Genomic DNA, 129,655 nt, shown 5'->3' with positions numbered 1-129,655 from the left:
TAGGAAACATTACATCTAGATTTTTTTTTTCAATTTCAAAACCAGTTTTTATTCCAGTTCTGGGCAAGCACCTTGCAGCAAGAAAATTCGAACAAAATACATACACGTGGGAGCTACGTGAGCATTCTAAAAGGAAACCACAAAAAGGGCTGACTAAAGAAGGCCATCAAGGTTTAAGTCACTGGAATGGCAGAACTTAGCTTTTTGTTTTTTCCCCCCTTGGATCTCTTCCAGCCTGGGCTTCAGACAGCAAACTCTGAAACTGGGAACCAGCACAAGAAATCTTCCAAACAACCCCTTCCGCTCTGCCTCGAGATCCAGGAAAGGAGGCATCTGATGCTCAGTATGTGTGGGGGGAATCATTTCTCTTTTCAGATCCTTCTCCATTTTCTCACAGTTCCGTTCTCAGGCAATGTTGCAGTGGCTGTTGGAACAGCAGAAATGGCAGGTGGAAGAGGAGTTACTCCATCGGAGTAGGTGTGGTCCTGAAGGAGGCGAACACCTGCTGGCTTCTGCCCCTTGATGGTCCCACCCTTAGCTCCAGGTACATGTGTGGGAAGCTGGCAGCAGGGCAGAATTGATCAACACAGCTCTCAGCTGTAGCTTTCTGATGAATCTTTAATAATGACCATGATATATGCAATACGTTTCTGCACTAATAAGCACCAAACCAAGAAAACAATCTTAAAAGGGAAGAGGAAAAGATATATTAATTCTATAGGAATGTTTTGCATAATTGGGATTTCTGATCATAAACAATAGAGGGTAAAAGAAAGCAGAACAAACTTAATAAATGGGTAAAAGAGTTGTCAACCAGAATGTAACATTTCTCAAGAATGAAAGCAAAACAAGGACATTCTGAGAGAAAGGGAAGCTAAGAGCACCATTGAAAGCCTTGCTTGGGGCTGATCCAAGGCCCCAGGCACATATGTAGCAAAGGACTGACTGCCTTGTCTGGCCCCTGTGGGAGAGAATACACCTAATCCTGTAGATACTTGATGCCCCAGAGAAGGGGGGTGCCTGGGGATGGGTCACCGTTTCAGAGGTGATGGGGAGGGGCAATGGGAGTAAAGAACTCTGGGAAAGGAGGACTGGGAGGGGGGCAACATTTGGGATGTAAATAAAAAAAATAAATATTTTTTTTAAAAGGGAATAAAGACAAAAGGCACAGGAAGTCAGTATTCTGTTAGCAGTCTTCAGATGAAGATATAGAACTCTCGGCTCCTCCTGCACCATGGCTGCCTGGATGCTGCCACACTCCCACCTTGATGATAATGGAATGAACCTCTGAACCTGTAAGCCAGTCCCAATTAAATGTTGTCCTTATAAGAGTTGCCTTGGTCATGGTGTCTGTTCACAGCAGTAAAACCCTAACTAAGACACTTGCAGATAGGAAGGTAGCATCTGAGAGGCTTCACTTTGCATTCAATGGAAATAGTTGCACAGACCCACAGCCAAACATTAGGTGGAGCTCGAGGAATCTTGTGGAAGAGGGGGAGGAAGGATTGAAGGAGCCAGAGAGATCAAGGACACTACAAGAAAACCCATAGAATCAACTAGCCTTGGCCCTTAGGGGCTCATTCAGACTAAACCACCAACCAGAGAATATGCATGGGAAAGACCTAGGCCCTGTACACATATGTAACACTCCACGTATGTGTGTGTATCATATATATCATTTATATATCATATATATATATAAAACATAATGTGTGTATATGTATACATACACACATTTGATAAATACTGCTTTTTTCAGTAGATACCTTTAGCCTGAGCTGTTGTGCCCACCGAGTCTCGACCTGTTCTACCTTACCAAACTTCCCAGCATGGTTTTATGTTGCAGGATTTTACCTGTTCAATCAGGGCAGTGGGAGGCTTGTGATTGGACAGGAGAAGGGAGGCAGAGCGAGGAGTTGGAGACAGGGAGAAAGGACTGAGGAGTAGAGGAAGAACCAGAATGGAGGCTGATGTGGTGTTACCAAAAAGGATAGAATAATTGGGTTAAAGCTTTATCATTATCATTTGGCTCTGAAATTATTATACTGGCATCTTGTAAATTGTGTTATTATTGATACATAAATCTGATTGGTTAATTAAGTATTAAGAGTCTTGATTCTACCGGGTAATTGGGTGTTGAGATGGCTAACCAGGAGTGCATGGGGTGTTGCATGAAAGTCTAGAGACTGCCATACCCGGGGATCCATCCCATAATCAGCCTCCAAATGTTGACACCATTGCATACACTAGCAAGATTTTGCTGAAAGGACCCAGATATAGCTGTCTCTTGTGAGGCTATGCCGGGGCCTAGCAAACACAGAAATGGATGCTCACAGTCAGCTATTGGATGGATCACAGGGCCCCCAATGGAGGAGCTAGAGAAAGTACTCAAGGAGCTGGGGGATCTGCAACCCTATAGGTGGAACAAGATTATGAACTAACCAGTACCCCCCAGAGCTCATGTCTCTAGCTGCATATGTATCAAACGATGGCCTAGTTGGCCATCAGTGGAAAGAGAGGCCCATTGGTCTTGAAAACTTTATACAGGGGAATGCCAGGGCCAAGAAGTGGGAGTGGGTGGGTAGGAGAGTGGGGGGGGGGGAGGGTATGGGGGACTTTTGGGATAGCATTGGAAATGTAAATGAAGAAAATACCTAATAAAAATATTTAAAAAAACTAATTAGTAACACATAATAGCCTGCTTTCTGGAAATTTGTAGTGGTTTTTTTATTCACAACTGAAAAACACGTACTTTTATTGAAGAGATGGCTCCCGACACTATAAAAAAAAAAAAAAGAAAAGAAAGTGAGAGGAACTCGGAGGCCCTGTCTGAGAGATGGCCCGGTGGGAGCCATGGGCTGGCGAATTGGTGGACTGAGAGACTGAGGTCACCTGGCACACACTCTAGAGAGTTGTTGGCGATGGCAGGAGTGAGGGAGCGTGGCCTGGCCCTGGTGAGAGTTGGTGAGTTCATTTTTTAATATTCCCAGCAATAGTTTTACATCTCACACAAAATTGTATACCAAGGTGCCTTTCTATAGCCCTCATTTGCCTTTCCTAATGGCCTGTGTTTATTTGTAACCCTTGTATCATTTTTGGGTGGGATTTCTGTTCAGATAGTTTGCCCATTAAAAAAGTCACTATTGATCTTACTGAGTTGCTCCAGTTTGTTACACACTTGGGACTCACATTCTTCATCAGATCCTCATACTTTGAAAATATTTTGTTCTAGTCCAGGACCTATCTTCAAAGGCCTATGGGAGTTTCACAATCAGTTTTTTTTTATTTTTAATATTTTTATTACATATTTTCCTCAATTACATTTCCAATGCTATCCCAAAAGTCCCCCATAGCGCCCCCCACTTCCTTACCCACCCATTCCCATTCTTTTGGCCCTGGCATTCCCCTATATTGGGGCATATAAAGTTTGCAAGTCCAATGGGCCTCTCTTTCCATTGATGGCCAACTAGGCCATCTTTCGATACATATGCAGCTAGAGACAAGAGCTCCGGGGTTCTGGTTAGTACATCATGTTGTTCCAACAATAGGGTTGCAGATCCCTTTAGCTCCTTGGGTACTTTCTCTAGCTTCTCCATTGGGAGCCCTGTGATACATCCAATAGCTGACTGTGAACATCCACTCCTGTGTTTGCTAGGCCCCGGCATCGTCACACAAGAGACAGCTATATTTGGGTCCTTTCAGCAAAATCTTGCTAGTGTATGCAATGGTGTCAGCGTTTAGAAGCTGATTATGGGACGGATCCCTGGATACAGCAGTCTCTAAATGGTCCATCCTTTCATCACAGCTACGAACTTTGTCTCTGTAACTCCTTCCCTGGGTGTTTTGTTCCCAATTCTAAGAAGGTGCACAGTGTCCACACTTTGGTCTTCATTCTTCTTGAGTTTCATGCGTTTATCAAATTGTATCTTATATCTTGGGTATCCTAAGTTTTGGGCTAATATCCACTTATCAATGAATACATATTGTGTGAGTTCTTTTGTGATTGTGTTACTTCACTCAAGATGATGCCCTCCAGGTCAATCCATTTGGCTAGGAATTTCATAAATTCATTCTTTTTAATAGCTGAGTAGTACTCCATTGTGTAAATGTACCATAATTTCTGTATCCATTCCTCTGTTGAGGGACATCTGGGTTCTTTCCAGCTTCTGGCTATTATAAATAGGGCTGCTATGAACATAGTGGAGCATGTGTCCTTTTTACCGGTTGGGACATCTTCTGGATATATGCCCAGGAGAGGTATTGCTGGATCCTCCGGTAGTACTATGTCCAATTTTCTGAGGAACCGCCAGACTGATTTCCAGAGTGGTTGTACAAGCTTGCAATCCCACCAACAATGGAGGAGTGTTCCTCTTTCTCCACATCCTCGCCAGCATCTGCTGTCACCTGAATTTTTGATCTTAGCCATTCTGACTGGTGTGAGGTGGAATCTCAGGGTTGTTTTGAGTTGCATTTCCCTGATGATTAAGGATGTTGAACATTTTTTCAGGTGCTTCTCTGCCATTCGGTATTCCTCAGGTGAGAATTCTTTGTTCAGTTCTAAGCCCCATTTTTTAATGGGGTTATTTGACTTTCTGGAGTCCACCTTCTTGAGTTCTTTATATATATTGAGTTCTTTATTTATATATATATATATATATATATATATATATATATATTCTTTATATATATTTATATATATATATATATATATATATATATCCCTTATCTGATTTAGGATAGGTGAAGATCCTTTCCCAAACTGTTGGTGGTTTTTTTGTCTTATTGATGGTGTCTTTAGCCTTGCAGAAGCTTTGTAGTTTCATGAGGTCCCACTTCTCAATTCTCGATCTTACAGCACAAGCCATTACTGTTCTATTCAGGAATTTTTCCCCTGTGCCCATATCTCCAAGGCTTTTCCCCACTTTCTCCTCTATAAGTTTCAGTGTCTCTGATTTTATGTGAAGTTCCTTGATCCACTTAGACTTGACCTTAGTACAAGGAGATAGGAATGGATCGATTCGCATTCTTCTACATGTTAACAACCAGTTGTGCCAGCACCATTTGTTGAAAATGCTGTCTTTCTTCCACTGGATGTTTTTAGCTCCCTTGTCGAAGATCAAGTGACCATAGGTGTGTGGGTTCATTTCTGGGTCTTCAATTCTATTCCATTGGTCTATTTGTCTGTCACTATACCAGTACCATGCAGTTTTTATCACAATTGCTCTGTAGTAGAGCTTTAGGTCCGGCATGGTGATTCCACCAGAGGTTCTTTTATCCTTGAGAAGAGTTTTTGCTATCCTAGGTTTTTTGTTATTCCAGATGAATTTGCAGATTGCACTTTCTAATTCGTTGAAGAATTGATTTGGAATTTTGATGGGGATTGCATTGAATCTGTAGATTGCTTTTGGCAAGATAGCCATTTCTACAATGTTGATCCTGCCAATCCATGAGCATGGGAGATCTTTCCATCTTCTGAGATCTTCTATAATTTCTTTCTTCAGAGACTTGAAGTTTTTATCATACAGATCTTTCACTTCCTTAGTTAGAGTCACGCCAAGATATTTTATATTATTTGTGACTATTGAGAAGGGTGTTGTTTCCCTAATTTCTTTCTCAGCCTGTTTATTCTTTGTGTAGAGAAAGGCCATTGATTTGTTTGAGTTAATTTTATATCCAGCTACTTCACCGAAGCTGTTTATCAGGCTTAGGAGTTCTCTGGTGGAATTCTTAGGGTCACTTATATATACTATCATATCATCTGCAAAAAGTGATATTTTGACTTCATATTTTCCAATTTGTATCCCTTTGATCTCCTTTTGTTGTCGAATTGCTCTGGCTAGGACTTCAAGTACAATGTTGAATAGGTATGGAGAAAGTGGACAGCCTTGTCTAGTCCCTGATTTTAGAGGGATTGCTTCAAGCTTCTCACCATTTACTTTGATGTTGGCTACTGGTTTGCTGTAGATTGCTTTTATCATGTTTAGGTATGGGCCTTGAATTCCTGATCTTTCCAAGACTTTTATCATGAATGGGTGTTGGATCTTGTCAAATGCTTTTTCCGCATCTAACGAGATGACCATGTGGTTTTTGTCTTTGAGTTTGTTTATATACTGGATTACGTTGATGGATTTCCGTATATTGAACCATCCCTGCATCCCTGGGATGAAACCTACTTGGTCAGGATGGATGATTGTTTTGATGTGTTCTTGGATTCGGTTAGCAAGAACTTTATTGAGGATTTTTGCATCAATATTCATAAGGGATATTGGTCTGAAGTTTTCTATCTTTGTTGGGTCTTTTTGTGGTTTAGGTATCAGAGTAATTGTGGCTTCATAGAATGAGTTGGGTAGAGTACCTTCTGTTTCTATTTTGTGGAATAGTTTGTGTAGAACTGGGATTAGATCTTCTTTGAAGGTCTGATAGAACTCTGCACTAAACCCATCTGGTCCTGGGCTTTTTTTAGATGGGAGACTATTAATGACTGCTTCTATTTCTTTGGGGGATATAGGGCTGTTTAGATCATTAACCTGATCTTGATTCAACTTTGGTACCTGGTATCTGTCTAGGAACTTGTCCATTTCATCCAGGTTCTCCAGTTTTGTTGAGTATAGCCTTTTGTAGAAGGATCTGATGGTGTTTTGGATGTCTTCAGGATCTGTTGTTATGTCTCCTTTTTCATTTCTGATTTTGTTAATTAGAATGCTTTCCCTGTGCCCTCTAGCTCTGGCTAGAGGGTTTATCTATCTTGTTGATTTTCTCAAAGAACCAGCTCCTCTTTTGGTTAATTCTTTGAATAGTTCTTCTTGTTTCTACTTGGTTGATTTCGCCCCTGAGTTTGATTATTTCCTGCAGTCTACTCCTCTTGGGTGAATTTGTTTCTGTTTGTTCTAGCGCTTTTAGGTGTGTTGTCAAGCTGCTAATGTGTGCTCTCTCCATTTTCTTTTTGGAGGCACTCAGAGCTATGAGTTTTCCTCTTAGAAATGCTTTCATTGCATCCCATAAGTTTGGGTATGTTGTGGCTTCATTTTCATTGAACTCTAAAAAGTCCTTAATTTCTTTCTTTATTCCTTCCTTGACCAAGGTATCATTGAGAAGAGTGTTGTTCAGTTTCCACGTGAATGTTGGCTTTCTATTATTTATTTTGTTATTAAGATCAGCCTTAGTCCATGGTGATCTGATAGGATGCATTGGACAATTTCAATATTTTTGTATCTGTTGAGGCCTGTTTTGTGACCAATTATGTGGTCAATTTTGGAGAAGGTACCATGAGGTGCTGAGAAGAAGTTATATCCTTTTGTTTTAGGATAGAATGTTCTGTAGATATCTGCCAGATCCATTTGATTCATAACTTCTGTTATTTCACTGTGTCCCTGTTTAGTTTCTGTTTCCATGATCTGTCCATTGATGAAAGTGGTGTGTTGAAGTCTCCCACTATTATTGTGTGAGGTGCAATGTGTGCTTTGAGCTTTACTAAAGTTTCTTTAATGAATATGGCTGCCTTTGTATTTGGAGCATAGATATTCAGAATTGATAGTTCCTCTTGGAGGATTTTACCTTTGATGAGTATGAAGTGCCCCTCCCTGTCTTTTTTGATGACTTTGGGTTGGAAGTCAATCTTATCAGATATTAGAATGGCTACTCCAGCTTGTTTCTTCATACCATTTGCTTGGAAAATTGTTTTCCAGCCTTTCATTCTGAGGTAGTGTCTATCTTTTTCTCTGAGATGAGTTGCCTGTAAGCAGCAAAATGTTGGGTCTTGTTTGTGTAGCCAGTTTGTTAGTCTATGTCTTTTTATTGGGGAGTTGAGTCCATTGATATTAAGAGATATTAAGGAAAATAATTGTTGCTTCCTGTTATTTTTGTTGTTAAAGTTGGCATTCTGTTCTTGTGGCTGTCTTCTTTTAGGTTTGTTGAGGGATTACCTTCTTGTTTTTTCTAGGGCATGGTTCCTGTCCTTGTATTGGTTTTTTTCTGTTATTATCCTTTGAAGGGCTGGATTCGTGGAAAGATAATGTGTGAATTTGGTTTTGTCGTGGAATACTTTGGTTTCTCCATCTATGGTAATTGAGAGTTTGGCTGGGTATAGTAGCCTGGGCTGGAATTTGTGTTCTTTTAGAGTCTGTATAACATCTGTCCAGGATCTTCTGGCTTTCATAGTCTCTGGTGAAAAATCTGGTGTAATTCTGGTAGGCTTGCCTTTATATGTTACTTGGCCTTTTTCTCTTACTGCTTTTAGTATTCTATCTTTATTTAGAGCATTTGTTGTTCTGATTATTATGTGTCCGGAGGTATTTCTTTTCTGGTCCAGTCTATTTGGAGTTCTGTAGGCTTCTTGTATGTTCATGGGCATCTCTTTCTTTAGATTTGGGAAGTTTTCTTCTATAATTTTGTTGAAGATGTTTGCTGGTCCTTTGAGTTGAAAATCTTCATTCTCATCCACTCCTATTATCCGTAGGTTTGGTCTTCTCATTGTGTCCTGTATTTCTTGGATGTTTTGAGTTAGTATCTTTTTGCATTTTACATTTTCCTTGATTGTTGTGCCGATGTTCTCTATGGAATCTTCTGCACCTGAGATTCTATCTTCCATCTCTTGTATTCTGTTGCTGATGCTGGTATCTATGGTTCCAGATTTCTTTCCTAGGGTTTCTATCTCCAGTGTTGCCTCATTTTGGGTTTTCTTTATTGTGTCTACTTCCCTTTTTAGGTCTAGTATGGTTTTGTTCATTTCCATCATCTGTTTGGATGTGTTTTCCTGTTTTTCATTAAGAACTTCTACCTGTTTGATTAGGTTATCCTGTTTTTCTTTAAGGATTTGTAACTCTTTAGCAGTGTTCTCCTGCAATTCTTTAAGGGATTTTTGTGCTTCCTCTTTATCGTCTTCTGCCTGGTTAGCAGTGTTCTCCTGTATTTCTTTAAGTGTGTTATTAAAGTCCTTCTTGAAGTCCTCTATCATCATCAGGAGATATGCTTTTAAATCCGTGTCTAGCTTTTCCGGTGTGTTGGGGTGCCCTGGACTGGGCGAAGTGGGAGTGCTGGGTTCTGATGATGGTGAGTGGTCTTGGTTTCGGTTAGTAAGATTCTTACGTTTACCTTTCGCCATCTGGTAATCTCTGGAGTTAGTTGTTATAGTTGTCTCTGTTTAGAGATTGTTCTTCTGGTGATTCTGATTACCGTCTATCAGCAGACCTGGGAGACAGGCTCTCTCCTCTGAGTTTCAGTGGTTAGAGCACTCTCTGCTGGCAAGCTCTCCTCTTACAGGGAAGGTGCACAGATATCTGGTGTTTGGACTTCCTCCTGGCCGAAGAAGAAGGCCCAAAACAGGACCTTTCCCAGATGCTGTGTTGCTTTGGCAGGTCACAGAAGCTGTCAGCTTCTGTGGTGCACACTCTCACCTGTGCAGACTAAGTTCCTAATTTCGGCAGAGTCCCGGAACCAAGATGGCGCTCCCTGCTCCTGAGGCAGAGGGCTCCCGTGCAGGGCGAACCACTGTCCTCTGGCTGGGAGGGTGCTGGATGTCTGCGGCCCCAAAAGGGTGCTGCCTCAGCGGCTCTGTGGCTCCCGCCTGTCCCGAAGCTTTCTGCCTCTGTGGTGCACACTCTCACCTGTGCAGACTAAGTTCCTAAGTTCTGCTGAGTCCCGGAACCAAGATGGCACTCCCTGCTCCTGAGGCAGAGGGCTCCTGTCCAACTAATAAATCTTAATCATAAGGTGAAAATAGCAAAATCATACTTCTTTTCATAAAATGTTACACACAATCTTCTATAAGGACAGCCATCGTATGTGGAGAAACAAAAATGTGATCAGTCTCCTGCTTTTCCAGGAATATCAGGCCATGTCATCTTAGAGTGAGCTGGTCATCTTCCTCTCCATCATCTTTAGCATTCAGTTTCCTTTTCTCTCCCTGAAGGCCATCTACTTCTTCCTCCCCTTCCCCTTCATCAGTACAATCACCCTACCCCTGAATTTCTTCTCTCATGAAGTCTTAGGCCTACGTCTCCCATTTCTGAACCTCCTTCACGTTCCTCTTCCTCCTCTTCATAGACTTCAGGTGGACCAGCTTCATCTCTTCCACCTTCCTCTTTATCCTCCCCGAATCTGGAGCTTCACAATCTTCCTGACAGAATCCACCTCCTTATGCAATTTGCCGTAGCAATTCCAAAATACTTTATAATCTTCCAAGTTTGTGACCTCAGCTAAGCAAGTCAAAACTTCTATTTTTAAAGATTTTGCAAAGCTTCTACTGTACTGGGGTCTTTGATTTAAAAAAAAATCGACTCAGATTGAGGTAGGTAAGATTTAGATATTTCTCTTCAGGACTTCCAAGACTCCGGAGATTATTTTGTCACTATGTTCCAACTCTCTAAGTTGAATTAAGCTGGGAAGCAAAGCTAATGAACTAAATTCTACTTTGACCAACTGTGAAACTCAAGTTCTTTTAAAAGTGTCATTCAGACCTTCAATTTCCTCATTTACACACAAGCCATTACCAAGAACTGTCTGTCACCTCCATTCTTCAACTCTGTCCTCATTCTATGTTTTGGCTACAGTGCTCCTCCTTCCCCATCTCCTGCCCTTCCCACTACCTCCAACCCTAAAAAGTGTGTAGACTTAGAAATGAATGTAAATCAATGCAAATACAAATGCCAACTAGCACCCAAGGTAGGGAGGAGAAAGAAAAGAATAGCAAATGGAGTCCAGTGAGTTGAGATTCTGCTAAGAATTGAACTTGAACCCTCAAAAATTTCAGCCAGTGCTCTTAATGCCTGAGCCATCTCTCCAGCCCGATGGACGAGTTTTGATGCTCAGTGACACAGGGGCACTCAGAGTGTTTTCATTTGTGCCAACATTTGTTCCATTGATGTTTCTCATTATTGTACAGCTTTTGACCTAGCATAGTTATAAATATACCTATATACAATTTCATCTTAAAACTAGATTATATTTTAATGTTTTACATAAAGAAATTTTGGGTTCAAAATGAAAATAGATACAAAAATATTATCAAGCCTACAAGTGTGGTGGCACATACCTTCACACAGCAATTAGGAGGTAAAGACAGGGTGATCTCTGTGAGTTCAAGACCAACCTAGTCTACAACAGAGTTCCAGGCCAGCCACAGCTAGTGAGATTCTGTATCAATAAACAAACAAACAAAATCACACGTAAATTGAAGCTCTCATATTTTATTAGAGTAAATACAAAGTAGTCTAACCTCTGGCAAATAATTTATTATAAAGTTAAATATACATTTACATATGACTCAGAAATGCTATTTGTACAGAAATAAACACTCATATGTATAAAACTACATATGCTTACAGCTCTGTAATAGTCAAAATTGGAAGTACTTAAAGTCTTTTAATGGATAAAAGCAGGCAACAGAATGCTACTCAGCCTTTAAAAGGAACAAAATACTGATACAAAAAGAACTTGGATGCATATCAAGGATACTACACTGAGTGAAAGAAACCAGTCTCAGGAGGTTATATGCTATATAATTCCATGTATATAACATTCCCAAGTTATATACATGGAATTATATAGCATATAATATATCCCAAGACACAAGTGTAGTCATGGAAAATAGCACCCAGCTATAGAATGGGGGAACTACCACAAGGAGATTAACTCAAAAAGATTTTTTAAAAGATGATATGACTATGTCTAGACTGTGAGATGTGTGTGTTCTAATATATATATCAGAGATGTATACCAAAAATCAAGAAACCAAACCAATTTTTAATGATCTAAAAATAAAAATATTTAAAACAATTGTTGTTTGCATCATATATATATATATATATATATATATATATATATGTATGTATATATATATATATATATATATATATATATATACACACACACACACACACACAGGCTCTTTATAATTGCATATTAGATTAAAACCCAGGGAGTTAGGCACTATCAATGGTACAAAGTAGATCAAATAAACTTATATCTATAAGTAAGAAAATATCAATCATTCATTAGCCCCATAAACTTTCGTAACCTAATGTATACAAGTGTTTTATAAACACCCTTAAATGTTTCCTGGAGGTACACGGTATTTTATAATGTATCCTAAACACAACCTAAATGCAACATTCAGATCAGGGCAATGATAAATGCCACACGTTCAAATCAGCTAAGTCAAAAAAAAAAAAAATAACTGTCTCCACATAGGTTTCCAATTCTGGTTGTATTTGTTCTGACCTCTAGATAGAAAAAGGGAGGCCAGCCTGTCTATGAAATGGATCAGACCATCAGCTGCTTCCAGATGGCTTCTGCATCAAGCTGATCAGTCTCTGCAGAAGTGCCAGTGATGGTATAAACCTGCATGCTGTGGATTTCTTTCACATCTTATAGAACATTGGTCCCACTGTAGCTATAATATCTGCATAGGGAACATTCTGGCTCAGCTCAATAGCACAATGTTTTTTCAGGATGAGAAGAGTATAAAATTTGGCAGCTGCCTGTTTTCGGTCATTATTTCTGCATAGCTTTTTCAGACTAAAGGACTGCATTCCCATTTTGTTGAATTCCTGGGAAAATAATTAGAAAAGAGAAAAGAGAAGAGGAATAAAATCATTAGATGCACAGCAGTCTGTGGATGTGTTATGAACAACAAATAGTGCAATTTTTGATAAGTAATTAAGATATCCTTAAAAAGAGAAACAGAATAAGCTTAAAACAACCAACCAACCAACAAACAAAACAAACAACAACAAAACAAGTCATCAACCTAGATGTCCCATGACAGAAGAAGGATAAAGAAAATGTGGTTCACTTACACAATGGAATACTACTCAGCTATTAAGATTGAGAACATCCTGAGTTCTGCAGGTAAATGGATGGAACTAGAAAATATCATCCTGAGTGAGGTAACCCAGACCCAAAAGGACATGCATGGTATGTACTCACTAATAAGTGGATATTAGCAACGCCCCCCCCCCTTAAAAAAAAGTACAGAATATCCAAGGTATAATACACAGAACTCAAAAAGCTCAACAAGCTTAAGTGCCCAAGTGAGGCTGCCTCAGTCTCACTTGGGAGAGAGAAGAAAGCAACCACAACGGGAGAGGGAGGGAGAGACCTGGGAGGGAAAGTGAACAGGGAAGGGGAGGGAGTAGAGGGGGAGAGGGGAACCTGATCTGGCATTGGGTGAGGGAAAAGGACTGAAGCCCTGAGGGCCAGCAGAAAGAATGGAAATAGGCAACTTAAGGAAATAGGAGGTTGGAGGGACTCCCCTCCTCCCCCAGAATGCACCAGAGTCCTGGGAGGTCAGAGACACCCAGGACTCAAAGGACTTTAGATGAAATGGCCCACAATAGGGAGAGGGAACTTACAGAGCCCCCCCCCCCCCCCGCAGGAAGACAGGACATCAAGGGAAGGATGGGGTTCCCGTCTCACAATCACATCTCTGACCCATAACTGGCATGACTCTGTCTGTTTTGCCAACCTGGGAAGAAGGAACATTCAGGAACTGCTTTATCAGATTGACTTGGGGGCAGTCTGTGGGGCTTTTTTTTTTTTTTTTTTATTAGTGAATGATATGGGAGGGTCCAGTCCATTGTGGGCACAGTGATCATTAGATATTTAAGTAAAATCTCTAACATTAAAGAGCAAATAATAATAATAATAATATATTGAAAAGATCCATTATAGAAAGAGAATACAAAGGCCAAAGAAAGCAGTCAAATTTGAAGCTAAAGTTTTTCACTGTGAACACAAAGTGATTAGGATGACAGTGAACAAAGCTTATGAGTGGTTGCTTGGGGAAGGGAGTGGGTCTTACACCATGGGAAGGATGAGGCGAGAGAATAAAGTGGTGCAAGGACATCAGGGCAGTTTCAAGTAAGTTCATTATTCTTAGTGTGGCGATAGTTCTTCATATGTGAAAACAGTTCCAAGTGCATTTAATACAGTAAACCAAGTATAGTGAATGATACGTTAATATGTATAGTTTGTTACTTATCAACCATGCCTCAATAAAGGTCTTTACAAGTTGAATAAAGATTAGGATTATATGAACCAAAATAGTCAATAACTTTAAAAACTAAACCAAAACAATAATAAAACTCTCAGAAAACATGAAGCAAATTCTATTAAAAACTGAGCCACAAAGTATCTAAAGATACAAAGTATCCTTAGTAAAAATACAAGGAAAACTATAGAGATGTGTTTATACAAAGGAATGAATAAAGAAGAGCCATTATCTGATGTATAAATTCTCCAAGAAGAGGAAATAGATAACCAACAAGAAGGAAATTAAAAGTATTTTATGTGTCTGGGTGTCATTCCTGCATGTAGGCTGTGCACAGTGTGTGTCTGGTGCCTTTGGAGAACAGAAGAGGGTGTTAGATCCCCTGGAACTGGAGTTACAGATACTTGTAGGCTACCATGTGGATGCTGGGAATCAAATGTGGGACCTCTGGAAGAGCAAGTGCTATTAATCACTGAGCTATCTCTCCAGCACCAGAAAGTCCAAAAATTTACAAGTCCTAGAATATGGAAATAGGGATTAAATATACTCAGTACAGGATAACACAATAAACTTAAAACAAAACAAAACAAAAACCCCTCAGAGCACACCATGAAATTTCAGAGCATTGGAGGGGGCGGGGATGATCTAAGAGCTTCTAAAGAGAAAGTAAAGGTCACCAAGGTGATCATGAAACAATACAGTACCTGACTTCAATAACAACACAAGAATCCCAGATGTGTCCTAAAACTTTATCAGGAAAGTATTTTATATGTAGACAACCAATCAAACTCAAGTTAAAAATAAACAAATTTCCAGGCATTGTTTGCAAAGCTGCTGTCTGCTATACACCATTCATCTTGATAAGTGATGAGGACAGTAATGACAGGAAAGATTTCATGTAAAAGATCAAAGCACAGACAGAGAAATTAAAAACAAACAAGGAACTTCCCATGTCCCAAGACAAAAGCTGTGGAGGCAACAGAGTAACTACTGTGAATTAGATCAAGAGTATAATGAGATGCAAGAGGGCTATCTCTGAGGGGAAGGTGGGAACTGATGGGTCAGTGAGTTTTATTACATTGCCAAAGGATTTGGGAAAATATTTATAGATAGTTACATAGACATCAAGGAAATAAGCTGATGTAATAACGGGCTAGAGAACTCAGTGGTTAGGAGAACTGGCTGTCCTTGCTGAGGACCAGGTTCATTCTCATGGAGTGTCACAACCATCTGTAACTCGAGTTTCAGGTGATCCATGTCTCCTTCTGGCCTTTGCAAGCACTGCATGCACACAATGCCCAGACATACATGCAGGAAAAACACCCACACATATGAAGAAAAATAATAATTTAAAAAGAGAGGTAACAAACCAAATAACACAACCATAAAATGTAGATGAAAACAACTGTAATCACACCGTGAAGCCTCAGTAAAAACTGATTTTTTACATAATCTTTGAAACAGAAGCTGATAGTCATCCTTTAATAACCTTCTTCTTCTATATTTAATCCTAGGAATATTACTCAAAACCATTTCATGCCAGTAGACTTTTGTTGTCCTCAACAAAACATACAAAATGTTTTGTTTCTATAAATATCTAGATGTTCAAATTAATATATTATTTATTTTTATAATAAAAATAAAGGGCTAGGGAATGGCTCAGTGGACCAAGTGCTTGCTGTGCAAATGTAAGGCCCAGAGTTCAGCTCTGCTGCACCACACAGCAATGCTGGATGGGTCTGGTGGCCGGCAACCCCAACACTCAGGAGTCTGAGGTCAGGGACCTCCAGGGCAAGCTCAGTGACCAGCTGGAATAGCAAACTCTGAGTTCAGTGAGAGGCTTTGCCTCAGGAAATAAAGTGGGGAGTGACCGAGGAAGCTACTTGATACCAACTTCTGCCTCCAATACACAAGTACCTGCACATACATGTATCCCATACTAGAATGTGCATATACATGTGTATATACAGTACACCTGCATATACACAGTTAATAAAATAAAATGCCATCTTACCCGTAACACATTTAATGTTTGAAATAATCTTTGATTCCATTTTTCTGTCTCAGTATTTTGTTTGCTGCCTGATGACTCCTGTTTAAATCATCAATAAATAGTTCATTTAAGCAAATTTTATTGAATGTTCACTATGCACCAGGCATTGCATTAGCTACTACAGAAACACAATGGTTACACAGTTCTACCAAACAGTATATGGGCTGATGAAGAGAATGACACAAACACAGGACAACTGTTAACAGTTTACTCCAGATTAAAGCATTCCAATGTGCAGGAAAGCCAAGGAACCACACACACATACTCCTGTACATACCCCAATAAAACTCACTGGTTCACCAAGCTAGGCTTCGGTGATATCCGTACTTTGGCCTAATGTGGGTTCCCTGTCTGGGGTGAGCAGATAAGTGTGTTGTGGCTCCTCAACAAAAATTCTGTCACACAACAAAAAACCTGTGCAACTTTGTACCTCTCCTCCATGCACGTCTTCTGATAAGGATCTCCAAAGTAACAGACTGTGCAGCCTTACTGGTGATGCAGCCCAGAGCTTGTACCTTTATGTACTTTGTAAAGTTAGCAAAATCAGCCACTCTTGGCTAGGATTTTCAGTCTGGCCAATCAGAACTCCCGTGATAGGAGTAAATAAAAAAATTATAGAACATTTGTTGTCGCAAGGCCCCGTTCTGAACTTAACTGATGACATAAACATCCTTAAAAATGGTTTAGGAGACTTTTCAGATTTGGAGATGCTTTGTCTATATATGCGGCTCACTCGATGCCTGCCCTGCCATCTGACTAGATTTACTCTTCTGTCTCTTAAAGCTGGATCACTTCAAAAGATAGCTCAGTATTAAAAACTTAAGTTGGAACCCTTTAAAAAAGAATTTAGTTTAGTCTCTTACAAACTTCACCTTTTGAGTGGAGAATGGGATCTTGGCTCAGGGGAGGTATTGATCTGTCTGATAAAAACAACAATAACAAGGGAAACAGAGCAAGCTGTGGATGAGAAGCGGCCTAGTTCTGACATACTTCATCAATTTTCCTAGGCTAGGTTGGACTGTGATATGCAATAGCAAACAAAACAAGGAAACAGATTATGAGAATATATATATATATAAACAGTAGTTAAAAGTTCTTCCTACCCTTGAAGAGGACCTGGTTAGGTTGCCCATCAGGTAAGTGACAAGACAACTATCTGTAAGCCCAGGCCTCTTCTGGCCTCTTTAGTCACCTGTATGTATAGGTGCCCATAAACTTACAGAGGCATACATGCCTGCACATAAATAAATTTTTAAAAATCTAAGAAGTTAATACTAGGACTTAACAGGTGATTTGATAGCATTTACTAAACAACTTTTGAAAATTTTCTTTAAGCTAAAAATGGCTTCAGTATGCTGGGATAAAATTCTAAGAAGTAACTCGAGGGCTGGAGAGATGACACTAGCTGCTCTTGCAGAAAGCTTGGGTTCAATCCCCAGCACCCACAGGTGGCTCACAGCCACCAATAATTGCAGTTTTGGGTGACCAACACTCTCTTCTGGCCCCCTAGAATATTAGGAATATATGTGGTGTACCTTCATACTGGACAAATACTCTTGCATATAAAATTTTTTTAAATGTTAAAAGAAGTTTTTATATGTATATATTTTTTTAAAAAGAAAAAAAAGAAAGAAAGAGCCAGATGGTGGTGGTGCATGCCTTTAATCCCAGCACTCAGGAAGCAGAGACAGGTGGATTTCTGAGTTTGAGGCCAGCCTGGTCTACAAAGTGAGTTCCAGGACAGCCAGGGCTACACAGAAAAACCCTGTCTCGAAAAACCAAAAAGAAAGAAAGAAAGAAAGAAAGAAAGAAAGAAAGAAAGAAAGAAAGAAAGAAAGAAGAAAGAAGAAAGAAAGAAAGAAAGAGAGAGAGAGAGAGAGAGAAAGAGAGAAAGAAAGGAAGAGAGAAAGAAAGGAAGGAAGAAGGTAGTAGTAATACACAGGGGAGTGAGTCAAATTTTTGTATTTGCTCTCAAAATGTGGCCCTTTGAGTAGACGATTTTCATTTTCTGATTTTATTTTTTCATATCTTAATATATAAATATATTTTAAATATTATTTTATAACTTAACACCAGAGATGAATAACTTGTGTAATTTGAACAACTATTAAAAAAGAAAAATATTACAGATATCATTATTATGTTATGGATATTATAGATATTATAGATAGAGATCATTGTAATAATAATACTCTTTGACAATGTTTGAAAGAAAAGGAATTAGCGGTCAAATTTCTATATGTATCAACTGCTGCCACAATAGTATTTCTTTCTTTCTTTTTAAAAAATATTTCCCTTAATTTTATTGCTTATTCACTTTACATCGTGATCACAGCCACTTCCCTCCTCTCCTTCAGTCCCACCCTCACACCCCCATCTTCCTACTACTCCTTCCCCTCTGAGAAGGGAACCCCCCCCATGGATACTAAGTTGCCCTGGAACAAAATTATGTTAAATCTAAAAATAATTAATTAAATATGACAAGTCACCCAAAGATGACAAATACATTTACCAATTCAGCTGGACAATTTTCTTGGGCCAAGGACGCATTCATTGAAGATAATCCCTCAACAGCTGGAGAAATCATTCCAAGAATATCCTGCTAAAGAAAATTCAGAAATTACAGGTAATTATGCTAGTGGTTATAAAACTAACAGCTCAATTTGATTAAATGATTTATTAACAAATGACATTTCTCAAACTAATCCAATGTACTACTTATATTTTCAAACTTACTTTTCTGAGAAGCCTAAGATAATCAGTTTCTAATTTAAATATTCCTTTTCTATATTACCCACGAATGAAGAACCCTGTACACAACTTCTGCGTTTCTTCTCTCCATTGTGAGCCTCTCCTGATGGGCTCCTAAGGTCACTTCCCTCTGAAGCACTTGGTTTAGTGGTTACTCAGGACAGACAGCACCAGGCTTCTGTGGCATGAAAGAAACCAGAATGGGCAAGTAGAGGGTGTGAGGATGAGGGCTGGGGACACCCATAGCCATACCCAGGGCTGTGACAGGGCTCTGCCACTAGAGTGGTCACTGAAACATATAGAGACAGACAAAGAGGGTATCCTCCAGGAGAGCCAAAACAAGGGAAGGAGAATGAGAGAAGGCCAGAAATGTTCTGGTCTCCACATCTCCTCCTCTTTCCACTGCTCTAAGGCTCTGGCCCCTTTCCACCCTTAACCCATCACTAGGCTCCATTCCCCAGCTGCTGTCTCTGATCTCGAGTAAGTCAGAAATATTTCCTAATATACTTTCCTCACTTTTTCCAGCTTTAAATACTTTAGTGACTAGGAGGCATTGCTCTTTATTCTTTTTTTTGGGGGGGGGGGAGGAAAGGGTTTATTCAGCTTATACTTTCATACTGCTTGCTGTTCATCACAAGGAAGTCAGGACTGGAACTCAAGCAGGTCAAGAAGCAGGAGCTGATGCAGAGGCCATGGAGGGATGTTTCTTTACTGGCTTGCTTACCCTGGCTTGCTCAGACTGTTCTCTTGTAGAACCCAAGACTAGCACTGCAGAGAAATGTTCCCACCCACAATTGAGAAAATAAATGTCTTACAGCTGGATCTCTTTATTCTTTAGCATATACTTTGTAGAGCCTTATCATGCTCTCTTTTCAATATCTATGAATATTCTATATTTTAAATAATGCCAAATTTATAGTCACTGTACACAAAAATTGTTTTATGAGATTTTAAAATGATTGATCGGAATCAACATTTTTCTGTCCCTTCAAACTCACTGTGTATGCTCCAATACTTTACTCTATGTCCTATTTCTTCACCATTTTGAAAACAAGGTAAGATTAGAACTGAAGATTAGAGTGTAGACTAGTGCAGAGGAGTAAGAGTCAAAAGAACTGGTCCAGCACATAGAGAAAAATCTATTTTGCACATAAATAGTTGATAAATTCAATGATACTTTTCTTTCCCAAATCACAAATTAAACAAGTTTTCCTAATAAGAAGTTCAGTAGCTGCATTCTAGGAAATGCTGAAGCCCCCAAAAGGCAGATTGCACGGTAATTCACTGTATAGGCATCCAATATATTATCAGGTGCACCATCCCTGACCTCAAGCTGTATTACAGAGCGATTGTGATTAAAAACGGTATGGTATTGGTACAGAGACAGGCAGGAGAATGCTATTCTTAGAGGAAAAAGGTATGAAACAGTATACAAGGATCTGGCTAGAGTTCTAAGGGACCATGAAACTCATGAAATGCAGGGCTTAGAGAGGTTCTCTATATAAAACCAGATTCAAGCAAATCACTCATCTATTATGTCACATAAAATATTTCAGCATGAAATTATGAATAATCAAAAAATGATTCTGCCTGGTTAACTTACCTCAGAGTTAGTATTCATGTTGATGTTCTCCTGAAAGCTACCTACAGATTCATCAGTCACATCCTTCCAGTCTTCGGGTTGACCTAACTCACTGTGGGAACTTGGCTCTCCCATCACTGAGGGTTCTTCATTATAAAGAAGTAAAGATAATGTTACCAAAGTGCATTTCAAACTTGAAGTGGCATATAGCTATTCAAAAAGAAAACCTCTGACCAGTCGCTTGGAATCCAAGAATCTCAGTAAGGAGTGCATGACTTTCTTATACTGCCCTGAGTCTCATATAATTTCTACCTTTCCCCCCTTCTGCTTCTGTATCATTCCCACTCCCTGTCATCTTCTGCCCATCTGAACTCATGCACTTCATATATTCACTCACAAGACGACTGGACTAGTATAAGCTCATCATGGTGTACTTATTCTGTACATTTTAATGTCTTCAGAAATTGTCACTGGGAAGAGGAAGCTTATTCATCACGTAAGTTTTATTACTTTATAACTAACACAACAATGAGTGATTATTAACATTTTATGAACTTTATTTTAGCCGGACAGTGATACCTGTCTCAGAGTAGTCGTATTATTTAAGCACTGACCTTGTCACTATATATTTCAGGTTATTTTAAAATGAAACATTCTGCTACACACAGAGACTTTATTTTTTAAGAATTTATGACTACTGTGCTAAGAGAAAGAAAAATGATGTATTTCATCTTCTTTATATGTGTGGAGAGGATACTGGGGGTTAAACTTAGGGCCTCACACATTCTAGGCAAGTACTCTACACTGAGTTATACCACAAGCCCCTTTAATGTGTTTTAGTTTGAAACAGACTCAGGCAGGCTCTAAACTTGCTCTGTAACCCAGGCTAGCCTTGAAGTTGCAGTCCTTCTACCCTAGTAGGTAGGATTTCAGGACTGTGATATCAGCAATTATCTCAGTAAACTCCTGAGACAGAAATTAATGTGGAAAGCAGAAAACTGCTATGCTAAGGTAATATTTTAACTTAAGCTATTCCTCTATAGATAGAGATCTCTGAAAATATAGATTTGAACCCAGCTTTCATTCTGAAACATTAAACTCAATTTTTGTTTATGCAACCTTCCGCTGGACAGTAACAGAACCAGGAAGTCTCACCTACAATCTGCTGGTTTTCCACTTCTTTCCTTACTGACTCCTTTAGTGTCAATTTTGCAAGTTTATAGTCATAGGACAGGAAGCATTTTGTAAACAACTGTAACAACACATTTATACTGTCAGTTTTATATGTAGTAAAGCAATTTAATAAAGCATAAGCCCATATGCTAAATAAGTAAAGGCTATTCATACACATTTGTTTTTCAAGCTGGGCATAGTGGCACATGCCTTTAATCCCAGTACTCAGGGGGCAGAGGTAGGCACACCTCTGTAAATCTGAGGCCAGCCTGGTCTATATGGTGAGTTCCAGGATAGCCAGAGCTATATAATAAGACTCTGTCTCTGGAAAAAAGAAAAGAAAAGTAAAAGCCATTCATGTACATTTTTTATTCAAATTAAGTTTTAAAATAAAGTTTTTTCCCACATGTCTAATTATGTTGTAAATGAAGAAAAATTATTTATAAACAAATATCACATTCATGCAAAAGATGGAAGCAATTACCATTTTCAATTCATCATTAATCAAATCCTGGGTAGCAGTTGACAGAAGCATATCCACTCCTCCCCGCTTCTTCCACATCATCAATCTTTGTGTGGGGGGTGCAAGGTCCAGAACCATGAGAGTGTCCATAAAGGAAGTAAGCTGCCTATGCATAGCCTTGCTGCTTATTTCCTTGACTGGATCTACCAGCAATCTCCTCTTTTTCCTTCTCCTTCTATCAGCAATATCTAGAGAGAAACAGGCATAAATGGACTTAGAATGTGTTGTAAAACTATATTCTTGGCTAATAAATATCTTTTTTTTTGTTGTTTTTTGTTTTTTGTTTTTCGAGACAGGGTTTCTCTGTGTAGCCCTGGCTGTCCTGGCACTCACTTTGTAGACCAGGCTGGCCTCGAACTCAGAAATCTGCCTGCCTCTGCCTCCCGAGTGCTGGGATTAAAGGCGTGCGCCACCACGCCCGGCTAATAAATATCTTAAAAGCCACAGATAATCTGCAGGGTTGCAGTGGGAAGACAATGAATACTTCTGTTCTTTGAAAAGATGCTCTGTAAAGTTTTTGCAAAGCTAGAGTATCTGAGCAGTCAAGAGCTGATACATTTTCAAGGTATTGTTTGAAGATGCTTAGGAGGGACTCTGTTCACGTGTTAAATGGGCAACTAAAGAAACACAGCAAAGAGGGAAAGCACAGCTAAAAAATCTGGAGCTTTTCATTTTTAAATGTGTAAAAAGATGTTTCAAAATATTAGTGTGTATCTTTGTAGTATATTTCACCCTCCACACTGAAATTCATATATGAATTCAAAGTAAGTAGCTAATTCCATACCATGCAGAAGTCAAGCTTTTATTTAGTAAAGCTGAAAATATTTTGAATTGAACTCAGTTTTTATGTTTCTACCTTCCCAAACTGGACCTATGATTTGAATCAGACTATATGTGATGGAAGAATTATCTAAGATTTCTTTCATATTCTTCTATTTAATGCCCAATGCTACTATCATGCAGCCTTCTATAGTGTTGTATGGATTGTTTACATATTGACAGAAGCCACCTAGGAAAGGCTAGGCAAGCAAGTGAGTTTCCTGGACCCACCATTTTGCATGGCTGTGATGGGTGCAATCTGGAGAGGCACAGCCCGAGAGACTTCATGCCAGGATTGCTTCTTGCTACTGATATGCCTTTCTGATACTATCACATAGCCTAATGATTCCTGGGCATCAGCCCACCCTATTGGGCAAATTTCTTGCAGATTAACATGAAGATGAATTTTCTTGAGCTAATGCTGCTTAGATGAATTAATGACTTTATAGAATTCCTAACTTGATTCAAATAGTTTTAAGAAGAAAATATAAGGAGATGTTTTAGTTGTTTTGTCAGAAAAATGTAATAAAGTTAGGGTCAAGAATAGAATGTGTTCCCTCATAGAATAGAAAGTAAAGGCTGCATAATAATAAGGACTACAACGAGCCTTCATAAATTACACTAAGAAGAGAAATGGGTTTGGGACAAATTTGTGATTAAGAAAAAACATTCATTCTAGGTCAAGTCCATGGATGAAGCCACAGGTGTGCACTATGATAAAGAAAGGCCATGTAAAACTGTTGCTTTGAACTTATAAGTAGCTTATAGAATGAAACACTGCTTTGAACTTACTATGACATTCTACTGTAACTTCTCTTTCTCAAAAAAAGATTTATTTATTTATTTATTTATTTATTTATTTATTTATTTATTATATGTAAGTACACTGTAGCTGTCTTTAGACACCCCAGAAGAGGGTGTCCGTAATGATATGGTTGGTTATGAGCTACCATGTGATTGCTGGAATTTGAACTCAGGACCTCTGGAAGATCAGTCAGTGCTCTTAACCACTGAGCCATCTCTCCAGCCCCTTTTGTAACTTCTCTTTTGTGTAACATTTTATCTATGAGGTAATTTTATAAAGAACTTTTGTCTAAGAAGGTATAAAAAGGCTGCAAAAAGAAACAAAGTGTGGCTGTTGGGGCTCTGCTCCACCCACCAAATATATATATATATGTATATATGTCTATCTGTATGTATATACATATGTATGCAGGTATATGTGTATGTATATAAGTATGCATATGCACTTGCAAAACCATAAAACAGATGGTTGAGCCTGATGAGGGGGGAGGGAAGGGGGAGAGGAGATGGGGAGGGGGAGGAGAGATGAAGAGGAAGGGGAAGGGGAAGGGGAAGAGGGAAAGAGGGAGGGAGGAGGGAGGGAGCATATGAGCACAGGAACACCTATAAAGTGTATATCTGAGCCTCTTGCCCTCTTGCCTGGCGAAAGGGGAGCAGGGGTGGGGGGGCTTTAAGCCAAAGAGAAAAGATCCCAAGTAACTAAGCTTTCTGCTTAATCCCTTGCTGCTATTTAAGCAGGAGTTAAATTGCCAGAAGTAAGCAGATTTCGGATCTGACTGCTTACTCCATACCCACTTTTGCTGTCTTCCCTGGGAACTGGATGCTGGGCCAGCCCCCACCGGCAAATCTCAAAGTAACTAAGATATCAGGGCACCAAAGATAAAAATAAAAACAGGAAAACTTTACCTAAATCATCAATTGGGTCCAGAGTAAATCCTTCATCTTCATTTGATAGTAATGTTATTTCATTTATTTCTTCATCTTCAGGTATACATTGGTCATCTGAATTACCTGGTTCTACTAATAAAAGCACCATAAAAGAAAAAGCAAAAACATATGACTATGCTACATATTAGAAGAGAATGTGAGAAATAAAGTAAAGAATAATTGAGGACACACTGCTAGCTGGGGTTATATATAAATTCCTAGAATCACAGAGGGAAAAAGGCTCAGTAATAAATGGTCTGAGACCTACAACATTTGAATGTCAATGACATCACCCTCTTTTGCATATGAAATATCTCAGGCTGGGCTATAGTCACAGCAGAAATGAAAACAAAAATATTGCCAATATAAGTTTTCTATTATAACCAAAATATTTATGTTCACTTGAACTGTCCATGGACTTAATAGACCCATAGCTAAGTTTTGATTGCCCAATAATTTTTATATTTTTTAATTTTGATTACTGTGCTGGAAAGCAAATGTAACATCAAACATTGAAAAAGACAAAAATGAGGTTAACTTGACTTTAAATTCCTTAGGGAAAAGTACTATCTTCAAGACCTCAACTTCTCTGAGACACTCTGATAAGAATTTCAAGTAGAGGAAAATATGCTCGTTGGAAAATTTATAATCTCTCAAATTATTTGTCAATGTGATATTTTCTCTTCCCATATAGCATACATTATTTTTTAGGATTTGAAAGCATACTACTCTAAGTGTGATCTATGAAAGTCAGTCCTTGTTAACTCCCTTTTCAGAATCTAACTTCCTGTGCTATAAAAGCGCCCCAAGGACAGTATTCTCCATTGTATTCTCCACTGTATTCTCCACTGTATTCTCCATTGTATTCTCCACTGTAGTACTGCTGAAACTTAACAAGTTCTGAGACTTGATTCGAACATCTGTATCTGTACATTTTCTATGCAAAGGACTTCAACATACCCATTATACTACTGGGAAGCTCAGGAGGCAGAGAAACTTCTTTGTTCAAATATGCTTCTTCTAAAGAGGTACTCTCATCTTGCAATAGATTGTCTTTAAAAGAATAAACAAATATCTTTATTCACTAAACATGCACTATCATTATTTTACATAGGACACTTTACTCCAGATTCTTAAACTGTTTGTTTTTATTCCATATGAGGTCATATAACTGAGTTAGGAAGGGCAGTGAGTGAAAACTCTGGCAACAAGGAAAACCAATTAACAATCAAATGTATTTCTGGCAGGGCTCACCCATGCTTCATTGTACCACTTTAGCGTGGCCTTGGGTCTGAACCCACAAAGTGCACTTTGCACTGCGTGTGCTATCACGTGTCACACATGCCACAAACACTGAAATATCTTGGCACAGATCCAAGATTACTGTATGTTATGAATTCCATTATTTTTACTATGTGTACAACATTTTCTATTCTAACAGAAACATAATGACTTTATTATAGTAAATACATTTAATACTTTCCTAAAATATCTCCTTGTAAATTAGCACACTCTTAGATTATAACTAAACATTCTTATATCATCTTGCATTACTACTTATGCAGATCAGTGTTACAAATTCAGCATTACAGTTTCTAAAATTGGGCTGGAGAGATGGCTCAGCAGTTAAGAGCACCGACTGCTCTTCCAAAGGTCCTGAGTTCAAATCCCAGCACCACATGGTAGCTCACAACCATCTGTAATGAGATCTGACACCCTCTTCTGGTGTGTCTGAAGACAGCTACAGTGTACTTAGATATAGTTAATAAAAGGTAAATCTTTAGAAAAAAATCTAAAATAGAAATATTGATCAGTGATGAAAAACACTGAAAATGTCCTACACTCTGAAGTATCCAAAGTTTAGCAGAGACTTTTCTTATTGTCAGTAAATGAGCACCATCTCAATTTCATGTCTATTTATTTTAACAAGTGGGAAAATGATACAGTGTACCAAATAATTGTTTTAGGATATATCTCTTTAATTTATTTTCAGTAAATACTTTGTATGATGGTTTATATAGACATTTAAACATTGTTTTAATATGTTTTTAAGTTTTATGTGTATGGGTGTTTGCTTGTGTATATTTTTGCATCACATGCATGCAGTGCCCAAAGAACACAGAAGGCAGCTTTGGATTTACGGGATCTGGAGTTAGAGATGGTTGTGAGCCTTACTGTGGATGCTAGGAATTGAACCCAGGACCTCTGGAAGAGCAGTCAGTGCTCTTAACCACTGAGCTCTCTCTCCAACCCTTTGTATACATATTTTATATACCTATATACCCAGGACCACATAGGAATTTCTTGGGCAAAAGGGGGTTGTGGATGGAAAAAGGTTCAAGAAGCCCTGGTTTACACAAGGGCTAACCACACTTCTTTCTTCCCCTGACTCCTCTTTTCTCTTCTCTTCTCTTCTCTTCTCTTCTCTTCTCTTCTCTTCTCTTCTCTTCTCTTCTCTTCTCTTCTCTTCTCTTCTCTTCTCTTCTCTTCTCTTCTCTTCTCCTCTCTCTCTCTCTCTCTCTCTCTCTCTCTCTCTCTCTCTCTCTCTCTCTCTCTCTCTCTCTCTCTCTCTCTCCAGAGTTTCATTATGTAGTGAACTGACTGAGAACTCCTTATATAGTCTAGGTTGGTCTTAAACTCATGATTATTCTGCTTCAGTTTCCCAAATGCTAAGATCACAGGCATTAGCTGTTATGCCTGACTGTTAACTAGACTTTTAGTGCAAACTGGGAAAAAATCTGTAAATGTACTTCATATAATCAATAATCTTTAAAATACATACTTTTGTTTTCTCAGTTTCTCTCCAAATTGTATGTTTTATACTAATATTGTAATTTAAATATAAAATGCTACAATAAGAATACAAGAATACAAGAAGGATATCTATTCTACAAGTTGTATTAAAGAAGATGTTACCAGCATATAATCTAGTATATATTGTGAAGAGTATAGGCAGGAGTTAATAGCTTCTATAGACTTTGAAAACATATGTGAAAAATAAGTTGGCCTACAAGCACAGACATGTATCTGAAAATTCAATTTGATTTATCAAAACAGATACTTTACAGTGATTTGATTAAAATAAATATTTAACTTTTAGGGCAGAAAGCATACCAATCATTTCTCCTGCAGCTCCTTCATCTCCAAATCCATCTCCATTGTCAAAGAACAAAGATTTTTCCTCAGCGAAGCTTCCAGAACTATGTTCAACTACAAGACCACTGGAGTTCATTAATATGTTGTCATCAAAGAAGCTATGTCCTCTGAGGAGTTCAGGTTCATCCCCTATACAAACACATATCATCAGTGCCAAACTACTCATAGAAACATACTCTCTTAGAGTTAGAGGGGACAGATGCCATCTAGTATAGTTCATCCTATTCTAGGAAGAAAATAAAAGCTTTAAAATTACTGAATTATCTAATAGAAGACACCCAGCTAATCAACATAGACTTGATTTCAAGTTTAATATTCTCCCAATACAATAGGGAAAATGCTGGAGCATTCAGTAGAGTTTATAGTTATGTGGGAGTAAATTTATTCCCTATACATTTTGTTGGTCACATTCTGTTTAAACAAGTATTATTTCAGATCATTTCATATAGACAACTGCTTCAACAGCTTATGCCTAACAAGAATTTGGCGAATCTATCTAGGAGTTCAAAGAGAAACCCTACCTCAAAAAGGAAGGTATGTTAAAACATTAAAAAATGGGATTGTAATATTCATTCTGTAAATATTTATAGAACATACTAGAAGTTGGAAATGGAATACTAAAAAGAACACAGGCAGTCAGCTAACATTAACTCAGCACTTAGTTAATTATATTATGCAACAGAAGATATAATTCTCATTGCACAAATAAGAAAACATCACTGAAAGGCTTGAAGCCAGATCTAATTTGTCATTAGGTTATACTGATAGCTACAGAGGACCCAGAGTTAGCTCTGGCATGTTCTCTCTACCCTTTGGATTTTAAAATCATTATGTCCATGATTTTGAACCCTTGAGATTAGACATTGATCTTCTCTCTCTTCCAATAACCTATGCTAATTATTATACAGTAAAAAAACATGAAGTACCACCCATTTTGAATATTTGTCTATAGACATACATCACACTGGATTAAATATTTACTAAATGGACTAAATGACAGTTTGAGAAAGAACTAAGAACATGTTTAGATCATTCAGGTGCAGCTCTCTTCTAAAATGAAAACCAGCCTTGGTCAATCTGAAAATAACACTTAGAAACAGACACTAAATTCTGAGTGTTGAACATTTCAAGAGTCTAGTGGTGCTGCACACTTACAATTTCAGTACTCAGGAAATGCAGCAAGCCAATCTGAGTAACAGGTAAGACTAGGTTAAGTAGTGAGACTGAATATCTATCTGTCTGTCTGTCTGTCTGTCTGTCTGTCTGTCTGTCTATCCATCCATCCAGAGATTACAGAGAAGAAATAATCAAAACCTTCATTTTTATATTGTAATATAGCACAGAAAATATTAATATTAAACATTTCTTAAGGTTTGAAGGTTAGCGGAGAGAACAAAAGGCAAGAATAAAGAAAATAGCTTGTGATATTGCTATCAGGATCACAACTTTACAGACAGGGTCATGAGCCTCAGCTAGGTCATCTGCTGAGTATACACACAAACTGATGGAAATAGTCAAACATAGGACTACTGATAGACTACCATGTTTGTCCATTGTTTTGAGTTATGTAAGATAGAGCACTGTGAACAATTAAGTTGTATTGGTTAGATGGTAAGACATATGTTTCAAGAGAGGAAAATGACTATATTGAGGCTAAAACAAGATGAATAGAGAAACAATGAATTGTTAGAGGGCACTGAGGAGAGGAAAAGGAATTTTAGAGGTCTGATACAGTCACAGGTAACTAGGCAGAGTAATGATAGGTGAATAAGCAAAGAACTTAAAAGACAATTACTCTTCCAGAATTGTAAAAATATGAGAAGAAAATGAAGGATGAATTTTAGGACGGTAGTGTAATACTGAAGCTAAGAAGCAGAAAGAAGATATAAGAGATAGTTCAGATGTTTGTTTTTGTTTTTGTTTTTAAACCAATCAGTAGCTCATGCCCTTAATTCCAGCACTCAGGAGGCAGAGACAGGTGGATCTCTGAGTTCAAGACCAGCCTTGAACTGGAGTTCCAGGAGAGCCAGCAATGATACACAGAGAACCCCTGCTTCACCAAACCAAACCAAATCACAACAACAGCAGCAGCAGCAGCAACAATAACAAATCAATCAGCACTACTATGAAGCTGACAAAAAGCATAACTGAAAATAACCATAACGTTTCATGTCTAAAGCAAAGCAACAGCATGGCATGGTGATGCATACCTGTAATCCCAATACTTGGGAAGCTGAGGAAAGAGTATTGTTGCAAATTGGATGCTAGCCTGTAATACACAGTCAAATAGCATGTGTGTCAAGAATAAACAGCAAAAAAGTTTTATAATAACTCAGCAGAATAATTATGTATAAATTTGTATATGTTGACTAGTAAAAATATTACTTAAATTTTTATTTCTGATTTTTAATTTTTCTAATGATTCATTTTCAAATCTAATAATTTACTCAGTTTATATAAAAATAAAAATCAGCACAGATTGGAAATTGACATTTATAAAATTTGTCCTTCACCAGAGAGTAAACAGCATGGCAGACAGCAAGCACTATAGAAGGGAGTGAGGATAGGAAACAGAGGTCAGGGATGTAGCTCAAGCATGACTTTCATGACTCCACACCCCGTCCCAAGACAAGTTTAGGTCATCCTTCTCCTACAGTCATTGCTTTGAACACTGAAAGAATGTCAAAGATAACCATAACATTCTCATGAACTCTGTAGAGCAATACAGAAAGTATGCAAATATGACATGAGACAAAAGCCAGAAGTAATAGTTGGATTATACTGTATCACCTCATTTAAAAATACGGATGCCTAGTCAGGCATCCCAGCACTCAGGAGGCAGAGGCAGGTGAGTTTGAGGCCAGCAGGTGAGTTTGAATTTGAGGCCAAGTGAGTTTGAGTTTGACAAATTTTATAAATGTCGATTTCCAATCTGTGCTGATTTTTATTTTTATATAAACTGAGTAAATTATTAGATTTGAAAATGAATCATTAGAAAAATTAAAAATCAGAAATAAAAATTTAAGTAATATTTTTACTAGTCAACATATACAAATTTATATATAATTATTCTGCTGAGTTATTATAAAACTTTTTTGCTGTTTATTCTTGACACACATGCTATTTGACTGTGTATTACAGGCTAGCATCCAATTTGCAACAATACTCTTTCCTCAGCTTCCCAAGTATTGGGATTACAGGTATGCATCACCATGCCATGCTGTTGCTTTGCTTTAGACATGAAACGTTATGGTTATTTTCAGTTATGCTTTGAGTGAGTTCCAGAACAGCTAGGGCTGCTACACAGACAAATCCTGTCCTGAAAACAAACAACTCCACAAACCCCGTGTTTAAAAAAAAGAACCTAAACTAACAAACAAACAAAGAACAAAACCCATATACCTTACCCGAACATATTTTAACATTTCAAAAATCATTTCATGCTTCATATTCAAACTGTAAATTGTTTAGTGTGGTAGCATTTCTCCTTCCTCACTCTCAAGTTAACTTAAATCTGTTATAACCATCATACACAGAAGAAAATACAGTTGAAGAAATTTTATGCAGCATATCTATCTATGTATGTATGTGTGTATATGTATATATGTATATATAAAAACGATACCAACTGTTAATTTGGATATCTCCTTTGAGAGCTGAAACTGCTTTTCTTTTTTTAAGGGAGACAGGCTCTTACTATAAAAAAAAACTAGCGGGGATTATATTTATTTGCCATCACATCAGTCCCAGAACTTATATCTTTAATTTAATACTGTTCTTGCCTATTAGAGCACCTGATATATAAGAAATTGAAGAAATAGAAATTCATAAAAAATGGTTGTACAATGATAAAATAAATTTACCATAAGACAGGGTATTACCATTTAGAACAGACAAATTAATTAAGATTATTTTTATACATGAAAACATCCATTCTATAGATATCTCTATTACCACTGTTTTCATACAAAATGCAAATATAATTGATGACGTCTTATAATTTTAGTTTCTCAAATATTCTCACCAAAGCTCCCAGCTTGGAAAAGTAGATCATTGCTATATTCTTCTCTGAGTGTGATTTCCTCTGGTCTACTTTGGTTCTGAGCAAGGGGCTCCAAAATATCAATATCACTATAGAGAAACATATTTAGGAAAGTATGAGTAGAACAACATGGTTTTACAAACTATTGAAAAAACTTAAAAACAGATTATAATAAAAGAATTTTTATTTTGTCAATAGTATTTTTCTGAGCATGATCTTTAAGACACACATATACACGAGTAATGTTCTGGTTAATAAATCCATGGTGCTTTCCAGTCACTATCTTACTTGTACATTTGAATAGATGGTCACTCTTGCTATGGCTCAAATATTTGAGTTCCGTCCATGTCCAGATATTGAAAGTTATTTCCGAGGGTGATGCTATTAAGAGATGAGGCCTCTAAGAAGCAACCAGGTCATGAGGGCTCTGTTTTCATGGACAGAATTTGTATGGCCCCACTACCATCTTGATCTTATACCAGGTGAGGATGTAGAATGACTGCCTTCTATTAACCAGGAAGCAAAGGCTCTGAATTTATGGCATCTTAACTTTGGCCTTCCTTTGTCGATATTCTGACAAGAATTGAGTAATTATATAAACAGAAATTCATTGCATAAGGGTCTGGAGTTTGGGAGGCCAATATCAAGGCATCACAGATTTAGTAACTAGTACATGCCTATTCTGCATAGACAACACTTTCCTGCTGTATCCTCAGAGAGTGAAACTGTAAGAACGTTTCTTTGGACTCTTTGATAATGCCACTGACCCCATTAAGGAGGGCTCTCAGCTTTCACAATCTCATCGTGTTCAAAGGTTCCCACCATTTATGCCACCATCAGGGGGATTAGGTTTCAACATGTGAAATTAGAGAAACCCACACATGAATTCAGACCCAAATTCTGTTGTCCAAAAACCTAACTTACTTCCTTCTCTCTTCTTCAACCTTCATCCTTTAGCTATCCTGGTTTCAATTAAGGGGTACCTCCTTTTTATGCCCCAAATTAAATAGTAATTCTTTATTTCTTTAGGGCTACATTTAATTCATCAACATATCATGTTTACTCTGCCTTCCATACATATCCATTAATTTGACTGCTACTATATTAATAAAGTGAAGTTTGAAAATTGGTCCAATACTACTTCATATGGATTACTACAATAATTTCACAAGTTTTCTTTTCCTTTCTTTTCCCTTTATAGTGAAACAGCCAGAGGGATCATGTTGAGACCTAGAGAGATCTGGTCACTCCTCTATTCTCTATTGAAAACTCTTGTGCATAGTCTCTCAGCAAGATCAAAACCCTATTGTAGTCTACAAACCATATGTCACCTGCATCTCTTGCTCCTTCTCTGACCTCCTGTTGTTACTACTCAGCCTTTCTTTCATTCCACTTCATTTCATTTGCATTCTTGCTGCTCCTGAACATGCCCATGGCCTCTGTGCTATCATCACCTTCCCACTTCGTCCTTGGCCATTCTCTCAGAGTTTTTACTTCACTGGGTATTTCCATTAGAACATTCTTCTATGTTATTGTATAATTTTGTTCCCTTATCTCCTCCAGGCTTATGTTCTTACTTTATCAGAAAATCCTTTCCTAACAATCCCATTATTTTTATTTATTTATTTATTTATTTATTTATTTATTTATTTATTTATTTATTTGTCTTAATATTTATTTATCTTCATATTGCATATTTACTTGTTATTATCAGTCTATACCAGGAACTGTTTTATTCATTGGTATCTCTTCACTGCCTAGAACTGTGCCTGCTATAGGAAAGGCATTTATTTAATAAATATTTACTAGATGAACAAACATACTATCAATAGTACAAACAATATTCAACCAATGAGACATTTTTGGTTTTGTACTCTGGAATTTCACACTGCAACTTAAGCCTTGTAATCTGTACTTGTTCAGTTGTTTTCTAGCTGAGGTTCCCTTTATCAGTCTGAATATGAAAACAATAAAACATCAAGAAAACAAAATAATTTACTTTATATTGTAGATTTCAAAATCATGAAATTCTTCTGGTAATGTGATGGTGTTGTAAGCTGCTTCAAAATTCTCTTTGGGGAGGTCAACCAGTCCTGAAAACAATGAAAAGGGAACACAATAAGCAGTGGTCCCTTATGAAACATTAAAATTCCAATTAAAACTTTATCATCTCTCATGGGCTTCCCTATATCCACTCCTGCCCCTCAGCAGTCTATTTTTTGTATGAAGTATCCATAGTAACAGTCACCAAAAGTAAACAGCTCAGATAATTCTCGTGCTTAAAGATTTAAGCATGAATGAAGTAACCCTGTAGCAGTATACTTACATCATCTAAGGAGACTCTCCTCAATCATGAGACTCCACATACATACTAGCTTTTTTGTCCCCTGAAAAGGGCAAGTATTTCTTTTTCACCTCAAGACACTTGTACTTGCAGATTCATTTGCCTATATTGCCGTCCCTTGGGCACTACTTATGTATGTGTGTACTTCTCATTTTTCAAGTGTGAGTTTAACTTCTATCCCCTCACAAAGGTTTTCTCCAACTATCTATCCTGTAAAATGAACTCTTTTATTTTCTATCGTAGATCTAGCTTCCTTTATAGCATGGCCACTAATGGGTTCAGTAGCACATGCCTTTAATCTCAGAGTGACCACAATCTGTAATTATTGTAGTAAGTTTTCAAAATATTTACATTATTTGATTTCCTCATCTGACTGAAAAAGAACTATTTATCTTGGTTATCTTTGTATTACAAAGTCTAGCATCATGTCAAGCACGAAGCATGAGAGTCAACAAATATTTGTGGGATACATAAATAATAAATGAGCATCATGTAAAACATACCATACATATAAATCTACCTAAAGACTCTAAAACTATTTTAAATGAGAAAGATTAAAAAAGAGTTATCAGTTGGGGTCCACAAATGTTGATGGAGGGATGGTATATGAAAAGCACTAACATAGGTACTGTAAGAGATTAGAAAAATGTCTACAATAAAGATGCTTCCTTTAGGGATCCTGAAGCCTAGCAATGAAGAAAAAACCTTTATTTAAACTAGTATGATAGAAATAGGAAGTGATGCATGCATACATTTGAAGTTGTAGGCACTATATTTATAGCACATAGAAACATCTAGCCCTGTAGAATGTCTGGGATTTTTAATAGTACTTCATAATTACTATGCAATTTAAGACTCTCAAGAACTCTACGTTTACATTTTGTCAGTAAGTTTGTTCTCATAAAGGAAAAACAGATATGGTTAACTAAATGACCCATTAAAAATAAGTGTATCAGCTTCTTATAAAATTGTGATGACTCCAAGTATATTTTTATATTAATACAGGAAGCATAACAAGTTTGGAAGCATAACTATTTCTTACAAACACAAGAAAAGAACAAGGGAAAGAATATAATTATCTTTATGAAATCTTAAGATTCAGTCAAAATGAAGTTTATATTCATTATCTTCACCTGAAATTACAGTATGCTCACAACTAAAAGAAACCACCCAACACGAAAATGCCCAAAGGAATCAATAGTGACACAAAATAACACTGTGTGCCTACCTGGGCGAAATGTCATCTTCATCTTAAGAAATGCTTCACTGCAATCTGCCAGAAGGTATTTTGCCTTCCTGTTGTAGATTCGAACAACCCCCAAAAGAAGGTGTCCTGAAGTTCGGAGTGCAATGTTCACCTTTGAGTTATTTTTAAAACATCAGGAAAATAAAAGATGAGGCTTGTAAATCCTGTTCTTTGAAAACTAAGGAAATCATAATTTCTCTATGCAAAGCAAACATTATAGTCTTACTAAAGTAAACCACTTTTAAACTCACCATATAACATAATTTACTTTTATTTTTGCGTATTCAGCAAAACCATAAAAGCTTCAGCAAAGCCTCACTTAAATCTATATTGGAGTGCCTTTGTACAGACAGTAATTTTGGGGGGAATAAAAAGTTTTGAGAAGCAAAACTGTCTTGGAAACATATTTTAATTCTTCAACATCAGCCATGGTTAGTACAGACTATCATTTTAATCAGTAACATACCTTAGGTGAAATAATTTTTTGAATGGTTATTTCTAGATTGCACTCGAACACATGGGCCTTTGTAAGTTTCTTCTCCCAGTGAGCTGCAAGCCATATCTTGGCCAATGGCCCCCGTTTACTCATAAGCACATGAGTGTAGAACATGTTGCCTGTATTCCTTAGTTGTATTTAAGGAACTAGAGAGAACACAAAACAAATGTCTTAAACTTGATAAGAAAACCTTTTTGGTATTTTTTTTTTACTGCAATAGAATGTATCATTAATTCTACAGAATAATATTCGAATTATCTCTTAACACAATGTTATTAATTTTCTCATTAAAAAGGAGAATGTTATTTAGAATATTATTAAAACGAAGGACAAAACTCTTCTAGAAACTTGTAAACCACACTCTGTTTAAATGTATTCAATGAGATCAATTTATCTCAGATTTTCTATTCAGAGAATATAATTTATCTTGTTATTAATATAGTAAAATAAGTACCTAAAGGTTTCTAGGAAAAAAGGGAGATAGAAACAGGGAAGAAACAATAGAAAAAAGTGGACAAAACTAAGGTCATCTGTTTCCTAAGAAATAAGAATTTGATGTTGGATCATTAATTTATATCTAGGTATGCAACCACATTTTTCTCTTTAGGATGCTAATTATTATTATTATTATTATTAGTAGTAGTAGTAGTAGATTGTTTATAGACAAAAATGATCTGGATCCCCTGAAGTTCCTGCTTTTGCTTCCAAGTGCTAGGATTACACATATGTACCCCATGCCTGGTTATAAATATATTAATGTTGAAGTTAAAATGGCAGAATTCCAAAGGGCTATAAAATTAAAAATAAAAAGAAACTACAGAAAAACAATCAAAAATCATAAAAGAAACCACTGTTGATTTTTAATATTTTGGAGTAAGGCTCTTAGAATTTCTGTTAACATAAAAGACAAGAAATAAATAGATATTTCTACAACCTGTACTACTGATGACAAAATAAAGCTCTATTTCAAAGTAAAAAATGAGAGATGTCGTATCACTTTTGACTTTGGAGTACAAATTACTACTTTCATATGTCATGTGAAACTGCCACCACAGAACTAGCTTTTTTTTTTCCTGCTGAATGTTTTTGGTAAAAGGGAACACTGAGCCAAAAATGGAGACAAACATAAAGTCAGCCACAAAATTAAAAACTTAGGTCAACTTGGATCAATGACCATTTCCACTGCAAGAATCAAACTAAAGGTTACACAATCTATCAAACCACAGTCCTTAGGGAAACACTTTGCTATCGGTTATGGCTTGTGCCCTGCGATGGCTCTACTTCCTTTTGGTGCCTTGAAACTAACTCTAAATCTAAGTTAAGAAAAATGTCCCCAGGTGTGAGGCAGTTAAAAAAAAATTTTTTTTGGTACTAGATTAAAATAATAAATAAAACTGTAAAAGCTGAACGCTGGGATTCTACATACCAGAGACCCTGGTTTACTGAGCATATATTCACCACTCACCGCCCGCCCCCTCACATCCACGCACTCCCCATCCCCATCCCTCCCACACCCCACACCCCCGATACCCCGAGGGCTAAGGGGCAGGGTTAGTTTTTCAGATTACTTCATGAAAGAGAAGGTCAAGCCTGATACAAGGAAGGCATAACAGGGGATGGGACTGATTCCAGGACGCCATCCAGGGAAGGGAAGAATGCGAGGGAAGGCCAGGAGGCGTGACCCCGCAGGTGCCTAGGAGCCTTGCAAGGGGGCCTGACGGCTAAGAGCCTGAGGGGAGGGGAAGGGCCCGAGGGGAGGGGCCTGAGGGCCTGAGAATGCGCGTGAGCTTGAGGGGAGGGTCACGGGTGGAAAGGCTGAGGGCCAAGCCGCAGCCAGGGACGCTGGGATGCGGCTGGGAGGTCCGCGCAGCCACATGTTTCCCCGCAGGCATCAGGCACTGTGGGAAACCCGGCCACAGAGCCGCAGAACCGGGTCGGTTCCTCAGGTGGGCCTCGGGGGCTTGACGCCAGGAGCTGAGCGGATACTGCGTCGCCAGGCATGGCGCAAGGGTCCCCCGCCCCAAATCACCCAAGCTGCCTACCGCTCCCAGCTGCCTGACCTCGCAGGCAGGCCTCACCCTGCTTTCAGTGCGGAGTCTAAGAGTGAGGATCCCAGACGTGAGTCTCCTGGAGCTGCCTGCACGGCCCGCCCGGCTGTGGGGACTGGGCTGTGAGCGGGAACTAGCACGTGAGGAGGCGGGGCGTGAAGGGCGGGGCGGGGCGGGGCGGGGCTGAGTAGTGAGGAGCGCTGTTTGGAGGAGAGGGCTCGGTGTGGAGGGGCGGGGCAAGCCGTGAGGGGCGTGGTGTGGAGGGGGCGGAGCGCAGTGTGGAGGGGCAGAGTGTGAGATGTAGTATGGAGTTGGAGAGGTTAAGGCTGTAAGAGGCCTGAGGGGCGGGGCTTAGTGAGGCGGGTGATAAGAGGTGGAAAGGGCGGGGTGTGAAAGAGGTGGGCGGGGCGCAAGGATACGGGGCTGAGAGAGATAGTGAGGGTGTGATGAGAGGTGGGAGGAGTAGGTATGGAGGGGTGGAGCGTGGAGGGGCAGGTTGTGAGGAGGTGGGGCTGAGTGGTCCAGTGAAAGACAATGCCTGAGGGGTGTGGTTTGAATGGGGAGGGGGCGTGTGAGATGATGTAGGATGTAAAATGAAGTATGAGAGATTGAGACCCCAGGAGCAGGCCAAAAGAGGTTCGAGAGGTTCAGATGTACCACATGGATAGAAGGCAGCGCTGAGGCATCCCTTATAAACCACCTGCCCATGATCAGTGCTTGAATTCTGGGTAGTGAGTCAGGGGTGGCAGCTTACATCTGATTTCCATGAGTTCTTCACCAGCCTGATCTACATTAGTGAGCTCCAAAACAACCAGGACTACACAGAGATAGCCTGTCTTTAAAAAAAAAAAAAAAGCATAGATCTCTGCAAAAGTGTAAGGGTAGAGCAGGGCTCCCACTGGAATAGATCACTCAAATACAAATCTATGAGCCAATTCCAAGTCTTTATTTCAGCCAGCCGGTGAGTATACCTGAATATTGGAGTCCCAAGTGCAGCCCTAACTCTTTCTTAGGGTTCACTTTCAAGCAAGAAATTTCGTGGTTGGAAAGTCTCCATGGTTCCCTTCGTGCAGCTGCAAGCAGATAGTTTCAAAACCCAAAATATGTGATTAGCAAAAATAGTGAAGTCAGGCTGACCATTGCAAAGAGTCCACATACTTGAGTTACTTTTCTTCCTAGAATTGTTTTTTCATAAATTCCTCCTTACAGCTACGGGCACTCTACTCAGCAAGACAAATTTCATCTGAGGTACCAGATGCAGTCACCATAGTCAACTGGCTGCCCCAGACACACTTGAGGTTCCTGCAAAAATGACATTATCCTCTTCAACCTCAGTTTTTCTCACCTATAAAATGGAAATATTGATAATAAAAGTACCTCCATCATGGAGTATTGCAAAAATCATTAATGAGATGATATATGTAAAGGACCTACAGTTATAAGTACTTAACAAATATTGGATATTGCTGTTACTGTTACTATTTAAAATATCATTCATTCACATTGACCCACCCTCCTCTCCTTTAGGGGGCAGTAAACATTTTAGCCTGAATTATCATAACTTTTTATAGTTAATGCCAGTTGCTTGAGTCTGAGGAAAATCATATAGGAACACAACACTCCAAGGCTAATTTAATTCTCTTAAGCTTTATATTAAGTATCAGTAATACATCCTGAAACAGTAATATCCAGTATGAGGTTACGAACATGGCCCAGGTTCCTTCCCGGACATTTTCATAGATTAGCTCATTTACTCTATAAACAACCACACAGTAGTTATTAGTTTTCCCTTTTGTGGGGTAAGGAAATGTAGGCGAGGAAACAAAACCTGACCAAGGTCACATGATTGGGAATGGTAGAAACAGGGTCATATTCAAGTTCAGCTCCCACTTTCCTTCTTGGGGTTGATGCAAATATCTGGGACACATCCTTGATACTGCCTACAGCACTACGGCCAGATGTTGGGAATTATATGTAATTGTAATCCTTTGAGATCAATATCTTCTTCCACTCCAGCTCCCTGTCACACTGTATTGGTGAATCAACTGAGGCAGCCAAAACAGAGTTAAGTGCACATTTAATTTAAGTTCAAAGAGATCCATGCATTCGGGGCCATGTCAGTGCCCTTGGCCTTCTAAGTCACTGTTATCCATCTTATGTGAAATGGCTTCTAAAAACAGAACTATTACCCACTAAGCTGACTCAACCTCCATGAGAAAGAGGGTCCAGGGTCTAAAACTGTGTTAGTGCTCAGCATCAGGAGTGTACACACAGGGCAGGAAACAAGATTGAAAGCTAGACCACAGAATACTTCTCATCATCAGACATAATAACTTACAGAGAAGATTTGGTTCTCACAAGGGCCAGTTAAAGCAGAACTCTAGGGCTCCACAGCAAGCATAAGGACCTGAGTTCAAGCCCTCAGAGCCCATGTAAAAACTGGACTCATGATGTAAATGTCTGTAACTCCAGTGCTCCTACACAGAAATGAAGAGTGAAGACAGGTGAATACCCAGGAGGGCTCAGACCAGCTAGCCTGGGAAGCAACAACGAGACCCTGTCTCAAAAAAGGTGGATGAAGACTCGCTTCCAGGGTCATCCTTTGACCTCCAAACACTTGTCACAGCAGGAACATACTCATATTCACGTGAGGAATATGCGTATAAATGTGCATGTACACACAGAGAAGAAATCTTCTGGCAATGCAAAATATAGCTATTGGTATAGCATATATTTTTCTTCCTTACTAATTAAAACAACACAAGAACAACATAACCCAAAATGCACAGACGTGTGCTTTCTGAGCACGACATGTAGCAGTACTCTAAGCAGCCAGCAAGAGTGCTTGTTGTATAAAATCATTGCAGTAGGTCACATCTTATGTGGAGTGTTTGCCCTGGCAATATCTGATGTCTATAGAAGAGATGTCTGCAGGACACAATGAAACAGTAATTCATTAAGAGAAGTAGATACATTCAAAGTCAAAATGATGAATACATTATTGCTCATTGAATAATCTAATTAATTAAAAGGAAGGCCTAGCATGCTGGAGCAGGTCTTTAATTCCAACACTAGCTAGACAGAGGCAGGCAGACTTTTGTGAGTTTGAGGCCAGCTTAAACTACTTAGAGAGTCCCAGGACAGCCATGGCTACATAGAGAGAGACCCATTTCAGAGAGAGAGAGAGAGAGAATCAGGATTGAGCATGAAAGCACATACCTTTGATCCTATCACCCAGGAGGCAGAGGTAGGTAGATCTCTGTTAGTTTCTGGTCATCAAGGATTATATAGTGAGACTGTCTTAAAAAAAAAGTGTGTGTATGGGTGAATAATAAATGTACGAAGAAAGATTTAATCTTTTTTGTTTGTTGACCTGAAATGCTGGCATGGATAAAGAAAATAGACAGCTCAGAATATACCACTACAATGGGGACATCAAAAATAAGCTGTTCAATGTGCTGTCCACTCAAAGAATGTTTAGATTTAGTCATTATACAGTAAGACTTAAGAGTTCCAATAGGAAAGAAACAGTGATTTCCTCAAATTTACAATAATCCTAGAAATTTACATGTCATTAAACTTTACAGCACAAAGAAAACTGCTAAATTATTCATACATAAAAAGTTTGCCTTGTAGGACAGATTTCCTTAGGCTCTTTATAGAAAACAAGACAACAAAAACATTGTCATGATTAATCAGCAAAAATGTGGAGAAAATTAATATAGAGCCATTATCATTCAGGCAATTAATAAAAACATGTCTTAAATTTCCAAAGCTGTGAGAAAATAATTGAAACAATCAATTTAAAAGAAGAGAGGTTTTGCTTTGCCTCACAGTTTCAGAATGCAGCTTCTGGTACTACTAGGAATAAGGGCTTCAGCCTGTAGCCATAAGAAACAGCAAGAGACAAAGGGCAAATTCTCCCTGTGAGCCCCCAGAGGGATTCAGCCTGGCTAACACTTTGATCTTGAGTTAGGAAAACTGGCTTTTACTCCCTGAAAGAGCAGAACTGAGGTCTAGGGAAGGCAAACCAGACAGACAGAGAGGAGAGCAGAGTGGAAGTGTCATCTCGTAATAGAGCTTGAGATGAGCTGAGGACAGGACAGTCATGCATGGTTGGGGACACCAGGTTCTGACTCCAGCATCATCATCCTAGGGTGTCATTTACAGTTGCCGAAGGCTGCTTTGCCCCAGATGCTAGCAGTAGGAAAGGGCAGGAGCCCGGCTTTCCTGATACCCCCACCTCCTCTGTCCCATGGCATGACTGTTCACAGTGTTCTGATGAGAACCTCAGGAGCATGACAAGAGCTCTGTTTAGACAGGAGTTGGAACTGAAATTTAGTGTCACCTGTTAGCTCCTTCACTCATAAAATGGGGCTGTAAAATCAGTCTTTCAGAGATGTTGATTTGGTTCCGTTCAATCATATCATTACATATCCCACTGCTGTACATGGTACTGGAAGATAGAGTGGATGACTGAAGATGACAATGAGTAGCTTTGTATGACGCTTATGCAATCCTTCTTAGGTGGCAGGCACTGGTGTGAATGCTTTGTGTCCTATTACTTCATTTACTCCTCACCTCAACCCTAGGGGACAGGCGGTGTTAGCCTTGTTCTACAGACAAGTAAACTGAGGGACAGGGTGTTTAATGACCTACCTAAGAGCACACGATTAGTAAATGGCAGAGCTGGGACTTGAAGACAGGCAGTAAGACTGTACCTTCAAACACTGTAATCATCCTAACTCCAAAGTTGTAACTGTCAGGGTCAAAGGGTGGCTCGGTGGATAAAAGTCGTTGCCACAAAGCCTGACAACTTGAGTTCCATCCCTGGAACCCACATCATGAAAGAAGAGAACTGACTCTTGCAAGTTGTCCTCTGACCCCCTACATGAGAGTTGTAGCATACATGTGCTTGCCTCCGATAAAACAAATATAAAAGAAAAGGTAGCCGTCATTAGTGTGTGTGTGTGTGTGTGTCTTCTTCAATTTCTCACTTTACTTTTTTTGAGACTGTGTATCTCATTGAACCTGGATCTTGCTGGTTCAGCAAAACTTGCTGGCCAGCAAGCCTCAAGAGACCCTCTTTCTCCACCTCATCAGGGTACAGGTGTCTACCAATGCACCTAAATTTTTATGTGGGTGCTGGGATTGAACGTGCATCCTCATTTTTGCATGGAAAGCACTGTATTAACTGGCGAATCTCCTTGGCCCCCATTATTATTAATTACGACAAGATACACTGAGTTCTTTCTGTGTGCCAGGAATGTGCCAATACACTGATTTTGCTCAAGAGCCCTATGAGGTCATTTCTTTTAATATCTCCACCTTACAGAAGAGCAATCAGAAACATAGGAAAACTGTATTATTGGGCTGGAGGTGTGTCTGGCTTAGTTGTTAAGAGCACTTGTAGCTCTTGTAGAGGACCTGAGTGTTATCACCAGCTCCACCATCTATAATTCCAGTTCCAGGGGATCTGACACCCTCAAAGAGAAACCCATTGGGTAAAGCCCAGGCAACTCCCAGAGCCAGGGGAGATGGTTTACAACAGCCAAAGTGACTATGCATGAGATGATTGTTGCTACCATCTGAAGTTCGGGGCAGTTTATACATAAGAATACATGCTTGGTCAGGTGTCATGGATGGCTCAAGACCAGAACCAACCTGATCATTTATCATTAGCCTAGCATTAGCCCCGCCTTGCTGCCTCAAGCCACTGTGGGTTTCATGTATTGAATGGCTCTTCTTCCTGTACCTGAGTTGTTAGCATCTGATCACACTGTCATCCTGGATGTCAGACTGGGGTGGCTCTGCATACCTGCTTTTGCTGCTTTCGTGGACAAAGCCCTGCCTTTTCCTTTCTAAGATCATGATCTATGTGCTCCCCCTGGTGCTCACTGGCTGATCTGGATGGAATCAATTCCCAGCCTTCTGCAACCAGTGGTCAGGATGCTGTTTCTAGCACTGGGGCTCAGTCTGTTTGTTCTGACCTTGCATCAGAATTAAACACCAGTTTTAGGTGGAGAGCCTCGGAGCGGAAAAAAAAAATCTTTCAGAGGAGCAGTTGCAGAGCTCTGGGTCTATCTCCAAGATAAGTATGAAAGTGGGGTTGGCAGGGTTTTTTATTTCATTTCATTTCATTTCATTTCATTTTATTTCATTTATTTATTTATTTATTTATTTATTTATTTATTTATTTATGTCTGTGAGTTACCTATGGGAAACTGGGACAGGCATAAGGTAGTAGCAGTGTCACTAGACATGGTGTTCAGGGGGAGCACTGTTCGTTCTCCTTTGCATAGCCAGGCAGGTATGTCTTTTGATGATGGCTATTAGCAAGCTTGTCCATTTGTCACTGTCATTGTTTCACAGGTTAGTGATCACCCCACAGCAAGAAGAGTAAATTGCCAACTATCTGTCTTTCCAGGGTGGAGTGCTGTATGACATGCTATATATGAATGGCTCCACTTCATTTGTGCAATAATAGTGCTATTATTATTCTCTTTTTATATATGGGGAGATAAGGTGAATGAAGCCCAAAGAGCAAAATGTAAAAAATGAGGGGATGGCAGAGATGCTCTGCCCATAAAGTACTTGCCACACAAGCATGAACCTGAGTTCTCATCTCAAGTGTGAAAAACAGGAGGGCTAGAGAGATGTCTTGGTGGTTAGAAGTGTATTTGCTATTCCAGAAGACTCAAAAGTTTGGTTCCACAGGTCAAGCACCTCACAACTGCCACCCACTCCAGCTTTAAGGGAATTGTGTAACAATTTTCTCCAAGATTAAAACCTTCCAGTCTGCAGGAAGCTCCTTAAACAGAAAGGTAAACAACTCAAAATAGCTTCAGGAAGTTCCTAAAACTGACAAGATCTATTGGTCTCCTCCCTGTAAGAGTGAACAATAAAAGTTGAGAATCCCTCTGAGACAAAAGGAAGCTGAGCTGTCGAGAAGACTTTTGAGACCAGACCAGCTGCCTGGAAAAAACAGAAACCAGCTGAACTGCTTGGAAGAGGTAAGTGCAAGGGAAGCACCTGGAGAAGACACTCCTGTCGGCTGAGCTGTCTGCAGGCTGTGCAGTGTGTTCCACGTTCCCAGATTTGTGAGTTGTCACACATGCTGGGTTGAGTATTGATGATACAGTTGTCTTTGAGTCATTTATTTTAAATCACCCTTTAGCCATGTTTCTCTAAACAACCCCAATAAAAGCCATTGGTTCACCAAATTGGACTCTGGTGGTATCAGTACTTTAAGTCTATTGTCAGTCCCCTATCTGGGGTGAGTAGACATTTCTCTTGTGTCTCCCCAGAAAAAGTTTTGTCACACAACAGGGATCCAGATCCCTCTGTGGTCACCTGAACACCACCCCCATAGCTCTGTGGCTAATAGAAACAAACACAGGAACACACAGGTTTTTTTTTTTTTCCTTTTAAGCTAGACGATGTGGTATGCACCTATAATCCCACTGAAGGGAGAAGAGACTGGAGGATCCCTGGAGATCACTTGCTAGTCAGCTGGAAGCTCCAAGCTCATTGAGAGACACTGTCTCAAAAGCTGAGGTGGATATCACACACATAAATATACACACAGAGACATACAAGAAATGGTAGAGTTGGAATTAAATTAAAAATTAGCTTAACAACTGTGGTGGTTTGAATAGGAATGACCCCCATAGATTCATGTGTTTGAATGCTTGGCCCATAAGGAGTAGAACTATTAGGAGGTGTCACTTATTGGAGGAAGTGCATCACTGTGGGAGCAGGCTGTGAAGTCTTACGTGTTCAAGCTACGCTCAGGATGGCTCATACTCTCTCCCTGCTAACTACAAATCAGGATGTGGAACTTTTAGCTCTTTCTCCAGCACCTTGTCTTCCTGCACACTGCTATGTTTCCTGCCACGTTGATAATGGACCAAACCTCTGAAACTGTCGGCCAGCTCCAATTAAATGTTCTTCTTTATAAGAGTTCCATTGTTCATGGCGTCTTTTCACAGCAATAAAACCCTAAGACAACAACCATCTCTGTAGTCAGGATCAAGCATGTGAAAATAGTTTTTTTTTTCCTTTTGAGATGCTAAGGATCAAATTCAGCCACACACAATCGAGACAAGTGCTAAGCCACTGAGTCACATCTCCCCAGTGCTTACTAAGTAGCTCAGAGTTGGCCGAAACCTTATACAATCCTCCTGCCTCAGTCTCTACAAGTATTGGGATAGCAACCATTACTGGCTATACTGGTCAATTTTTCAATTGATAACATTGAGTTGTGGCTAGATTCAAAGCACCAAGTGTCATATGTGATGTGCTTGCAGGGTGAAGCTGGACTCCCATCTTGGGCTAAGGTTTCTTTCTTTTAAAAAAAAATTTATTAGTTATTTGAACATTTCATACACTCATTCAATATATTTTCATTATTTTCAGCCCCACTCTTCCTCCTAACTACTCCAAATCCCACCAAAACCCCCTTCCAACTTCATGTCTTTAATTTTAATTTTATTTTATTACCCACAGAATCCAATTTGTACTGCACATATGCTCATGGGCACGAAGCCATCCACTGGCACTGGGTTGACTTACCAGAGGTCACAGACTTAAAGAAAACAGACTCACTGTTCCCTTGCAGCCTCAGTCAGGGGTGGGGCTAGTGAACACCTTCCCTATAGCTTCTAATGAACAACAGCATTCCCCTCCCTCTGGGTCTCCTCTTTGATTTATGCATCGGAAAACCTTAGGATAGTTAGAGCTGTGTTGGCAGGAAGAGCAAAAATGGTGTCAGTGGGAATAGGTAAGAAACAAGTCACATCGTTTCTACCTTCTGTTGTAGGGTCTGTTTAAATCCAACATAACTCAAACACCAGGTCGATGCAGATGACAAAAATTTATTGTAATCAAGCCAAGACTGATCAATCAATGCCACAGAACAGACTCGGGAGCTGAATCGCAACCCTGAAGAGAAACTGCACAGCATATTTAAAGGATGAGACCACAAAGCAAGGGGAAGAATGGTAGGCTATAGCACTGTCCAATCATAGTTTGACATAAGGAGTTGGAACAAGAGAGTTTTCATTAGTCAGGATAGGAGTTGGTTCCAGGGCCTGGGAACATGAACTCAGTTTGACCCTGCCAGCAAGATGGAGAAGTTGTCCTTGGCATGTCTGGACTCAGACAACTCTTGACTTACAAGTTGTCTCTGAGATGTCTGGACTTGGACAATTGTTTCCTTATAATAGAAGCTGTTCAGCTATTGCAAAGTCCTCAGTTCCCCTAGAGACTAGGACCTTGAATTTAGTTTCTTGCTCTGATTAAATGGAGTCTGAAAACAAAATGGTCGTACTTAGAATAAGTTTCTTTTGCTTGTTCCAACATTTCCTCTTTTTTTTTTTTATGAAACACAGAATTTAATACAAAGAATTATTAACTAAGTATAAAGTTAACTGAGTAGATGAGAAGTTATAAAAAGAACTCCAAGCTAACAATTACAGAAAGAATCTACCACCCCCAGTGCTAGGGAACAATGAAGCTGAAGGATTACAATTTAAACCACACAGACAGGAGCCCTGTAGAGCTGGCCTGCAGTCATCTGAGAAGGAGGGTCTGAGCATAGAGGGGACCTCCAGGCTGGGCCTTGGACTTGGACAGGGCTGGTGCCACGTGCTGAGGTGAAGCAGCTCTGGTGGGTGACACCAAAGGTTGCAAGAGATCTCTAAGACACTGCAGGGGAGAAAGGAGTCGGTCCCTCCTTTCACCTCTTGCTCTGGAGTCTAACCCTACATGGCTTACTGGCAAAGATCAGCACAGCCTAAAAGAAATCAATCTAACTGTGGAAGTGTGGTTGGCAGTATCTAGATAGCAACCCCAGGGAAGGCTTGTGGTTGGCTTTGTTGAGTCACATGCCCATGAATTAAGCCAATAATGAATTATGATGTTCGAGCCAACACGAATTGCATATCTGACATGCTCCTCTCTGTGATCTGTGGTGCAACAGGACCTTTTGCTATCAGATTAAGGCGGACAAGAAGGCCTAACAGGAACACAGAAAATAGGAAGTCATTACAGATGTTCTGATTTTTCGCCAAGGCAACAGTAGGTAACCCTCTTTGTATATCATACTCTTTCTTTAACAACTGCCCTGTGAAAAATGGTGTCAACCTGCTGGAAGCTATGTAACAGGGTTGTACTTATAAAACATATATGCCTCCCATAATTTATCTTACACACAGACAGACACACAGACACACACACCCTCTGGCAAGTGACATAGACAGTTAAATGACAGATTCAAGGACACACAGCTGACACACGATTTATACTAGTGGTAGGAGGATTTTGATGAGCGTCCTCTGGCTGGCTACGGAAGGGAGCTTCGCCTGCTCTTTTCCCCTCGGAGCAGCTCGGTCAGTTGCCTCGGCACAGGCTGGCAGGCTCTGCCCTCTGATCCCAGCCTCGCTCGGAAAGGTGATGTGTTTCTGCTGGGCCTTGTGTCCTCCCAGTGAGTGCTTTCAGCTCGAAGCTCCTCCAGGAGGCTGTGCAGATGCCTCAGTGTGAGTAGCAGCTGCTGGTCTTGGATCTGCATCTCAGCCTAGGAGAAAGGAGGAGTCAGGGAGAGTGTGACAGGCACTGTCTGTGCCATCAGTCTGCCTCCCGGCTCAGTGGAGACAAGCCCCTGCCTCGTCACACAAGCCACAGATGCCATATTCCCCTGAAGCCTCACTTTTGAATCTAGGAAACCGAAAGCAAACCTCACACCTTTCCAGAATGAATTGGAAGATATGCTCTGAAGATGGCATAGATACCACCCCCATGTCTTTTCATTTTGATGGTAACAAATAATCAGCATATTAGTCAGGATTCTCAAGAGGAACGGAACTTATAGAATGGACCTATACAGAGAAAGGGGATTTAAGTGACTGGCTTACAGGCTGTGATGCAGCTAGCCTAGGATGTTTGTCTACCAAAGGAAGGTTCAAGAATCCAGTATTGTTCGGTCCACAAGGCTGGATGTCTCAGCCGGTCTTCAGACTATGCCAGCCTCCTGAAGAAGTAAGCTCTAATGCCAGTGGAGAAATGGCCTTGCCAGTGATAGTGAAAGCAAGCAGGCAAAGAGAGCAAGCTTCCTTCTTCCACGTCCTTTCTATAAGCTACCAGAGGTGTAGCCTATCTTAAAGGTGTCTCGTCCCACCTCAAAAGATCTGGATTAAAAGAGGGTCTTCCAACTTTAAATAATTTAATTAAGAAAAAAAAAACCCATCCCTCACAGGTGTACCCAGCCACTTGGGTTTTAGTTAATTCCAGATGTAGTTAAGTTGACAACCAAGAATGGCTACCACAATCAGACAGGGATTAGCATGCTAGTGGCTTCTATCACTAGCAATGAAGTGAAGTCAATTCCACAGCAAAAGCATTTTAGAAGCACCGTAGTGCAAAGCTTTGGAGCATCTGGGTCCCCAAAACCTTTTCAAGGTATCGGCAATGTCAAAACAACTTGCCCTATGATAATTAAGGTAAAAATTTCCCCCCTTTTTCTTATTTTCTTATTAGGATACAGTGGAGTTTTCCAATGACATGTGATAGCTCAGTAGACTGAATACAGAACTAGAAAGGAGAACCCAGTTGTCTTCTTTTGAGCCATACAGTAAGGTGAATTGCAACAATGTAAAGCAGGCTCAATTCTTCTCAGTATTTGCTTTGAAAAACAGTTACTTAAATATTTTATTAATATACTGTGAGTTTATTTGTTCAAAGGCATTTCTATACATTTTGACTTTTTTGCTCTCTATTTTAAAGCATTAAAGTTCATTTTGTGCTGACATATTACTTTTTTGCAACATCCACTGAAAAGCCACAGAAGGGCAACTGTCTCTCAGTATTCGAGGAGGATGGCTATACCAAGATCTAAGGGCATCCAAGAGCCTTACAGAAAATGGCGACATGTTTGCATAAGGCCTGTGTGAACCTCCTGTGTACTTCAGGTCATTGCTAGATGACATGTTGCTTTGTTAAGTTTCTATTGCTGTGATAAATACAATGCTTTTCCCAGCCGTAGCTCCAGCTTCAGGGATGCGATGCCCTCTTCTGGCCTCCATGGGCACCTGTACTCATGTATACAACAGCACAACTGTAGGGCTGACAGGATGGCACTGCAGGTAGAGACACAAGCTTGACGTGGTGGTCTGGATGTCTTCTATAAGCTCAGAGGTCTGAATATTTGCTTGCAAATTGGTGGCTTTTGCTGAAGGAAGTATACCATTGTTGGGGGTGATGAGATTCAAGGTTTTGAAAGCCACTTGCCATTCCCAGGCATTCTCTGATCCCTGCTTGTAGTGGTTCAGGAAGTGAGCCTCAGCTTCTTGCTCCAGCTGCCATGTCTACTGCTTGCTGTTATGCCTCCAAACTATGACAGCCTCTCTAGAACTGTAAGCCACATAAACACTTCCTTCGGTAAGTTGTTTTGGCCATGGTGTTTGTCTTTGTCAGTTACTACTGCTGTGATGAAACACCATGACTAAAGAAGCCCAGAAGGAAAGGGTTTATCTGGCTTATGCTTACACAACATAGTTCATCATTAAGTGAAGTGAGGGCAGTAACCTAGAGGCATGAGCTGATGTAGACGCCATGGAGGAGTACTGATTACTAGCTTGCTCCCCCTAGCTTGCTCAGTCTACTTTTTTATATAAGCCAGGAACAGTAGCCCAGGGGTGATGCCGCCCACAGTGGACTTGGGCCTCCCACATCATTACTAATGAAGAAAATCTCTTACAGACTTGCCTGCAGCCAGATCTGATGGAGGCACTTTCTCAACTGAATTTCCCTTCTTGAAGATGACCCTACTTTGTGCCAAGCTGACATAAAACTAGCCAGCGCAACTGACCTCTTGTCAACTTGCCACACTGTTGAGCCACAACCTTTCCTTTCTTGTTCATCCCCAAGATCACACATTGATATCAACATCACAATATGAGACATTTTACAGATTTAAGAAGTCTCACATTTTTAAAAAATGTAAACACTTAAAAAATCCAGTCTCTTTAAAAATCTAAAGTCTCTTTTAAATCCAAAATCTTTTCTAAAAGTTCAAAGTCTCTCAACTATGGGCTCTGTAAAAAAAAAAAAAAAAAAAAAAAAAAAAAAAAAAAAAAAAAAAACTAAATACTTTCTTCAAGAGGGGAGAATGACGGCACAGTCATAGTCTGACCAAAACAAGCCAAACTCAAACAGTGTGAATAACAAGGTCCAATAATTGGGCTCAGATTCGCTCAGATCTTCTGGGCTCCTCTAGCTTGAGTTACTGTTCTAGCTCCACCCTCTGCAGCACACACAGCTTGTCTTCCAGGCTCTAGCTGGATCCACTTCATTGCTGCTGCTGTTCTTGGTGGTCATCCCATGGGACAGGCATCCCCAAAATGCTGGGGTCTTCCACTGCCACTGGGCTGCACTTTCACCAATACCTTCCTGGGTGCTTCTCACACTGCCAAACCTCAACTTCTCAGCATGACCCTTTCAATCCTGTGCCTTCAACTGCTACTGAAGCTGTACCTTCACCAATGACATTTCCTGGCCACTCACAGTGCAAAGCCTCAGCTGTTCATGGCTTCAAACCCAGTGCCACCTGGGTGTCTCTTACACTACTCAAGTTCAGCTGCCCCTGGAACACAGCTTTTGTGTGCTCTGAAGAAACACCTCCTAGTACACTTTGCCTCAGTGATGCTATTCTCTTCTTAATCACCTCTAATTTCTCAGCTCCAGCTGACCAGCATCAGTTGTCTCAGTAAAGCAAAGGTTTATTCAGCTCGCACACCCGAGTCACACTCAACTGAGGGAAGCCAAGGCAGGAACTCAAACTAGGCGGGGATCTGGAGGCAGGAGTTGATGTAGAGGTCACGGAGTGCTGCTTACTGGCTTGCTTACCATGACTTCTTCAGCCTGCTTCCTTATGTATAGAATCCAGGAGCACTATCCCAGGTTCAGCGATGCAGATGTTCAAGGGCTGAGGAAGTAACTCAGGCACAACGGTATCCTAGGGATAACCTCTAGCACCACTAGGGGGTGAGGTAAGAGATTTTCAAATTGTGTTTCTCTTTACAAGCAATAATTATTAAAATTATTCTTCCACTAAAAATAGAGTTTAAGAGGGCTGGGATGTGGCACAATGGTACAACATTTCACATCCAAGGTCCTGGGGTTTCCAGTTGGTAAAGGCTTACCCATGGGTCACTAATTCCCCTGAATATCTATGCCATGTTACCTGGGAAGCTAATCACCATGTCTTTCCCTGTGGTATTTTCTCCAGGTCCCAAAATAAAGAGGCATCCCCAAATATGTGTGCACAGCATCCAAGAGAGAGGAGGAGTTGACCTGGGGTTCAGGTTTAGCACTGTAAAAAGAAAAGTGATTTTTATTTTTGTGTGTCCCAACCTGACCATCTTACAGATGGGTCCAAGTCTCTGTGCTGGGAAAGCCAGCTGTGCTGCTGGGGTGCTGTGGCTTGTAAGCAGCTTCAGCAGCAGCTGTGACCTCAACCCCAGGAGAAACCCCGTCAGGGTTGCCTCCCAGCTGGCCTGTTGCCTAGCAAACCACAAAGGTCTACTGGGATGATCCTGTCTTTCCCTGTCTCCTCCGGTGTCCCTGCACAGTCTCCTCCTTCTTGGCTGCTGTGCACACACATTTGGGGATGCCTCTTTATTTTGGAGCCTGGAGAAAACAGCACAGTGGAAGAAGGCATGGTACCTGGCTTCCCAGGTAACACGGCATAGATACTCAGGAGAGTTAGTGACCCACGGACAAGCCTTTACCAGCTGGAAACAGGACAGGAACACATTGTAGAAGTAAATGTTCTCTGAGGCATACATAGTTGGTTTCAACACTTGAGAGGAAGTCCCACAGGCCAGCTGGCTCTTTCTGGCCCCTTCTGCAATGGAAGCTGATTTCAGTACTCGTGGCCGAGCCCAGCCCAGCATCACTTTTGCCCCACCTGGCCTACCCTAACCCTCACTTTTGTTGGTTCCTTGGCTTTACCAGCTAATGTGCTGGGTATCCCCTGTGTCTCCCAGGGGTCCAGTTTAACCATAAGTGCCAAGCATTCATAAGATAAATGACAGGCATCTCTCACAACCTTCGAACAACCCCTACCATGTTAGCTTTATTGTTACCTTCACCTTCTGATTAAAAAACTGAGAGTCAGAAAGGTAAAGGCACTAACTAAAGGCCACACAGCAACAGAGCTAGGTACAGTCTCAGCACCCAGTACAATGCTAAACCCAGTCTGGCCGGCACCCAGTGTCTCCTATATAGGCCATGACCCACTTTCCCAGTACCTAAGAATTCCATTGTACTCTGTGTGGCTGATCTAGGTAAGGTGTCTGCAGAACCCAAACTTCAGCCTGAAGCCCCATCTCAGCCATCGAGGTCCTGGGAAGGGTATGTGTGTGTGTGTGTGTGTGTGTGTGTGTGTGAGAGAGAGAGAGAGAGAGAGAGAGAGAGAGAGAGCAGAAGCCTTAAAAAAATACATATTTTGGAGACATGACAAGGCAAAAGAAAAGGCTTACCAACTCCTCCCTCAGCCACTCCAGGGTCTGCCCAAGATGTGCAGCTGGCTCTCCTGGCATTTCCATCTCAGTGTCCTTGATAGAGTCCTTAGCAATGACTTGGTTACAGGCCCGGGGGACCTTTGACTTGTATAGTCACCAGCTTCCTTCAGGCTGGCAGCTAAGTCCCCAAGGGTGGAATTAATGAGAGCAGGACGTGGTTCACGTTGGAAGACGTAGTTCTGGATTTTTTTTTTTTAAGCTTCAGTGCTTTGAACAAAACAAGGAAGAAGAGAAGGAACCAGGGGTGCAGATATCTGCATGTATGATAGTTCCAGCAGCTCAGAGAATCTGATGACAACAGGCAAGCCAGGGTTGTGAGGCTGAGTGACGCCAGTGATAGTCAACAGGCACAGCCATGCCTCTTGGGGCTTCTTTATGCTTCCTGTATAGAGCCGGCAGCCCACATATTCTCTGGGGCTGATACTCCATCATGATCCCAGTCCCCCACCCCTCCCGTCCTCACCTGTGGAGTCTCAATAAAGAAGATGCTGACTTTCCATAGCTCTTAGCTTCTGGATGCTCGTGTGAACAGCTCCCCATGGGGAAATCAAAGCAGAAATGTGCTCTTACACATTAAAAAAAAAAAAACAAAAAACAACAACAACAAAAACTTTATTGTCCTGAAAACTGGGAAATGTTACTGTTGTTTCCTTTTTGCTCTTGCTTCCTGTCACCTCCATCGTCCTGGAATGTGGATGTGATGCCTGGAGCTTCAGTAGCCATCTGAACAGTAAGGTGACAGCCAACAAAAGGAGAAGTTGGAAATCACAGTGTCACCAAGTTAGCGACACCATCTGTAGGTCAGTGAGACAGTAAATGCCATTTGAAGTGAACTCTGCAGCTTGCAAGCAAATCTGGTCATGTCTGATCCCCCATCTATTTCTCACAGCACACTGTGAGAGGATATTCCTTCATTAACCCTTCCAATAAACACTTATTGATTGTCTACGGCGTGCCAAGGTCTGCCCCAGGCACAGCAGAAGCTCCAAACCAGAGAGGAGACGCCTTGTTTTGCCTACCAAATGGAAACAATAAAACCCAAACTCATGTTACAGTGGGAATAAATGGGATGTATTCTTATGTAGGGTTTTCAGACATGCACTCTGTCCACATAAATGAGAAATTCCAAGCCAGGAGCCAACACAACCATTCTAGATTCAGAACTAGAAACAGATCAAAGGGAAGTGGCAAAATGAGTCCCTTCCATGTTCTCGGCTCAGGCCATTCCAGCTACCCTCAGATCCACCCAGGACCCACAATGACAACACACATAAGGAACCTGCCCAGTGTAAGTGAGAGTCAGCAGACACCAACCACAGTGGGATCAAACCCGTCTTCCTCCAAGAAAACAGGAGGGGGAAAAATCCAGGAGAAAAGTATTATGAAGCTTGACTTGGTGCCACATACCATCAATCCCAGAACTCGGGAGGCTGAGGTAAGTGGATTTCTGTGAGTTAGAGGCTAGCCTGGTCTACAGACTGTCTAAAAAAAGTATTAGGTAAATATAAACATAAAAGAAATTTGAAAACAAAATGACACTATATTAACAAAGGGGATTCGAAGTAGAACCTGAGAATTTTTGCAAGCCAAAGAAAATGAAACAAAAGGTTCAAGGAAATGTCTAAATGAGGAGAAGAGAGGGTCCTATTTTGGCTTCAGACATCAGGGCAAGGACAGTGAGTGTAAGGACACTAGGGACATTGGACTCTGAAGAGGAGAGTGTTGCTAAGAATTCTGTCAAGCAGTGGGTACTTGGTGGATGGCACATGACCCATGGTTTCGATGCAGTGGGTACTGAGGAGGTCCAGCAGACACTGAGGGGCTCAGCTCCAGTAGCATGAGGTGGACCTGGGTTCCTTCTATGGGTGAGGCCTACAAGGCAGGCAAAAGGACCTTATACTGGATGGAGCCTGGGCCCTGCCTCCAGCTTTGCGGCAGGAAGTTCTAAAGTGGGTTGTTAGGAGAATCATGCTTCTTTCACTCTGGGGTTTAAATCCCAAGGTGCATTTGGACGGCAATACATAGACAGCATTTGCTGTGCAAATTCTATTCTGGCTTGGATGTCACGTTTTTGGACCAAAGTGCTCTCTGAAAAATAGCTGCTGACCACATCTGCCAGACTTTTAAATATGGGGACCAGAAATAATTCTTCCCAGACTTTGTGTCACATAGCCCTGAAATGGACAGCTTTCTGGAACATGGATGCTTTAGACTACTCTTGCCACCTGCAGAGAGAACAGGAGATCTTTGGCTCATGATGGCTGATGTTCACAGAGCTGTTTGGGGGTGATGACCACGTGAGCCAATTACATCTGATCTCATTTTGAATTAGGCATAGTCACAAGAGCACTGGGTAACAAACATCTCTAAAACACCATACTTTTATTTAATAATCACACTAATCTTGTTTTGTTGTTGTTGTTGTTGCTATAACAAAAACCAGAGATGGTGAACTTAAAATGGTTTATTTTTAGCTCAGTTATGAAAGTTTGGGTTCATGGTCAGTTGACCCTGTTACCTGGAGCTGTAGTGAGGCAGCACACCACAGCAGGGAGTGTGTGGGTGTGAATGGGCTGTTCATCTTGTGACAGCCATATAGGGGAAGGCATGCAAAAGAGCACCAGGGTCCTAATACTCCCTTCACATGACTGGAAAGCTTTCCAGTAGGCCTCAGATGCTCAAAGTTCCCCTGCCTCCTGATAGGCCTTCACCCATTGGTCTTTCAAGGGCACTCATACACATCATGGCAGTCATCTGTTTTCATACAGAAATTAGTGGGTTTGTGGGATGATGGTTTGCTGCCAGCCACAACCTGAAGGTCTGAGGCTGCTCCACCAGTCTGCTGCCATCCTCCTAGGCTTTCTAGGCACTTTCTCTCGGCAGTGCAAAAGGTAAGATTTTAAGAAAGATTTGGGAATTCTGCTCAGTGGATAGAATGCTCTCCTAGTAGAAACAAAGTCCTGGGTTTGATCTCCCAGCACTGCAAATAACTAGACATGGTAGCACACATCTGGAAATCCAGCAGTTGGGAGGTAGAGACAGGAAGATCAGAGGTTTAAGGTCATTCTTGGCTGCATAATGAGTTTGAGGCCAGTTTAGGCTACCTGAAACTGTGTCTGAAGATGAAAAACAAAAACAAACAAACAAACAAACAAACAAAAAAACCCTAAAAACAAGCAAAGTGAAGGAGCAGCAGGACCACAGGAAGTTCCTTTAAGGCCTGAGCGCAAAGCTGGCACATGGTCACTCTGCACACACCTTTGGGCAAGGTAAGCTATACAACCAAGTCCATGCTGAAAGCAAAGATATACACCCATTCGCAAAGAGATCATGGCAACATACTGTGTTGTAGCACAGAAAGAAGTAGGGCTACCAGCTTGGATGGGCCCAAGAAGAGATGACTAAATGAAACCAAGAGGTGGGAGTATCTGGAGATGGGGCTCACAGGGGTGTGATGGTAGCAGAAGACACAGAAAGTGATCTCAGAATGAGACCACAACCATTGATTGATGCTCTTTTCTGGGCCCTTGACAAGCATAGACAGCTTTGTTCCATCTTTAAAACCTTTATAGATGGCAGAGCCCAAACTTTGTGCCAAGACACCCCCAAGTACTACAGAAACCCCAGAGATAGTACATAGCAGTTAAAAGCTCAGGGGAGATGTAATGTCATCTATCAGATACTCTGCAGAAAGCCATTGTTAAAGCACTTGAACCAGCTGCATAATAAATCACTGTTGGGCATTCCCATGGGCCTGACTCAGTGAGTCACACTCTAACATGACGAGACTATGGGAAACAGAGAAGGTATGGGAACCTCGGCCTGTATGCTAGGCATCATCATTATTTATATTTTTTAAGTTTATTATTTTATGTCCTGTGTGTGGGATGTATGTCTGTCTATGCAGGTCTATGAACCATGTGCAAGAAGTACCCATTGAGGCCAGAAGATGGCATGAGATCATTTGGAACTAGAGTTGTAAGTGGTTGTGAGGCATGGTGTAGGTGCTGGGAACTGAACTCATGTCCTCTGGAAGAGCAGTTAGTGCTTTTAATTACCGAGCCATCCTCTAGCCCCTGTTATTGTGTGTGTGTGTGTGTGTGTGTGTGTGTGTGTGTGTATTCTGTTACATATATATATTCTCTCTATGTACTCTATTATATATTTTAATATAGTGTAATAGCTTTGCAATCTATTACAGATATATTGATCATTGACCACTTTCAAACACAGGAAATTGAGGCTCAGAGAGGCACAATTTCCCAAGGATCACTCCAGCAGGTGGTGGCAGCTGGAATTAGAATAATTTTCTCTGACCAGTGCATGGTAGGTTTTGGTCTATTTTAATTGGTGGAGGGACAAAAGAGGCTCTCTCCGACCCTATGTGCTCTGCCCTGCAAGGCAGCACAGAAAGCTGGAGTACTTGGCAGAGAGTGCCGGGCACGCTGCACTTGGCCCCCCACAACTGCTGCCTAATTATCCCACAAAGTCATTTCTTGTGGCTAACTTGTTTGTTACACTCTCATTTATTTTTTAATCCCACTAAGGATTCCCAGCCTTGAGAGCATTTTACTTCACAGGCTCAAACAGGCTTGGCACATAGACCTGAGGAGACATGGAGCCAGAGTGCCTGGACAGGCAAAGAAATGAAATTTCTGAAAGAGGAGAACACTAAAGCCAGAATGGTCACCCATTTGTCTTCCCTGACATCAGGGTGGTTTTTGTGTGCCAGACCCTCCAATGCATTCTGGGGATGGAGCACTGAGTGAGCAGGTCCTCACTTCGATCATGAAGCCCCTGATCCAGCTAATAAGAGAGTCTATTAACAATCAACAGACTCAAAATCTCACTTGAGCTCAGGACTCAACTCAGCTGACAGAGTGCTGGCCTAGCATTAAAGAAGCCAAGAGTTCCAATTCTACCACTCTGAAAACTGAAAACTGAGTCTGGGCATATAGCCCTGTAATCCCAGTACTAGAAAGACAGAAGCAGGAGGATCAGAAGTTCAAGGCTATCTTTGATTATATGTACATACAACAAGTTCAAGGTCAGACTGGAATATGTGAGAGTGTCTCAAATTTTATTTTTTATTATTTTTTTGAGACAGGGTTTCTTTGTAGCCCTAGCTGTCCTGGAACTCACTTTGTAGACCAGACTGGCCTCTAATTCAAAAATCCACCTGCCTCTGCCTCCCAAGTGATGGGATTAAAGGAGTAAGCCACCACACCCGGCTATTTTGTATTATTGTTACATATTTTAAGTTTCCTTCTTTCTTTCTTTCCATCCCAAACACCGCACCCCCACCTATCCAGTTCTCCTCTTACAGAGTACCTCCCTTCAGAGCCCTCCCCATCTCCTCTGTGAGGGTGGTGCTCCACTTCGTATCCCTCCATCCTAACACATCAAGTCTCTAACAGATTAGGATCACCCTCTCCCACTGAGACCAGGCAAGGCAGTACTGTTGGAGAACAGATACCCTAGTCAGCCTACAGCTTTTGGGTGAGCCTCTGCTCCAAGTTACTGGGGGACTCACACGAGGATGGAGCTACATGTCTGTTACATGTCTGTACTGGGGGCCTCATTTCAGCCTGTGTACGTTCTTTGGTTGATGGCTCAGTCTCTGAGAGCTCCCAGGGGTCCAGGTTAGTTGACTCTGTTGGTCCTCTTAGAGGGTTCTCATCCTCTTTAGGGCCTTAGTGTTGGCAAATAGCTCAGCTGTCAGAATGCTTACCTAGCATGCAAAAAGCCATGAGTTGGATCTCTAGCACTGTATGCATTGGGTATGGTTGTACTAACCTGCGATTCCAGCACTGGGGAGGTAAAGATAAAAGGACCAGAAAATCAGCATCATCAAGACCAGCCTGGATACTTGAGATGCTGTCTCAAGCAAGCAAGCAAGCAAGCAAGCAAGCAAGCAAGCAAGCAAACAAACCCCACTTTATAATGCAAACCTAGTATATATATGCACACATCAGTGCTTGAGCATAAAATGAATGCCTGAATTTTCAAATGAAAAATCTATAGCCCATATGGAGTACTGGCTGTCCAAGGAAATAAAACACTATGACAAAAATTATAGGCTGTGCTCTACAGGAGGGGATTAGTGCCTGGCATTGTAAACACAGGCAAAACCCATGGCTAGAGAGGTCATAGGCCACAGGGGTGGGTGGGAACTACTGTTGTTTTTTTGCTAAATGTCTAATATTTGTGTTTACATATGCAAATCTGCACTGCACAGTGGGTAACGAAGAGAGGCAGTGCTATTCAAAGTGCTGAGACGAAGCAACTGTAGGTCAGCAATAGATGGCGCATCTCTCTTGATGGTCTCCCCAGGGCTCGGGGAACATAGCTAAGGAGCTGGTGGAAAGAATGTGAGAGCTGGAGGATGGGGAGGAGAGCCTTGAATGCTGCCTTCTGGGTATGACACGGCTACTTGTGCATGATCAAGCCAGTTAAAAATCCTAGCATATACATGGCAGAGGCTACTGAATCCTCACCCTTAGCTGAGCAGCTCTTGGCGGTTGATGGCTGGGGGAGGGGCCATTCTTTTTGATGAAGTAAGCCCTGGGGCGTTGCCTATTCGTCCACATGGGGATGGCCCCACCCAAATGCACATGTGGATAGTACTAACTGGACGTGGTGGATCAAGATAGAGGGCATGAAGTTGGGCGATGTGGAGCTCTCTTGGAGGAAGCTGAAGAGAGGTTGTGGGGTCAGTATGCATTGTGTACATGAATAAAAATGTCAAAGGACAAATAAGAATGTTATTTTAAACACACACGTTATTCTTTAATACCTGTCCCATTCTTTTTCTCATAGGAAAAACTACATCTCCCATGCTTCCTTGCGGGTATGGGTGTTACATGATTAAATACTGACCAATGAAACATGAATGGCAGTTATGTGTTCAATTTCTAGCTTATGCTCTTAAAAGATGGAGAGGAACTCCTCCCTGACCCCAGTGCTACCTTCTGCCGACTTCCACGCATTGCTAAGGCTGGAGCTGAATCAGCCATCTGGGTTTAGAAGATAGATGGAGTTTAGGTCTACTTTAGGTGGAAGCCACCATGTTAGCCTGAACTGCCAAATAGATTTTTTGCAGTAGAAATATGTTGTTTTATTGAAGCCATGATTATTTGAACCTCTTAAGTACAGGAGTTCAGACAGTGTCCTTACAACCTGACAGATGGCTAGAGCAGAAGCCAAGTCCCTTGGTTTCCCCAATCCAAGTCCTTCCCATCGCCCTTTTACCTATGGATTTAATGGTTTATTCTCTCCCATATGTTTGCATGTTCATGACATCCATAGTAGAAAGAGGACTTCTGTGACTGTCACTAAGCAGACAGGAAAGCCAAGACACAAGAGTAGCAGATGAAGGGCTACAAAGACAGTAAAGTATTTGCTGTGTACATGTGAGCATCAGAATTCAAGTTCCAGGACTCATGTAAAAGACCATTCATAGTATAGAGACTTGTAACTCCAGCACTGGGAAAGTGGAGACAGGTGGATCCTCAGAGCTCACTAGCCACCAGTCTAGCCTTATTGGCAAGTCCTAGGACCCGGAAAGAGGCCTTGTCTCAAAAAATAAGGTGGATTGCTTGTGAAAACACCTCTGACCTCCATAGACATGTCCACACACCCTTCCCCATGAACACTGTGGTCATTGGAATAAGTATTTCCCCCATATGATCATATATTTTAATGCTTGGTCCTCAGCTGGTAGAACTGCTTGGGAAGGGTCAAGACATGTGTGGAGGAGGTGTGTCACTGGTGGCTAGTTTTGAGGTTTAAAAAGCCTATCTTGTCTCCAGTCATCTCACTCCTCTATGTCTTGTGGTTGTGTCTGAAGGTGTAAGCTCTCAGATAAGACAATGTTCTGTCCCCACATGTCCTGCATGCAAGTCCCCTGCATCTCTTTCTGACTACACTGCTGTACATGAGTATCCTGAATATGCATGGATGTCCTAACCCATCCACTTCCCATATGTGCATTCTGTGTGCTACTGTGCTACATACCCTGTTCTTTTGGGTGGTGGAGACTCTGGTGAGCAAGCATGATCTTGGCTTCAGCAGGCCAGCACGCTGACTGATCTAATCCAAGGGCATGGCTCCAAGTTTAGTTAATCTGATGCCCTGGACAGTGTGCATCTCTGGTTGAGAGATGGCAAGGTTTTTAGCTTCAAGGAACTGTTGGATGGAGGTACTTGCTCTTAGAGAGGCTGGGGATGTGAGTCTCAGCTTCCCTCACTCCCTTGCCTCCCTCCTTTCTCTTTCCATAGAAGGTATAGGAGGCATGTGTGAAGGGGACTCTCCTAGGGTCTTGAGTGTGGCCTCCAACTCCTGTCCTCCTTCCCTATGCCATATCCCATGCCTGTGACATTGGGTTTGCTCCAGCAGAGCATTAGTGCTCCAGGAAAAGTAAGATCCAGGCTGGTGTTGGAATGGACATGAAGCTGTTGATCTGAAGTATGAACCAAGTAGGGCTTGGGGGTAGCATGTAGGTCATCCTCTCAGGTCAGCCCTGGGGCATTAGTTATTAGTTACCTACCATATTCAGCTTTGAGATCTTGGACATACTTATTGATTATTCTGTGTCTCTACTTCATTGAAATGCCATTTATAACATCCTAACAGATTCTATGAGACAAGCTGGTCTGAGTGACAAAGTTTATGGTGATTGTTGCATTCGTCAGACAATGTGAGCCTCACTGTAATGCAGTGATGTTGCCTCATCTATAGATTGTGTGCACGCATCTCTCTCTCTCTCTCTCTCTCTCTCTCTCTCTCTCTCTCTCTCTCTCTCCCCCCCCCCCACTGTGGTGTGTGTGTGTGTGTGTGTGTGTGTAATCCTTTGCCCATGGCTCATGTGAGGACAACTTAGGGTATGGGTTCTCATCTTCTATCTTTTAAAGTGTGAACCACTGTGGAGGCCAGGCTGCTTGGCTAGTGGAGATTTTCCTTTTTGCCTCTTATCTAATCAGACCCAGACCCTCACATTTGCAAGGCAGGTGCTTAACTGAGGAGCCATCCCCGGGCCTCTAGCATGCTTCTCTTTTCAGGATCATTTTTCTTGCTTCCTTCACCTCAGCTCACTGGGTGATTCCTGTTTGTATCAGCTGCTGGCATCCTGCAGACTCATTCTCTCACTGGGAACATTTGCTGGGTGGAGCAGATCTGCATTTCTCAAACTTCAGCTTGTCCAATGCCTCTTTCTCAACTTCTCTATCCATTTTCAGTTTGATTTACTTATACTGTCTTGAAATTGACTCTGTTAGATAGGAACAGTTCTTCTGAGTAACAGAAAACCTCAAATAACAGTAACAGCTGGTGGAAGTTGACTTTGCTCACACATAGAAATGTGGGAAATTACTCCAGGTAGTTGTTTCCTTCTGTGCATCTAGGATCCAGGTTCCTTCAGGTTTGTTGTTGTCCTACCCAAATAGCTCAAGATGGTTGATTAATTAAGCGCCAGCCACTAAGCATACATATATACATCCTGACAGCAAGAAACACAAAAGGAGACAAGGAGAGCCTAGCTATCTCCTACTGGGGCACTTACATTTTTCTCAAAGTACTGATATTCTAATAGCTTACCATCTACTTGGCCATACCTAGATGCAAGAGAAGCTGGGAAATAGAGTCCTTTCAGGGTGCCAAGCACCATCAAGGGCTACACACCAGTGGGAGAAAGGAGTGCACAGCAGTCTTGATGGCATTAGCTTCAAAGAAGTATTTATTTTTTTTGCCATTACTCTAAGAAATGTATCCATGATAGTGCTAGAATCATGATTCCATTATTTTTCTTAAATATTTTAAAATAAACACTTGTGCCTTGAAATGGCGTGTGTGTGTGTGTGTGTGTGTGTGTGTGTGTGTGTGTGTGTGTAAGATGATAGATATATGTATATAGTAGGTACAGTATGAATGACAGGAGAGGTTACTTCAGTTGCATCCAGTGATCCATGTTCACACCCATCTACAGATCCCTCCTCTTGACTCTAAGCTGTAGCGAGCAACACAGTGCAGTAGACATAATGCCAGGCCAGTTTCAGGCCTTGACTCTAAAATGTCCTAAAGCATCTTCTTTTGTATTCTTGAGAAGGCTGAGCACTGTATAAGGTTTCTGACTACCCCTAGATCATGCCACGTAAGGAAGCCCAAGCTGGTCACATGGAGGAACTGTGTGGAAAAGAATGGAAACTCCTGTATAACAGTGAGAACCAAACCACAGATACATGGTGAAATCTGAGCTGCTTAAGAAAGCTCCCAGATCTCTGTGCCACCTGCTGACACCACATGGAAGACAATGGAGCTATCCCAGACTTCAAAAACATGAGCCAGGAAGTTCTGAGGCAATTTGTAATAACAGCAGGAGAAGCCCAAAACGCCTATGTATCCCCATATATCATATTCCCACTACTCCGGAAAGTTCTGGACCACTAAATGATGCTCTAATGTTCCCCAGAAGAGCCTCATTCTGTTTCACAAGTCACATCTTCTCACAGAATCACAGGTAATTTATTGAGAACTAGCCATTTGTCAACACAGCCACAAAAAAACTGCCCGCATGACGTGTCCTCCTTGATCTCCTCACTCTTCTGTGGAAGCAGTTGAAAGGAGATAGCCACAGTGTAAGTCTGATCCTTCCCAGGGCTGCTGTTAATTCAGCTGGGTACCCACATCTACAGATGACACTAGGTCACACTTGGCACTAACCTGCTCAAGAGGATGTAGAACAGGGACCCCCTGTGTCGTCATGCCTTGCTGTGAGTGGAAATCCTCACGCCCAGCAGAACAGTACTTCTTGGGTGGGCGCAGGCCAACTCCTGGCTAAAAGGCTTCATGTCCCTTAGGACCTGTTTCCAGATGTGTAAGTCCTCACGTTCAGGAAGCCCAAAGTGTAATTTCCCATTAGGTAGTTATAGTTTCTACCAGCTGTTGATAGAAATGATAATTAATCAACTAACTCAGTTATTAGCCAAGGTTTCTCTAGCCTGCTGCCATAGCCTCCCAGGTGCTGGGATTATAGCTGGGTGCTACCATGCCTGGTAACAACTTTAATTTTTTTGTTTATAAAAGGGGGAAGGGTTAGATAGTACAGCATTCTCCTATATTTCACTTCAAGTGTCGTTAAATTGGGGTTATGCATTTGTTAACCAACATGAGATTAGCATTATAAAGTCCAGGCTTTCTTCTGATGCTATAGTTCCGGGGTTAACCCTTTCCTATCCCAGGACACATGTATGTAGTTACTACTTTCTCCCTTAAGCTCCTTTGGCCTGTGGCAGTTTCTTAGCCTGCCCTTGTTTTGGGGCAACATTCATAGTTTTGAAGGGAACTACTCAAGTATTTCATATCTGTTCCTTAGTTTGTGCTTAGAATCTATGTGATCACATGATTAGATTGAGGTTGTGAGTTGTAGAGGTAAAGGAACAATTAAAATGTTAATTGTGAAAGAGTTGTTTTTTAAAAAGATTTTTGTATGAGTGTTTTGCCTGCATGTATGTATATGCACTATGTACATGCAATTTCAGGTGCCCGAGGAGACCAGAAGAGGGCATCTCATCCCCTGGCACTTGTGAGTCACCATGTGTGAGAGATGGGAACCTAACCTGGGTCCTCTGCAAGAGCAGAAAATGCTCTTAAACATTGATCTACCCCCCCCAACCCTCTTTTAAGAGACAGGGAAAAAATGTAAACGTACAGAAATCCTCCTGACTCAACATTCTGAATACTAGGACTGCAGTTGTGCACCACCACACCCAACTAAGGTATCTTTTTCTTTGCCTCATAACAAGGGTGCACACTAGTATAATAATCCAACTACTAGTATGGACCTGGACCCAGGACTGGCCCAGGTAAGTGCACCAGGTTCCTTCAGGTTCTTCATAACTTTCTTCTCCATATACACTCTTGGAAAGGCCACTACTAGGTACTATCAGTGTCTGAGGTGGGGCACTATGTTCCATGCCTTGAGGACCATGGGGCCACAGAGATAAAATACTGTGCAGCAGTTTATCTTTTCATTGATCGATTAGGCTATTTATATCAGGATGAAGTCAGGAATGTGTATGTGATGCTTTCAGTCACAACCCAGAAGCACTATATTGTTTTGTTGCTGAACTTTTTTTCCAGCTTTGGCTGGCAGCACTTTAAGTTGACTTGTGTGTTTTGATATGATCACACCAGTGTGTGTGTGTGTGTGTGTGTGTGTGTGTGTTTGTGTTTAGTATCTCTCCTTTGCTTTTCTTTGTGTGTGAGTGTGTGTGGGGTTAGGACAAAGTTTCTCTGTGTAGCCTGGATGTCCTGAAACTTGCTCTGTAGACCTGGCTGGCCTCAAATTCAGAAATCCACCTGTTTCTTCCTCCTAAATGCTAGGATTAAAGACATGTGCCACCACATCTAGCCAGTATTCAGTCTTTTTTCTTTTCTTTTCTTTTCTTTTTAATTAAACATTTTTAAGGATTTTTTTTTATCTTACTTCATGTACATGCGTATTTTACCTGCATGTAATCCATGTACTATATGCATACCTAGTTCCTCTGGAAGCCAGAAGACTGCACTGGATCCCTGGGAACTGGAGTTATAGATGCTTGTTTGTTGCTCGGTGCTGTGAATCAAAACTGAGTCCTCTGGAAAAGCAACCAGTGCTCTTAACTGCAGAGCCACCTCTCTAGCTCTGTATGTATAATTTATTTTATTATTCATCTTATATACTTTCTTCCTCATTGCTCCAAGGAGCCCTGGTTCCTTTTATTGAAGAATAATATTAGAAACCAAGCTCTCAGACTCAGCCAGAAAAACACTTTCCACCAACTTGGTAACCTGAGTTTGATTCCAAGGGTTCATAAGGTGAAAGGGAAGAACTGACTCCCATAGGTACACACACACACACACACCACACATACACACACATACATACACATGCACACACATACACACATACACACACACACATACAAGATTATTTGAAAAAAAAACCCGTAGGACACACGCATACACATACATACCACACATACACACACACACATACACACACATACATACCACACACACACACACACACACACAAAAGAAGCCAAGCTCTCTGCACTTAGGTGCATTCTTTGCTATGAAGTAAAATTGCTTCTAGCAAAGAAATTCATATATGTGTAAACCCTTGTATATGCACATTTCTGTAAACATTTTTAAACAGATCTTGCCTCAAGATTATTTGCAAAAAAAAAAATATATAGTGTGTAGGAGTGTCACACCGTTCCATCTGCCTTTACATTGGCAGATAGAAGTCTTTTCTCTGGGGCCTTCACAGGGGCCTGGGCACCTTTGAGAGCCTGAACTGGAGCTGAAGCCTGGGCCTGAGCTAGAGCTATGGCTGTAGCCTTGGTTTGAGCTTGGACTTTGCTTGGCATAGCCTGCAACCCCGGGCCATGCAGAACAGAATCTGCCTCCTAGGGGTGGAGTCAGTGACGAAAGCCAGATGGCTGAGTTTGTGGCTGGGGCCCTTTGGCATCTTGGGCTTAACTGCCTTAGGCTTCCCAAGGGCCTTGATGACCTCTGCACATGCATTCATTGCCTACACCTTCTGTAGGTTTTTCTTGTGCTTCTTGGCAAAGCGCGTGTTCCTCAGGAACTTGGGGTCAACCCCCTTAGAGATTCATATCTTTGTGACTGAGATTTCTTGATGTCGTTTCTGTGCCATTATCAGGATTGGTTGTACGTGATGTGGTTCTTGGACTTGGTCACATCTGCATGGTAACTCATGGCTCCAGAAGCACGTATGGCTGCTCTGTAAATATTTCTATACATCACCACCCATATCTGTATTAAGCTGAATGTGAGTTCATATTGATATCTCTAATTCTCACCCGCTGCTGTGTGGGTCATTCTAGCTTTCTCTACAGGGGTCATATTTATCTAAACAGTGTTGCTCAATAACTTGGAATATATTTCTGGTCTTGTAAAACCAAAAATCCTGAGCTGGACAACCAAAGGTCAAATTCACATGATAAAGGGGATAGAAGGTTAGCTAACTTTCTACTCCGACTCTTCCACGTGGGTCCCCCCTGTCCTGAGAAGAACATCCTTCTTGGCCTTCAAGGCTTTGCAGAGACCTGGCTCAGCCCCATGTCCTGCCATGCTCCTACCTTGGTCTCCCACTGTGACCATACCCCCTCCATGCCCATGCTCACTGTGCTCCCTTCTGCCCCAAGGCCTTTGTCCACGCTAGTCCTCTGCTGGATCTCTCTTCCTTGCTCTTTAAATACTTGCCATCTATGCAAGTGCCCATCGTGGCTCAGTGTCCTCTTCTGCTAAAATGCTATCCCATCCCCAAGACTCAAGCAAGCACCCTGCCTGAGACGCACACAGCACAGTGTACCTCTGCTTGTTAGCCTTCACTGTGGCTACAGCACTGCCTGTGTGCATCCCTTTTCCTTCTGGAATATCACTGGAGTTTCTTGAGGGTAGGGACAGGCTCTACTTAGTTGCAAGTATACAACAAGAGCAATAGCTGTGCACCTCTCAATTCTTTATTTAAAGAATAGATATCAAGGGCCCCTTTTAAGTCTCGGGATACACCAGGGAGGGAAACAGACAAAGTCTGTACTATATACTTGGCTCTTTTTTGCTTTGATTTTCTTAGTTTTGATTTTGGTTTTCCAGACAGGTTTCTCTGTGCAGCCCTGGCTGTCCTGGAACTCACTCTGTAGACCAGGCTGGCTTCCAACTCAGAAATTCACCCGCCTCTGCCTCCCAAGTGCTGGGTTTTAAAGGCCTGCATCACTGCATCACCGCTACCCAGCGTGTTACTTATTTTTAAGCAGAAATGATACTGAGCAAAGAAATACACTATCAGGAGCTGATGAATGCCCTAGTGAGAAGTTCTGAGTGAAGGCAAGCAGGGTGCCAGAGCGCTACTCTTTTTAAGAAGATGGCCCAGGCAGGTGGTTCTGAGAAGGTGACATGTGAGCAAAGACTTGAGGGAAGTGAGGGAAGAGAGTGACCACTGAGGATGTGCTGCGAGGAAGGACTATACAGGGCAGGGAGGGAACTGTGGACACTCTAGTGGTTGGGATCTCATGGAATTCTTGAGTCCATTTACAGATGGGAAAAGGAGCTTAAAGAGAGAAGTTTGTACAAGGTCATACACCTGCGTGGGGTGGAAATGGCACTGCATAGGAATCTGGTGCCATTGCCAGCTTCCCTGTGGAGATGCAATGGCTCAGGCCTCTCAAAGAATAGAGGGAGACAGCTTTGGAGGCTCAGCACAGGACCCACAAGGCTTCCAAGACAACCTTTGTTCTCCTGGTGGGTGAGGACTGAATGCCTTTGGAGTAGGACCAGTGAGCCTTTGACAGTGAGAGAGCTACGGAGCCACGGCAGGGATTTCTCACCTTAGCTGTCTTCCTGGATGTCAGAGTGGCCTCCGCTCACACTGGCAGAGTACTCAGGGTCAGCAGTCATGATTCCCTTGGACAAAGGTAGACAATAAGGTTCAGAGAGATGATAAGACTTACTTGAAGCTGGCCACGAAGTTTTCCCAGAAACCATAACCTTCCCTTCCTCACCAGACCTCTCTTTGGGCTTGGCCTGGGGCCCCCAAGAGGAAGAAGTTCCCTTTAAAAACAGAAACCTGTGCACCTGCACCGGGCTCCACTGGTCAGAGGAGTGCCTAGATGGACGAACCCCAGTGTGTCCCTGAGGAAGCCAGACAGGCTGCCCGGCAGAAGGAGCTTTGCAGGTGGCTTTGGAGCTCAAGAGTGTGCGTGGCCGTGGACAATGACCCAGAAGGACACCCATCAGAAATAGAGGTGGGTAGAGGCTTCGTTTCTGCCTTCACGTGGCGCCCGTGAGCCATCGAGCCCCACGAAAGGATGATACTCCGGATCTACAGACCTTGAAGAGGACCCTGGGTCCTACCTGGGGTGGGAAAAGCATCCCCGGGTGCAGCAGGGTCTCCCCAGAGGCGGGGGAGGGGTCTTCCCCCGCCCCTCCCTCGCCTCGCCCCGCCCCTGTACCCAGCGCCGCGGGCTCCTTGCCTAGGGTTTCCCCGGCCAGCGTGCGCGGGCGAGACAGAGGTGGCTCTAGGGGCGGTGGGGGCCGGGCACCCGCAGCCGTCTCCGTCTCCGTCTCCCTCCCCACGCTAACTCTCCCGGCGCCCTCGCCCGCCGCGGGCGGAGCTCGATCGGCGGCGCTCCAGGATCCTCCGCTCCCGCCCTGCCTTATCCCTTCCTTCTCGGAGCCCCCCAGCGGCCGACGCGGTGCAGCCCGGCGCGGCGCGAGCAGGTACGTGCGCCCCGGCAGCCGCTGCGGGCGGGCCGGGAAGGGGGCGGGAGCCGGGGACGAGGCAGCGGCCCGGCCGGGATCTGCGCACACCCTCGGCCGCCCGGAGCTCTGTGCTCCCGCGTGCGGAGACTGGGGAGGCCCGACACGGCTCCGCATGCCGACCGCGAGCCGCCGGCGCAGGGCCCGAGGCGGGGAGTGGCAGCGAAGGACAGCTCGCCTGACCTCGCGGCCCGCCGAAGGACACGCGACCGGGGCTCCGTGGAGCACGCCGGCCCCGCCGAGCCCCAGCCTCCCAGGGCCGCCCCTCTGTGAGCGCTGACCGCCCGGGTCTGGCCTGCTCTGGACCGTGGGGCGTATGCGGTCAAGGGCAGGAGCAGGGGGTGTGAACTGCGGGCCGGCGGGCGCGGGGGAGGCGGGAGGCCGGGGTGCTGGGGCTTTCCGCGCAGAACTTTGGGTATAACCGCGTGGACCTGCGTGTATGCATCTGCGCGCCTGAGGCTTTGTGTACTATGAGTGCGTGTGTCTGTCGATTGGGTTTGCGAAGCCTCACCCAGCCTGGCAGTGTGTCCGGCTCCGGGGTGTCAGAGTGCGCTATGGGTGACAGTGCTGGGCTTGGGCAGGTCTGGGTGGATCCTGCTTAGAACTCAGCAGTGCTAGAGGTAGTATCCATTCCTTTCTTCCTTTCTTCCTCCTTCTCTCATCCCGCCCTCTCTCTCTCCTGATTTTACCCTCTTGTGGGTACCACCACCAGAGTGACCCGAGAATCTGTGAGTCACACTTAGTTCCCGGGTCTGTGGGCATTGCTGTGGGAAGCGTCCCAGGGACAGTGAGTGTGGAACAGGGCGGGGGTGGGGGTGTGGGGGGCGCTTGCCTTTCAGGAACTATAGGACTGCAGATACAATTACAATAACTGGTGTGGCTTCGGGCTTGGAGTGTGATCCATGAGCACAAGCATCTCTCTCTCTCTCTCTCTCTCTCTCTCTCTCTCTCTCTCTCTCTCTCTGTGTGTGTGTGTGTGTGTGTGTGTTGTGTGCAAGTGTGCACATGTGAGCTAATGTCTGGATAATTGATAGGCAAGCCCTTTAGTAACTTACTAAGCATCTTATGAGAGAAACAGACATTCCGAAGCAGTTAAAGGGATGAAGCCTCTTTGTGTCTGCTCCTTCACCCAAGCATCCTAAGGAAAAAGTTTTGAGTAAAAGAGAGTCCTGTTCTAATAATTTGTGTGCCCCAGATATCCTCTGGGATATGGAGGCACTAATGCACCATCTAGGAAAAGTGTTGTGGACTATCCCCACATTCTTCACACTTACTGAGGGCTTAATGGGTGGGGGCCATAAGTGGCACCTACCAGGCTCTAAGTAGCTTTGGGTGCCAAAAGTAAAAAAAGCCAACTAGCACTCCCGTCCATCCTTTCTATCCATCCTCTGGGAACTGAGAGAAGGCGAGGGACCCAGGGAGATGTGGAGAGACCAGGATGCCCATGCCTGCTGTCTCAAGTGAGGGCTCCAAGAGCCAGGGAAGGAAGGTGGAGTGCGGGTTTTGCAAGTATGTAGGGAACAGAGATGCTTGGGGTACATATATTCAACTCTTGGTCCCTGGTCCCCGTACCATGAGATCTTGGTTGTGTTTTCTAAAATGGGGATAGAGCTGAGCTATTCCTGAGTGAGGTGTTAACGAAAAAAATCTAACAAGTAGTCAGTGCTCGGCGTGTATTAAACGGACACCGCAGAGGAGGAACACAGTGATAGCACGGAGTTGTAAGCGGTAGCAGCCTTTGAACTAGGATGAAAGGCCACGCATTTGTTAAGAGAGCACATCCACATAGGAAGGTCAAAGAGACTTCCCACCTCTGCCCTCGGAGTTTCATTCATTCATTCACTCATTCATCCATCTACCATCACTTCAGTTATTTCTCGTGTTTGCACAGAAACACAGGTGCCCACAGAACACAGTGACCAAGGAACACAGAGAAGCAGCTTTCATGTACAGATACATGAGAGCAGGAGAGCCACGCCACACCTAGGGTCTCTGCTGACTGTGCGTTTGTGTGCCAGGGCTGTGTGATGTATGTACCATCGGGACGTCAGGGTATGTATTGTACTTCGGCTGTGGGTCAGAAATGACATATATGAAGAAGGTGTGCCTATGAAGAGTTCAGAGCCACATGAGGGAAAAAGCCCAATCGCCAATGCCAGTTGTGTGTTGTGCGGGGATGGTGGAACATGGCAGGCAGATTTGCAAGAGAAGTTGGGAATGGGTATCTGCTGCATATACGTGGCTCTGGGGATCGGCCTGACTGGGCCTTCATACCGAGGGAATAAAGAAAGGACAGACACTGACATGCAGAGAAGCTGAGATTCGGGTGGTCTGGGCTCGCTGGTGGAGAATCCACAGCTCTCCTAGATCAGCGTATTTATTAAATGCAGAGAGGTGGAGTTGTTGAATATGGCTAAGAAAGAAGGCAGGGTTATTACAGATAAACAAGAAGGCAGGGATATTATACACAGCTGAACAAGGAGGCATCCTTAGCTAATCTAGGTAGGAGCCTTCTCTGTAGGGGAGGTCATCAGGCCATCCCTACAGGTCAACAGGCAGGGGAGGGAGAAAGCTCAAGTGGACGTTTTCTGCACACACTGTCTCCCATGGGACTGAGGCATTGGGGTCCTGGATATGGGGTCATGCCCATGTCAGCAATACACATTCATTGAGGGCTTCACTTGTTCCCTACAGGAAGGTGCATATGGCATTTATATATACATAGGCACACCATATACATATATGTTTTGATGAATTAGTTGTATATACACACACATATACACTTGTGTGTGTGTGTGTGTATGCAACTGATTCACCAAAACTCAATGAATAGATTTGGAAATGAACTAAGAAACCTAGTGAACTCAGTCTGGCTGATGACTATAAATGACTATAGGTTGGTGGCCTTTTGACACAAGTGTGCATGTGCAGTGAGTCTGTGTGGCATATCTTCAGGTATTTGGTAGTGTCTCCTCTTTGTCCCCACCTCCCAACCCCTGCATGCTTACCCAAAGGCATTTGACTTTGACCTCATTCAGGGCTTTCCATTCTCTACCTTCCTTGTCTGGTCACCATCCCTGGACCCTGTCCTTCATGCAGCTGACCTGCCACCTTCAAAAATCCATGCAAATCCCAGCCTTCCTGGCTCCAACAACTTGACTGCCCAATGCTTCTTATCTTGGCTTTCACAGACCTCAGTGAACTGGACCAGCTGGTTTCTGGGGTTCCCCTTCCCCCTCTAGAATACCCCCGTGCTGTGGCTGCTAGGGTGTTTCCCACTCGTGCCAACACCCCCACACCAGGCTTCCACCCACTAGTGCCTGTACCATTTCTCTGCCACACCTACATCATCACCTTGCCTGACACATGTTCACACAACCTCGCCTGTTAGCCGAACTGGCCACAGCCTGATGGGCATCACTTGCTGAGCTCCTTACCACAGCCTTGTGAGAGAGGAGTCCCATGCTACAGACGAGAACACTGCTTCTGCGGAGGAACACAGTCATTTGCCTAAGCACAAGCAAGGAGGCTGTGATACGGACCCCACGGCCATTCTAAACTCTTCCATCATCACAGTGGTATCCCGTCATTAATACTTACTGGGTACACTTACACAGAGGTTACCTCACCCTCTCTGTTAGTACTGTGGGGTAGAGAGTGGCATTATTGTTGTCACTGGGGGTTTTGGTCAATGGAGAAACTGAGGCCAAGGAAGCACAAGAACATCAGTCACCGTGCTATCGGACCCTTGCTCTACTGTCCACAGCTCCCCACAACTGTGCTAGGGACAGGCGTGAAGATGGGCTCCTGCAGGCAAATTCAACTGACATTCTGTTTTCTCTTCTAGCTGCCAAGGGGCCAAGGGATGAGCTGGGGTCATTCTTTCCAATGGCATCTCCCCCTGGTCTGGAACTGAAGACATTGAGCAATGGTCCCCAGGTTCCAAGGAGAGCGGCCTCGCAGGGCCCCGTGGCGCCACCCAGGATGGGTGTGGAGAATGCCTGCTTCTTCTCTGAGGAGCAGGAGACTCATTTCCAGAACCCTGGGGATGCCAGACTGGGTAACTCCCCCAGTCCCCCTGGAGGTGTCCCCTCACTGTCCCGGTCCCAGCGGGATGATCTTTCTTTGCATTCAGAGGAGGGACCAGGCCTGGAACCTGTGAGCCGCCCGGTGGACTATGGCTTTGTTTCTGCTCTGGTTTTCTTGGTGAGCGGAATCCTCCTGGTGGTGACAGCATACGCCATCCCCCGAGAGGCCCGAGTCAACCCTGACACAGTGACAGCAAGGGAGATGGAACGCCTGGAGATGTACTACGCCCGCTTGGGCTCACATCTGGACAAATGCATCATTGCGGGCCTCGGGCTGCTCACAGTGGGTGGCATGCTTCTCTCTGTGCTGCTCATGGTCTCTCTGTGCAAGGGAGAGCTGTACCGCAGACAGACCTTTGTCCCTGGCAGGGGATCCAGAAAGAACTATGGCTCCATCAACCTGCGTATGAGGCAGCTCACTGGGGACGGAGGCCAGGTCCTAGTAGAGAATGAGGTTGTCCAAGTCTCAGAGACCAGCTATACCACCCAGGGCTCCTAAGTAAGAGTCCACCCTGTTTTTGCTGCTTTAGCTGCAGAGCTTGGAGGTTCCCAAAACCTGGGGCTTCAAAGTGACATCCACGGAGGGCATTATAGAGGGAGTTTTGGTGCTGGGGTGGGGGTAGCCTGGGGCCTGGCTTAGGTGTCACTCAGGCAAACACTGCTGATGCGTTTGCAGCTTGAGGTTTTTGCATAAGGCTTTGTTTGAGGATGGCTTCTGCTGCTAAAAATACATTTTGGAAACCACTGCTCTTAGAAGATGAGGCTACTTGGCATTTCTCAGTGTTGGGAGTCGTGTGAAAGGTGGCTTCCATTCTTCATGCCTTGGGGAATTCTGAGACTTATACTGTCTTCATTAGCCAAGTAAGAGTGTTGGGTGACTGACTATGTACGGGCACCTTTCAGACCTGGCCATCTAGGGTAGGGTGTAGCTTCGTGATGATGGGAAACGTTGGTTCTGAGATGAGCCGCCTGCAAGCACCCCACTGGCTGAAACATAACATTCCCCTCTCCAGACCTCAGGTGCTCAGTCTCTTCAGTGAGAAGTAGGACTGGGTGCCTCAGCATGGGCCACATCTGCCCTGGGAATAGGAGTCAGCCTGCCTCTGGCCATCCTTCAAGGGGCGAGGTTATTCAGTAGGAACTGGCCATTGACAGTGCCAACTTCTGGCCTAGCATTGGTGACTACCATTGCCAGGGGACAGCAGTCTCGTGACAGACCCCGGGTGAGTAGGTTTAGTTAAATGTAAAATTTGACACCGTGTGAATTGGTTCTGGGGGGGTCTGATTTCCTTCGGTGGCTAATTTTCTGCAGTGGTACATTTACTAAGCACTGGGCATCAGGGCATGAGGACAGTTGTCTTTCTCTGAGCATCCTGGGACCTTACCACCTTCCCTTCTCAGTGGGCTGTTACTTGGGACTGATCTCATTCTAGTAGCAGAAAACGATTTTCTTTAAGGCTGAATTTGTAATGTCCAGATGCCAGTCACCAGGGGAGGAATAAGGTACGCTCAAGTGGCCTGGATATTCCAGCCACATGGATCGCTGTTTGCATTCTTTCATGGGTGAAATATTTCCAAGGCCCCTCCAAGCTGTATTTAAACTTCTGACAATGGAAGTAGGCATTAGGGGGCAAGGAGATAGTGGGAGACATTTAAGGGAAGCACTGCCCAGTCAAAAAGGCCCCCGAGGACTTCCAGAGCACATACTGTCTAGGCTATGGGAAGACTCTAAAAGGATCATTTCATGAGTCCTTGACCTCCTTCATAGCTGGCTGTCTAAGCTGAGATCCTAGTTGTTTGGGCGTTGGGGGCAGGGGGTGGCACAGGATCCATAGGCTGGAGACTTCCTGACTAAGTGGAACATAAACCTTCAGGCCAGGCAGCTTGAACATCTGGGTAGTATAATATCACAGCTTCTGAGACAGATCAAGTGTCTGCTCATGCTGGCAGTTTTTGCCTGGAGCAGAGGGCTGGAGGGAGGGCTGAAGGGGACAACATTGTGCAGCCTGGCTTTGGAGGTTCTGCTATGGTGCAGAGAGGGTATGGCTTACAAAGAACAAAGCTCAAGAGAGCCAAAGGTCCCAAGGCCCCGGCTTCTTTAGATATGTCAGTGTCCCCCCAGCTGGAGCAGGGAAATACTGGGCCAAGTGGCAGGAACCAATCTAGGTGAATTGCAGTAAAATCAGACATTGCCAGTGACGGTCCCAGCTTCCCAAATCCACGATGATGATAATAAATGCATCAATCCAAGCTATATGGAGCCCTGTGGCAGTAAAGGGGGAATGTTAGGCCACAGTACTTACTGAGAGTGTATGCCTGGAACTGTCCAGTCAGACAAGTTTAAACACCAGGGCTAGATCAGCTAGAAGATAAGAACAGCGGGGTGTTTGTTTTCTTTCCCCAAGCCGGAGCATCCTGCTCTACATTCCTATAGGAAAACTTGTTTAGAAGCCACGTGTAAGTGGATCAAGGCAGTCACTGCCTTGTCCGTGAACTGAGAAGATTTGAGAGATGCTGAAAGTTTCCCCAGGATTGCAGCTGAGCTCTCCCAGCCAGTGGGCGGAGGGGTAGGAAGGCGCTGGGAAGGATGAGGAAAGCTGAGAACTTCCCTGTGGATTTCTTTGGGGTTAGATGTAGTTGTCCCTGTGGTTGCTGGAAAGTGCCTGCCTCACTTCTAAGAACTCCCTCTGCCATCCCATAGGCCACCAGACCCCCAAATCTTGCTTTTCTCATTGTATCAACAGATAGTGACCTCAGAACTGATAAGATCTGGGTTTGAATTGGAGCCCTGCCACTTGCTGGCTGTGTGGGCAAGTTACCCTACCTCTCTGTTTGAGTGGGCTAGCCAGGTCATACCACATTTCTAGGGTAAGAAACATGGTTGGTGTATATAATGGACATTCATGTTTGAAGGATGAAACAGTTTCTATTCCTGTCAGGGCAGCTGGTGGCCTATGCAGGGTCCTGGAGCCCCACAATCTCTGCCCAGTTTCCCAGAGCCCTTGCCGTGGGCTCAGTATAAATGACACAGAAGATCCTGTGACTAGAAGTATGGGTGAGGTTTGTCACTGGGCTCTGTAGCTGGAACCTCCTCTCTGGACCTTCATTCAGCTTTGTTTTAGGGGTTTTCTTGATAGAGAAAGGTGTGTCTTCCCAGCCCTGCCATGACATAGCCCAGTGATGACTGGTCCCAGGAGACACTTGCTGGGGGTAGAGGTACGTGAGTCCTGACTCCTCTTGCTTATCCGCGGTCATAGGGTATCTAGACCCAGACTTTAGGGCCTATGACTGTCGCCGCTTCTGCTTCCTTTCATGTATGACATGGATTTCCCAGTCAACAGGGATGGATGGTTGATTCCACCACCATTGCCCTCTTTCTTGGGAACAGCATCACCCTCCTAGGGATTTTCTTTCAAATATCTTCTTCCTTACATACACACTTTTGTGCACACATGCACACACACACACATTCATGAGTATACACCTCTGCAGTGTGTGCATGCACAATCTCTCTCTCTCTCTCTCTCTCTCTCTCTCTCTCTCTCTCTCTCTCTCTCTCTCTCTCTCTCTCTCTCTCTCTCTCTCTCTCTGCACCATGTGTACACCCCTGCAGCTTTCTTATTTGACCTTGCTCAGGAGCCAAGGACTCGCCCTCTGGCTGCAGAGCTCTAAGCCAGGGCATCCTCTGGAAACCCGATGATGGTTTCTTTCCCTCTCAGCCACAGACCCTGTGGTGTTAAGCATGCCATCCTCCCAGCAACAGCCCAGTATCCATCCCCTCTACAGTTCCCTTCCAGCTTCCTTTCTGAGGGATTCCAGAACCTTGGTGCTTGGGAAGGGGACGAGCTGGGAACTGGGAGAGCCATGTCGTGCTAGTTACCACTTCTGTGGGTGTCAGCAAGCAAAGCGCAGACAAAGGTGGGAGGCTTCAAGAAGCCAGAGGTGAGGTTCTGTTTGAGGGTAAGTGGGATGTCAGTGGGTCTGGTATTGGTGGGGAGGTATCTCCCGTTAGGCGTGTTAGCTTTTTCCTAATTTCCTCAGGGTTAGATTCATTGGAGAGAAGGAGGCTTCCTGAGACGCTGGCTGAACTGGAGTGGGAGGGAGTGCCTGGCAGTGGAGGGCCGCTAACATTTACTTGCCAGGAGTTAGGGATCTTTAAAGATGGAGCATAATGGAGTTACTTAGATTTAGTTGAGGCTTCCCCAAGCTTCCAGATTGCTCATTTGAGAAGAACCAAGGTCTTTGTGGGCAGAGCCTGGCTTTTTGTCCTGTTCTAGCTTCTTGCCCTTGAGCCTCTGTGTATTCCCTTACCTATATCATTCCTCTTCCTAAATTCGTTTGTCCCAAGTAGATGGACAGTATATGACACCTTCATAGTTCAGAGGGTGGCACACAGTGCTGGAGCATCGTCCCTACATGAATCTCATTGGGACAAGAGTCAAAACCCCGAAGGTCCATGGAGGCTGATTCATCAGTGTAAGAGCTGGGTGCTCAGGTGCTTGGCAGGGACGCAGTGCTTCCTGGCCCAGTTCTTCTTCTTGGAAGGGGCTGTGACAGTCACAGTACCTTCCTCATAAGACTGGTGAGCCGTAAGTGATATGTCTTTAAAGCACTTAGCACAGTGCCTGCATTTTCCAGTTGCTCAGTAAATACCAGCTATCTGTTATCTCATTTGTTCATGGTATCCTTCCATGGTACAACACATGTACACAGCCCTAGCTCTTGTGCAGGATGGTGTGGCTGTGCTGTAATGTAGAACACAGTGTGTGTGTGTGTGTGCGCGTAGGTGGACTGAGGGAGACCTGTGTGATGTGAGGTCAGAAAGGTTCTTTAGGAAAGGGGATGCTTTATGGGAATCTTAAACAAACAGGAAGTACTGATGTGATGAGGTGGTGGTGGGGGCTCTGGGCACAGAGACAGAGAGACAGAGAGAGACAGAGACAGAGAGAAACACACACACACACACACACACAGAGAGATAGACATGTGACCAAGAGGCTCAGGCCTCAGCAGCAGGTGAGACATGAGGTAGGCAGGTGGTGACTAAGGAGTGTGCAGTGGGACCCACAGTGGGTGCTTGGGCTTTATCATCTAAGAGGGACAGACAGATTCAGGCTCCTATGAAAAGGTTGTACGGGCATGAGGGTGGTAATGTGGTAACAGGGTCTGTCCTCCCTATACTTGCAGGTTTGTCTGGGAGAATCTTCTATATCAGACGCACTGTGGAGGCAACACTGCAGCACACCCTGGCCCTCCTTTACCGCCCTTCTTACTCCAGTCAGGGGACATGGCTTTGATTCTGTGCCTCAACTTGGCAGCCCTTCCCCACTTGATTTCTGAGTCTCCAGGGTTAAGGTGGTAGCTGCTGGTCTCCTGGCCTTAAGGGAAAGCAGAAAATGAAAAGAGACTCACCCATTCTTCTGGCCCAGAGGAACAGAGACGGGAAAAAGAAGGCAGCTGTCATGCCAACCTCTTTCTGGGAGGTGTGGCACCTGGGTCAGTACTGACGCCAGGGCCAGTGACATTCAGCAAACTCTATCTCCTCTTCTTTCCTTTCTCCCAACCTCCTTCACTTGATTCCTGTGTCCACATCTTCTTTCATCGAAGTTACTTGCTGGGGGTTGGGTGCCCAGCGGTGAGCTGTCACTATTGCTGTCACTCTCCCAGCAGTCCCTATTCTCTCCTGTCAGAGATTAAAGCAGGAACCCAAGTGCACATGCCTGCAGAGTTTGGCAGGTAACATCAGTGAACACAGTAGATGGCCATGACAGTGGTGATAAGATTAAAGGGGGGAGTGTCTGTTCTGGCCCTGGCCACTTGTTGCTTTGTGGTCACCAGAATCCCAAGTTTTTCAATTGCAACTGGACAGCTGGACGCTGTGGGTACAAGGATGTGGCAAGGTGGGAACAGTCAATGAGATGTCGTTTGCTGGGGTCAGAGATGCACAATTCCTTTCTCTGGGACTTAGTAAATCACTCACAGAGATGAGTGCCTTCAAGAAGGTGGGCACTTCCTGACTGCAGGCCAGGGACTACATGAACCCCATGGTTTCCACCCAAGAACCCTTGTTCATCCATTCAGCATGTCTGGATAGCTGCTATACCCAGTTCTAAAGCTTTCTTGAGCATTCAAGAAATGAAAGCCCAAGGAATACTGACTGTCTTCTAAAGTTCAGGTCTATTTTTATCTGGAGAATTTCCAAGATGAAAAGCACTGGCTTGAGGAGATGGTGATGTCAGGGATCAGGGAGAGGGCCAGGTCCTTTCTCCACTCTGAGATGCCTGCCTACCTCCAGAACTGGGTTATCCTGGCTTGGAAAACAGTGTAGCTTAGGAAGTTAGAGGTCTCCCCAGCACCACAGAGGGTGGGTGCTGACCAGGGTGCTGAATCGACAATGGTGCTTCCATACAGGTTAGCTAGGAGGAAGAACTGGCCTGTTCTTGTGGCTAAGGACCCCGTGACTGTTTTGGTCCACACTGAGCAGGGAAGCCTTGGATGTGAAGACAGAGTTTCTGTGATGCTGAGGAAGTCTTTCTCATGCATGATGTGGACTAGCTCTTTCATTCATTTACTGCAGAGTAGCATCTATACTGCCAACCCCAGAGGACCAAGGTGAGCAGCAGTTGGGGCTATGTGGCAAGGCACAGCAGATCCCAAATCCAGCCATGAGACCCAGAAGAACCCCTTAGCTCACTCTCAAAGGAGCTTACTGGGCCTGTCTCCTGCAGAGTGGAGGTTGTGTCAGGTGTTATCAGATACCCCCCCCCCAATCTGGGTTCTGCTAGTGCTCAGGAACACAAGGAACACCCAGAAAACAGTCTGTTTCAACCTCTGCCCATACTTGGAATTAGGTAGAATTTCTTTCTCAGACAGGTCCTGACTTTTTTCCAGATTCTGGGATGGATTTTGTCTGGTGACCATGCTCATGTGAAGTTTGGGTGCAGCTCTACTGAAAAGCTTTAGAGCTGGGCAGATTTAGTTCAGCCATCCCTCAGGGGTGTGTCCGTGACTATTGCTCCCAATCTTCACCTCAGGTTGTAGTAAGTACAGTCTGGCATAAGAAGCTGTGCATACTGTGGGTACCAGAAAAACTCTCGTCTCCTTCACTGGTTTGGCCCAGAGTCCCTCTCCTTTGTCTTTAAGCTCCATTCTTACCAATATGACTTCCACGGCAGCTGCTGACACCCGCTGTGCTCCCACTACCTTTGATAAGACACATTTAGTGAGACTCTCCAGTAGCCACACAGGCAGGGGTAACACCACTTCACAGATGAGGAAGGCTATACCAGTAATGTGCTGGAGCCATTTCCATGCTTGCTTTCTGTCAAACTACCAGACCTTCCTAACCCTCTTAGAAGTGAGGCTGAATGATTAATGAACTGAGGATTATGTTATCTCACAAGGGCACCCAAATGTTTAAAGATATTTATGAAATAAATATGCTTGAATGATCCATAAGGCTAAGGGAATGGAGTATATATTAGGGGTACAACCAGGGAAAAATGAAAATATGAATGCATTAATCATGTATGCCATCAACTAAGGCCGACTGACTCAGTTCTTTGTTCCTGATATGCAGGTGAAGGTAAAGGGCTTCTACACTTGAACATCTCAAATTCAGTGTGCACATGGAAGGTGGGAAACTTGTCAAAAGGCAAGTTCACTGGGGCTGGAGATAAGGTTCAGTATTCAGAGCAGTTACTGTTCTTCCAGAGGACCTGGATTCAATGCCCAACACAGCTCACAATTATCAGTAGCTCCAATTCCAGGGACTCTAATGCCCTTTCTGGCCTCTGTATGTACCAGGCATGCATTTGGTACAAATACATACACACAGGCAAAACACCCATACACATAAAAATAAAGTGGCAAGTCTGGGGTGACCCCTGAGGTTATTCATTTCCAGCAAGGCTTTGGTGGTGGTGGCACTTAATAGAATGACTTCTCTTCACCATTCTCCAACCTTGTGATCTGTGAATGACAACGGGACTTTGCAAACAAGACCTTGAAGGTCTTTGCTTAGAACTGTGGTTTGGGGCTCGGGGTGTACTGTATACATACTCCTGAGGAGTCTCGGGAGATCGTGAGGCCGTGGCAAGCAAGGGTGTGGTACCCTTCTACATTGTTGTTATTACACGATCACAGGAAGCTCAGCAGACCTGTCCCACTGAACCTTCCCAATGGCGGAGATAGGAAATGTGCATGAGGGCTTCCCCAGGACCTCTTGTTGCTAGAGTCTGAGGTGATAGGTTCTCACAACCAGGTGAAGTCAGTCCATTGAGCTTTGAACTAGGAACCTGAATGTGAGCTGAATTGGGCACAAGGTGACAGGGAAAGGCATTCACTTTCCGATGCAGACTTGGACAGCTGCTACTGTACAGTTCCTACTTCTCAGACCATGGAGATGAGCTCTCTGGCTAAGTTAAATGAGTATTTACTGCCCGGAACTTCCGGGCTGGCCTCTCCTCCTCAGTAGCTCTGAACCGTTACACTGTGACTTTCCCAGCACTTGCTTTATGTAGCTTATTTGGAATGACACGTGCATGTGGTTAGCCAGGGTCCTTTGTTGGGGTAGAGGATGGGCCTTCCACTTCCACAAGAACAAGTGAGATACATAGACTTCCTGATGCATCCTCGGACCTGGACAGTTACCAGAGCCTTGCCAGTCTACTGCTTATACCCTCACTCTCTGCCATGCTTGCCTTTTGATCTGCTCTCAGATTCCTGGTCAAGTCCAGAGAAGTGATTTAGGGTGTGGCATCCCAAGGGCAAACAAGGCCTAGATCTGGTGGCTAGGATGCCTGCCTCTGAGCATCTGTTCTAGTGATGAAAAGTGGTCAGCAAGCAAACAAGTATTACTGACAAGTAAAAGTGGGGCTATGCCTGGAATTGTCATTGGTGGTGGAACCTGTCTCTATTGGAACTGCACCAAAGTATATGTACAAAATCAGGTGACAGAGAACATGAAGTGATCCATGGATTTGTTTTCCTCCGGCAAAGACGACAGCTATAGATCAATGATAAAATGTTATCAATAACAAGACGAAAGTCATGAGGAAGCTGGGTTCTGGAGGGAGGTTGGACAGATGTGTTTTGACACATACCTGTTTTGCAGCTATGTGTCAACAGGTAAGAACTCTAGCACAGGAATGTAGCTCCATTTAACACTTGGTACATTCCTGGGGTTGAGGTCTCAGGAGACTCGTGGTTTAGACTGGAGGTTGGCTTGAAGCTCATGACAGAGGAGAGAAATGCAATGCAAAACTCAGCCAGCTCTAAGAATAGAAAAGACAGCAAGCCAAGAAGAGAAGGTGGGATGTGGGCCGGTGTATCCTAGAAATAGTATAAGTGGTCTTATTTAGCACCAAAAGACAATGATTTAGAAGTAGACCTTGATTCTATTTGTAAGCCACTGGATGAGCTCTGAAATTTCAAACCAAGTGAAAATGATACTGTGAATCTTATTAGATGTCCGAAGGTCTCAGGAATTTCCCCCAGAGAAAAGACCCTCTTATATCACAGCCAGCCCAGAAGTCAACCCTAACTCCATGGGGTCACAGCCACTGTCAGGTGGCTGCTATCAAAGCCAAAAGGGCAAGCTACTGTGGATTCTACTCTGCATGGTCTTGGTCAAATTTTTCCATTAAAAAACAAAAACAAATGGGACAATACAAACAAGATATGACTTGACATCACTAGTTTGGGTACAAGCAAGGGTTGGTGAGGATACAGAGAAACTGGAGCACTACCTCTGGTATGAAAATAGTGTGGCTGTTTTGGGAAACACTGGCAGTTCCTCAAAAAATTTAACGTGTTATTATGGGACCCTGAAAATCCATTCCAGATACATTCAATGACTTGAAAACAACTGCCCACGAAAATAACAAAACCCACTTTGTACATGAATGTTAACAGCATTCAACATAACAAGCAAGGAGGAACAATCCAAGCATCCATGAACTGATAAATTAACAAACATGACAAAGCCATGCTATGATTGTACAGCCACAGGGAATGTCGATGCTACAATCACATGAACAGTGAGGACAGAAAGTGGAAAACGCTGGACACACAGACCACACACTGAGGTCATTTATGAAAACTATCCAAAATAGGCAAACAGACTGGAGGGTTGCCTGCCCAGGGGAGGGAAAATGGGAGTGATTGCCAGTGAAGATATTTCTTTCGGAGGAATCTGGGGTTGGATGCACAGCACTGTGAATATCTCACAACCCACTGAGTTGTGTACTTTAAAAGAGTGAATTTCATGGTTATGTAAATTCTCTTAATAAAGCTATAAAAAAAAACAGGTTATAAAGTGCTATTTATTTACTGCAAAGGCTCCAATCTGGAGGTTCTATGGGACATACACCTGAAACATTCCCTCTTGCTGTTGGCCGTACACAGCTGGGAGGTTAAGTGACAGAGACTGAAACAAGTTCCAGCAGCTTGACCACAAGTTCCCGGAGGCACCATTCAAGGCTTCCCACATCTATGATACTGGGTTTCTCAGAGATACTATATAAGACTTATAGGAACCAAACCAAACCAAACCAGTCCTTTCTCCAGAAACACTGCATTTTGTCTGTAGAAAACAGAACTAATGTATGATTATATTTTTTTATCTTTGCTACCAAAAAGCCCAATGGAAGAATGTTTCAACTTTTACCTTTTCCTTTAAATCAGGGTCCAAGTTATCTACCTTCCCAAACCTATCTGGAGAATTCTAGCCACTGTTCCTTTAATGCTTCCTTGCATAAAAAAGGAATGCTTTAATGAGCAAAGTGTCCTAAGCTCTTTTGCAGGTACCCAGTTACCAACAGAACCCAAACATCCATCTGCTAGCCCTCAAGGATGAAGTTGATGTACAATGAACTTGTCCTTGTCTCTGCATGGTCTGTGGCCTCAGAGCACAGAATGGTCTACACCTTCAAGGTGGTCAGTGCCTGATCCATGGGATCCTTCAACAGCTAGGGAACCTGCTCATGCTGGCTTGAGCCCCAAGCCCAGCCTCCCTGAGACTGGTCCTGGTCCTGTCAGTCCAGTCTATCTCCTCATCTATCCTGGAGCCACACATGGTTGGGCTGCTGGCCGTGGAACGAAGTGCTTGGTACTTGATTTGGTGTCTCCTGGAACAGTACGCTGTGCTCTTCCAGCTTTATGGCACAGGGGTAGAGCACTGCCAGTGCCTGTCAGCTGGGGCTTCAAATACCTAGATAATTCTACAGATTGGGAGAGCTTGGACACAGGCTTCCAAAGACAGAGGCTCCCCTTCCTCCTGGCTGGACCCATGTTCCTATGCTCTTGTCAGTCCCAGGAGGACATGAAGAGCAGTTAAATAGACATGGTGTGCCTTTTCTCTTCTCTAGTACCTAGGGCTATTCCCATCCACATAGCTCATTACAGAGCTCCAGTGAAGGCACCTCTGATTTCACAGGTAGTTACTAGGCTCCTAAGAGAAAGGACTTCTTTAGGGTCACTATGAAACTAGCCTACAGGTCTGTTCTGTTTATTCCTCTACTTACAGGCCCCTGCAGCCCGGGAGAGTCAACAGGCAGCTCAGACAGGAGCAACTGGTTGAGTATGCCCTTGGGAGGAGATGGCCGTTTTTCTACTGTGCCTGCTTTGGTGAAATCATCCTTGTGGCTCATGGATTCCAATCACACTTCCACCCAGAAAGCCTGGGTGGGGCTCATCTTAGTGATGCCAGGAGCAAGAGTAACTTGTGAAGCGAGGGTGCTTGAGAAGAATGCCCTCGTAGGAATCCTGTAGTCCTATCAAGTATCACACTCTTAGGAGTTTGTGCATTAACAAAAAGGAGAGTGGAAGACTGGCAACATGAATTCTGTATTGACATTTGGTTCTTAATAATAACATCCAAAATGCGTTCTGTTCTTATAGCGCTGTGACCGCGACTGCATCGGGTGGAGGGTTGATGTTGCCGGAGTCTTCCTTGCAAGTGGGGAGGAGCTGGTGATTGAGACACACTAATTTCTCCTTGGGACCTATATGCAGCTTGGTGGGGTGCTGCAGCAGGCACCTCGGCTCTGATAAGGGCTGGGGATGCAACCCCAGCAGGCCTGCAAACACATGGGCAGAATCCTCTGCCCCAAGCCCATAAGAATACTGACGCTGATGGGGCCAGTGGTGGCAGCTCCTGGAGAGTAAAAGGGATGCTGAGATGTTACATTCTTGAGGCCTTCACAGGTACATGTCATCGTAGCCCGGTGGGGGAAGATGGTCAGGATTAGGTCTGCAATGTAAAGAGGGTCTAATGAATTGGAGAATGAGGCTGAGTACACAAGAAACATGCCCCGTATGGAGGAGGCCTACAGAGTGACATGGAGTTTAAGATCATGAACTCTAGGGCCAGATGGGCTGGAACTAAATTTTACCATGGCTCAAACACCCAGTCTCCTGGCCTTGCCCTTCTCATCTATAAAAGGACTATTGACATAAGCATTTCTTCTCCTGTGTCTTCCTTGCAGGGTCACCAGTGTGCTGGACAGTTTTACATAAAGTTGATACAAATTATAGTCATCTGAGATGGGGAACTTTGATTGAGAGAACATGCCTCCACAAGATCAGACTACAGGCAAGCCTGTAGAACATTTCCTTAATTGATGGGGGAGAGCCCAGCCCACTGTGACTGGGGCCACCCATGGGCTGGTGGGTTCTATAAGAAAGCAGGCTGAGCAAGCCAGGGAGAACAAGCTAGCAAGCAGCACTCCTCCATGGCCTCTGCACCAGTTCCTGTCTCCAAGTTCTTGTCCTGACTTCTTTTAAGGATGAACCATGATATGGAGGTGTAAGTCAAATAAACTCTCTCCCAAGATCCTTTTTGTTCATGGTGTTTCATCACAGCAATGATAGCTCCAACTAAGACACCAAGGGAAGAAGGTGAGGAGAGAACTCCTAGGCCTCCAGGGAGGCAGCACGGCAGCTGTGCCTGGAGTCAGATACCTCAGCTGCAGTGCTGGACTAAGCTAAGCGGAGCTGCCATCAGGTCCCACCTCTCAGCATACCTGAGTGAATACCTACCCAGATGGGCTGGTCCCAATGGGTCCAAAGGGGTCAAAGCGAGCTCCTGGGGGCACAGCACCAGGAGGAAGCCGGTTTGGGAGGCCTGAGGATGGGTCAATAAGTGCTCTTGGGAAGCCGGATCTCAGGGGATCCACAATCATGCCACCTCTCTGACACCTGAGACAGGAAGGAAGCTGGGTAAGCAGATGTTACAGAGACTACTGCCCTGGAAGAAGGGAGACAGGCATATAGTGAATAAAAATTGACCAGCCTGACTACTCTAGAAGTCCAGGAAGACATGAGATCAAGTCAGAAGTGAACAAGAATACAAAGAGCACACAAAGTTGTGCACCACTGAAGCCAAAGGGCCTGCAACAGCAGAGGAAGTTCTGTAAGGATTCGTGAGCCCACAGGACAGAGATCTCTGACACGTCTTATGCCTAGTAAGATCAACTGGTCAAGAACCAGAGCTAGAATTGGCCAGGATCAATACAGAACTCTCCAGCTCTGCAGAGTTTATCCTAAGTCTAGGAGTAATAGCATCAATTCCATGATGAGGGTTTGCTATTTTCTTAAGGGCCTCAGCACAGCTGCTAACTGCCTGTGGGTTGCCCAAGCCTGGCTCCTGCCATTCTCTGTCCCTCACTGAGTTCCACAGACCTGACTTTGTGCACACAAGCTGAGATGAATAGGCTTACATGCTGAGGTCACTGTCTGAGCCGCTCTGAAGAGTTAAGTGAGTCCTATGATCTAAAACTGAGATGCTAAAAGTGGAGTCACTCTTCAGCAGGAGTTAAGCCTCATCTGACTCACTCAGAGAACACTGCAGAGCTGAGGGTACAGAACCTGTGCTGGATACAGGATGAGAATCAGAGGATACTCCCTTTGTGGAATGAGGTAACCACTAAAAAGCCTGAGCTGTTACTCTATAGACTGTGGCCTATTGTGTGGTTTTCCTTTTGCATCCTTATGACTCTTGCCCAGGAGGGTCCCAGGTCTTTCTCTGAGCTGCTCTGGGTATGGCAGACCACAAAAAGTAGCGGTGACTCCTCAGCCACTCATCACTACCTCCTTCACTCGAAAGGGAGGGTTGGCTGACGAAAGCTCTAAAATGGGATGAGCTGGGCTGCAAGCCACTGAGCAAATTATACTGCTGCTGCCTCCCCAGAAATACTCACCCAAAAGGGTCTAGGTCATCTCCCCCGACAGCAAATGGGCTCAGGGGATCACGCCTGAAACAAACAAGAACAATTACCACAATTCCCAGAGCAGCCAAGCACCTATGCTCCAGGGGCTTGAAGCTGATGCAGCAGAGACACACCGAACGCCAGACAAGGAGGAAACTTTCATAAGATCACAACCTAAGGAATACTTGGAAGTGGTCCTTAGCAGAGATTAATACTGATCACATTAAACTGGAAATAATATGAAGAGCTGAGCGAAAGGTAAAACTGGGTGGATGCGGGGGACGGACGGGGAACTGGAGAGACAACTCAGTGGTTAAGAGCGCTGGCTACTTTTCCAAAGGACCTGGGTTCAATTCCAGCATCACATAATGGTTCACAAGCACCCATAACTCCAGTTCTAGAACATATGGTGCCCTTGTCTGGCCTCTATGGGCACAAGTCACACATGGTATACATACACACAGCCCAGACAGCCATATATACATAAAATAAAGAATTAAAAGTGAAAATGGAGGCAGCAGAGATGGCTCAGCAGTTAAGAGAGCATACTGCTGTTTCAGAAGACATATTTGGTTCCTAGCACCAAATCAGATGGCTCACAACCACCTGTAACTCCAGTTCCAAGGGATTTGACACCTTCTTCTGGCCTCTATGGCCGCTTGTATGCATGAGGTACATACATATTCACAAAGGCACAAACACATAAAAAATTAATCTTTAAAAAGGTAAAACAAAGGGCAAAGTCTAGATAAAGATAAATTATTAAATAGCCTCCAAATATATTCTATTGTATTCATACTTTGCTGAAATTCTTATAGTTTATGTAAGTCAAGAACTTGATACATGAAATATTACTTCAAAACCAAAACCTGGCAGCTAAAGTGTAAATGCTACTCAGGTGGAGCAAGACAGAAGCCTGGGAGCCAGAGGGTAGTGTGTGCTTCTCCACCTTCTATCCATCATGGCCTGTGCACACTTTCAACCCACCGTCTACTGTGAATCTCTGCAGCACAGCCGGCTAGTGGCCACTGGCTATAAACCTCTGCAATCTCTAGTGTCCCCCCTTTCTCTCCAAAGGGTTAAGTTCTTCCTTCTCTGCGAATGCCAGAGCACCAGAATAAAACTGAGAATGAGTACAGAGCATAACTAAAGGTTTCCAAGGAACTTCCAACTCTCCAGAACAGTGTGGGAAGGAGGGGAAACAAAATCAGCACAAACGAGGGGAGGGAGCTGCAAGGCCCACTAAACAACTCAAAACTGCCAGGAGGAGTGAGTTGCTAGGCCCATCCCATCCCATCCATACTCAGGCTGGCCTGGCCGTCTGTCAGGGCTGTCCCCAGGGCTATCTGGCAGGCGGCAGGTGCTCCCCAGCCTTACTACAAGGCAATCACACTTTTAAGAACTCACTCTGTGAGACCTGGGAACCCTTTTTAAATACATCACAGGGGCCATCATGCTGCTCATTGTTCCCCATGGCTAAACTCGGTCCTTATGTATTTTAGGGAGATATAAAAAAAAAATCACCTTGTGTACCTTAGGGCAGTCAGAGTTGTGTCTGTGTTCTGGACTTGGAATAAAAGATTTTATAGCAGGCTGGCAGGAGCCTGTCACAAAATCTCTGCATCCCCAACTTTTTTTTTTTTTCTTTAAATTCTGCTAGTTTATTGATTGATTGGTTTTCATGACAGGGTTTCTCTATATAGTCTTGGCTGTCCTGGAACACTTGCTCTGTAGACCAGACTGGCATTGAAAAAAAAATTATATATATATATTTATTTGCCTGCCTCTGCCTCCTGAGTGCTGGGAATAAAGGCATATGCTACCACTGCCTGGGTCTAACAGTAACACCCAAGAAGGTTCAATGATGGTAAACCATACTTTAGGACAAGAAAGGACTTGCTGATAGAATCAGCCTCAAAGAATGGACAGCAGTGATTAAGCTAAAAACAAGCCTGTATCATTCTTGGCATTGCCCTTGGTTTCTAGTCCCAGTCAAGCTTCCAAATGCGTATCTCAGCTTCATACACTACCAGAAACGGTCACCCTCCCTCATTTCCTGCCTGTGTCAGCCTCTTACTGTCCTTCGGCATGATATGGCTATGGCCCATTTGAACTCTCAGAAGCTAGCATTACTCAAAGGATTCCCACAAGCTTGTGCTAACCAACATTCCTTCACAGAGAGGGGAGGCTCAAGAGGAGTGGTTCTCAATCTTCTTAATGCTACGACCCTTTAATACAGTTCCTCATGTTCTGGTGACTCCTAACCATAAAATTATTTCATTGTTACTTCCTAACTGTAATTTTGCTACTGTTATGAACTGTAATGTAAACATGTCAGATGCAGGATAGCTGATATGTGACTCTGTGAAAGGGTCATTTGACCTCAAAGTGGAAGCAAACCATAGGTTGAGAAGCACTGCTCAAGAGGCTTCCTAGTAAGAAAGCATGAAGACACAGGACTCCTCCTTTTCCTGAGGCGGAATAACAGCTATCAGTTACTGAAGTAGGAGACAGGTAGAGGTTTTCTTCAGGCAGAGTAGCTGTGCACAGCTCCTGCTCCTGTAAGTAACCGAGCTTTGTTGTTGGAACAATCCACAGACCATTATCATCACTTCTGAAACAGCTGCTGATGCGCATGTCAGAAAGAGGAGCCCAGAAGGGCTGCATCACGATCCAACACTCATGGGCTGCTTTACTCCGGGCCACCTTTCTATGCAGGAATAGCAGTGCCGACCCTCTCTTCTCTTACTTGGCAATTAAAGAGATTATGTCTGATAATATCTTTACACTTAGTATGGCTACTCAGGACACAGTAAGGGCTCAGTAAATATTAACCATGTTAGTAGAATCAGAGTTGTCACATTCTCACTAAGACTCACTGAAGGGTGAAAAAACAAAATCAATAGTTAAAGGGCTTTACGACCAGACTACGTTTAAGGCTTTAGATGGCTCCCATGATCTCAGGATCAAATCCGCCCCCAAGGCACACGCTGCCTGTCCACTGCTGTGTGTTTCACGCACACCTCTTCCTGCACCAGCTAGCACTAGTAGAGGTTACTCGCACCCAAGAGGACTCACCGTTCCATTGGCTCTACTGTTTCCTTAAAAACTAATCACTTTGAATAGCATCAAGTTTATACTGATCTTTTTAAAAAATATATAGACAAAGTTTATGTGTATGAATGTTATATATATACCTAGATACCTAGTGCCCACGAAAGCCAGAAGAGGACACTGGATGCCCTGGAAGTGAAGTTACGGATGGCTGTGGGCCATTATGTGGGTGCCAGGAATTAAACCCAGTCCCGTGTAAGAGCAGTAAGTGCTTTTAACTACTGAGACATCTCTTCAGTTCCATATACTTTTAAATTACAGCTAAAGTATGGCCTTTGTGAAGTTTCTGGTTCTTTCCTGCTCTCAGTCCTTTAGGTCAATCGCTGCTCTCTTTGCTTCGGTGTACCTCAGGCATACGGTCACTGTTTTAAAGACATCATAAGGGTGAAAGGTGCAATTAGTCCTTACCAGCTGGAAGCTGCTTAATGATTGGGGTATAGCTCATTACACACTGCCAGAGCCTAGTTCAGGGCCTGACAGATGATGGATACAGAGAGTACCTTACAGATAAGAAAAAGCCAAGCCTTTTTAGTGAGACTCAAGTTCAAACTGCAGTTTCACCATTTAACAGCTGTATGGCCTAGGGTAAGCCACGAAATCTCCAGGCCCAAGATTTTCTTCCACAAAATACAGACAAGAGTATCTGAGGGTTGCCATACAGATTAAAGGGTAGTGCTTACTACAGCATGATACCTGGTACATAAAGAGTTCAATAAGCAGTGTTCAATATCCTACTATTACTATAACACAGGAGTTCTGTCTCTTCTTGGTTTTGAAGAATTGCATATTATACATGAATCTATTTTCTTATCTGTAAAATGACAGACCTAAGAGGGTAAACACATGGAATATGTGTCTTAGTTAGGGTTTTACTGCTGTGAACACCATGACCAAGGCAACTCTTAAAGGACAACATTTAATTGGGACTGGCTTACAGGCTCAGAGGTTCAGTCCATTATCATCAAGGTGGTAGTATGGTAGCATCTAGGCAGGCATGGTACAGGAGGAGCTGAGAGTTCTATATCTTCATCTGAAGGCTGCTAGCAGAATATTCACTTCCAGGCAGCTAAGGTGAGTGTCTTAAAGTCCACACCCACAGTGACACACCTAATCCAACAGGGCCACACCTTCTAATAGTGCCACTCCTTGGGCCAAGCATATACAAACCACTACAGTATGTTATCTGGAATATGTAGAATAAGCCACTAGTCAATATAAGAATATTATTGCACTAAATTTGCTATCCCTGGATTAGAAAAAAATTCAAAGTATTCAAGATTCTCTGGTTCTAAATTAACAACAAAATATAAAACAAACCAAAAAGAACAAAAAAATTAATCGAATGTACTGATGCAATAGTGGCACAAGTGTGGGCATAACCAACCATTCTCTGACTGGATTTAAGGCCCACTCTGCAAGATGGGACTCATGCCTGACATGGTTGGGTAGCCAAGAACCTGAGACAAACAGGTCAAGGGCCTAGGAGAAAACCAAATAGAATGACTGTTTTATTAAAGGAACAAAAAGCAATAAAATGAAATTTGGCTATATCTCTAGATTCGTGCCTTGCTCAGCCATCATCAGAGACGCAGTTTCTTGCAGTAGACAGGAACTGAACAGAGGCACACAACTAGACAACGTTCAGAGAGTGAGAGATTTTGGAATACTCAGTGCTAAGTAGACTATCTTTACTAAATATCTGTCCTTGGGATTCAGGAAGCTATGCAGAAGAGGAAGCAGAAAGATTTCAAGAGCCAGAGGGGATGGATGACACCACGGAAACAGTGTCTTCTGACACAGTAGGACTCATGTACAAATGAATTCAGAGACTGTGTCAGCACATGCAGGGCCTACACACAAGTTCAAGCTTGATAGGGTCCTCCCAGCACAGCAAAGGGGAAACGGACATAATCCCCCATCCCTAATCAAGCTATCTTCACTTATATCCTCTTGTAAAGAAAAAAAATTAGTTTTTTTCCAATGGAGTCTTACTGGGTATGTTAACTATACTCACAAATATCAATCTTTGAACATGGCTTTTTATAATCTATGTGATTCACTGAGGAAGATATCATGTACCAAAGCCTTTCTAGAAAAAGTGTGTGCTACTTTTTTAGCTATAAATAGAACAGATATATTTTCATGAAAACCATCTTTTACCTGAAAAAAGAGCAAACTGTGGGTATTCAGATGTGACTATGTCCTTGCTTGCCACTTTCCCCAAAAGAGGAGACATTAACTCAAGGAAAACAATGGCAGTATATGTTACCAAGTAGAAAATGAAAAAAAGAATTTTTTTTGGTTTTGGTTTTGTTCAACACAGGGTTTCTCTGTGTAACCACCCTAGCTGTTGTGGAACTTGCTTTGTAGATCAGGCTGGCCTCAAACTCAGAGATCCACCTGCCTCTGCCTCCTGAGTACCGGGATTAAAGACATGTGCTACCATGAAAATTTTAAGTAAAAACTAGCAAATTGGAAATTTGTATTCATTATTTGTGTGAAAAAAAAATCCAAGTCCTTTTTGATATTACTAAGTTTTGAATGCGATTTTTGATACTTTTAAATAAAATATATGAGCTTTCAGCAGATCTATGTATCTCAGAATTGGTGTTTTTCAAATATTCTTTCAATCTAATGGATGAAAAGATCCATTCGCAGAGCTTGACATGATACACAGACAGACACACAGAAAGTTCACTGGTAACACATGAAAATGCAGTACTGCAGCTAAGTCATAAAGACAATTACTACTTGTCAATCAGTGCTTAGTATAACAGCAGAGAATAGCTACAGAGGATACTTGGAAAGAATATATGTGTTCTGACTCTACTGTCAGAACACAGCACCAAAATGGAGTTGTGTGAGAACTCTGAGAGTTTGTGAGAAAAGTCTAAGAGAACAAGAGTCTTGTGACCTCAGTGTGTCTGAAATGCAGAATTGGTTTTGGAATGTGTTTCTGTGCTCCTCCCAATGTAGGTTTAGCAGACAGGAGTTTACTTCAGCTGTTGTTATTTATAAGCCTCCATGGAAAAACACCTTTTTGCCAGATATGGCTTATCCTTGTGAGTGAACACCATACATGCGATTCTTCTTAACCCTGAGTATAAATTTAAATAAATCTAATAAATTTTTTTTTTAAAAAAATCTAAATAAAGTTGGCTATTGCATGAGATTTTAATCTACCTTATTTTCAGGCCCCACTGCCAACTAGAGCTGCAACACTGTGACTCTTTATTCCCCAAACCTGTGCCACCGTACATAAAATCCACATCACTTAATGATTGAATCCACAAGCAGAAATAAGAATCCAGCTGAGGGCTGGAGAGATGGCTCAGCGGTTAAGAGCACTGACTGCTCTTCCAGAGGTCCTAAGTTCAATTCCCAGCAACCACAAGGTGGTTCACAACCATCTGTAATGGGATCCAATGCTCTCTTCTGATGTGTCTGAAGACATCGACAGTGTACTCATATACATTAAATGAATAAATAAATAAATCTTAAAGACAAAGAATCCAGCGGAGTGCAGCTAAGTGGTACAGCACATATTAGCATGTAGAAGGCCTTTGGTTCCATCTCTAGCACTAGAAAAAGGAAGAGAAAAGGGGCAGGGGAAAAACTGAATACAAAGAGAGGAAAGGAGAGGAAAGGCATCAAGACACCTTCTTTTTAAAATGTTTTTAATTCTTATTATGTGTCTGTGCACAGATGGGTACACAATTAGAGAAGGAGTATTTATGGCTACTTTCAGTGAAAACCTGAAATGCTTGAAATATTCTATGCATACACAGAGGTCAGGAAAATCATAGCACATTAGTAAAATAAACTAGCAAATACTAAAAAAAGACATATTTAACATTTTAGTAAACAAGGCTATTAAGAAGATGTAGAACACAAACTGTAAAAATCACATGTAAAGGCAGCTTGTTAAGGATCAAAAATAAATTTAGAATGACCTAAATAAGGGCTTTATACTAAAGCTTCACTTTTAGGGAAGCTGGATAAGCAAAGGAAAATTTGTTTTCAAAACAATGGACATGATTTGAGGCAGACAATTTCCTGACTATTTGCAGACAGATGGAGCTAACATAAGTGGGTTAGATTGAAAAGACCAACAAAAAGTTAGGCTTAGATTTAAAAAACAAAACAAAATGAAACAAAACAAAACGAACAACCTTCCCTTTATCAGACAAAGGAGAGAGGAAAGGAACTAGTTATCTTCTTTTTAATGTCTTCGTGTGTGTGTGTGTGTGTGTGTGTGTGTGAATATGCAGGTACAGAATTAAGTAGAAACAAGTTAGTAATCCAGAGCCTTCAGGAGATCAAAGTCCCTATCCACCTGGCATTCTCCATTACAGTAGACTGACCTCTCCAGTTATATTCATAGCTTAATATAGACAAGCCATTAAATACTTCAGAAATCAGATCCACATGTGAGGGCAGAGTGGTGGTGGTTCAGGTGTGGGGCAGGTATAACGAAGGCATGGAAGGTGAGAGGTGAAACACAGGTCTGCATTATGTGGGAAGGGGCAGAGGCTTCTAGCACTGTTTAAAACTATTCAGTGCAGCACTCGGGAGGCAGAGGCAGGTGGATTTCTGAGTTCAAGACCAGCCTGGTCTACAAAGTGAGTTCCAGGACAGCCAGGGATATACAGGGAAACCCTGTCTCGAAAAACAAAACAAAACAAAACAAACAAACAAAACCTATTCAGTGATGGGGGTCATCTGCTTCGGGTCTTAAAATCACCCATTTTGTTAACTGTCCAGAAATTAGTCTTAAGTCTTACAAGCATACTGAGTCCATGGCTAGAGCACTTGGTGGGAATGAAGATACCTGGACCCCAACCTTGACTCTGTTAGTGACCTTAGGCAGGCCATACTGCCTGTGCCCTTCGAAGAAATAAGTAGGTTTTACAGCACAAGCAGCTCCTAGAGTTCTCAAGTACTTTTTGTTTTCCGAGCCAATACTTTAAAAGATTCACTAAACTGATTTGTCAATTATTAATTATAACAATTTAACCGGTTACCTTTGTCAACTAACCAAAACTTTACAACTCCTAGCCGACATAAAAAGTCAATGGTAGTTGACACTGAGTGCTTATTATATGGCACACAGTGAATGCTTCCCTATTACAATGCCAATCCCTGACTTAACCATATTGTCAGCTTCAGACTAGGTCATGCTGTGTAGACAGACTACAGTTTCCTGGCCTTTGTCTCCTCCATCAGAGTAGAATTCTCCAGGATTACTGCTGCTAAACTAATCTGCAAAGACCCTGGACATCATTCATTCATTCATATAGCAGCTATTCTGTCCATCTTCTGAAGCTGTCAGAGGTGAGAGTATACAACAAAATGCAGTGAATGGAGAAGACACTGGGGCTGCATCTCCTCCAGGATGGCATTCTGTCCTTATGCATTCCCCAAAAAGTCTGGCTCACAGCTCTACAGAGTAACTGGGATTCACCTGGACAGCAGCCTCCAACCCCTGCACACAGAGGGCTGTGTGAGCTCGAGAAAGGAGGCAGGCAGCGTAGAATGCTGGTAGTCAGAGCAACTATCAGTAGCACCAGAACTCAAATCTAGTCCCATTTCTACTTCTTTACCTCTATACACCAATACTTTCAACACATCTGCTGGAGACACTTGGAGACCAGGGAAGGGGCAACAGCAGGATGGGCTGAACTTTGGGGACTCCATACTTACCAAGCAGGCTGCCGGCTAGTATGAGGACGGTGTGAGGAAATCCGGAGTGGGTCCACCTCTCTGGCAGTGGCAGGTGGGAACTCCCTCGGAGGACTGTTTGCACGAGCCTTCTCCCACTGCTCATGGATAGGTGTGATAATTCCAGATCTGATCTGAGACCGAAGCTCCTCACTGTTCTTATAGGTCCTGCAGGATTGAGACAAGAAATCAGCTTCCTGCAGTTGGCTGGGAGTCTCATGTACAGTATTCTGATGGCACGGACGGCGGCGGCGACGGCCCTGAGCAGCCTTGGTCTTGCGCTTGGCCTGTTTACTATGGTGGGAACGGGCCGTCCGGCGGACCTGGGTGAGGGGGGCAACAGCCTGACGCTGTCTCCGAGATTTGGGCCTAAGTTTCTTAGGCATCTGAGTTGCCCCTCCTCATTTACCACCCCATCAGAAAGAGGTGAGAGTAGGGCACAGCCTGGACTGGCTGCTCTTCTGTTCCCATGCCACCCCTCCCTCAGCTTCATTATGTGTTCATCACATGTCATGGAAGGAAAAGGCTCTGTGGGAGGATGAACCAAGTTCCTGGTCCTGAAGGTAGGGCCTGAGGCTCAGTTTAGCCAGATCCTGGGAAGGATGCCTCACCAGGTGTCTCTTCTGACCAAGAGAAATAAGCACCATGAGCTACAGCTGAGGTGTGGTGGCCAGGTCAGGCAGCAGAGGGTGGGCAGAACTCTAGGGCTCCTTAAAAATGAGCCAAGTCCTGGTCCATAAAGCAAACTCTGTGCCTGAAGTCCTACAATGTGCGTTCCCTGGCCATATGGAGCCACATCACAGCTCTGGACTTGTGGAACTCAATCATTTACAGAGAATGCAAGGCTCAAAGAGGAAAAAGCAGAACCCACACTGGAGTGTTCTGAATGAAATGTTCCCCCATGGTCTCGGCATTTGAATACTCGGTCCCCAGTTGGTAGCAGTATTGGAGTAGGTTTAGGAGATGTGGCCCTGCAGGAGGAAGTGTGTCACCTGACAAGGTTTCAAAAGCCATGCACTATTCTCAGTTTATTCTCTTGGATTCCTGCTTGTGGTTCAGTATGTAGGCCTCAGCATCCTGCTCGAGCCTGCATTTGTAGCCATGCCTCCTGTCAATGATGGACCCCTAGTCTTCTGGAACAATAAGCCCAAATAAACTCTTCTATAAGTTGCCTTAGGCATGGTATTTTGAAAAGTAACTAATACATAGCCTGCTTCCAAAGACATGTCTCAAGACATAAATACAAGAAAGCCTAGTCACAAAACTTTACTTTCACTGTAAAAAAAAAAAGTCATTTTCAGAGCCCAGGTGGGAGCACTTCCAAGCAGTGCTAGGCCAGGTGGGAGCACTTCCAAGCAGTGCTAGGAAGCCAGTGCTAGTTAGTATCAAAATTAGACAACTAAACAAATAAAATTACACACCAGAATTTCTTTACCAACTCAAAACAAAAACCTTTCAAAAATACTAAAATTGACCTTAAACAATTATTTCTAGGTAAGCAAGGCTGGTTTAATATTCACAAATCAATGTTGCCCACCATTCTTTTTTTTTTTTTTAACTTTTTAAATGTTGCCCACCATTCTAACAAGTAAATAAACATCAGATAATTAAATCAACTGATAAAGCACAAAACAACATGATATATGCACTCATGGTAAAAAAAAAAATAGCACTAACAAAGGAACTAAGGAATAGGAGACCATCCTCAGCTTACTACAGAGCATCTGCCACATGCCCATAGTTAACAATACAATCAGTGACGGAAACTGCATCCTCTCCCCCTAACTGTGGGAACATGACAAGGAAGCTCTCTGACAATTCTAATTTAACAACACAGGCAGCTACAGGCACTGTAAAAAGGGAAAAGAAGAAAATCACAGCAATTAAAAGGTGAGGAATGAAGCGTTTTGCCTATGACAAATTTCCAAGGAAATCCTGCCTCAACAAAACCAAACACCTCAAAATTTCATTCACTTGTAGGGAAATGCAAATTAATGATCCCAATGAGAGACAACTTCACATTCAACAAATAATATAAAATAAAATGCTAGGACAAGATGCAGAGAAGTGGGTGCACTCATAATGAATGGATATAAATGATTCAGGAAACATCAAAACTAAAACAAATATGACGCTACCACCACACTCTGGGGTCCCCCATAGAGAATAAAAAGCACAACTGCATACAGCCTGTGCTCAAATGCTATGGCATCCATATCTGTGATTGCCCAACTAGACACAATCTAGTCAATTTATCCTTTGACCAGTGAGTGATCAAATCAACTGTTGTACACGCAACATAAAGTATACTCAGTAAACAAGAGAACAGTTAAAGTGCACTACACTTTAGATGGATCCATCACAAGAGTATTATGCTAGGAAAAATGCCAAGCCCAAGACTACATATTAATTCTATTTATATAAAATGTTTCAAGTGAAAAAATTTAGAAATGGAGAACAAATTGCCATGGAGGTCCAGGGATCCTGACCTAGTTAGCAAGGTCCCTACAGGCACAGACACAGACACACACACATACACATTTACTTCAAGTTTTGAAAAAACAAGAAAATGAAAAATATGTCTAGAAACTGTGCTAGTTAAAATTAATTAAAAAGACATAAAAATTAATGTAATAGGAAATATTTAGGTGGATTAAGGAAAAAACCTAAAAGATCCACTCTGAAGAACACTGTTGGGATAGGTGCAGATATCAGAATGTAGACTGCTTATTAAATGATATACTGATGCTACAGTCCCAAGTGTGATCATTGTTTCAAAGTTAAGACAGATGATATTCCTATGAAATTGCTAGTCTAAGGAGACAGGGTAGATGGAGGTGTTGGAAGAAGGATAAAGCACTTCCACTAAGTGTGAGGACCCTACGACCTATAAAGCCAGGCACAGTAGCATGCACTGCAATTCTAGTGACCATACAGCCAAAGAGGATACAAAAATAGGAATCCTTGAAAGCTCATAGGCCAGCTAGCTTTGTGTACACCACTGCAAAACAAGAGAGAGACCGTTATAAATGAGGACTTACTCCTGAGGCTGTCCTCCTGTCCCCTCTCTCCCTCCCTCCCCTGCACACACACACACACACACACACACACACACACACACACACACACAGTTGTTCCATGCTGCAGAATTTAAAGAACAAAGTAAATAACTCAGATGGTTCAAGAATATAAAACAACTGTTAAAAATTGGTTAATCTCGGTAATAGCTAAATGGGTATCCACTGTGTATTTTTGCAAACTGTCTCTCTTCAAATTTCAAAATTAAGAAGTTAGCAGAATGTCTCCACAAACGGGGAGAGAACACATGGAGAAGCGGCCAATGAGGACTGCCACCCAAACTACACACCCAGCTCTTGACACTGAGTGAGACAGGGAACAAGCCAAGTTGAAACTGAGCCAAGGATCTAAACAGCTTCCTCAAAGAACCACACAGGGAAATAAGCCCAAGAAAGACGACCCACACCCTGCCTCACTTAACACAATGCGAAGCCACCATTACACTGCTGGATGCTGACAGGGCACGGGCTGGGCAGCAGCAGCTCTCCTTACTCCCTGACAGCAGGAATGCAGAGCAGCACAGCCGCTTTGGAAGACAGTTTGTCTGGACTCCTTTTCCAACCACGACATTCTGAAGAGGTAAAACTATGGAGACAACAGCAGGACCAATGCTTTGCAAGGACGGGGGTAGGGGTGGGGGAAGGAAGAACACAAGGATGCTTACAGTGTAACACAGTGGCCTATGACACTGAAACACTGCATATGCCACTGTGTGTATGTCCACTGTGTGTATGCCCTCACATACCACACAACACTAAGAGTGACCCCAACGTGGAGGTGATGTGTGTGTAGGTATATGGCTTATGACTGAGGAACCTCTCTGGTGCCACACAATAGTGGGAATGGTGAGCAGATGGGAACTAAATTTTGACTCTTAAAAAAAAAAGCTGGGAGTGGAATGAAGATGTACTTGATTTAAGCATTCTTTCAATAAGGAATTTTTTTTTAAGTGTCACACACATGCACATGGCACATGTGTGATCAGTTAACAAATCTGCAGTCATGGTTCTCCCCTGCTGACTATGGGACTCAGGGACAGAACTCAGGTTGTCATGCCTGTGCACAAGCACCTCTACCAGCAAGCATCTTTACCCACTGAGCCACTTGCTGGCCCCAGGGATCTTACTGTTGACTGAAGCATTAGCCTAGCCCAAGACTGTAGCCACGGTAGCATCTGTGCACTCTTAAATGCATGATTTTACTTAGTGAGACATTTCTATGTGAGTCTTGTCTTCAAACAGATATGTAAGAAGGAGGGAACTGAGAACTGACTGTGCCTAGGGCAAGTTCTTCTGTCAACCGTACTTGTCTCCGGGGACTTTGATACCAGTCCTGATTTCTTGCTACTGAGTCCCTCTGCCTTTTCTCATGGAAAAGACATCCTTTAGAAGTACCTGTGGAAATCACTCAGGTCTTCTGCATCAATATAATCATCTAAGTTCAGAGTCAAGTCTGCCACCTGCTGTGTGCCAAGTTCCTAGAAAAGTGAAAACAGAAAATGAGAGATGGGGTATATTTCCCAGGTTACTGGTAACAGGGGAAGGTGGACAAGGAACTGAGGTACCCAGTGAATACACAACCATAACCTGGAGCAACATAGAAACACAGGCCCAGCTAAGGGCAGGCATCTTGCTCAGGAAAGAGCAGCACACAGCATGGAACACTGCAGACTGAATACTAACCCATACCCAGCCTGAAGGGGGCAAGCAACAGTGGTTTCTAGGGTTTGGGGTACTGCTTCTGGAAGCCTAGCTTTGAACCTACTTTAATGAACTAACTCCATTCTTTTAATGTTTAAATTAACCCAAAGGAATTGTTTGCACCTAAGAACCCAGTTCTTAGAAAAGAACTAAATGTTCATCAATAAGGGAAAGGACAGTGAAGTAATACAGAGTAATGAAAGAGAATGAGGTATATCTATCTGTGTTATGTAAAGCCCTTCAAACACATGGTATGGAAAAAGTCAAGTACAAATAATACAGTCAGATACTTTTGTGCACATGCAACCAAGACAAAATGGAACAGAAAGAAAGTCAAGGTGTTCACAGTCCAGGGTGAAAATACAAGCACAGATAAGTACACAAATACCAGACATGGTATGTACCAAATGGAAAATAGAATAGAAAGCTATCATTTAGACTTGTCTGGCAGGTGGGATGGATAGTCAGGGCACACACACACACACACACGGTGGGGGGCAGGCTAAAGGAATGATGGCAGAGGGTATATATGTGTGTGTGTGTGTGTGTGTGTGTGTGTGTGTGTGTGTGTGTGTGTATGATGTGATGGAGGTGGTAGTCTCCAGAGCAAGAAACAAAATGTAAAGGGTCCAAGGCAGTGAAACCTCTTACTTACGAAGCTAAGAGAGAGGCTGCAACTACAGAAGCCTTTATCTCCTGTGTTGTCAGAGAGTGAGTACTGCTGTGGACAGGGAGTTCCTAATGAACACCTTTGTGCACAAAACTCTTCTACATATATTGTGGTTTCTTACCTCAGGAGAAAGATGCCCAAAGTGGAATTGCTAGGTAAAAACTTTGGGGCCATTTCTGAATTCACTGTTAAAATGAGTTTCTAAACAGGTATGTCGATCCCACACCATTAGCAGAACCCTGGTTCAGACTCACCAGCACGTTGATGATTATGCCATTCTCCACAGAGACAGCTTTCAGAAGGAGTTTTCTGGCTCCATCCTTAGACTCATACCGAAGGGCATACAGTTCTTTATTGCTGTTCCACTTAGCTGGCAGTAGTTCTGACTTCTTATCATTGGGACCTGGCTGAGAAGATACCAGGCTTGAGAACAGGAAGATCTTGGCCTCAGAACCCAAAACTATGAAGGACCATATTACCCATAACTTGATCCCATCCCTCCCATCACATGTGTGCAGGGATACGCACCTAGTTAGACGTCTACAACTAACACTCTTATTCAGCTATTTGGTTGCCTTGATGACAACACTGGAGGAATCTGTCAAGAAGCTAAGGCTACGGGCTAGGAATAGAGCTAAGTAGTAGAGAGCTGCCTAGCATGTATGAGGACCTAATTCCCAGAACCAACAAAAATTAAAATAACTACTGCCTTGGCTTAATAATCATCTCTCTACTCTATCGTCCTAACAAGAATAAGACCAGTGTGAAATTAAAAGCAGTATTTTCCACAGTTCACACCTTGGGTTCTCTGTAATAGCATCACAAAATGACTGAAAGCACAGATCCTAACAGAGACTCTCCAACCGATGAGGCGGTTTGATAAAAATCATTACTGTATGCCCCAAATGTAACACACAACAAGATTTAAAAGTTGTAAAATAGATACTTATGCAGTCATCACTAGCATAGGAAGTTCAGTGTCATCAGTCAGTAAGCATTATCACTAAAGCCTGTGCACAACCAATATTTACATCACTACACATACAGCTCAGCCAGGCTACTCTTCTAGAGGAACCCATCTGACTCCCAGTACCCACACGGAGGCTTTCAACCATCTGTAACTCCAGTCCTAAGAGATCTGGCATCTTCTTCTGACCTAAGTGGGTACCAGACAGACAAGATGCACAGACATAAATATATATTCAAATATAATATAAACTATCTATCCATCCATCCATCTGTTCCAATGCTTTGGAATTCAGTTGCTGTCCACCTTATTTTCTGAAACATAGTCTCTCACTGAACCTAGAGCTCAGTGACTCAGCAGGCTGGCCAATGAGCTCCAGGGACGTGCCTCTTCCTCTACTCAACACTACGCTTGGCTTTGATATAGGCACTAAGAATGAAAACGCAGATACTCACACTTGCAGGGCGGGCACTTCACCCTCTGAGCCATCTTCTTGGCCCCACCCTTTCCCTTTTATCCAGTGTTGTTTTGGGAAGGTGATCGGCATTCTGTAGCTGATCTACATACACAACTATTCTGTGTTGCACCAAATGAATGTGCTATGATTTAGAAGTTCATTAGAAGTTGATTTTTTTCCCCATTACATACAATGCTTCTATGTTGTTGTACACATCTGGCACATATGTGGGATGCTCAGAGGACGAACTTTCATAGGATAGAAGCGATCTGTGTACCAAATAGTGATGATATACTTGCAATATGTGAGCTCCTGGGTCTACACATGGCCTGCAGGACCGCCATTACCTACTTGTTTGTTTTTGCCAATCTGGTAGACTGTACAATGTATCTGTGTATTCACTGTGATAATCTCCTTCCTTTCCCTATTTAATAATTCTAAGATTTCCCTGTCTTAATTATGACTTCTATTGCTGTGATAAAATACCATAATCAAAAGCAACTTGGGGAGAAAAGGGTTTATTTTTATTTACCTCATTATTTATTTTTCTACACCACAATATATCATAGAAGGAAGTCAAGGCAGGAACCTGGGGGCAGGAACTGAAGCAAAAGTTATGGAAGTGCACTGCTTGCTGGCTTGCTCAGGTTGATTTCATATACACCCCAGGACCAACTAAACAGTGAGCTGGGCCATCTCTCCCTCATTAATCATTCGTCAAGAAAATGGCCTACAGACTTACCTAACTTACTGTCATTCTTATGGAGGCACTTTCTCAAATGAGATTCCCCTTCCCATATAACTCTAGTTTGTGTTCAAAGTCCCTCCCCCCAACCCTTAAATTAAAACAAACAAACAAACAAACAAACTCAAGCAACCAGGACATTCCCTTTCATACATTAAAATATGAGTCATATTAGAGAGTCATATTAGCCCAACACATCATGTGGCTGTCCTCTGCACCTTGATATAAAATATCAAGTGTCCCAGAAGGCTATGGTTGGCAGGTAACCAAAGCATATGTTTGTATCATGTAAGTTCCTCAGATGAAGACTCAAAGGCCTGAGAGTGGCTGCAACCTATGAAAGGTTAGAGCAGGGCAGGCTGGAGATTCTTCCAGACAGACTGGTAAGGTAAAGAAAGGTAAAGCTAACTGTCTTCTATAGACAAAATCCTAAGGCTAGAAATATTCGTTAATGGCCACTGGGCTCACCCCAGTGCCTCTGGGCTAGAATGCAACCAACCAACCAAAAACTGCACACATGAACAGGTCATTTTCTCTTTATAATCTTCTGTAAGCCAAGAGAACTTGCTGGTAGGGCCAGTGCTGTCCATGTAGGACAGGAGAGAGTCAAAGGTCTTGACTGAACACGGGTAAGGTCTGCCAGCCCTGCCTTAAATACCCCTGAGTCACCCTTGAAATCCACACCACAGTAGGAAGTTACCCAGAAAGGCAAGAGGGTTTCTCAGGCTGTGGCTAGCTTCAGTTTTGTTTTCTCCTTACTCTCCTGTCTCTGCTGAGGCCTCCAGTCTCCTTGTCACCTAGCCAAGTTTGATTGGGACTCCTCTAGCACTTGGGAGGTAGAGGCAGGTGGATTTCTGAGTTCAAGACTAGCCTGGTCTACAGAGTGAGTTCCAGGACAGCCAGGGGAACACAGAGAAATCCGGTCTCAAAAAAACAAAAACAAAAACAAACAAACAAACAAAAATAGAGAGAGAGAGAGATGAAGGTCACACCCAACCACCAGCCTAGGACTGTGAGTTTGACTGGGCATGAGTGAACCTTCAGACACTACTTCTGGGAATTCAAACTTACACAGGCCCTTTGGGAATCCACCTAGCAGTCATAGTGAAAACAAGCAGTGCCTTTCAGGTAGGAAATAAAGTTCTTTTTGTTTGTTTATTTTTTAGTCCATTAAAAAAAAAAAGATTTATTTATTATTATATCTAAGTACACTGTAGCTGTCTTCAGATGCACCAGAAGAGGGCATCAGATCTCATTACGGATGGTCATGAGCCACCATGTGGTTGCTGGGATTTGAACTCAGGACCTTCGGAAGAGCAGTCGGTGCTCTTAACCACTGAGTCATCTCTCCAGCCCCAGAAATAAAGTTCTTAAGCAGGACCACTAAAGCAAACACAATGCCACTTGTGAGGCCACCCATAGCCTAGATCTTCTGTCCAGCCACAGACACTATAGCCAAAAGGAACCACAAATGACAAGAATTAATAACCAGACCGAGGCAAGGTTTGGAAAATAAATAAAAAGAGCAGCTAACCGTATAAATGGTGTCTTAGGGTTTTACTGCTGTGAACAGACACCATGACCAAGGCAAGTCTTATAAAAACAACATTTAATTGGGGCTGTCTTACAGGTTCAGAGGTTCAGTCCATTATCATCAAGGTGGGAGCATGGCAGCATCTAGGCAGGCATGGCACAGGCAGAGCTGAGAGTTCTACATCTTCATCCAAAGGCTGCTAGTGGAAGATTGACTTCCAGGCACCTAGGGTGAGAGTATTGAGCCCACACCCACAGTGACACACCTACTCCAAACAGGTCACACCTATTCCAACAAGGCCACACCTCCAAATGGTGCCACTCCCTGGTGCAAGAATATACAAACCATTATAAATGGTGTTTGTTTTTTCAAATTTACTAGTTGTCAGGGGGCAGCTAAAATAATGAGATGAGCCGGGTAGTGGTGGTGCACGCCTTTAATCCCAGCACTTGGGAGGTAGAGGCAGGTGGATTTCTGAGTTCAAGACTAGCCTGGTCTACAGAGTGAGTTCCAGGACAGCCAGGGGAACACAGAGAAATCCGGTCTCAAAAAAACAAAAACAAAAACAAACAAACAAACAAAAATAGAGAGAGAGAGAGATGAAGGTCACACCCAACCACCAGCCTAGGACTGTGAGTTTGACTGGGCATGAGTGAACCTTCAGACACTACTTCTGGGAATTCAAACTTACACAGGCCCTTTGGGAATCCACCTAGCAGTACTTAGCACTATGAGGTTTGTATGAGCCAAGACTCAAACGTCCTCCTAGAAGGAAGCTGTGGATACATGTGGGAGCCTGATAAGCAATGACAACCTTCAGTCCAGAGTGAGCCTGAACAGCTGAAGCAGAGGTAAAGTGCACACTATGCGGACAGTGGCACATTACACTGCAGTCAGAAGGAACACACTAGATCAAATTATAGTATTCTAGAGAAAACTTCATGTGTGTGTGTGTTGGCAGTAAAGAACCAGGAGAAGGGTAATTCTATGAAACTCTCCCCTCTGGACACATGCACAGAGCACCCATGAATAGCACCTTCGTAAGAGCAAGTCACCAAAATAAGCAATATTCTGTCAGGAAACACTAACTGGACTCTGTTGGCTATGAGTGGGGTACAGAGGGAGAATTCACAAAGTGGGGATTTACAGGGGGGTGGGAGGAGTTGGAAAAAGTTTATGGTCCAATACCATTTATGAAAAAAACAAAACTTTAAAAAGCACACATTCAACACAGAACAACACGACCAGAAGCTGTGTTCATGAGAGCATGGTAGGATGGGATGGGAAGGAGTGAGGCTAGAGATGGACAACACTAACGAAGGCCCACACATGAAGGACTTTACACAGCAAGTGCAGGGGAGACCACCCCGAGTGCTTGGAAATCCTTTGCCAGAGGAGTCCCAATCAAACTTGGCTAGGTGACAAGGAGACTGGAGGCCTCAGCAGAGACAGGAGAGTAAGGAGAAAACAAAACTGAAGCTAGCCACAGCCTGAGAAACCCTCTTGCCTTTCTGGGTAACTTCCTACTGTGGTGTGGATTTCAAGGGTGACTCAGGGGTATTTAAGGCAGGGCTGGCAGACCTTACCCGTGTTCAGTCAAGACCTTTGACTCTCTCCTGTCCTACATGGACAGCACTGGCCCTACCAGCAAGTTCTCTTGGCTTACAGACAACCTGTTCTGCTCCCCACCTCAACACCTTCATTCCAGAGCACGAAATAATTGCTAGGGTCAGGTAAAGCTCACAGCCTCACTGTGGTAAGGCAAAACTGATACTCCACAGAAAACAGAAGCTAGACAGGCCCAACACATCATGTGGCTGTCCTCTGCACCTTGATATAAAATATCAAGTGTCCCAGAAGGCTATGGTTGGCAGGTAACCAAAGCATATGTTTGTATCATGTAAGTTCCTCAGATGAAGACTCAAAGGCCTGAGAGTGGCTGCAACCTATGAAAGGTTAGAGCAGGGCAGGCTGGAGATTCTTCCAGACAGACTGGTAAGGTAAAGAAAGGTAAAGCTAACTGTCTTCTATAGACAAAATCCTAAGGCTAGAAATATTCGTTAATGGCCACTGGGCTCACCCCAGTGCCTCTGGGCTAGAATGCAACCAACCAACCAAAAACTGCACACATGAACAGGTCATTTTCTCTTTATAATCTTCAGACTCCCACAACACAAAGCCAAATTTTCTAACTCGTATCTATGGCCATCTCCTTGGCCCTCCACTGACCTTATCTCACACAGCTACAGAGCTCTCATGGGGAGTAGCCGTGCCCTCAATAAGGGGACCAATCAATGCCTGTTTGTTCAAGTCAACAAACATGTTCTTGAGATCAAATATTACAAGCCCAGCTCTATAGCACTAGAGGCAAAAAAGCAAAGAGAAAGTGGGCAGCATGACTCTTTAGCTGCTGAGTTGGTATTACCCAGTCAAGTGTGTGCTTTGTTCCTTTCTCATCACCCACAAGAAGGAGGGTGGCAGGAGGCAGCTAACGGGCCAACACAAATACCCGCTGAGTCTAGCAAGCATTACTAGTCTGCCGGCCACAGGCTGAAAATAAAACTCTCTAGTAGATAAATTAACAGTTAATGGCCTCTCAATTTTTAACTAATTAATTTAAAAAAATTTTTTTTTTGGCTTCTACCCTGAAAACGCATACCCTTATCAGCAGAGAGTGGAGGCAAGGGCAGCCTGAGCCCAGAAAGGACTTCAGGAGAATGGATAGCAAGAATCAAACGCGGCATTCAAGTCTGAAATCCAAACACTGTCCCCTCGAAGAAGGGGCCCTAGAATATGGCTGAGTGGGTCAAAGTTCACTGCCACACCAGTGCTTGAATCCAGATGCCTGGAGTTGGGGGTGTAGCACGGAGTATTCCACGGCAGATGCTTTGGGTAAACTGGTGGATGAGGACCTTGAGGAAGCTACTAGCCTGTCTCAGTCAGATCCACACAACCCGGCCTAAGCGACTGCTGAGCTGTGTCGGGGACGCCTTTACACGTCTGTTCCCGAGTTTACACGCACGCTGTGCCCGTTGTCGGCACCAGCACCAGGCGCGCCAAAGTGCGGCGTCAGAAGCCTTGCTCGGGCCCTGGCTTTGGCACGGTCAGGGCAGGCCTTTGGGCCTCGGGCTGCAGACTCCCCTCCACCGGGGCGGGCTCCGCCGCGTACCTGGTCGCCGGTGCCCAAGGCATAGTAGCCGTTTGTCACCACTTCCCAGTGCAGGAAGCAGACGAGTGCGTCCTGCGGGCAGCTCATGGACGGAGCGGCCGACGCGAAGAGAACCTCCAGGCCCGCCATGGATGCTTGCAGCTTCTGTGGGGAAGGAAGAAAAGGAGGGGACTGTGCAGAAAGCCACTCCGCCTAAGAGAAGCGGGACTGCGAGCAGCAGCGACGCCTTTTGATGCGGCCTTCGCTTTCAGCTATGTCCGCACCTGCGCGGAAGTGGAAACGCGGAAACGCAGAGACGCGCACCGGAAACACTTGCTGACTTTGTGAGTGCTCCGGGCTGGAAACACCTGCACCGAACTAGAAGGTTCCACTAAGAAGCGCGCAGGCTAGGGCTTATCTTCTCAAAGCCTTTTTGCCTGCAGCAGGCGACTGCTGAGTGCCAGGCTGTTCGTTCCTGGGGAGAGGCTGCCTTCTACCAACTACAATAGACTTCTCATCTGCGAAGTGGAGTGTGTACTAGGCCAGGGGAAAATTGTCTTAGATGTTTTCTGTCTTAGATGCAATCTGTCTTAGATGTTTTCATCGTAATTTATTAGCATGCCTGCAGTAAGTACTTCTTGCCTGATAGCACTTTATTCTACATGCTAAACTTTAATGTATTTATCAAATTTTCCAGATCCAATATTATACAGTTGGTATTGATGACAGTACTCTGCCACTACATAGATTTGGAAATCGTGACACAATTAGCCAGTGAGCAATAGAGGTGCCCCTGGGAATTGGTAATTTGGTTTCTAGGATAGCATTTATATGTATGTTGATTGCATGCTAAATCCTGTGCCAAAACTTTTACATTCCCTCTCAACAAATTCATGGGGTATATTCTCTTACCATCCTCACTTTGCGAGTGACATAAAGATCAGAAAGAGAGTTGAAATGACTTCACCCAAGAAAACACAGCTTTTGACCACATCTAGAACACAGAGATAATTGACAAATGCTAGCCACTTGTGCCCCAATCTCCATCAAGATTTTTTTTAACCACCTGTTGTTTCTCCATGTTTCTTGAAGTCCAATACTTTTTTGTAGACAAATAAATTTTGCCATGTTGGTTGATACCATGACCCAAGCCATTGTCATTTTTTTTTTCTTGGTTGCCTGGCATCAGCCTTGTATGCTACACTGTTTTCACCCTACAACCAGAGAGATTCTGTTAAAACACAGGGAAGACCATGCTCCTTAGGCCCAAGCCACACCTCAAAAGCGAAGTTCACTCTAGGTCTGCCACCCTCTTACTCCACAGGTCCTGTGCCTTTCTGATATCACCTCCAGTGTCCTTTCATTCTCTGATCTCTTTTGGCTCCAGTGACCTTGACTTCTCTCAGCTCTCATGCCTAGGCTAACATGCCACAGGTCTTGCCCTAATGGAACTTTGTAGTGTTTCTTTTTAATAGACAAGATGCAATCCAGTATGAAATCTGTCATTTGGAGGTGCTGAGAGACCTATACAAGGCCCACAGGAATCCTATGTTCCAAGCGAGGATCAGGAAGGGTTTCTTGGATTAAGAAATGGCCAATTGCACAGAACTCTCATGGAAGAATAAAGAAGAAATGTTCCTGTAAAAGCACATAGCGTACGTGAAGGCACCAAGGTGGGAAATGTAGCTATCCCTGTATAACTGGAGAATCAACACTGCCCTTCTCATCTCTTCCTCATCTTTAGTTACTCTCCACACCTGTGGTTCTCAGCCTGGATGTCATGACCCCCAGGGGTTGCATAGCAGATATCCCTCAAATTAGATATTTATATTGTGATTTATAACAGTAGCAACATTACAGTTAGGGAGTAGCAATGAAGTGATTTTATGGTCGAGGGTCACTATAACATGAGGTACTGTATGAAAGGACTGCAGCATTAGGAAGGTTGAGAACCACTGCTCCACACTGCTCAAGGGGTTTGGTGGTGTGCCAAGGGGGCAGGCATGCAACAGAGAAAGCTATCAGCTCCAGAAGGGCTGAGGATTTTATCACTGAAGTAGGTTAGGCTTGCTGGTTCATGATGATAGTAAAACACAGGCTGGACTTTTGGCCAGCTTTATTAGTGCTTTTAAGGTTTTCTCTTACTCTCTCTTTTTTCCTGCTGTTGTTTTGTCTTTTCGTAATGAGGCCTCTTGCCTCCTAAGCCACCAATTCTCTCGCCCCTTCCCCTTGGTTCCACACTACTTTGCATCCCATTGATTATGGCTTGCAGCTCACACATTTCCCTTTTCTTTTATACACCATTGCCTATCTTAACCAGGCTTCCCCTAAAAGCCAACACTGAAGGTATGGTGGCTTGCGTCTGTAATCCTAGGACCTAGGGGAAGAGAATAAGGAGTTTAAGGCCAATCTCAGATTGGTGATGAGTTCAAGGCCATCCCAGGCTACAGGAGATCCCGTTGGGAGCTTGAGTGGCTCATTTGAGAGCTGCTCCCAGGGCCGAGAAGGAGGATTGGGCTAAAGGAGGTACCTGATAAGCCTCTGAGAGCAGTTGGAACTCACACTTGCTGGCAAGCAGTGAGGAGAGAGAGTGAAAGATCTCAGAGATGTCTCAACTCAGGACTGGGGAACTGGGATAATGTTTCGCTCTGGTAAGAGCTACTTACTAGAATTATGGAAAGCCCTCAGGTAGTGAATGACAGAATTCGGAGGAAGTGGCTCTGGTGCTTACTGGTGACTGCTGGGATAGGCAGGACATCCTACATCTGCTGTGGTCCTCCCACCTCAGCTAAGGATGATCTGTGCCTCAGAAAGTCTGCATCTCAATAGTCCATTTGGAAAAGGCATTATTAGTACATTGAAAGAACAGAGCTAAGCTATGTCTTCTGCTCTAGAAGTCTGTAAGTCCTCCAAGGGCCTGGCTGTGTTCTATTCATCCTGTCCCCAGAATCCTCCACCCGTGGGAAGAAGTGAGAAGATTCTCTGGACTAGAAGTTCTCTATGCCTCCCTTGGTCCATCCTCCCTTGTTTCTGTAGACTTACCTTCATCAGCAAGGGTCCCAGTGTGCCCTGGGAGTTCTGGGAGAAGCTGAGACAGGGAGCAGGAGGGAGAGGCTTCCCTGGCCTCCCAGGAGCCCCTGACTACCTGGGTGGAAAAAGGCCCATGCCAGATAACGGCACAAGGTAGCAGGAAGAACTGGTAGGTGGCTGCAGCCACCAGTCCCTGGTTGCCAAGTGATAGCAATGTGCACATTCCAAGCTCTGTGTTCCCTTGGAAACTGTTAAATAAGATAGGAACTACAGATCAGGCAACGGGAGCGATGCAGAGGACTCCAACGAGCATCCTTTTCCTTTGGTTTCAGCTCAGCTGCTGACCTCCAGAGAGCTCTCTATAAGAGATATTTTTCTTTACATCCACCAAACGGCCAACTACAATTTAAGACTTCCCATTCCCCACCCCCACCCCCGCCACTGGATGTACAACATAATTGCCACTAAGAGCAAACAGCTTTCTTTTGAAATATTAATTTTAATATAACACTATTAGTTTTTCAAACATTTTTTATTGTGGCCAGACACACAGAACAGAGTTTATTTGTCATCTTAATCATTTGTAATCACACAATGCAGTGACCCCAAGGACATTTGTATTGAGTAAGCATCACCACGCTTCAGCTCCAGGCTTTGCATTTCGCCAGACTGAAGCTCTGCTCATTAAACAATACGTTCCCACATCCTCTTCTTTCAATGGGTGGCAGCCACTATTCTTTACTTTCTTTCTGTGTGGTTGGTTTTTTCATTTGTTTGTCTTGTTGTTGTTTTTTGAGATGGGATTTCTCTGTGTAGCCCTGGCTGTCCTAAACTAACTCTGTGTGTGTAGACCAGGCTGGCCTTGAACTCACAGAGATCCACCTCCTCTGCTTTCTGAGTGCCAGGATTAAAAGTGTGCGCCACTCCGCGGCCACTATTCTACTTTCTATCTGAATGGATTTGACTCTGTGAATGACTCTGTGTACTGGCTAGTTTTGTGTCAACTTGACACAGCTGGAGTTATCACAAAGAAAGGAGCTTCAGTTGAGGAAATGCCTCCATGAGATCCAACTGTAAGGCATTTTCTCAATTAGTGATCAAGGGGGAAAGGCCCCTTGTGGGTGGGACCATCTCTGAGCTGGTAGTCTTGGGTTCTATAAAAGAGCAGGCTGAGCAAGCCAGGGGAAGCAAGCCAGTAAGGAACATCCCTCCATGGCCTCTGCATCAGCTCCTGCTCCCTGACCTGCTTGAATTCCAGTCCTGACTTCCTTTGGTGATGAACAGCAGTATGGAAGTGTAAGCCGAATAAACCCTTTCCTCCCCAACTTGCTTCTTGGTCATGATGTATGTGCAGGAATAGAAACCCTGACTAAGACACTCTGATTCCAAGCCTTTAGGGGTTTAAACCTAGAAATAGAATTGCTAAATCATATAACATTTTTGTTTTGGGTTACTTTAAGGTGGGGTTTTATGTATCCCAGGCTGGCCTCAAACTCATTATACATGATGCTACTACCTTCACCTCCTGAATGCTGGAATTACAGGTGTGTGCCATCACACCTAGTTTATGTGATGCTGGAGGTAGGAGTCTAGGGCTTGGTGCATGCTACCAAGAATTCTACCAAGTAAGCCGCATCCCACCCCTATGTTTAAATGTTTGAGGACCCACATACATAATATTTACCTAGGGTCTATACTGCTTTTTATTTCCATATACAATGCATAAAGGTTTATCTGGCCACACTGGGCCAACATTTTTTGACAAGAGCACCCTAATGGGTATAAAGTGATATTTTCTTTGGTTACACTGTGTTAGGTGTCATTATGGCATACATTATTCTTTTGGTTTGCATTTTCTTCATGCTTTGTGATGCTGAACATACTCTGGTGTGGCTCTTATTTGGAGAAATGTCTGTTTAAAGTCTTGGCTTGTTTTCAGATTCCTTTTCAGGATTTTTTTCCATGTGTTTTAAGTGTTATTTCCTTATCAACTGTATGATTAACAAATATTCTCTCCCTTTCTGTAGGTTGCTTCTTAAATTTACTTTATTTGATAGTATCTTGTCTTTTCTGTCTGTATGCATGCTTTTGTAGGTATGCACACTTGTGTGCATTTGTGTGTGTGTTGGAGATCAGAGAACAGCCTCTAGTGTCATTCCTTAACAGCGTTCCACCTTGGGTTTTTGTTTGTTTGGGAGTTGTTTGTTTGTTTGTTTGTTGAGACAGGGCTTCTCACTGGGAGCTGGGGCTTGCTGATTCAGTAAGCTGACTGACTAGTGATTGAGATATTTTCCTGTACTGCGGTAAATCCAGTCTTTGGCTTCCCAGAGCTGTGATTGTAACTGTGTAACACTATGCCTGATGTTTTTTTTTTTTTTTTTTGCAGATGCTGCGTCTTCATGCTTGGGCAGCATGCCCTTTATCAACCTAGCTATCTCCCCAGCACCTGTTAATGGCATCTTTTTACAAACATTGTAAGTGTCCTTGAGGTCCGTGCTCAGCAGGCTGCTTCTGAAGAGAGAGGCTGCTCTGGGAGTACAGTGGAACCACAGCTGGAGACTGCTAGCAAACTGTATTCATTGCTGCTTGGTAGCATCTTTCTTCAAGCCCCCATTGTATGGATGAAATTCGAAATATCGAATTCTTTTGACTCTGTCTTCTTTGGCATGTCTGAGATTTGCCCGTCCTGGCGGAGGTGCTGATCTTTTCTCTGTTTATATTTCTGATGAATAACGTTGTTGTATAGATATAGCCCAATCTACCCATTTCTTTACTGATTTGGGCTGTTTCCATGACCGGTTATGGATCACACTGCTGTGACCATTCCTGTAAAAGCCTTGGAATGCACACATGCTTCCATTAGTCTTCAGTAAACTCCTTTGATCGGAATTGCATAGTGTTAAACTGGCCCATGTTCATAAGACGCTGCCAAGTGGATTTACTCAATGGTTATGCCACTCCATCCCCTCACCCGGTCACTGAATGAGAATCCTAGTTGGTCCACATTCAGCAGGAAGGGATTTACTATGGAATGTGCTTACAAAACAGTTGGATAGTGTGACATTTTCCCCGAGGAATCTCTTTCAATCCATCCCTGACAGGATACCAATACCATGCCAAAGACATGATGCTACCCAAGTCCATGGTGGGGCAATCAATGAGTTGATTTTACAGGAGCCAACTCAGCTGTTTTATCAAAAAGTCCCCACCCCAGCTTGGATGCTGACTTCCCAAAGGCTGCATAAATGAAGTCTCCCTGTAGTTGGCCTCCAGGGTCCTGCATATCATAGCATCTACCGAGACCATGTAGGATTAAGAATGCATGGACAGTAGGGTGTGTGAGTGGGGGTTTGAGTGTATGTGAGAAAGGAGGAGGTATGGGTGTGTAAGGTGGGAAGCTGTAATCTCAGGTGATCAATAATTCCCTTCCAGTTCTGAATGTCAATGATCCCTATGTAGAGATTTCAGAGAGGTAGAGTGTGGTCATAGGAGCACAGATTCCCACTGTCACCCTCAGCAGCCAAAGCAGTGCCTCTAGACTTCTAAGTATTTTTATCATGGGCCAAGCAGAAAAGAATTTCAGGACTAGACAGTTTACAAAGCGGGGTTAGGTTTAATAAAGATATTAACAGCAGTGTAAGCTAAGAGAGATTTTCAGAAGTAAAGCATATCCAAGAGCATGGATTTAGCCTTCTCCAAGATGAGCTGGAGTGTTCTCTCTCTCTCTCTCTCTCTCTCTCTCTCTCTCTCTCTCTCTCTCTCTCTCTCTCTCGTCATATATTGGATTCTGGTGGAGTCATTTGGGAAGAGGAAACCTCAACTGGGAAAATATTCCTACCAGATTGGCCTGTGTGCAAGCCTGCAGTGCATTTTCAATTAATGACTGAGGTGTAGGGGCCCAGCTCACTGCGGGCAGTGCACCCTTGGGCTGGTAGTCCTCATTGTTATAAGAAAGCAGGCTGAGCAAGCCATAGTGAGCAAGCCAGTAAGCAGCACTCCTTCATGGCCTCCGCATCAGCTCCTGACTCCTGGTTCTTGCCCCGACTTCCTTTCATGGTGAACTGTGATGTGGAAGTGTAAGCAAAACAAACCCTTTCTCTAACAAGTTGCTTTTGACCACGGTCTTTCATCACAGCAATAGAAACCCTAACACACCTGACCGGATTACCACTGATAAGATTTCCAGGATGCAGGAAGACAGGATGCCTTATTAAAAACCAAGTTAGCAGCCTGGGGAAAGGAATGAGTCCCAACTCAGGGCCATACACACCCTGGCTATAAGACTGGTTCGTTGTTACTTTTATCTACATACGAAAGGAATATTATTTCCCAGTGGCAGCCGCCTTTGTAACAAGTGTTTGTGTGCTGGAATTCTGGCTCCTCAGCTGGTGAGAGGCTGGCATGAGGGGCTCTTGTCCCTTCCTCTGTCCCCATAGTTTCCATCTTGCTATCCTGCATCAGTGAGAGGCTGGTAATCAGAGCGGCTCTGGTTTTGAGATGGTGATAGCCATGCCAGGGAGGGCAGAATTCCACAGTAGCTTTTGACAGCCTTCATCATTTCTACCTGTTCCCCACCACTGGCCGCCTTCTCTACCTTACCCCGAGGCTCATCTGCTTAAATTGGTCCCCGGCTGGTGGTGCTTTGTGAGGGAGCCTGTGGAGCCTTGGGAAGGATAGATTTCACTGGAGAAAGGATTTAGGCGGCCCAACGCAGTTATAATCATCTTCTCTGCCTCCTTACCCACCTTGTTGTGAGTTAGTTGTGCTCCAAGCTTCTGTGGCTAGAGACAGAAGCTAATCTCACCGCTATTCCTCTCCAAGGAAACAGAGAGACAAAACAAACCCTCTTTCCTCAAGTGGCTTCCTGCCCGGTTAATATCTCGTGGTAAAAGCCAGATAGTATTAATAACTAATAAGCATTCTAAGTCCATCCCTCTAACAGCATTTGTCTGGGTCTGCAGGAATCCACCCCTGAATTCTGAAGTCAATGCAGGAAAGATCCATATACTGTGAGCTATTTTGAAGGCATCGGCTGGGGGACTTCGGGAAGGGCTAGAAAGAGGGAAGAGCCCAAGCCAGGAACAGAGAAATAAGTATAAGCGTGCAAAACCCCTCCAACTGCAGGGACTTTGGAAGGCCCGTGTAGAGGCGAGGGAAGCCACTAGGGGGCACCCTTATCCACACAAAAGCTCAGGAAAGGGGCGGGGCATGCATCTTTCTACTGCTTTGTTCTTTCAGGTGGTTTCCACGGAACCCTTGGAGGTTCACACTAATACTTCAGGAGGTTCACATGACCCCCCAGGAGGCTTGTCCACATTGCGGCCTTCAGCTCTGCATGTCACTTGACTTCAGGAGAGGCAGGTCTTAAGGGATCCTGGTGCTTTGCCTCTGAAAGTACCCTTTCTGGGGACCATCACTGAAGGTGAACAAACAGGAGGGAGAGAGGTGATGGTTTCCTTGGCTGCTTTAATAAGGATCAGCCACTGATGTCTACAGCCCCGTTAAAGGACAATTTGTCGGGGGGGGCGGGGGGGGGGGAAACTAAGATCACAACTCTTACAGAGCTACGAAAACAATTGCATTGCAAGATTTTACTTCACTTGTTAAAACCATGAGGGAACCACACAGATGTCCTAATGGTCTGAAGGAATTGAATTATAAAGGCTAACTCTGTTTTTTTTGCACAAAGGGAAATAAAAAGATGCTGCCAGATAAGACAGAGTTTACACAGCTATAGTTATCCATAATTTTCTGGGGCGGGGGTCTGTTGCATCAAGAGTAAGGGACAGGCTTGGAGAATTCCTGGTCAAATGAAGCACTTCTCAGCTTCTCTGGGCCTTGGTTTTCTCCTCTGTAAAATGGGGCTACTAACTGATTTCCCTTCCCGGTTGTTGAGGAGATGGAATGAGCCCCTAGCTGCTTAGAAGGAGGCCCGTGATGTATAAGCAAGCTTTTACTCCCTTTCCTGGCTCCTTAACACCCTCGCCAGGACCCTCCATCCCTGAATCAGGCACCTTGTTTTGGATTCCCTCATTCCATCCTCTGCACTTCCCATGATGAGAGAGACTCTGAGTAGCATACAAAACTCACAAAGGGGGTGGCACTTTAAGGATGCTATAAAACCAGCCACAATAGAGACCTAAAGACGGTAATTGAATCAGGTAATGCCCCAGGCATGGTTTGGAACTGCAAGTGCACCCTGAGGTTACAGTAAGCCTGACCTGTGTAGCCATAGTGCAAAGGGAGATGAGGGATGGGCCATGAGGTCGGAGAGGTAATAACAGGGAATCCCGATATTACCAGGGCCTTAAAGGGCAAGAAAAGGAATGACTGATTCTGTTGAGTGTCTGTGTGACTCACGCAGGTCTCCCTCTCTCCTCTCTTCCTCTGCCCTTCTCCCCCACCCACCCCCCCACCCCCCGAGAGTTGGAGAGCTCACCTCCTGAACATTGCTTTCTCCACTTCTTCCACTTACTGCACGGCTGCCAAGCTTCCAGACCAGGGCAGCCTGGGAAAGGCCTGGCAGGTGGCATGGCTGTGGTGAGTCACGGCAACTAGCTGGCAGGGATGGATCAGGGATGGCTTCTAGCCGTTAGCACATGCACTCTAGACCATCCAGCACCACCATAGTTTCTGTCTGGCTTACATGGTGGGCAAACAGGGCCAGCCTGGCTGGACTCTAACAAAAAGAAAGGAAAAGACATAGCTCACCCACGGGGTCAAACCTCAGTCCATGGTGAGGGTAAGCGGGATGGACAGAGACTAGCCTCCTCTGCCACAGTATTCTTGTTCCTTGTGGGTGACCTTGCTGTCACTCCTGTCATGACACTGGCAAGCAAGGTAAGGCTTCCTGCTATCAGTTAGAGTCCTGAGTGACCCAGATCCAAGCCATTGATTGACAGGACAGATAGAGCACTTGTCTTTATAGAGACTTAGTTTGAAAAGAATGACAATTCGAACTGGTGTGTTAAAAAGTGGACTCAGTGGCTTGTGTAACAAAACTGCCCTAAGGAGAAAGCACACCAGGCAAGGTTAAGGATCAAGGGGACTGGGGGAGGGGCGAGGGGATGTGCTTTAGCCCAGAAGGCCACACTGACAGGGACCCAGTAAAGACCCAGTGATGAATGGAGTCAGGTGCTGACATAGGCAGGGGGACTAACAGGTACAAAGGTCCCAAGGTACAAGGATGCCCGACATGTGCAGCCAGAGTAAGAGGGAGGCAAGGGACGAGACTTGGAGTCAGAAGTAACAAATATTATCTGGGTCTTGTGGGGTCAAGGAGAGGAATGGGAATTTCATGAGCTGAAAACCATTAGGTTCCTGCAGGCTTTGCTGATGGAGGGGGGGGGCGGTGAGGAAAGGAGTTGATGGTGGAGGGGCCTAGATATGAAACAAGGATCACCACTGGCAACCAGCCGGGCCCTCAGTTCTGGGGTGAACAGATGAGGAGCCAGAGGGAGGACTGGTGCCTGGTTATGTAACAATGTTGGTCAGGGACCTTGCTGTGCTACCTCTCCGAGTCACCTAAAACCCCCAGCTGCTCAGACTGTGCCAGAACATGTTGCTGCCTGCCACCATCCGCCATCTTCTGGGTGGTAGGCCTTCCCTGTGGCTTAGCCTCAGGGGAGGATCATAGATTCATGGGAATGAATATACAGAAGATACTCCAAGCTCCATGAAAAACCAAAATCTGAAGAAGGCATAGGAAAAGCCAATGGCTCCACTTTACAGATCAGGAAACTGAGGCACAGTGATAGGGAGTGGGGCACTAAGGCTCAGAGATGCCTTAACTGGACAGAAGTAAAGCTGGGGTTTTACTTCCTGGTTCCCCAAACCTGTGTTCCTTGCTCAATTCTGAGACAAAAATCCTGGTGTATATATGTTGTGTGACAAAACTTTTCCTGGGGAGATGAAACACACTCACCTAGTCACCCCAGACAGAGAACCCATGACTAAAGTACAGATATCCCCAAAGTCTAACTTGGTGAACCAATGAGTTTTATTGGAGTTTATAGGCATATGAGGGAGAGGTTATTCACAGGAGCAGAAATGGCTCTAAGACCCAAGGCCCATCAAGGCATCACCAAGGCCCTCCCCAGGATGAGAGAGACAGCTCACACAAGCTGGAGGCAGCTCTACAGCTTGGAGAATGTCCTTTCTAGGTGGCTCAGTGGGTTTTGAACCTCTTTCAGATGGCTCTTCTTGTCTAAATCTTCTTTGTAGCTTTTCTCCTCTCAGAATCTTTGTAGTGCAGATGGTCTGGAGTTGTCTTGACAGCAGGCCTCTGAATCCTCTGGTAGGGAGGGGCCTAGTGAGTCTGGTCAGTTCCAGGGAGTTCCTGAAGCTGTGTGGTTGTTGTTTACTTCCTTTAAGGAGCAGGGAGGAATGCTTTGGTCTGGGAAGAGGCTGGTACACCACCCAGCCCCACAGCCTGGCTCTGCTTTGCCCTCCAACCCCACCCACAGCTGGATGGGAGCTTTGACAATGCACATCACCTCTCTGGTGGTGACCTGGCTGGGTGAAGATCTGGGAGCTGTGTACGAGGCAATACCAGGAACTAAGGGAACTATAGAAGTTTGGACGGTGAAGTTGAGGATTCAGGGACTCCTTACCTGTCAGTGCAGGAGCTTGGAAGGGAGCTGGGAAGTTTGGCCCAGTGCCCTGAGATTGTCTGATAGTGCTGGGATTTGTGGGGAAGTGGTGGTGCCAGTTTAATACGGCAGTATGTAGAGGGCAGAGACAGGAGCAAAGACCGAACATCTCTCCATCAGAAAAGCAATAGGAAAACTGGAAAGCATGGTCAGAAACAATCTTTTTTTCAGAACTTTTTTAATTAGTCAAAGGCTTGTTGTAATTGAGGGATCATTTGTTCAAGAAAGAAGGCTAAGGGACTAGGAAGATGACTCAATTGGATTTTAAAATTAGTTTGTTTTACAAACATGAAGATCTGAGTTTGGATCTCCAGCACCCTTGTGAAAAGTTTGGCACAGTGCATATGCCTCTAATCCCAGAGCTTGTGAGGGAAAGACAGGATGATCCCCTGGCTTTGTGGCTGGCTAGTCTATAGCAGATCAGTGAGCTCTAGAGACATAAGAGTGATGGAAAAAAGACACCCAACATTGACCTCTGACCTCCACAGGTGCACACACATGTGCACATACACACACACACACACACACACACACACACACACACACATACACAAACACACACACATACACAAAGAAGGCTAAGTGTGAGTTGAAGCAATGACTTTTGTGGGTTCTTGCCCCATTTCCATGTTCCTTATTAGAATGTTGTGATAGTTTGGGAAATTGACAGCCAACAACCATGGTAAAAAAACAAAACAAAAACAAACAAACAAAAAAACCCAAAAAACATCCTGACAGCATGAAGGCACAGATGGAGTAAGATGACCTTCAAGGCCTAAGAACTGACATTATTCATCTTATCTGGGAAGTCTCTGGAAGCTGCCACTTGCAAGGCTGTTTTATTACCTGACTCCTAACTTTTCCAGTACAGAAGGCCTTTTGCTGAGTCTTCTTTTCTGAGGAATATTTGCCAAGGCATTTACAAGCAGTTGTGAAACCTTGGGACTACTTTGGTGGCAGATAAAATTTGGGGAGAACAATAGGCTAAACAAAAACAATAAACTGAATAACTGGAGAATGAGAAACTTCATAGGAACTTCAGAAAGCTCTGACTAGTTACTGGGAATCTATGAGACTATGCTTGCAGGACTGTGAGGTGCACACACTCAGGCACAGACCCAGAACAGGGTCTTACACTTTCTGCGGAAGCATGGAATGAAAGTCCAGCTGGCAACCAATTGCCTGGCTGAGTTCTGAAAGCATACACAAAGAACCTCCTCTGCATAGACAGGATAACTTACAAGTTCCAAGTATTTTAAGGAAATCTCTACCCAATCATTGACGAAAGTAACTGAGCACACAAAAGGATGCAGACCTTACAGAATATGTTCAGAGAATTCAAAAAAGCAAAGAACACATCCAGGGGAGGAAAGAACAGCTCATGTCTAGGGGATCTACATTGTGTTATACGAAGTCTCTCTGTTATAACAACAAAAAGTGATGAGCCATGCAAAGATACAGAAACTATAGAAGTACAAGGTGGAGGAAAGCAAGCAATAGAAAGTATCTGTTGGGAAGCCTAGACGTTGAACTTACCCAGAAAAAGAGTTTAAGAAGTCTATTTAAAATATAGTTAAAGAACCAAAGAAATCACTTTTAAAGAGTCAAGGGAAAGAAGAGTGATGTCTCATTAAATAGATAATAATTATAAAGGGATACAAGTTACTTTAAAAAGAAGTAGGTGGACATTTAGGAGTTGAAAAGTATAATTAAAATAAGAAGTTCACTGGAAGGATACAACAGCAAACAGGAACAAGCAAAAGGGAAAATTGGGAAACTTAAAGTAGGCCAAATGAGATTTCCATGTCTGAGCATCAGCAAGAAGACAACAATGAAAAAGAACAGGACTGCAAAGATCTGTGGGACATGATTAAACATAACATGTCATTCCTAGAAAAGAAAGGATATTTGAAGAAAAAAAATCTGTTGAAAATGCTTTATTCTACACATCCTCTCAGCCAATAGATGTAAATAGCACATGTTCAAAGGCCCATATCTTAACATGTCATACTCAAACTGTGAACATCAAAGAGAGGTCAAAAAACCTTGAAAACCAAAGGGAAAAATGTGGTTCATCTGGTATTAGGAGTCTAATAAGCTCAATAGCTGAGTTCTCTTAAGAACTCATGAAGGCTAGGAGACAGCAGATGACATTTTTAAAGCACTGAAAGATAAAGACTGTTAATCAAGATTCTGTATCCGATTCCAGAAAGATAGCTCAGGTGGTAAAGATGGCTCACTTGCCACCAAGGTTGATGACCTGAGTTCCATCTCTGGAATTCACATGGTGGAAGAAAAGAGCCAACTCCCAGTCTGCCCTCTGCCCTCAATACATGCACCATGGCATGCATATATTGTCTTATATACATGGAAACAAAAGAAATATATAAAATGTTAAAAACATTTTATATATTGTCTTTTAGAAATATAAAAAATGAAGACATTTTTAGGTAAACAAAAACAGTATGATGTTGACAAATAACCCTTCAAGAAATTTAAGTGAAGAGCTGGAGACATGCTTCATTAAGAGAATGCTTGCCCGGGTTTAATCCCTAGCCATGGTCAATGCAAAGAAACAAACATCTATTTCATGGTTTTGGTGTGTTTATGGCTATAATCCCAACACTTCAGGTACTGTGGAAGGAAGATCACAAGTTCAAGGCCAGCCTGAGCTACATGGTGAGACCATGTTACAAACCATACCAAACCAAACCAACCAACCAAATAACCAAGGGCTGGAGTATGGCTTAGTGGTAGAGAACTTGTGTAGCATGTGGAAGACTATGGGATTGACTCCCTAGTGCCAAAACAAACAAGCAGACAAAACCAGGGAAATACTCCAAAGAGAATTTTTTTAGGATGATGTGAAGGACACAAGATTAACTCAATTCCATATTAAAAGATAAAGGAGCCATTAAAGGTACACAGTATAAATGCATGTAACTTAGCTTATTATGTAAATAGCTGATTATCAGTCTGTACTGGCAGCCTACAACCTATAGAGACACAATTTGTACAATGATAACAACATAAAGAAATAAAAGACATTCAGATTGAAAAGGAAATAAACAAAAATATTTCTATTTGCAGATAACATGACCATAATCTTATAGAAAATTCCAAGGATTTTACATACACACACACACAACACACACACACACACACACACGAAAGAGAGATGTAGAGAAAGAGGAGAAAGAGAAGGAGGGAGGGATGAAGGGAAGGAGGGAAGGAGAGAGGAGAGAAAGAAACAGAGATGGAGAAAAAAAGACAAAGACACACAGAGGAGAAAAGTGGATGGAGGGGGGGGGGAGAGAGAGAGAGAGAGAGAGAGAGAGAGAGAGAGAGAGAGAGAGAGAGAGAGAGAGAGAGAGAGAGAGAGAGAAAGTTTAGAGACTGGAAAGATGGCTCAGTAGTTAAGAGTTAAGAGCACTTTGTTGCTCTTGTAGAGGACCTGGGCTCAGTTCCCAGAACCTACATGATGGCTCACAATGACCTGTAATTCTAGTTCTCGGGGATCTGATGTCCTTTTCTGGCCTCCACCAGCACCAGGCATGCACATGGTGCACATATAGATATCCAGGCAAAACACTCACACACATAAAAAATTTAAAAGAAAAAAAGAGTTCAGCAAGGTAGAAGATACAAGATAAATATAAAAATCAGCTGCATTTCCATGTATCAACAGTGAGCAAACCAAAAATTTTAAAGGAACACAACTAGAATAAAATGCTCAGGAGTAAATTTAAAGACATGTAGACTGAAAAGTCTAAAATGCATCTAAAGGAAGATGTCTAAACCCTCTGAGTACACACGGGACATTTGTATTCCTGAACTACAGATTCAATACACTTTCTGCCAAAATCCCAGCTAAAAAATGTCGCATGCTGGGGCTGGTGAGATGGCTCAGTGGGTAAGAGCACCCAACTGCTCTTCCAAAGGTTTGGAGTTCAAATCCCAGCAACCACATGGTGGCTCACAACCATCTGTAATGAGATATGACTTCCTTTTCTAGAGTGTCTGAAGACAGCTACAGTGTACTTACATATAATAAATAAATTTAAAAAAAATGTCGCATGCTGATAAGCCAGGTTTTTTGTTTGTTTGGTTTTTGGTTTTTCAAGACAGGGTTTCTCTGTATAGCCCTGGCTGTCCTGGAACTCACTTTGTAGACCAGGCTGGCCTCAAACTCAGAAATCCGCCTGCCTCTGCCTCCCGAGTGCTGGGAGATAAGCCAGTTTTAAAATTCATATGAAATTGCAAACGACCTAGAATGGTCAAACAATCTTCAAGGGGGAGATTCGTAAGATTCTTAAGACTGTATTTCAAAATCTATTACAAAGCTTTCGGAAAGACTGTACGGAACTGGCCTAAGGATAGAGAGGTCATTGGAGTTCATAGATTTATGAGCAATTAAGCTTTCATAAAGGTATCAAGATAATTCAGGAAGACTGGTCTTCAACAAGACTCTCAGTGATGCTGGAGAGTTCATCTAATCACCATGCAATAGATACCGAGCACATGCAGTCAAAGGAAGAACGTTAGACATTTATAAATTCAAAGGATACCACCAAGACACTGGAAAGATAATACAAAAAGAGAAAATATTTTACCATCATATTTTTGATAAACATATAACACCTAGAATATATACAGGACTTTTACAACTTAATTGTAAAAAAAAAAAAAATTAAGTAAACCAATTCAAAATGGGAACTGAATTTTAGTAGACATTTTTCCCAAAGAAAATACTGGAATGTCTAATACACACATGAAAAAATGCTCAACATCATTAATAATTAAGGTAATATTAATCTAAGATATAATCAGGTATCACTTCACACATACTAGGATGGAGATATTAAAAAGCCAGGAAGAAGAATGACAGATGTCTTCCCCACAACGACAGAATGATCTTTTCAAACTCTGAGCCAGAGTAAACCCTTTCTCCCGGAACTCAGCGTAGTTATTACACTAGGAAATGCAATTAATATAGAAAATTCGTGCGTGCCACTGTTGCTATGGTAACCCTGACCATGTGGTTCTTGGCCTTTGACTCTGGTTTGCGAGAGGAATGTGAGAGAGTTTGGAAACCTTGACTAGAAAGGAAAATCCTTTGAATATGCTAAGCCATGGTTGTCAACATTCCTAATGCTGTGACCCTTTAATGCAGTTCCTTGTGTTATGGTAACCACCAACCATAAAATTGTTTTGTTGCTACTTCATAACTGTAAAACTGCTGCCTTTATGAATTGTAATATAAGCATCTGATGTGCATGATACCTGCCATGTGACCCCCGAGGGCTTGAGACCCACACGTTGAGAACCACTGCTTTCCGTGTAAGCAGAGTTTAATCGGCCATTTTGGTGGGGGCGGGGCGTGGAAATAGTGAGTGGCTCAGTTCACGAGGTTTCAGAGGGGAAATGCACTCTACCACAGACAGATAGACTGCAGGCTCTTCAAATGATACTCTGACAAAGAACCTGGCTGCATTCTACCCATGTCTGGAGGGGTTGAGTGGGCCTGGAATAAAAAGCAACAAGCTAATCCCGATGGTGGAGGTAATTTCAAGATCGCAGAAGGTTCAGGCTGAGGCATGGCTGCTTTACCGCGTTTATTCATGCCTAGAGTGAAGAAGAACAAACAAGCAGGGCAGAAATATACTTTCTAAAGTGCAGTTTGCCCATAAAAAGAACTCAAACAAGTTTAACTCTACGGCCAAGGCACATAATAAAGACGATGTAATTGTCAAAGTGTTCTTCACTGGGACAGTAAGAAAGGAGCCCAGGGCAAGACCCTGCCCATCAAAGGCTCCCACTTGTGAAAACTCAAACTAATTGGAAAGGACGGAGCCTGAGCTCAGAATGCCTAAGGGGTTCCCTGCTCCTGGAAAGCAACTGCTTGGGAGAGCGTTCCCTAGAGTCAGCGCAGAGGCTGCTGCCGCTGTGGTCCACTTCTTTCCCCAGCTGACAACAGAGCTTGGCAGCATGGTCAACGTGGTTTCACAGGCATGAAAGATGCAAGGTGGAGAGGGACATTGAGTCTCCCTCCACAGTGTCAGAGTGTGGCTGTGTGGCTAGGTAGTGTGTGCCAGGAGTCCCTGAGAAGGAGCCCAGAGAGACCATGGCATGAAGCTGTGAAGGTAAAGTCAAAACTGCAGCGGGAAGCCCCAGGATGTTGGAGAGTGCAGAGCCATGGGATGTGCCCTGGGGGTAAACCTCATAAAGTACTCAGGAAGCACTTAATGAGCACAAAGGATGATAGAAGCTACTACCATTGTCTCACCCAGTCTTCCTCCCAAAGGCACAATAAACTACAGTTGGAAGTTAGAGGACTTGTGTTCTTGGAAGCTCTAACAGATCTCCCAGGAAACTAGGAACCCTTGTGCAATAATGGAAGGTCTAATGTTTGCCTCCACGGTCCCTCTCCTGCCTACTGCTTTTCTTAGTCGTCATGGACACCGTGATCCTCTGGTTGTAAGGAACCTGTGTTAGTCAACTTCTTTTACTAAAATGAAGTATCTGGGGCTAATGAACTTCTGCAAAGAAAGGTGTACTTGTGCACTTGCTTTTCTGTGATTACAGTCTAATTTTATGGTCCTGTTTCTTGGGGCCTCTGGCCAAGGCTGCACATTATGAGGGCAGCATTGCCAAAGCAAACTGTATGTGCCTTGAGCCAGGAAGCAGAAGAGAGTAAGAGAGCAGGGCACACCCCAGTGATCTAATGACCCCCTCACCAGGCCCCACTTGCCAGCAGTAGCCTCATTTTGAGGACCAAGCCTTCAACACAGACACTTGTAGGAGGATAGTCATCCAAGGCGCATGTGGTGTGGTTTGGCTGAGAATGTCCCACCATAGGGATGTATGAATACTTGGTCCATCCATGATGGAACTGTTTGGGAAGGACCGGGTGTGGCTGTTGAAGGAGGTGTGTCATGGGGAGACTTTCAGGCTTCAAGTTCTGCCATTGTTCCCAGTGTATCTCTGTTCCCTTTGTGGACTAGGATTCGAACCTCAGCTGTTACTCCATTGTGCCTGTTTGCCTGCTGCTGTCTACCTCTCTATCCCAGTGCCACCATAATGGTGATGGGTCCCCCCATCCATCTATAACTGTAAGCCCCAAGTAAACCCTTCCTCTGTAAGTTGCCTTGTTCATGGTGTTTTATCACAATGGTAGAAAAGTACCAGCAATACCATTCTGTCCTGTGGATCAGGAACCTAAGGGGTCTGCTTGCCACACAGTACCCAGCAGCTTAGTAAGAATGGTGGTACGGAAAGCTAGGGCTCTTCCCGGACCTCAGTGTCACCATCTGTAAAATGGGAACAAAAGCGCTTTGGATGGGATACTCTCTAAAGTCCACCTTCAAACTTGCTTGAAATCTCTAGAGCGCCAGAGGAAAGGAAACGTTGGGGTGTGGAGGAGAAGAAAGGAGGAAGGGAGACAGGATGTTAAAGGGGTGGCTGAGATTTTAGTTTTTACTTTTTTATTTTTTTAGGTCATAATGAGGAAAGATTCAAGCCAGATGTGGTGGTGATTTGCAGTAGCCAAGGGTGGAATCGTTGTGATAACAGCACATTAGTGCAAAGCCATATATCTATCAACAGCTCTGGACAGAGCACAGCCATTGGCATTGGCAGGCACAGCTTCCCCACATTTGATCTTGGCATTTGAAAGTCCTCAGACCCCAGCTGGGCTTCAAAACCCTTCCAGGAGGGCTCCTCAAAAAGTGTCTACTAGCCCTGGCTCCACTCACAGGACAGGACAGGACAGGACAGGACAGGACAGGACAGGGCAGGGCAGAGACCCTGCTTCTCACTTGGCTGCACATTTGAGGCAAGCCAGGGAGGCAGGAAGAGCAGAGGCCCAGAAAAGCCAGGCTCAGCAGGGGCTGTGGGAGCACGGTCCAAACAGCCCACAAGGTCACAGGCCGCATGGTTATTACTTTTTAATTAAAATGGCGTCTTTCCCCCTTATTACAAAAGCCATGTCTGTTTATTTTATCAAAACTAGGAAAGACAGACCAGGAAAAAGAAAAATTAAGAATGACCCATGACCCACAGAGAGCTGTTAATAGCAAACCCACGTATATCCGGGAGTCAGGGACTAATTGCCAGTGGGGCCAGACTGTGAACATAACTGTGAAATGGGTATTAAAACTAATAGCAGGGGTCTGCATTAGTATGGGGCTTACACACAACTATGAGGCGCCAAGTTCAAATCCTAGGACGAACACAAAAGAGCCAGGCATGATGGCAACATGCGTCTAACCCCAGCACTGGGGAGTCACTGGCCAGGCAGTTTAGCACATTTGGTGATCTCCGGGCCAGTGAGAGAGTCTGCCTCAAAAAATTACATGGCACTAAAGGAAAAAAACAATGAGATTGTCTTCTTAGCCTCCATAGCACATGCATGCACACACACTGACATGCATATGTGCACCCATATAAACAGGCACCACACACATTAACTTGTGTATGTATATAAGGTGAATTAGTGGATGTGAAAATCATTGTAAATGAGCGAATTGTGACATTAGAACTATCACATGTCTTTGTTCTAACCAGGGCTGTCGATGGATATATAACTTCATGCTAATGTTACCACAGTGAGTCTACTCTTGACTGCTGTTACTTACTAGAATAGCATGTAATATAGATTGTATAGGCACTGTAATGCCAGTCACAAG

At 43.4% G+C, this 129,655-nt stretch overlaps 4 protein-coding genes and 1 pseudogene across 11 annotated transcripts; 1 reads left to right on the top strand and 4 right to left on the bottom strand.

Moving 5' to 3' along the window:
• Positions 1-9,835: 9,835 nt before the first annotated feature.
• On the bottom strand, positions 9,836-12,342 carry LOC110307298 (acidic leucine-rich nuclear phosphoprotein 32 family member E pseudogene; annotated as a pseudogene).
• Rad21l1 (RAD21 cohesin complex component like 1) lies at positions 12,182-36,017 on the bottom strand. Of its 2 annotated transcripts, none has more exons than XM_021156125.2 (13): positions 35,874-36,017; positions 35,390-35,519; positions 33,817-33,910; positions 31,800-31,906; positions 27,734-27,904; positions 25,580-25,672; positions 24,599-24,712; positions 22,031-22,257; positions 21,529-21,625; positions 20,395-20,519; positions 18,553-18,642; positions 16,002-16,079; positions 12,182-12,545 (listed from the first exon to the last, which is right to left on the bottom strand). In XM_021156125.2, exons 1-13 carry the CDS (start codon positions 36,015-36,017, stop codon positions 12,357-12,359), a joined length of 1,659 nt encoding a protein of 552 aa, XP_021011784.1. In that variant the 3' UTR covers positions 12,182-12,356. The 2 variants fall into 2 exon arrangements, with proteins under 2 accessions (XP_021011784.1, XP_085685180.1); XM_085829054.1 differs by having other exon boundaries at positions 18,553-18,639.
• Positions 36,018-47,312: 11,295 nt separating this feature from the next.
• Positions 47,313-69,489, bottom strand: CUNH20orf202 (chromosome unknown C20orf202 homolog). 5 transcript variants are annotated; one of them, XR_015046024.1, is made up of 5 exons: positions 68,925-69,378; positions 64,249-64,467; positions 53,491-54,326; positions 52,191-52,319; positions 47,313-48,527 (listed from the first exon to the last, which is right to left on the bottom strand). XR_015046024.1 is itself a non-coding variant. In XM_085833401.1 (5 exons), the coding sequence occupies exons 4-5, from the start codon at positions 53,554-53,556 to the stop codon at positions 48,297-48,299; spliced, it is 297 nt and encodes a 98-aa protein (XP_085689527.1). In that variant the 5' UTR covers positions 53,557-54,326; positions 64,249-64,467; positions 68,925-69,000; positions 69,451-69,489; the 3' UTR covers positions 47,313-48,296. The 5 variants fall into 5 exon arrangements, 3 of the variants coding, with proteins under 3 accessions (XP_085689527.1, XP_085689524.1, XP_085689529.1); XM_085833401.1 differs by lacking the exon at positions 52,191-52,319 and adding an exon at positions 69,451-69,489 and having other exon boundaries at positions 68,925-69,000; XR_015046025.1 differs by lacking the exon at positions 52,191-52,319 and adding an exon at positions 51,854-51,984 and having other exon boundaries at positions 48,292-48,527.
• A 22-nt stretch (positions 69,490-69,511) lies between these two features.
• On the top strand, positions 69,512-81,922 carry Tmem74b (transmembrane protein 74B). Of its 3 annotated transcripts, none has more exons than XM_029472720.2 (3): positions 69,512-69,816; positions 73,703-74,442; positions 79,131-81,922. In XM_029472720.2, exon 2 carries the CDS (start codon positions 73,744-73,746, stop codon positions 74,440-74,442), a length of 699 nt encoding a protein of 232 aa, XP_029328580.1. In that variant the 5' UTR covers positions 69,512-69,816; positions 73,703-73,743; the 3' UTR covers positions 79,131-81,922. The 3 variants fall into 3 exon arrangements, 2 of the variants coding, with proteins under 2 accessions (XP_029328580.1, XP_085689520.1); XR_015046021.1 differs by having other exon boundaries at positions 69,514-69,816; positions 73,703-75,166; XM_085833394.1 differs by lacking the exons at positions 69,512-69,816; positions 79,131-81,922 and adding an exon at positions 70,854-73,458 and having other exon boundaries at positions 73,703-77,462.
• Positions 81,923-85,771: 3,849 nt separating this feature from the next.
• Psmf1 (proteasome inhibitor subunit 1) lies at positions 85,772-112,404 on the bottom strand. The gene is made up of 8 exons (XM_021152759.3): positions 112,330-112,404; positions 109,309-109,452; positions 102,691-102,843; positions 101,461-101,543; positions 96,971-97,156; positions 88,145-88,198; positions 86,985-87,143; positions 85,772-86,196 (listed from the first exon to the last, which is right to left on the bottom strand). Exons 1-8 carry the CDS (start codon positions 112,333-112,335, stop codon positions 86,145-86,147), a joined length of 837 nt encoding a protein of 278 aa, XP_021008418.1. The 5' UTR covers positions 112,336-112,404; the 3' UTR covers positions 85,772-86,144.
• Positions 112,405-129,655: the final 17,251 nt, after the last annotated feature.

Source organism: Mus caroli, unplaced genomic scaffold (assembly GCF_978045245.1).
Source record: "Mus caroli unplaced genomic scaffold, Mus_caroli_1 scaffold_2, whole genome shotgun sequence".
NCBI classification, from domain to species: domain Eukaryota; kingdom Metazoa; phylum Chordata; class Mammalia; order Rodentia; family Muridae; genus Mus; species Mus caroli.
Note: the sequence above shows the minus strand (reverse complement) of the source record. Positions and strands in the feature narration are given on the sequence as shown.

Excerpts from the sequence above, each read along its gene's own strand:
- Rad21l1 (XM_021156125.2), bottom strand. The coding sequence starts at position 36,017 with ATGTTCTACACTCATGTGCTTATGAGTAAACGGGGGCCATTGGCCAAG. Across the intron at positions 27,905-31,799 it reads TTTCCAAGCTGGGAGCTTTG|GGGATGAACCTGAACTCCTC; the intron begins GTGAGAATATTT and ends GTGTTTGTATAG. Across the intron at positions 16,080-18,552 it reads AAAATTGTCCAGCTGAATTG|GAGTCATCAGGCAGCAAACA; the intron begins GTAAATGTATTT and ends TGATTTAAACAG.
- CUNH20orf202 (XM_085833401.1), bottom strand. The coding sequence starts at position 53,556 with ATGGAAATGCCAGGAGAGCCAGCTGCACATCTTGGGCAGACCCTGGAG. Across the intron at positions 48,528-53,490 it reads AGTGGCTGAGGGAGGAGTTG|GCTGAGATGCAGATCCAAGA; the intron begins GTAAGCCTTTTC and ends CCTTTCTCCTAG.
- Tmem74b (XM_029472720.2), top strand. The coding sequence starts at position 73,744 with ATGGCATCTCCCCCTGGTCTGGAACTGAAGACATTGAGCAATGGTCCC.
- Psmf1 (XM_021152759.3), bottom strand. Across the intron at positions 87,144-88,144 it reads GATGACCTAGACCCTTTTGG|GTGTCAGAGAGGTGGCATGA; the intron begins GTGAGTATTTCT and ends TTCCTGTCTCAG. Across the intron at positions 86,197-86,984 it reads ATTGGGACCAGCCCATCTGG|ACCTAATCCTGACCATCTTC; the intron begins GTAGGTATTCAC and ends TTTACATTGCAG.